At 45.0% G+C, this 144,179-nt stretch overlaps 1 protein-coding gene across 1 annotated transcript; it reads left to right on the top strand.

The window, feature by feature from the left end:
- The first annotated feature begins 29,530 nt into the window (after positions 1-29,530).
- Positions 29,531-91,778, top strand: NUCKS1 (nuclear casein kinase and cyclin dependent kinase substrate 1). Its single transcript, XM_073587229.1, has 8 exons — positions 29,531-29,991; positions 36,281-36,324; positions 42,469-42,571; positions 44,574-44,638; positions 78,645-78,791; positions 79,635-79,790; positions 87,372-87,518; positions 90,295-91,778. The coding sequence occupies exons 1-8, from the start codon at positions 29,975-29,977 to the stop codon at positions 90,504-90,506; spliced, it is 891 nt and encodes a 296-aa protein (XP_073443330.1). The 5' UTR covers positions 29,531-29,974; the 3' UTR covers positions 90,507-91,778.
- Positions 91,779-144,179: the final 52,401 nt, after the last annotated feature.

The following is a 144,179-nucleotide window of genomic DNA, read 5'->3' as shown; positions in this document are numbered from 1 at the left end:
AAGAAACACGACTGTCAATCATCTTTGATCTGGGTCTCATTTTTAAGATTTTGTCTCTCACAGTTGAAGTGTACCTACGATAAAAATTACAGACCTCTCCATTCTTTATAGATAGGAAAACCTGCATAATCGGCAGTATAATGGTATGGTATAAGTTGAATGGTATAAGTTGAACAGAGCAGGTCAGATATGACCTTGGTCAGATTTGACATCATTTGAAGTGACATCTTTAACCCCTTTACCCCCAAGGGTGGTTTGCACGTTCATGACCGGGCCAATTTTTACAATTCTGACAACTGTCACTTTATGAAGTAATAACTCGGAAACGCTTCCATGGATCCCGGTGATTCTGACAATATTTTCTCATGACATATTGTACTTCATGTTAGTGGTAAAATTTCATTGATATAAATTGTGTTTATTTGTGAAAAACGGAAATTTGGCGAAAATTTAGAAAATTTTGCAATTTTCCAACTTTGAATTTTTATGCCCTTAAATCACAGAGATATAGCACCCAAAAAACTTAATAAGTAACATTTCACATATGTTTACTTTACATCAGCACAATTTTGGAACCAAAATTTTTTTTTTAGTTAGGAAGTTATAAGGGTTAAAAGTTGATCAGCGATTTCTCATTTTTGCAACACCATTTTATTTTTACAGACCACATCACATTTGAAGTCACTTTGAGGAGTCTATATGATGGAAAATACCCAAAAGTGACACCATTCTAAAAACTGCACCCCTCAAGGTGCTCAAAACCACATTCAAGAAGTTTATTAACCCTTCAGGTGCTTCATAGGAATTTTTTGAATATTTAAAAAAAATGAACATTTAACTTTTTTTCACAAAAAAATTACTTCAGGTCCAATTTTTTTATTTTACCAAGGGTAACAGGAGAAATTGGACTGCAAAAGTTATTGTGCAATTTGTCCTGAGTACGCTGATATCCCATATGTGGGGGTAAACCACTATTTGGGCGCATGGCAGAGATCGGAAGGGAAGCAGCACCATTTTACTTTTTTGGCTGGAATTGAGATCGGACGCCATGTCGCGTTTGGAAAGCCCCTGATCTGCCAAAACAGTAGAAACCCCCCAGAAATGACACTATTTTGGAGACTAGACCCCCCAAGGAACTTATCTAGATGTGTGGTGAGAACTTTGAACCCCCAAGGACTTCACAGAAGTTTATAAAGTACAGCTGTACAATTAAAAAATCATATTTTTTCCACAGAAATGATCTTTTCACCCCCAATTTTTATTTTTCCAAGGGTAACAGGACCCGAAACGTTATTGTGCAGTTTGTCCTGAGTACGCTGATACCCCATATGTGGGGGTAAACCACTATTTGGGCGCATGGCAGAGCTCGGAAGGGAATCAGCGCCATTTGACTTTCATGGCTGGAATTAAGATCGGACGCCATGTCGCGTTTGGAAAGCCCCTGATGTGCCAAAACAGTAGAAACCCCCATAAAGGACACCATTTTGGAAACTAGACCCCAAGGGAACTTATCTAGATGTGTGGTGAGAACTTTGAACCTCCCAGGGCTTCACAGAAGTTTATAACATACATTCGTAAAATTAAAAAAAATCACATTTTTCCCACAAAAATGATCTTTTCACCCCCAATTTTTATTTTCCCAAGAGTAAAAGGACCCCAAAAGTTATTGTGCAATTTGTCCTGAGTACGCTGATACTCCACATGTTGGGGTAAACCACTATTTGGACACATGGCAGAGCTCGGAAGGGAAGCAGCGCCATTTGACTTTTTTGTCTAGAATTGGGATCGGACGCCATCCCACGTTTGGAAAGCGTCTGATGTGCCTAAACAGTGAAAACCCCCCACAAGTGACACCATTTTGGAAACTAGACCCCCCAAGGAACTTATATAGATGTGTGGTGAGCACTTTGAACCCCCAAGGGCTTCACAGAAGTTTATAACGCCCGGTCGTGAAAATAAAAAAATCATATTTTTTTTCCACAAAAATGATATTTTTGCCCCCAATTTTTTATTTTCCTAAGGGTAAAAGGAGAAATTGGACCCCAAAAGTTGTTTTGAAATTTGTTCTGAGTAGGCTGATACCCCATATGTGGGGGTAAAACATTGTTTGGGCGCATGGCAGAGCTTGGAAGGGAAGGAATGTGACATTTTTTTATCGCGTTTTATTGCGATTTTTGGGACGCAGAATGAACAAAAACCAGCATTTCAAGAATCTCTTTTGGAAGTGCGTTTCCGCGTGCGGTAAAATTAATAAAGCGGTTTTATTCTTCGGGTCAGTACGACTACAGCGATACCTCATTTATGTCTTTTTTTATGTTTTGGCGCTTTTATGCAATGAAAACAATTTTATATAAAAAATATTTTTTTTTGCATCGTTTTATTCTGTGAGCTATAACTTTTATTTTTTCGCTGATGACGCTGTCTGGCGGCTCGTTTTTCAGCGGTACCATGGTTATTTATATCTGTCATTTTGATTGCGCGTTATTGCACTTTTTGTTCGGCGGTATGATAATAAAGCATTATTTCTTGCTTTGTTTTTATTTTTTAAGGGGTTCTCTAAAGGGGTTAACTAATGGGACAGTTTTATAGGGTGGGTCGATACGGACGCGGCGATACTAAATATGTGTACTTAAATTGTTTGTTTTTTTATTTCCAAAAAATGAATTTATTAAGGAATTTTTTTTTTTTGAAACATCATTTTTATTGATTTTGTAATGAAGTTGCATATTACAAGTTATAAATGTTGCATTGAATTGTTACAAAGAACATATTTAAACATGCTTATCACCTAAGCCTGAATAGAAGCAAAAATAAACTTAACAAATATAAAATTATCAAACCCCCTTACGTCCACATTTTCATAGATCACATTGACTGAAATCAGACACCTTATCTCCAGCTCCACCTTATCCTCCATATAGCTCATATAACGCATTTCAGTTTACCCAGATTACCACTCCAATCCGAATCCACAAAGGCGCTCGTTAAGTCTTGAATTTCTCTGGTGGTCAGTGACGTTTCTATAAACACTCTCCATTTTTAAAAAATTTTTTTGTCATTTTATCTTTATTTCTTTCTGTTTATCTTTTTTACAAAAACAAGACCGATGTTAAACCTTCCTTGATCTCTTTTATCCCTGGGAGTGTTTTAGCTTGCCAGTGTTGCAGAATTAGATGTTTTGTCACCATTGCAATGGTGTGAAACAAGTCATGTAGCCGTCCCCCTCTTGTTTTACCCGTCGTAGAGTGAAACAACCAACACAATGGATCTACTTCTACCCATATCCCACATATCTTCAGATACATATCCTGGACTTTTAACCAGAGTTCTTGTGTCCTGGGGCATGACCACAATCCAATTTTTTGTGTCTGTTTTGGGCATTGTACATTTTGGGAAACTTGTCTGCCTATCAGGATTCTGCGGAGTCAGAGGTATATTGAAGCCACATATTGTTTTATGCATTATTCTGAACTGAATATCTCTCCATGGTTCATTGATGATATGCTTTCTTACCAATTCCCAGCCCTGCAGAATCTTATGCTCAAGTTCTTCATCTTGTATATGTTTTTCCCATTTGAGAAATATTTTTCCCTTCCCTGAAGGGCTTAATATGTCCCTCAGCATCCCATATATTGAGGTGATGGATATTTCTCCAATGCCTTTGGTAACCATGTCCTCCCATATTTCTGAATCGATTTCCTTCCTCACATCCTGAAGGAGGTCTAATATATAATGCTTTAGTTGACTATATAACATAATATGAAATCTCGGCAGATCAAATTTGTCTATCACTTCCAATCCCGTCAACCAGCTGCCTTCTTGTAGATGTAGTAAGTCCCCTAACGTCTGTATACTTTCCCCAACTACTCTGTCTATAATTTACTTTCTCTTCCTAATCTAAAGGCAGGAAATGCCCAAGGATTCAGGTGTTTCGACACTCTCCATGACATTTTTAATTTTTTTCTTACTGCCTTCCATGTGGCAATAGTATCTTTATATATTACCGAATATTTAATGTTTGGCGGTATGTGTGACAGTGGCGTATGTAGCAGCGCCGTCAGGTCCCACAAACCAAAAAATTCCTTTTCCAATTTGTAGTCAGTATATCGCCCCTTTTTTTAATCCAGTCTATTACATTCCTCATTAAACACGATAAATTATATCCCCTAATATTTGGCAATCCCACTCCCCCTCCATCCTTTGTGTGCACTAGAGTTCTCATAGCCAAACTCGCTCTTTTACCCCTCCAGATGAATTTAGAAAAGGCCCTGTTTAATCTGAGAACATCTGCGTGACGAATTACCATTTGGATAGTTTGCATTGGGTACAGTAATCTCACAAAGCTTGTCATCTTGATTAGGTGGCAGTGACCCAGCAGCGAGAGGGGTAGATATCCCCACCTCTCCAACTCTTTCTCTATTTTGTCTATGATAGGCTTATAATTGAGATCATAAATCTATTTCGGCGTTCTCCCCAAAAAGATTCCCAAGTACTTTATAGATGTTGTCGCTTTCGGGATACCCATTATACTACTCTCCTGGCCACATTTTACCTCACTCCTCATGAACAGAATCTCACATTTAGACTTATTTAAACGAAAGCCTGAGAATTTTCCAAACTTTTCAATTTCAAGCAGCAACATAGGGAACTCTTCCTCTGGGTTGTTCATGAACAGAATTATGTCATCTGGAAATAGGGCATTTTTGACTGTCTCATTTCCCACCTTTATCCCTTATTAGGAACTCCAATCACTTAAATATCTTGACATAGGTTCTATCACCAAATTAAACAGTAAGGGGGACGGCGGGCACCTCTGCCTCGTTCCCTTTTTCAGCTCAAAGGCATCTGAGAGAAACCCCGGCATGTATTCCCTTGCTTTGGGATTCTGATATAGTACCGCCAAAAATTGTCTAAACGGACCTACCAGATTTATTTTATCCAACACTTGACCCAGCCATGGCCACCTCACATTATCGAATGCTTTTTCTGCGTCCAGTGTGACCATAGCTGGATCCTCTCCCTTATCCAAATGCTTCCCTCTAATCTTGTCTAGCAATAACATGGCTTTCCTTATATTAGTAACGGCTGATCTTCCCTTCACAAAACCTGTTTGTTGCTTTGATATCAATCTAGGCAGTATCCTAGCCAGCCTGTCTGCCATTATCTTTGAGAGAAGTTTAACATCTTGATTTATTAATGATATCGGTCTATATCCTGAATGGTCTTCCAAATCTATCCCTCCCTTCGGGAGAAGCTTTATGTAGGCCGTATTCATCCCTTCTGACATAGCTTCCCCTTGCAAAATGTGATTATATAAATCTTTAAGCGTGGGAACTATTTTCTCACTCAGCGCCTTATAAAATGAACCATTAAAGTCATCAGGCTCTGGAGCCTTATTGGACCCCAGTCCTTTTATTGCCATACTAATTTCTTCCTCCGTGATGGAACCATTTAAATCCTGTAATTCCTCCTCCGTCAGTTTAGGGATATCAACTCTACCCAGCCTTGTCTCCCCCGCTACATCTTGATGATCCTCATCCTTGTATAACCTAGCATAGAATTTGCCCAGCACTGTTTATATCTTTGGGATTAGTCAGTCGTTGTCCTTTTTTATCTCTAATTGCCATTATAGATGTACCCACATATCTTCCCCTAGCCAAATTAGCCAGTATTCTCCCTGCTTTGTCACCATACCTATTTAATTTTACCTCCCAGTGATTTCTATATAATTGCTCTCTTTTTTCCGCCCATTCTTCAAAATTTTTTTTGGCCCGCATCCATTTATCTTTATCCTCACCTAGTAGTGAGTTCTTATATTTTTTATTGGTGCTCCTAACTTCGCTGCTTGCTGCTAAGTACTGCTCTTTTATTCGTTTTTTTATTCTCTGCGTGTAAGCCATGATGTTTCCCCTTATCACCACCTTCGCTGTTTCCCAATATAGTCTAGGGTTAGATTTGTGCTCCTCATTATACATTGCAAACTCTGTCCACCACTCCCCCATCCGTTGCACAAAATCTTGCTCTTTTGTCATGTTTCCTGGAAATCGCCATAGATAGTTCGTCCCTTTCTGATGTGCGTTAGCTAAGTCTAGAGATATAGGACTATGATCTGATATCACCGTGTCCTCAATATTGACATCACACATTTTGTGTAGTATCTTATCTGACACAAAGAACATTTCTATTCTCGACCATGTCTTGTGTGCATGAGAGTAATGTGAAAATTCCCGATCCATAGGGTGTGACGTTCTCCACGCATCTTTCAGCGGCCAATTCGATATCAAATCTTCCAAATAACCTTTTTTCTGCCTATATCTCGTCCCTTCTCCTGGATTTAATCTTGTTAAGCTCCCTTTTCTGTCCTCTTCCTCCTTAAGCACCTCATTACAGTCTCCTCCTATGATTATGTTGTTACCACTATCAGCCAGTATTTTGTTCTGTAAGGACATAAAAAAATTTCTTTTGATTTATGTTCGGGGCATATATATTGTACAGGGTAATGCTTTCATTATTTATCTCTAATTTCAAACGGATGACCCTACCCTCCTGGTCCATTTCTACGGATGAAACTCTGTGTGCCAATGCTTTATGTATAAGTATTAGGACTCCTGCTTTCCTGTCTACCGAGCTAGAACCATAAACTTCTCCCACCCATAATTTCTTCATTCTAAAAAAGTCTTCTTTACCCAAGTGTGTCTCGTGAAGCAAGGCTAGATCTGCTTTCAATCTTTTCAGGTGACGAAGTATCATCATCCTTTTATGTGGTGAGTAGAGTTGAGCGACTTTTGGTTTTTTAGGGTCGCGTTTCGTTTCGTGAAACCCGACTTTTCCAAAAGTCGGGTCGAGCAAGATCGTCCGATTATAGGGAAAAGTCGGGGTCGTCCCGAAACACGAAACCCAATGTAAGTCAATGGGGAATAAAAGTCGGCAGTGAGAGGAGGACAGGAAACACACCTACAGTGCCCATTTGAATGCCAAAAGCATCAATTCTTCTTACTTAAGCTTGTCAACCTTAATTAACTTCATAATACAAGTTACGCACTGAAAAATGGGGGTTATTTGGCTAAAGTTGTGGGGGGGGAGGGCTGGCTGCAGGTTTTCATGTGCCCTGGGCGAAAGAGCGCCCCTTTAACACATACCACAACTCATCATGCTCCGATACGGCAGAGAAATAGCGGTATAGTACAATGAAAAATACCTCACTTTTTACATCTCATGACGAGGCCCATCTATTTCTCCATACAGAATCATTGGTCCCATATGTTTGAAACAGTATATGATGAGCTCCACATAATGCTACAGTATATGTTGGTCCCCATGGATGAAGCTCCACTGTCTTATGGGCCCAAATAATGCTCCAAACATAATGGGCCCCATTTCTAATGCTCTAGTGTATAATGGGCCCTGTAAATGCTGCTCCAGTGTCTGATGTCCACCTTTGGAATGTTCCAGTGTATGGTGGGCCCCATCTATCATTCTCCAGAGTATAGTGCTCCCCAAAAATTGCTGTCCCAACATTGAAAACAATCAAATAAGTCTCCTCGCTAGGGAATCCCTGTACTTGTCTGGATTCCTCGTCGTCCCCATCTTCCATCTCACTGCACAGTATTTCAACTTTGCAAGTGCTGTGATCCTGGGCAAGCGGGGGGGCCCACTCGTTGGCGACGGCACTGGCACAGGGCCCCTGATAGTACGGTGGTGTGTCTGATGGCGGGTGGGCCGAACCTGCACTTTCATCTGCAGCTTCCTCTTTGTCACCGTGTAAGATGGAACTGTATATGGGAAGGGTAACCTGAGTTTCATCAGGGTCAGATTCAGGTCGTGTAGCGTGCGAGGGGAATGTAGTGGTCTGGGTCAATGTACCAGCAGATTCATCGAGCAGTGGCTGGGCATCAGTGCACTTGTGTCGCCCCCAGGAGTACGGTCGCCACAGTGGCATTACCTTCTTCCTAGGGAGTGTGATGTCATGCTTGGGAGCAACGAAGGATCTCTCTAGCAGGTTAACTGATTGGGCGGCGTTATTCCCACGAGTCATGACCCTCCAAACAGCGTTCATGAAGGCAAAGTGTTTGTTTTACGTGGGCAGTATGGTTGCAAAGCTGAACCTTAAAGGAATGTCCAGAAGGGCACCACCAGGAGTGGAGCCTACAGTTAAATTCGACTCCACCTGGGAAACCTCAACCATGCCAGCTACAGAACAGATGCACACATTGCAAGCTTAATTCCGTTAACGAACGAGACTCCATCATGCCCCGCGGTCCGAGTCCGGCTTACTAGAGGGACACGTGAGGCTCTGGCACATGAGATTGACCAATAACTGGTGTGTCATGCCCTTACATGTCCGTGGCTGCATGTGCGCTACACTGAAAAGGCCAGCGTTTGTCGCTTACAGGTGCAGATAACCCGCTGAACAACGTTAGTGATGGGGATCACTGATTACAATTATTACCCGCGAACAATGATTTCCCAGTAAGTGCAGGTCAACCGCAGTTCCGGAATTAGGCCTAACCGTCATTCCTGAAAAAATGAAAAACTTACGTGTGCAAACCACAGGTGCTGTAGCTTGCTTAACAGCTCGCCAGCCGTTCTCAGGCCCAGTATGGATTACACGTGATTGCACAAAGGTGAGAAAGGGTACCGTATCCCCAGATAACATGTATGGATAGCGTACACATTCAAAATATATGTCTATACATCAGGAGGCAGGCTCAGACGGTGTTAGGCCCAGTATGGATTGCACGTGATTGCACAAAGGTTAGAAAGGGTACCGTTTCCCCGGATAACATGTATGGATAGCGTACACATTCAAAATATATGTCTCAGGAGGCAGGCTCAGACGGTGTTAGGCCCAGTATGGATTACACGTGATTGCACAAAGGTTAGAAAGGGTACCGTATCCCCGGATAACATGTATGGATAGCGTACACATTCAAAATATATGTCACAGGAGGCAGGCTCAGACGGTGTTAGGCCCAGTATGGATTGCACGTGATTGCACAAAGGTTAGAAAGGGTACCGTATCCCCGGATAACATGTATGGATAGCGTACACATTCAAAATATATGTCTCAGGAGGCAGGCTCAGACGGTGTTAGGCCCAGTATGGATTGCACGTGATTGCACAAAGGTTAGAAAGGGTACCGTATCCCCGGATAACATGTATGGATAGCATACACATTCAAAATATATGTCTCAGGAGGCAGGCTCAGGCGGTGTTAGGCCCAGTATGGATTGCACGTGATTGCACAAAGGTTAGAAAGGGTACCGTATCCCCGGATAACATGTATGGATAGCGTACACATTCAAAATATATGTCTCAGGAGGCAGGCTCAGATGGTGTTAGGCCCAGTATGGATTGCACGTGATTGCACAAAGGTTAGAAAGGGTACCGTATCCCCGGATAACATGTATGGATAGCGTACACATTCAAAATATATGTCTCAGGAGGCAGGCTCAGACGGTGTTAGGCCCAGTATGGACTGCACGTGATTGCACAAAGGTTAGAAAGGGTACTGTATCCCCGGATAACATGTATGGATAGCGTACACATTCAAAATATGTCTCAGGAGGCAGGCTCAGACGGTGTTAGGCCCAGTATGGATTGCACGTGATTGCACAAAGGTTAGAAAGGGTACCGTTTCCCCGGATAACATGTATGGATAGCGTACACATTCAAAATATGTCTCAGGAGGCAGGCTCAGACGGTGTTAGGCCCAGTATGGATTGCACGTGATTGCACAAAGGTTAGAAAGGGTACCGTATCCCCGGCTAACATGTATGGATAGCGTACACATTCAAAATATATGTCTCAGGAGGCAGGCTCAGACGGTGTTAGGCCCAGTATGGATTGCACGTGATTGCACAAAGGTTAGAAAGGGTACCGTATCCCCGGATAACATGTATGGATAGCGTACACATTCAAAATATATGTCTCAGGAGGCAGGCTCAGACGGTGTTAGGCCCAGTATGGATTGCACATGATTGCACAAAGGTTAGAAAGGGTACCGTTTCCCCAGATAACATGTATGGATAGCGTACACATTCAAAATATATGTCTCAGGAGGCAGGCTCAGACGGTGTTAGGCCCAGTATGGATTGCACGTGGTTGCACAAAGGTTAGAAAGGGTACCGTATCCCCGGATAACATGTATGGATAGCGTACACATTCAAAATATATGTCTCAGGAGGCAGGCTCAGACGGTGTTAGGCCCAGTATGGATTGCACGTGATTGCACAAAGGTTAGAAAGGGTACCGTTTCCCCGGATAACATGTATGGATAGCGTACACATTCAAAATATATGTCTATACATCAGGAGGCAGTCTCAGACGGTGTCAGGCACAGTATGGATTTGACGGCCCAGACTACACAGCGGAGGAGCAGGGAGAGGTAAAGATTGCAAATGCTGGGGCCCTGCCCAAGCAAGGGGGGCCCACTCGTGGGCGTCGGTACTGGCACTGGGCCCCTCATAGTACGGCGGTGTGTCTGACGGCGGGTGTGCACCACCACCGTCAGAGACACTTGATTGCACTATGAAGGACCATGTACCAGTGCCCGCGCCCAAGAGTCGGCCTACCCACCTGTCCAGGGCAACGGCAATCGCATGGTGTCGTGCGCTAGGTGGTGACCCCGGCCATGGGGGGGGGAGGCAGCACAGTTAGGGAGTTTTAGAAAGTGGCATATGTTGATGTTGGACATTCAGCTGATGCAAAAGGTGAAATAGGTCAAGTCCCAGGAAGAGGTGGACCAAAGAAAGCCATTTTTCTGTCACCCTATGTGTCATCAGAGGAAGGTGGGACAAAATCCTTGGAAACCCATGCGTGGTTCATTTTAATGAAGGTTAGATCATCCACATTTTGGGTTGACAGACGGGTCCTTTTTTCTGTCAGGATTGATCCAGCTGCACTGAAGACTCTTTCCGATAGCACACTTGCAGCTGGGCAAGCGAGCTCCTGTAAGGCATATTGTGCCAATTCAGGCCAGGTGTCCAGTTTAGCGGCCCAATAGTCAAAGGGGAATGACCTGGGGGGAGAACATCGATATGGGAGGAAAAGTAGTTTGTAACCATAGTTGACAACTGCTGTCTCCTGTCACTTTCCATCGATGCAGTATTACCATTTGTGTGAGCGGTACTTGAAAAATCAGTCCACAACATTGTCATGAACCCCCTGTCTCCAACGCCACTTCTGCTGTGTGCACCACGAACACCTCTGCCAAGCTGCCCCCGGCCCGTACGGCTCGTGTGAGAACCATCACCGCTGCTGTGTGCTGGGAATGCCTCAAGCAACTGATTTACCAGAGTTGCTTGTTTATTAGCCAATATTAGGTCAAGGTTCTCTTGTGGCATGATGTTTTGTAATTTGCCTTTATAGCGTGGATCCAGGATGCTGGCCAACCAGTAGTCGTCATCGTTCATCATTTTGGCAATGCGTGGGTCCCTTTTTAGGATCTGCAAGGCATAATCTGACATGTGGGCCAATGTTCCCGGTGTCAATGATGCACTGCGAGTGCTGGTTGGAGGAGCACTTTCTGGCAAATCCACATCCCTCCAGGCACGCACAAACCCTGTACCAGACCTTGCCACGCCAACATTTTCACTTGCCCCACGAGATGCATCCTCCTCCCCTAAGTAATCATCCCCATCATCCTCCTCCTCCTCCTCTTCTTCCTCCACCTCTTCCAGGAGAGGTCCCTGAGCAGACAATGGCTGAATGTCATCAAGGATTCCCTCCTCCTCTTCCTCCTCATCAACATTGGCTGCAGACGCCTGCTCCTTAAGGTGCGTCAAAGTTTGCATGAGCAGACGCATAAGTGGGATGCTCATGCTTAGGATGGCGTCGTCTGCGCTTACCAGCAGTGTGCATTCCTCAAAACACTGAAGGACTTTACAAAGGTCTTTCAGCTTCGACCACTGCACGCCTGTCAACTCCATGTCTGCTCTCAAAGTGCCTGGCCGTGTATCCTCCCACAAATGCATTATGGCCTGCCTCTGCTCGCACAGCCGCTCCACCATGTGCAGGGTGGAGTTCCACCTTGTTGCAATGTCGATAATGAGGCGGTGGTTGGGAAGGTGGAGCAATCGCTGCAGCTTCTGCATACGAACGGAGTGTACAGGAGACCGGCGGATGTGCGCGCACAGTCTTCGCACCTTCTGGAGCAGGGCTGTTAACTCCGGATAATTTTTGAGGAAGCACTGCACCACCAGGTTCAAGGTGTGAGCCAAGCAAGGTATATGGCTGAGTTTTGAAAGGGCTATGGCTGCCACAAAATTACGGCCGTTATCACTAACTACCTTGCCTGCCTCAAGATGTACACTGCCCAGCCATGACTCAGTTTGTCGCTTCAAGTACTCGGCCAGCACCTCGGCGGTGTGTCTGTTGCCCAAACACATCATCTGCAACACAGCCTGCTGACGCTTTCCACTAGCTGCTCGATAGGGGGACACATCATGTGCAACAGTGGCAGCTGCAGATGGAGTGCTCGTACGACTGCGCTCTGTGGACGAGCTTTCGCTTCTGGAGGAGGAGGATGAGGGTCGAACGCCTACAGCCAACTGTTTCCTATACCGTGGGCTAGGCAGCACTGTCCCACCACCGCTGTCCCCTGTGGACCCTGCATCCACCACATTAACCCAGTGCGCAGTGATGGACACGTAACGGCCCTGGCCATGCCGACTGGACCATGCATCAGTTGTGAGGTGCACCTTTCCGCTCACTGACTGCTTGAGTGCATGGACAATGCGGTCTTTCACATGATGGTGGAGGGCTGGGATGGCTTTGCGAGAGAAGAAGTGGCGACTGGGTAGGTCATAGCGTGGTACTGCATAGGCCATGAGTTCGCGGAAAGCTGTGCTTTCCACCAACCGAAAGGGCATCATCTCAAACGAGATTAGTTTGGCAATGTGGGCGTTCAAACCCAGTGTACGCGGATGAGAGACTGAGTACTTTCTTGACCTACTCATAGTGTCTGGGAGGGTGAGCTGGACTTGAGAGCTGCATATGGTGGAAGTAGCGGTGGACAGGGCGGACTGAGAGAGGGTTGATGATGGTGATGGAGTTGGTGTTCTTTCTGATGGCCTAGAATCAGTCTTTCGTTGATATAACAGTGGGATTCCCTGACTGCTGTGGCCTTGCAACGACACCTCAACATTTGCTGCTGTGCTAACCGGTGGGCTTACAGTGGGGGAAACAATGTAGCGTTGCTGACTACCTTCGTTGTGATCAGTTGCACATGTGGCACTTGAGGTTTGGTGTTGTGTCCACGCTTGCAAGTGCATGCTGGTTAAATGTCTAAGCATGCAACTGGTATTCAAATTTTTCAGATTTTTCCCTCGGCTAAAGGTCTTTGCGCACTTCTTACAGATAACCTTGGCCTGATCATGAGGATTTTGTTCAAAAAACTGCCACACTGCACTCTTCCTACTTTGGCAGACATTTTGCGGCCTAGCACGCTGTGATCTTTTGACCCTCTGGACAAGCTGTCCAGCAACTCTTTTGATGTTTGGAACCTGTCTTTGGAGTGCTCCGGGCCTGCCAGATAACAGCTGTTGCGATGTCGATGTCTGCTGTGGATGCTCCTCATCTGAGCTATTGGAAGCAGCACCCTCTTCCCCCAATGGATGCCAATCTGGGTCAACAACTGGGTCATCCATCACCTCCTCTTCTATGTCATGTGCACCTTCCTCTGTGTCACCGTGTATGGTGGTATAGTGTGCGGGAAGGGGCACCTGAGTCTCATCAGGGTCAGAATCTGGCTCTGTACACTGCGAGGACAATGTAGTGCTCTGAGTGAATGTACCAGCAGAATCATCCATCAGCGGCTGTGCATCAGTGCACTCCATGTCAGATTCATCTTGGCCTGGGTAATTCACCATTTCACTTGATAATCCAGGCATGGTATGTGAAAACAGCTCCATGGAGTAATCAGTAGTATGGCCTGCGTCATCCTTCAATCTTGGTTGGGGTGAAGGACACAAGGAAAGGTGTGGTTCATGAACATGAGCCTCCAATGACGACTCAGTGCTTTTACTTTTTACAACTGAAGAAGAGGAGGCGATAGAGCTGGAGGCTGAGTCAGCAATGTAAGACAAAACTTTTTCCTGATGCTCTGGCTTTAAAAGCGGTTTGCCAACTCCTAGAAAACTAAGCGTTCGAGGCCTTATGTAGCCAGACGATGACGCAGGCTCAACACCTCCTGCATTCGGTCCTATTTTGCTCTTGCCACTACCATCAGATCCACCACCAACACCATCATTACCAGCTGCCAACCCCCGCCCAATTCCACGGCCTCTTCCACCAGCCTTCCTCATTTTTGGTAGAAATGTAGACAAAATCCAACAAACTATATAGTAATGTAAAACAAGGTACAAGGTGTCTATAGGACAGGGGAGATTTTGAATTTCTGCAGACACTTGTGGACACTGGACACTTTTGGATTGTGTGAGGCCCAATGAATATCTGAGCGCTATGTGACAGGCTCGATGGCACAGCTGTGACCAAAGTGACTAGAGGATAAGGGAGATTTTGAATCTCTGCACACACTTTTGGACACTGGACACTTTTGGATTGTGTGAGGCCCAATGAATATCTGAGCGCTATGTGACAGGCTCGATGGCACAGCTGTGACCAAAGTGACTAGAGGATAAGGGAGATTTTGAATCTCTGCACACACTTTTGGACACTGGACACTTTTGGATTGTGTGAGGCCCAATGAATATCTGAGCGCTATGTGACAGGCTCGATGGCACAGCTGTGACCAAAGTGACTAGAGGATAAGGGAGATTTTGAATCTCTGCACACACTTTTGGACACTGGACACTTTTGGATTGTGTGAGGCCCAATGAATATCTGAGCGCTATGTGACAGGCTCGATGGCACAGCTGTGACCAAAGTGACTAGAGGATAAGGGAGATTTTGAATCTCTGCACACACTTTTGGACACTGGACACTTTTGGATTGTGTGAGGCCCAATGAATATCTGAGCGCTATGTGACAGGCTCGATGGCACAGCTGTGACCAAAGTGACTAGAGGATAAGGGAGATTTTGAATCTCTGCACACACTTTTGGACACTGGACACTTTTGGATTGTGTGAGGCCCAATGAATATCTGAGCGCTATGTGACAGGCTCGATGGCACAGCTGTGACCAAAGTGACTAGAGGATAAGGGAGATTTTGAATCTCTGCACACACTTTTGGACACTGGACACTTTTGGATTGTGTGAGGCCCAATGGATATCTGAGCGCTATGTGACAGGCTCGATGGCACAGCTGTGACCAAAGTGACTAGAGGATAAGGGAGATTTTGAATCTCTGCACACACTTTTGGACACTGGACACTTTTGGATTGTGTGAGGCCCAATGAATATCTGAGCGCTATGTGACAGGCTCGATGGCACAGCTGTGACCAAAGTGACTAGAGGATAAGGGAGATTTTGAATCTCTGCACACACTTTTGGACACTGGACACTTTTGGATTGTGTGAGGCCCACTGATATCTGAGCGCTATGTCACAGGCTCGATGGCACAGCTGTGACAAAAGTGACTAGAGGATAAGGGAGATTGGATTGCTTTTAAAAAAGCAGTTTGCAGAGCAGTGGGTAAACAGCAATGCCAGCCTGTCAGGAAGCCTTAAAAGGCAGCCCAACAACCAACACCACTGATATACCACAATATAGCCTCCCCTTGCACTGCACACACAGTGACTGGTGTGTTGTGCAGGCCAAATTGCTAGCAGCAGAAGCAGTTTTTTTTCTTCTCAGCAGGACAAAAAAAAAAAATTGGGATTGCTTTTAAAAAAGCAGTTTGCGGAGCAGTGGGTAAACAGCAATGCAGGAATGTCAGGAAGCCTTAGAAGGCAGCCCAACAACCAACACCACTGATACACCACTATATAGCCTCCCCTTGCACTGCACACACAGTTACTGGTGTGTTGTGCAGGCCAAATCACTAGCAGCAGAAGCAGTTTTTTTGTCTTCTTCCCTGCCTAACGCTCTCCCTACAGAATCAGCAGCAACCTCTCCCTATACTGAGATCGGCAGAAGTAAGATGGCGGTCGGCGTGCACGCCCTTTTATACCCCCTGTGACGCCCACCAAAGCAAGCCAATCACTTGCATGCCCTTCTGAAAGATGGTGGTGACCCCTGCCTATGTCATCACGTTGCCCACAGTGTCCATGGATCCTGATTGGCTGAAAAAGAGCGCAAAACAAACTTTTGAAACGCGACTTTGGCGCGTAAGTCGCCGACCTCGTGGCCGACCTCATCCTAGGGTCGGGTTTCGTTTCATGAAACCCGACTTTGCCAAAAGTCGGCGACTTTTGAAATTTTTCGACCTGTTTCGCTCAACTCTAGTGGTGAGCGCAACCCTTTTATATTCCATGTTATTAATTATTTAATTGCAAAATGGTTTCTTCTGTGAGGACGTGTGAAGCTTCTCCATCTCAGGTATGGACTGCCAGTCAATGTCATCTCAGTCAGTAATAAATTAATTAGTACAATAGCAGTGGGCTCATGAACTTTAACTTCCCTCCCTTTTTCCCCCCTTCTCATCTCACCCTCTCTCTATATAACAACCTCTTTGCTGACTCCTCATTTTTCCGCCATTATCCAAACCAAAAGAGAAATAATTTCTCGCCCACCTATTATCCCATATTTATCATGTTTTACCTATTTTATATTCATTCTCTATCTGAGCCCTGACCCTCATGTAACCTTGAAACTCTGAAATCTTAGATCAACATCTATTTCCCTTAATTTATCATACCAATTTCCTAACATCTTAATACTCACAACCATATTATCTTAAAGTCCTTCTCCATCTCTTCTTTTTGATGTCAGAGAGGTATAAAAATACCTTACTCCCACCCCCTTCATCCCCTCAAGCAATATCTCCCAGTGTGAACCTAGCATTTGTATGATACTTCCCCCCTGGAAGATATCTAAATTTAACACAAAATACTCCCATCAACATTCAATGAAGATCTTGTCTTCTACCTAGTATTTACATCACATCTGGTCATTATTATCCCAACTTTATATATGTCTTTTTGTTGTGAAAACCTCACAATGTCCATAAACCTGGAAGCCACAAATTCGCCGTCAGCCAGTATGATCAGCTTGCAGACCAATTAAATCAGCACCCCAAATTCTCCATTCAGTCCAACAGAACCTGTGAAAAGAAATAAGATGGGAAAAAAAGAAAAGAAAGTAGTCTTCCTTGAACATGCATAGTTCTGTCTGATATTGACCCGGTCAGGTGAATATACCTGTAAATTTGTAAGTTTTGTACACCACCATGTGGTTCACAGATGATATCCCTTTTTACTGTGCGTCTTCCTATTTTAGGTGATTGGGAATGTAAGTAGTCTTTCTGTAGCTCAACCTGGACCACAAAAATTTCTCCATTCCATCTTCATATTATCATGTGAGGTATTCCAGTCATATTTCACTTATGCTGACCCCAGGTTATATCTTGACACAATCTCATAAGAAATAGATCATTTTATATTCTGTCTTGTTTGGTTCTTCCTGAACGCCCTTGTCATTGGGGTTCTTTGTTCCTTAGCCATTGTCTCTCTTTCATTATCTCCTTCCAAATGTAAATCCGACCTCAGGCTATATGGATAGGGTCTCCCCCTCTCCTCCTCAGCATCTCTCCCTGTCTCCTCTCTTGGCGGGCTTGTGTTTTCATGTGATTGCTGGCCAAATGAAGGTTGCTTCTGGAACATAATTTTCATGGCCTCCTTGGGATCTGTAAATGACCTCATCACACCATCTCTTGTCCTAAAACGCAGCGTTGCTGGGTAGTTTAGCTGGAATCTGATGTTGCGTTTATACAGCAGAGTGCATGCTTCACTGAATGCCCTTCTTCTCCATGTCACCTCTGCTGAATAGTCTCCAAATAAAAGGACTTTATGTCCCTACATTATCAGCGGTCGTCTTCTTCCTTTATAAGCCCTGAGTATTTCTTCCTTATCTTTAAAGTTCAAGTACTTTGCCACTGCCTGGCGTGGTCTCTGAGCTTCCTTGTTATTCTGTTTATTCCTGCCCCTCTCAGCCTCAGAGGGCTCTCTAGGGGGGGTCTATCCTGTGTGCACGCTCCACTCTGCAGTTATAGGACAGTCCCAGTGCTTTTGGCAATTCCACCTCATAGATATCATTTAGCTGCTGTGTGTTTATTGTCTCTGGGAGGCCTATCATTTTCAGATTACTTCTGCGGGACCTATTCTCCAGATCCTCTAGTTTATCCACAGTGTAGGAGGCTTGTTTCTTTAAGTCACTGACTTGTTTTTCTAGCTGAATAACTTTGTCCTCTGCCTCAGAAATTCTCTGCTCGGCTTCCTGCAGTTTCTGCTCCTGATGAGTCCTCTTGCTTTGCAGCTCTTTAGTGGTAGATTCGATCATGTCAGCCACTGCCTGCTTAAAGTCTTCAGCAAGGTATGATGCCATTTCTTTTGCTAACTGTTTAAAGTTTAATGAGCCATGAGTTTTTAGCTGCGTTTCCAATGTGTTCCTTGCCTCCACTGTCTCCCCCTTGCTGAAATTTCCTTCTTTCTCTGGGGCTTCCTCCTCCCGTTCTATATCCTCATGTGCTTGCCCTGTTTGTGCCTCTGTCTCCGTCGCCATTACTGTGCTCCCACTCTGCAGGCCTCCTCCGACCTCCTCCCTCTGCTCCTTGCTTGCGCCTCTCGTGACAAACCGATCCATGTTGCGGACGGTCCCAGATGGTCTCACAATTATCCCAGTACCTTTTGTGAGTCAGGGCTCTGTATAAATGCAGAGTATTTGCGGCGGTCGGCAGGAGCTCCCTCACGTGTCTGCACATGGCGGCGCCGGAACAGGAAGTAATATTTTTTTTTTATTTATTTCCCGATTTTTATATAAATTATTTTTACACTTTTTTTTTACTTTATTACATTGTCCCAGGGGGGACATCACTGTCATGTGTCAGATCGCTGATCTGACACATCACAAAGCTGTGACAGGTCAGCGATCTGACACAGGCACTGCAGCAGGCTTCCTCATGCCTGCGCTCTGCAGGCAGTGAGGAGGCCGCCTCCCTGCAGGCCCCCGCCGCCATATTGGTTCCGGGGACCTGCAGGGAAGGAGGCCCCCGCAGCAGGGCTGCACATCGCGCTGCTGCGGGGGTCTCAGGGAAGCACGGAGGGAGCCCCCTCCCTGCCGATGCTGCCCTAAACCCCCGGTACACTGCGATCGTGTTTGATCGCAGTGTGCCAGGGGTTAACGCCGCTGATCGCTATGACATACTATCCCGTCCATGGGCATAGGGGCCCGGGTCCCATGGACGGGATAGTACGTCAGATGTCAGGAAGGGGTTAAAGTGATACATCAGATACCAGATTGATAAACCATGGTATATTCTCCTTCATGCTGCCATGTCCTGATCCATCTGCTTTCATCCACAGGTACATCTGCTGAACCCGCTTAGTCCAGAATACCCATTGAACCCCTGAACCCTCATGCATTCCTCACCCTCTGTTTTTTAATTGGTACGTCTGTACTGTTTTTTCCCCTGACTTTAATTCCATGTATCATACTTCAAACTTACTGTATGCGTATTGATATGCCCATGCTCCTCACACCTAGTCTTATCCTTTCATCTTATCCTGCCTCTTTCTTCAGCTTTGATGCAAGTCAGCTGTCCTATTAACTGCAATCTGTTAATTGCTCCCTGCTGTGAACCGTCCTCCAGCCCCCTCTTCCTCCTCCCTCTCTCACACACCTGGCTACATTTCATGGACATTTGAATGGTATAAGTTGAACACAGCAGGTCAGATATGACCTTGGTCAGATTTGACATCATTTGAAGTGACAAAATGAAAACCTGGCACTCAATTTAATGCTTGGTGAGGCAGTTTATTGTAGTACCAGAAAACGTTTCGGTCAATATAGACCTTCATCCGTTACTACAGTGTGAAAAAAATAAATAAACAAAAATAAATAAAGTATGTACAAAAATCACATAGAATGCAATTCGGTCGTGGATATATACAATATTATACAAGAAATACAACAGAGACAAAAAAATATATCAGGGTGCTCAGATTGAAGGAGAAAAGGATAAGACATACCGTGCTAGTATGTTTGAAAGTAGCTTGAAGGAGGGCGCTTTTTATGTTATTCACTGATAACGCCTAAAAAGAAGTGATTGGCGCTGTTAAAGTGTATACATAAGGTCAGTTAGGTTGTGTTACAGGATGGTACATACTAGTAATCAAATGGTCAGAATGCTGCTGTAACGCAGGATAATCTGTAAGGTAAACGTCATGTAGGATGACATAAAACAGCGGTAAAGTATGCTGTAGATCAAAGTTGTGAGTGTCGCTATAAATGGCGAGGTAGTTACCTTAATAGTTGAAAATATCAGCGCAGCCTGGTGCTCCTGGACGTGGGTAAACACCACTTGTCAGTGGAGACAGAGGCGAGCTGAGCTTAAGTGGAGGAAGGGCGGGTCTATGGCCTTGACGGACAGGAGGGTAGGGCCAATGGGAGAGAGCTGGGTGGTGACGTCAGCTGAACTAAGATGGCTGCGCGCTCAGAAGCAAAATGGGATGCATTGGAGTGTAATAAAGGGTTATAGAGTCAGGATGCACTGTTTTTCTGTGTGAAATTCATAGCGGTATGGGGGGGAGACTATGAGGAATGTGTATACATCAGAATGTATTAATTATGCGACACTGTTTTTATCCATATGATGGGTGATTATGTATGGTGGAGGAGTGGGTTTCCTCCTTTCTAAAAGCTGCTCCTTCAACCCTATTCAACCCCCACCCTCCCTTATCCTCCCTTCTTTCAAGGTTCACTCTGTCCGTATCTACTCTCCCTCTAATCTCCAAATGGCTGTCATATACCGACGACCGTGGTCAGCCACTGCCTTCATCGATCAATTCTCCACCTGGCTCCTCCACTTTCTCTCTGCTGACATCCCTACCATAATCATGGGGGACTTCAACATCCCCATTGACAGCCACCAGTCAGCAGCCTCCAAACTCCTGTCACTTACCTCATCCTTTGGACTTACTCAGTGGTCCTCCACAGCCACCCACACAGATGGACATACATTAGACCTCTTCACCTGCCTCTGTTCCCTACCCAGTCTCACAACCTCTCCCTTCCCCCTATCTGACCACAACCTACTCACCTTCTCATCCTCGTCCTTCTCACCTGCCCCCATGTCCAGCCACTAGAACATCCTCGCAGAAACCTTGCACACCTAGACTCTCACAGACTCTCTTCTACCTGTCCTTCATATCTTCACTCCACAACACGGACAGTGCCACCGCTTTCTACAACGCCACCCTCACATCAGCCATAGACTCAGTCGCCCCTCTCATGCATGGCAAAGTGCGACAAATCAATAGGCAACCCTGGCACAACAACCCAACCAAAAAACTTCGACAAGCATCCAGGGTCTTGGAGCAGCGTTGGAAGAAAACACGCCAGCAAGACGACTTCACTGCTTTCAAACAAGCTACACTTGCCTTCAAATCATCCCTCACCTCTGCTAAACAGACCTATTTCACAAACCTTGTATCTTCATTATCCCACAACCCAAAACAACTGTTCAGCACATTAAACTCTCTCCTCCGCCCACCACTGCACCTCCAACTCCACTCATCTCTGCTGAGGACTTTGCCACCTACTTCAAAACAAGATGGACCAAACAAGGCAAACCTTTACTGTTCCAACACCCCAACCACTCCACATACCAGACCTCTGCCCTTCCCTAATAACCTCCCTCTCCAACATCACTGAAGAGCTTACTCATCTCCTTTCCAAATCACACCTCACCACCTGTGCACTTGATCCCATCCCTTCCCACCTGCTCTCCAAACTCACTAACATGATCATTCCAGCCCTAACCCATCTCTTCAACCTATCCCTATCTTCTGGTACCTTCCCCTCTGCCTTCAAACATGCCACCATAACACCCATCCTCAAAAAATCAAACCTTGACCCAACTGCTATGCCCAGCTATTGCCCATATCACTGCTCCTGTTTGCTTCCAAACTCCTTGAACAGCATGTCCATGCTCAACTTTCCTCCCACCTCTCATCTAACTCCCTCCTTGACATCCTTCAATCTGGCTTCCGCACCCACCATTCTGAAACTGCCCTGACCAAAATTACTAATGACTTACTCACAGTTAAAGCTAACAGACAGTCCGACATCCTCCTCTCGACCTGTCCTTTGCCTTCGACACAGTCGACCACTGCCTACTGCTACAAATTCTTTCTTCCCTTGGCATCAAAGACGTTGCACTGTCCTGGATTGCCTCATACCTTTCTGACCGCACATTCAGCATTTCCCACTCCCACACTACCTCCTCATCCCGCCCTCTATCTGTTGGAGTCCCCCAAGGCTCTGTCCTGGGGCCCCTACTTTTTTCCATCTATGCTCTTGGCCTAGGACAACTCATAAAGTCCCATGGCTTCTAGTACCACCTGTATGCAGATGACACTCAGATCTACCTCTCTGGCCCAGATGTCACCTCTCTGCTGTCCAGAATCCCGGAGTGTCCATCAGCCATATCCTCCTTTTTCACCTCTCGCTTCCTAAAACTCAATGTAGACAAAACTGAACTCTTTATCTTTCCTACATCTCACGTATCTTCCCTACCCGATCTATTATGGTAAACGGCATCACGCTCTCTCCCGCATCTGAAATCCGCTGTCTCGGAGTAACTCTCGACTCTGCCCTGTCCTTCAAACCACACGTCCAAACTCTTGCCACCTCCTGTCGCCTCCAACTCAAAAATATTTCCTGAATCCATCCCTTCCTCAGCCCTCAATCTACTAAAACTCTTGTACATGCCCTTATTATCCCCCGCCTTGACTACTGCAACACTCTCCTCTGTGGCCTCGCTGCTAACTCTCTTGCACCACTCCAGTCTGTCCCCAACTTTTGCTGCCCGATTAATCCACTTCTCTCCTCGCTACTCCCGTCTCTCCCCTCTGCAAATCCCTCCACTGGCTCCCAATTCACCAACGCATCCAGTTTAAACTACTAACACTGACCTACAAAGCCATCCACATCCTTTCCCCTCCCTATATCTCTGAACTAATCTCCCAATATTTTCCCTCACGTAATCTTCGATCCTCCCAAGACCTCCTACTCTACTCCACACTTATTCCTTCCTCACACAACCGCCTCCAAGATTTCTCCCGAATATCCCCTATCCTCTGGAATTCCATGCCTCAACACGTCCGATTATCCAACACCTTCGGATCCTTCAAATAGAACCTGAAAACACATCTTTTCAGGAAAGCTTACAGCCTGCAATAACCATTCTACCGCCTCACCACCGCCTTAAAACCACCAGAGCTGCTGTACCCCTGACCTTCTGTCTCTTCCCCACTATCCCATAGAATGTAAGTCCACAAGGACAGGGTACCTGTACCAGTCTGTCATTGTAAATTTGTTTACTACTAACGATATCTATAACTTTGTATGTAATCCCCCTTCTCATGTACAGCACCATGGAATTATTGGCGCTATATAAATAAATATTAATAACACTGGTCAACAGCATTTTTGGTGCCAAAGATATTTCATCGAATTTAGGGTATTTTTGGGGTGCTGATTCTGAATATGTCATCAGTTTTGCCAGATTGGCTCAAGTTTTTGAGATTTTTGGTATCTTATTTATAGCACTTGTTGGTAAATGCGACGCATCATCTCATTAATTTCTTTGGATTAGTACTTGAACTGAGCAGTTCTCAATATAGTTTTGTGTTAATTAGTGTTCTAAAAGTTTGTTCATAGCTTGATTTTTGCACTAACTTTATGTTGTTGTCTGTTTTCCAGTGAAAAGCATGAACTCATCAAGAAGAAGTTGTCTTAACGATCCAGACTCATTCTGTTACATTTGTGGTGAATACACACTGCCAAAACATAGAAGAAACATAACAGACTTCGTAAAAAAAGTGTATTTTGCCTATTTTGGGGTTATGCTTGGGGACCAAGACAAGTTTTGGGCACCACACATAGTGTGCAAAGCATGTATCGAATTATTACGAAAATGGAGCAAAGGACAAAGAAAAAGCTTCAAATTTGGTGTTCCAATGGTGTGGAGAGAGCCAAAAAATCATCATGATGACTGTTATTTATGGTAAACACAGGTACAGGCACATCTTCACAATGAGGGACAGGCCTTCTTGCAGATTCCATGTTACTCCCATTTTCGTTTCTTATGCTTATTGAATCCTTGCACTTGCACTGCACAGAAATAACAGTCATCATGATGATTTTTTGGCTCTCTCCACACCATTGGAACACCAAATTTGAAGCTTTTTCTTTGTCCTTTGCTCCATTTTCGTAATAATTCGATACATGCTTTGCACACTATGTGTGGTGCCCAAAACTTGTCTTGGTCCCCAAGCATAACCCCAAAATAGGCAAAATACACTTTTTTTACGAAGTCTGTTATGTTTCTTCTATGTTTTGGCAGTGTATATTCACCACAAATGTAACAGAATGAGTCTGGATCGTTAAGACAACTTCTTCATGATGAGTTCATGCTTTTCACTGGAAAACAGACAACAACATAAAGTTAGTGCAAAAATCAAGCTATGAACAAACTTTTAGAACACTAATTAACACAAAACTATATTGAGAACTGCTCAGTTCAAGTACTAATCCAAAGAAATTAATGAGATGATGCGTCGCATTTACCAACAAGTGCTATAAATAAGATACCAAAAATCTCAAAAACTTGAGCCAATCTGGCAAAACTGATGACATATTCAGAATCAGCACCCCAAAAATACCCCAAATTCATTAAAATATTTTGGACACCAGAAAAAAAATTTTTTTTCGTTGACCTGTGTAATATAACAAATACTTATTTTCCCCACTGTACTGATCATGGTGGCCAAAGTTTTATTTTAACCTCATCGGTCCACACGACCTGTTTCCAAAATGCATCAGGCTTGTTTAGATGTTCTTTTGCATACTTCTGGCACTGAGTGTTATGGTGAAGACGCAGGTGGTTTTCTTCTGATGACTCTTCCATGAAGGCCATATATGTGCAGGTGTAGCTAAACAGAACAGTGTTCCACAATTGCAGAGTCTGCTATATCTTTCTGAAGGTCATTTGCAGTCAAGTGGGAGTTCTGATTTGCCTCTCTAGCAATCACATGATCAGCTGTCACTAAAATTTTATTTGGTTTTCCTGACCTTATCTTGACCTTTACTGTTCCTGTTAAAGTTAACCTGTCAGTAAGATTGTGCTCAGTAATGTAACTAAAGACACTGTCAAATTGGCACAGTTATATTGATTAAAATGATACCTTGGTTGATGAAATCCATCTTATGGTTGTGTAAACTTTTATTTTCAGTTTGAGTCTCGTGCTTTGGAGTGGGCCGGGGGGGGGGGGGGCTTTATGTGGTGCTCTGCTTACATATTAATCTGTAAGGCTTATGACAAGTCACTGATCCCTCAGTGGCCTGCCCATTTTACATACTGTATATGCTGTGGTTTGGAAAAAAAAATTACGTTCATCATGCAGTCACTGGCACCTGCCCTGTAGCATGATTGGATCTATAATATTGATATTTTTATTTTATTTAATTATATAAATTGCTTAGGAATAGATGCTATCTCGGTGGAGACAATTTTTTTTCCCTCTAGCAAAATGGAGCGGGCGGTAGCGCCTGTGCAGTAGCATCCATCGCGTTCCAATTATGCTACTGCGCAGGCGCGGCCATTGACATTTTGAGGGGCAATTTTTTTTCTCAGTTTATATCACTAAAGAAAATAAAAATATGGATATTATAGATCCTATCATGCAACAGCGCAGGCGCCGCCTCCTGCATGATGAATGTAATTTTTTTTTTAAACCATAATATCCCGTATACAGTATGTAAAATAGGGAGCATGTCACTGAGGGATCAGTGACCTGTCATAAGCCATACAGATGCATATGTAAGCAAAGCACCACATAAAAACCTCCCTCCACCCACAAGTCTACCCTAGAGTATGAGAATCTCATTAACTGAAAATAAAGATTTACAAGGCTCTGACTCCATAGGCAAATTACATAGAAATACATTGTACACAACAGTGGATTTTTATGTCTCTATTCTAAAGGGAGAATAAAAGATTTTTTTCATCCTATAAAATTACAAAAAAAAACAAAAAACACACACTTAAATTTCATTTTTAATGTGTGTTTTTTTTTTTTTAATAAATAATAATCATTACAAATCAGCAAATAACATTTACGTAGTTGGTGTCCCAGTAAACGTAACGACCCACACAACACAGCAATCAGATTATTTACAGGAATCGGTAAATGGCATAAAAAATGTAGTGATTTATATTTCTCATCTATTAAATCCATAAAAAATGTAATAATGTAACACTGAGGCCGTGTTCACATGTAGCGTAAATGCTGCATTCCTCCTACTGCTTTTTTTTCTGCATGTTTTCTGCAGGTGTCGGCTGCAGACGAGTAACAATCTTCTCTGATTATTGCGTGTTTGCTGCGTTTCTTTTATACGTGTTCTCCTGTATCTGATGCGTTTTTGGTGCAGATGTAAAGCCTTGTTTTTATATTACAGAAAAGCTTTTATTCTGCGCTTAAAAATGCAACATCATTTTTTCAGGCTACACATAAATGCTTATAAAGAGAAAAAGCTCCAAAACTGCAGAATACAGCAATGTCTTTAGATGCACCAAGGTCAGAAATTTCATGGAATCACATCCTCTTTGCTTGGACATTACGACCGTGTTCAAATGTAATCTAAATGCTGCATATTTTCTGCTGCTTTTTTTGTACAGAAATTTTGCTGTGTTTAACTGTCCAAGCAGAGTGGATGTCATTTCATGAAAACTGCACCCCGTCTCAAGACGCTGCAGAACTGCGCTGTTTTGGTGCTTTTTCTTCTCTATAAGCTTCTATGTGGAGCCTAAAAAATGCACGTAACATAATACAGATACTTTATTGAGTGCAGAATCAAAGATTTTCTCTACTAAAAACCCCCCCACTTTAACGTGGCTTCACATCTGCACCAGAAACGCATCAAATAAGGCCTGTTTCAGACATCAGTTTTTTCTGTCAGTCTATATCTGCCAAAATAGCGGAAAACGGAGCCGCAGGCGGACTGACAGAAACGGGGGTCAGCGGATCGGCGGATGTACGGATCCGCCGATGGTAAAAATTTAAAGGAACCGCGCCTGGGAAAAAATAAAAAAAATTAAAAATTAATACCAGCGGATGGAGTGGTATCCGGAAGAGAGCGGCATCTGCGGTGGGCAATCATCTCGCAGGATGTGGGTGAGCAGCGATCGCGCGATGTGAGACGTGGAAGATCGCGCGATGAGAGAGATCGCGCGATGTGAGACGTGGAAGATCGCCCGATGAGAGAGGAGATCGCGCGATGTGAGACGTGGAAGATCGCGCGATGTGAGACGTGGAAGATCGCGCGATGTGAGACGTGGAAGATCGCGCGATGTGAGACGTGGAAGATCGCGCGATGTGAGACGTGGAAGATCGCGCGATGTGAGACGTGGAAGATCGCGCGATGTGAGACGTGGAAGATCGGGCTGGAGATCGGGTGAGGAATGGAGGAGAGAGAGAGGAATTTTCATCCAGCAGCGAGACTTGATTCAGGGTTAAAAGGGGAAAATGCGAATCCGGACAGCAAAAAAACGTTGCATGGTCCGTTTGGTGATCTCAGCGGACGCCAAAATTTTGGCGGATCCGCACAAATACGGACGCAACGGACGATCATCAGTCAAAATCCGCCGATAATGAAAGTCAATGGGGAAAAAAACGGATCCGCCAATAAAAATGGCGGATACGTTTTTTCTGGCAAATCGGCGGATCTTGACTGATTGTGAAAAACTGAAGTGTGAAACAGGCCTAAGGAGTTAAAGGCCTAAAAAAATGCAGCAAAAATACAATAATCAGAGATTGTTATTGTATGGTTTGATGGGGATCCTGCAGAAAACACAGTATTTATGCAATGTGTAAACACGGCTTTACAGACACACAAAAAAAAGCCAGATGTCATATAGTGAAGCTACATGATGAGAAAGTTTGGCGGCTCTTACTGTGCATGAAGGAACAAAAAATAAATCTATAGGTCCCAACCAGAGATGAGCAGGATACACAGATGACGCCACGCTAAACCTGGCTAATCAAAAGCCACGCCAGGATGGATGGCAAGAGATTTGCGGCGTCCCGTCCAGCCACCAGGTAGCACTAATCTGGACCAGAGTCCCGTGAATTGATCTGCTCATCTCTAGTCCCAACTGTCCTGGATACAGCAGACCATCCTGGATTTCGGTCTACGCCCTGCAATCTCAGTTGTCTGCTGAATGTCCCTCTGACAACTCCTTGTGACAGGGTAAAAAGAAATGGTAAATGGGCATGGATTGGGGTGTGGCCAAAATTTGCTGGGGTACGTATAGCGCGCCACATAATTTGTCCCTCTCTCTGTTCGTCAAAAGTTGGCAGGTATGATACTTGTACATTTGAGGCCTTCAAAAATGAATTCTTAAGTAGCCAAACTGCATTTTAGATACTGAAAATAATAATATACCTTCCACTTCACACAACTGTATTTCCAGTCAGGGTGGTGTCTGTGGAGAACATTGACAGCACTCTTTGTTACTCAATAGAGCTGTGCAGATGAGCGCTTTTCACACAAGTGGAACGTCCATGGGATAACGTGGCGGCATGCACTATTCTCATCTATGGGTGCACAATAAATATTCCGGACTCATTGCCATTATTAAACCTAGAAACCTGACTGTGGTCTTGTAAGTGTTATTTCCTATTGCTGCATAAAACAGATGCTGTATAGATGACAGTGCAGATGAGAAATCATCTTTTCCTGGATGAAAATTGGTTATTTAGTATACAGTCTAGTGAAGTGAACCTAAAGAATATAGAGAATTATCTCTTCAGGGTTGTGGGAATTGTGTTATGGCTCCTAAGTCTAATGTCTGGTAGGAGAGAGCCGAGTCCCCACCATCTCACAGAACAGCCATGTGTGATGTCCTCCATTTGCTGTGTGCTGGCATTGAACACATTGGGGCAGTGATTCCTGACAGGAAGTTCAGAAACATGTCTCCCCCCTCGAGTCCTGCTTTACCTCACATGTAGGCACACTCGTTTATTGACGAATCTGCATAAATCAATTCTTCGCACCTTAAGAAATGAAATAAACTCCCCCCTTTATCTCCTCGGGGCACAATGGTGAGTGTACAACCACGCCAACGGCATGACCGTGTGTAACGGGCGACACGGCGCTGTCGCGAATCTGCCGTCTTTACAGTCTGAGGTAGAAACCATCTTCCATTTTCGTGTGAGGAGTGTCCTCTCAACCACACCTGTTTATCTCTAGGCCGCCGCACCACCTCCACAGACCTCCTCGTAGCAAATAATTTGCAAGAGTGATGTTTTGAATAGGCCAATCAGAGGGCCGTGTGTCGTAAGCGAGCCAATGGCCTTACGAGGCGTGCACCCAGCGGGTTAGGCTGCTCTGTTGGCTGAGGGGCTCGAGGCGGCGGTTGGGGTGGGGGGATTCGCAGTCTGAGGCAGCGATAAATTTTGCATTTTAATTCGGATTAAGGCTCGTGTAGTTGTATCTATAGGGGGTGGGCGTGACTGGCGAGCGATACTCGTGCGCACACTACGTCGCCTGGTGGTAGAGTAGCTGGTCAGCCCCGCCTCCACCGGTTTTCCCGCCTCTTTTCACTCCTTGCTTAGACGGCCATTAATGTAAGGTTTTCCCGGGGAAGAAGGGATAGCTGGGATTTTTCTCCCCCCTTCTTTAGTAGGAGAACACATAGGCTTAGGCCTCCTATCTCCCAACCCCCCTCCTTTTAGCAACCCCCACCCGCCATAAAGCGGCCTCCCGGGGGTCTCATACAAAGGAAGCCGCTCGCCCCCCTGATCGCCCACCTCTTTCGGCTGTTGTCGCTGGTTAGTGTCCGCAGGAGCCATGTCCAGGCCGGTGAGGTGAGTAGAAGGCCCGGGAGAGCAGGCCGTGTGTGCACACGTGTGGGGGATATTCGCCAGTGCCTGGAAGTCTCATTGTGTCGCATGTATGGGGGATCGTGTGGAGCTGAGGAGGCAGCCATGGCGCCTGCACAGCCCGCTCTGTAGGATACGTGCACAGGTGTGCTGCCCCCCCATTGTAGGCGCCGGGGGAGCTCACTATGGCTGCTGCTGGCCTTCGCTTGGATGCGAGCTGAGCAGCGCGGAGGGCTGGATGCGGCTGCTGTGGTCTCGGTGAGTCCAAGCAGGGCTGTTAGAGCCGGGCGCTGTAGATGTACGTCCTGGCTGCTGACGCCGGGCGCTGTAGATGTACGTCCTGGCTGCTGTGCACTACACTGATGGGGCTTGTGTTATATCGGGAGCGGAATAAATCTGCCATCACTTGTATGATATTTCTACATTGTAGTCTTTCCAAGTCCTTATACATGGAGGCTTGTAGAGAGGGTTGGGCTAGCAGCTGTTTTAGGGGGGAAGGGCAAAAAGTATACACATTGCTGTGCCTGAACAAAGGCTGTGGGGAATACACGACCCTCTAGCTACGATCCGACCGCCAAGCACGTTCCCTGGTACACTTGATGAGCTCCACGCAGTTGCTTAGTAATGTCTAATGTCTTAGAATTTTTTTTTTTTTTGTTGGGGGGGTGGGGAGGGGGGCAAAATACAATTCCTGGTAACTAAGTTCATACATTGCGGATTCCACGTTAAAAAAAATCTACAGTACAATACAAGTAAATGGGGTTTTGAAAATCTCGTTCACATGTTGCAGAAAGAGAGAATCTGCACGAAAATGAAAGCAAGGTGCCAACTTCCAATCTGCGGCATTCTTGTCCTTGTGCAGCTTTGGGGATTTCGCCCTATTCAATACTTTTGTGTTGGAATAGTGACCTCCACAAGTATCACATGTGGATTTGTTATGGAGATTTTCTCTGTAAACATCTTCTGAGGGGTCTAAAGTTGGTTATTCCTGAGCTTAGTGGGCTGCTTGCCATACGTATCCAGTAAAGTGACAAATGATACGGATTCTACATGTTATGTTGGGGAAAGTAAGATGCAGACATAATTGGGGAATCCTTTTTGAAACCACGTGTTTTAACAAAATTCCTTTTTTATAGCGCCATTTATTCTGTTTTACATGTGAAAAGGTTATACATAATAAAGTACAATAATTTTGATCAAAACAAGCCATCAACTGGTACTGGAATAGAGGACTCTCCCTGCAAGGGCTCAGTCTATCAGGGCTGTCACCCAGATTTTCCACATTCCGGCATGGGGGAAACATTAGTCTGAGTCAGGCTTCTGTGAAAGCAATGGAGGGTAATTTGCAATTCTCCCACATAATTATCTAGTTGTAAAATAGATAAAAATAAGCAGCACTCCAAATTTGGCAAAGAAAATGAGGATCTTTAATAGCTCATGTCACAACTTTTCAGTTACACAGAACCTTGAGAGGGGTGCTGCGTAACCAAAACCTTACCATGCCACATGGGCCAACATTTTGGATTTTAAAATAACTTTTCAAGCTGGTGTTATAAAGTATTCTAATTTACTGAGCTAATGACTTTTGGATTTTCAATTTCTGTAAGCCATAATCATCAATAACAGAAATAAACACTTGAAATAGATCACTCTGTTTGTAATGACTCCATATAATATGAGGTTCACTTTTTGTATTGAACAACTGAAATAAAGTTTTTGATATTCTAATTTTGTGAGAAGCACCTGTATATGGACATGTAGTTCATAGAGCTGGATAAGGCCGGTTTCACATTTGCGCTTCTGGGCGCAGCGCCGGCATGCGCACGGCTGCCGTGCCTCCGCCGGTAGCTCTGCCTCCAGGCGCATGACGCTGCATGCGTCATGCGTCCCCTATCTTCATCACTGAGTACGCAGGCCGTGCGCAGTATGCGTTTGGCGGCGCCTGCGTCCTTTTGAAGGTGCACCGACCAGCGCCAAACGCAACCTGTTGCAATTTGGTTGCGCTCGGCGCACCATCAAAAGGACCCAGGCGCCGCCAAACGCATACTGCGCACGGCCTGCGTCCTCAGTTTTAAAGATAGGGTACGCATGCAGCGTCATGCGCCCGGAGGCGGAGCTACCGGCAGAGGCGGGGCTTAGCGGCGACCATGCGCAGGCCGGCGCTGCGCCCGGAAGCGCAAATGTGAAACCGGCCTAAAACAATACCTTGTCATGTGACCCATTGTTTCATTCCAGAAAAATCAAGTTTTCCTGAATTTCTCATTACAAACACTTTTGCAGTTCTCTTCAGTCATGTCTGCTGTGCTGACCCAAAGCGCAAAAAAACCCCCGAAAACGGCTGCTTGATATTGAATCTGTAGCACTAAGAGGAAACAGCTGCAAGTGTGTTTAATGGGACGGGGCTACTGTGTTAGGCCTGTTTCACACATCCGTTTGTCTCCATCAGTCAAGATCCGCCGTTTTGCAAAAAAAAAAAAAGGATCCGCCATTTTTCTTGGCGGATCCGTTTTTTTCTCCATAGACTTGCATTACCGGCGGATCTTGACAGATGGCCATCCGTGAATCCGTTTTTTTTTTGTGGATCTGCCAAGATTTTGGTGTCTGCTGACAAGACTGGACGGACAATGCAACGTTTTTGTGGCTGGCCGGATCCGCACTTTACACTGCGCATGCCCACCAGAATCGCCTTTGCAGTAAATTTAACCCTAAATCCCTATCTGCCGGCTGAGAAATCTCTTCTTTATTTTTTTTTCACATTTTATCTTTTACTACTGATGCTGCATAGGCGGCCTCAGTAGTAAAAAGTTGGTCACACTTGTCAAACACTATGTTTGACGAGTGTGACCAACCTGTCAATCAGTTCTCCAAGCGATGCTACAGATCGCTTGGAAAACGCTAGCATTTTGCAAGCTAAATACGCTTGCAAAATGCTATTTTTTTCCGCGGGAAAATTGCAGGAATTTAAAATGCGATTTTCCCGCCGAATGAAATTCCGGAATTCTCGCGTTAATTTCCGCGAGAGTTCCGGTACGTGTGCACATAGCCTTACATTCAGAAAAATGTGAAATTCTTTGCAATAACATAATGAATTGCAGATAACAAGGTATCATTTTATTTCCCTTTCTATGACCTGCATGCTCATATGTCTTAGATGGTTTAATTCTACTGATAGAATCCCTTTAAGGCTATGTGCACACGTTGCGGATTCTGCTGCGGATCCGGCCCTGTGGATCGGCAGCAGTTCTGCTGACATGGTACAGTACCACGTTAGCCTAGGCTGTGTGCACACATCTGGAATTCCTGCGGATTTTATGCATTTTTGCTGCATTTTTTCGTGGCAAAAACGCATAAAATAAGCAACCCATTGTATCCAATGGCATTCCTAATGCTGCGTATTTTTCCGTGGCAAAATCGCATCACGGAAAAATACGCAGCATGCTCATTCTTTGTGCGGAATCGTGGGAATTCCGCACACATAGGAAAGCATTGTTCCACTTACTTTCCGCATGTGGCTATGCCCACCATGCGCAAAGTAAGTGGAAAATGTGCGAATGGTACCCGTGGTCTGGAGGAGAGGAGATTCTCCTCCAGGCTCTGGGTACCATATCCCTGTAAAAAAAAAAAGAAATAAAATAAAAAATGGTGATATTCTCACCTTCCGGCGTCCCTTGCCGCGTCCCCAGGCCTCAGCGATGCTCCCGGCAAGTCCCGTTCCCAATGATGCCTTGCAGCAATGACCTTTGAAGTTGCGATACTGTAGCGGTCTCGCGAGACCGCTATGTCATCAAAGGTCATTGTCGCAAGGCGTTGCTGGGAGCAATGCGAGGATCGGGGATGCTGCGCAGGACGCCGGAAGGTGAGAATATCACCTTTTTTTTTTTTTTTTATTTTAACTATCGTTTTTACTATTGATGCTGCATAGGCAGCATCAATACTAAAAAGTTGGTCACACTCGTCAAACACTATGTTTGACGAGAGTGACCAACCTGTCAAATCAGTTTTCCAAACGATGGTACAGATCGCTTGGAAAACGCTAGCATTCTGCAAGCTAATTACGCTTGCAAAACGCTAGTTAATACGCGTGAATTACACATGCGGAATTCTACCGTATTTCCCATTGCAGGGAGTTGCGGAATTCCCGCAGAAATATCCACGGTAATTCCGCAACATGTGCACATAGCCTCAATCTTTACAGTTTTTAGTTAACGATATGCTCATGCCCTAGGGCGGGTCTTTGTGGTGCTCTGATTAGGTATTCATAATGCAGACTGCTGACAGGTCAATTATTCCTCAGTGACCTGCCCCCCCTAGTTTACATAATGAATATCTGTACATACTTACAAAAAAATCTGCTGGCATGTTCCAGCCGTGGCACCTGCGGAGCAGCATAATCTCATGTTTCATGTGTCAATAATAACTGTTCTTCATGTTGTTCAGCTAGAAAATAATCAATTTGAAAATGACACCTGCACAGTAGTAGCTACTGGTGTATAAAGCTGTGATCTGATAGCTGCTACTGCGCAGGCGGCACCATCTTACTTGGGGAATTCTTTCTCCAAGATGGCGCTGCCTGCGCAGTAGCAGCTCGGATCACAGCTATATACTCACCAGTAGCTACTACTGCGCAGGTGCCATTTTTAAATTGATTTTTTTTGTTCTAGCTGAACAACATGAACAGTTCTTATTGGCACATGAAACATGCGATTATGCTGCACACAGGTGCCACATGCTTGCAGAAGTTTTTTTTTTTTTGTTTGAAGTATGCAGAGCACCACAAGACGACCCCCCCCGCCCCCCCCACAGGCTCTCTGGAGCACGGGCATATCATTTAACTCAAAACTGAAAATACAGATTAAATAACCACAAGATGTATTTCATCAACCAAGGTATCAATTTAATCAGTAGAACAGCACCAACCTGACACTGTCTATAGGTTACTGTGCAAAATCCTGCTGACCGGTTCCCTTTAAAGTAAGCCCTACAAATGTATGGCAACCTCCCCATATTTTTCCAGTCTGGTTTTTACATTAGATTTGACTGGCACATCAGATCTCTACAAGCAAGCATGTTTTTATAGGGGTGCTTCCCCCAACAATACTGCTTTCACAAGTTTAATTTTTGCTGACAGATTACCTTTAATTATAAATGGCCAAATTTCATGAAAAGGTGTGTGAAATGTGAGCTATGCAGTATTCCTTTTTTTTTTCTTTTTCTTCTTGCTCAAGATGTCTAGTGTAGGATTCCTCAGTATAGAAATTTTCTAAATTGCTCTATTGGCCATTTTTGCGGACTTCACACTGTACGGACCAGGAGCGAGTGCTGTAAAATTCTAACACTGAAGACTGTAGCTAAGTGATAAACAGGACGGTTCATATTTTAGTGTATCTCTCAGCACAGACTTTAAGCTGTCTGTGCTGGGGGCTAAATGCAAAATTTTCTAAGGGAAGAGTCACATGGCCATAAAACTCAGAAGAGGATCGCAACGTATTGCTTGGACTAGCCGTCGGCTCTCCTGACCTAAGCGTGATGATAACATGTATTTCTGTGCAGCTGTCACGCTCTGGGCAGAAGAGCCGCCAGCCAGTCCGATTTATACAGCCATCTGACGCATCTCAAAGGGTGATATAGAAAAAGGTATATAATGCAGAGTCTCTTTTTGTGAAAAAGTAGGTACCAGTGATGAGCGAGTGTGCTTGGATAAGGTGTTTATCCTATCATGCTTGTGTACTAACCGAGTGTCTTAATGGTGCTAGAAAAATGTTCTACTGCCTGCGGCTGCATGTCATGCTGCTGTTAAACAGGCAATCCCTTCATGTGTTGAGGCTAACAGCCGCAGGGACTTGAGCGTATTTTTCAGGCATGCCGAAGACACTCGATTAGCACAGGAGCATGTTGGGATAACGCCTTATCAGAGCATGTTCGCTCATCACTTGTAGGTACACTTTAAATTGTGGAAGACCTAGTTAATTGCTCAGGTGACTCCTGCATTTGAAAATCTACATTAATTATGTTGCACGTGGCATATTGTAGTGTTAACATCTAATTTATCTTTATCTTGGAAAGCCTTTCTATGGCTCCACTAAGGACTTAAAGTTAAGTTGAATAGTATTGTGTTTATTACAAACATCCACTAGGGATTATGCTGGGACCACTAAGAGCCAAAGTTAAATCTCCACCCACAATTTTGTTTCTTACAAAGACACTCACAAAATAATGTAGTAAAGGCAAGACACTCCCACTTCATGTTTTAATGGTAAATGCTTCTATTTTTCAGGAACAGAAAAGTGGTTGATTATTCACAATTTCAGGATTCTGATGGTATGTATACTGGCCTCATATTTTCAATGTGTGATTTTTAGCACGTTAGGCTAGTTTCACACTAGCGTATAGCCGAGCTGTGGAGGGATGCGGACTTCCTCTTTGAAGCCCCGCCCACAGCCACTCCTGCTCCGTGAAGCTATGCCTGCGTACCCTATCTTTAACATTAGGTACGCAGGCCATGCCGATGTATGTGGATGCCTCCTTTCCATAGATAACTGTTCAGTGTGTGTCTGGGGGAGGAGCAGCTCTCTGCTCTCTACACTGAGGCTGCTGGAGGGGAAGAATTCGTTACTGTGTAATGAGGGCTGCTTCATGTGGACGGGGAGGGCCTGTAGCTATGGAGGGTGGGGTTGTTGCTATAGCGGGCATGATTGGAGGAGAGTAGGAGGTTACGACTAGTTCTCATTTCAATGCCATAACACCCCCCCTTGGACGTTCTGTTCAGAATATCTAGAAAACTGTGCCATCTAGTGACAGAAAGTAAATTACTTATTGTCATAATTCTGCAGCCCAGATATGTACTGAGATTATGTGAAAAGCCCAGACAACCCCTTTAATATGGATAGCCACAGGTGTGCTCATAAACAGTATGGAGGGTGTGAGTTTGGGTCATGGGACATATTGTCCATACTGTTTATGAGCACACCTGTGGCTATCCATTTTTGTATTATTGTTACTAATTTTATATTAATAAAAATTTGCATTTTTCTATATGGGACTTATTGCGTGCTCTTGTGCTTCTCCTTTTAATAATATTATGTTTTGAGCTTACGCCCAGGGTTTTGGAGCTGAGTTTTTCCCTTGTCTCCTTATCACCCTGTACTTATGGGACATTCGTTGCCAACCCCTTTAATATGTAGGTGCCATTTTTTTAAAGGGACAAACAGTAATTGAACAACTCTCAAAAGCTCTTTAACTGGTTATTCCCTTGTTAATCCATCACCTATTAAGCAGGTAAAAGGTCTGGAACTGATTCCTGGTGTGTCTGTCCTTTGGAAGCTGTTGTGAACCCACAACATGCAGTCATAGGAGCTTTCTTTGGAAGAGAAACATGCAATCATTAGGTTGAAAAGAGAATATCAGGGAGATATCAAAATGTTAAAATTGACCAAAAAAACCATTTGGCACATTCAGCAAAAAAGAGCACCCTGGTGAACTTGGGAAAGTCAAAAAATGCCTGTGTCCACGGCAGACAAGTGGTGGATGATGGCAGAATTCTGTGTTCAGTCACATTCTCAATAAACACTAATGACCCAGTGCCACTGGAAGCCATGCATGCCCTTGCCATCACACTGCCTCCACCATGTTTTACAGAGGATGTGGTGGCCTCTGGATCATGAGCCATTCCAAACCTTTTCCATACTTCTTACCATCATTCTGGGACAAATTGCTCTTGGATTCATCTGTCCAAAGAATGCTTTTCAAGAACTGGGCTGGCTTCTTAGGCTATGTTCACACGTTGTGTTTTTTATGCCAAGTTTTAAGGTACTTCCAAAAAGTAGGTTTTGCTTAGTTTTAGCTTTACCTGGGTCTGTCGGAGTACATTTGTCTCTTATTAATGCTGGTAAAGGTAGGCTCATGACCATAAAAAAAACTGATTCAACTTCATCAGATTTTGGCACCAGACGCATCAAATTCTAATACCTGCGTTTTTGCACTACCCATTGCTTTCAATGGGTGAAAAACGCTGAAAGTGGCATGCTTCATTTTGCAAAAACCAAGCACTTTAAAAAGTCAGGAAAAAAGTGCATGAGATTTTAAGTCTCATAACTTTGCTTGCACTGTGAAATGCAGCTGAAAATTTGCATAAAAAAGCTGCAAAAATGCAACATGTGAATGTAGCCTAAAGATGTTTACCATGAATTCTGAAGTTTACTGGGCCTTTATATTCTGCTCAGATGCAACCAAGTGCACCAAGGTTGATCGGAGGCTGCTTCACAGTATAGATGGACAATGACCCAAAACATACTGCGGAAGCGATCCGAGGGTTTTTATTAACCTCTTAATCTCCGGGCCATTTTGCCTTTTTCGTTTTTTGCTGCCCTTATAGTCAGAACTGTTTATTTTTTTTTTATTTGTCAATATGGCTATGTGAGGGCTTGTTTTTTGCGGGAGAAGTTGTACTTTTGAAAGACACCTTTTGGTTTTTAACATATCATGTACTGGGAAACGGGAAAATTCCAAGTGCAGTGAAATTGCAAAAGTGCAATTTCACACTTGTGGTTTTTTTTAATTTTTTTTATTACAATGTTCACTAAATGCTAAAACTACCATTATGATTCTCCAGGTCATTGAGTTCAGACACCAAACATATAAGGCTGGGTACACACTGTCAGAAATTGGCAGCGCATTGGACGCAGCCCATGTCCGCTGTGTTCACAGCACTGTCGGCTTTTCAACGCTGGTGACTCCCATGTGTTCACTGAACTGTGCGGAATCACCACGTCCAATACATTATATGAGTGATATTTATAATGTGGAGACTTTCGTCTCCGCAAGGGATATTGACATGTTGCGGTCTGGAAAGATGCGCCGCGGGCATGGAACTTCTTGAAATCCCATCCACCATGCTGTAACATCTGGACACTGCCTGTTGGACGCTATGGATGTGCTCATCTTCCAACTCACAGCGTTTACTGACTGTGGGAACATACCCTATAGGTTTTTTTTTTTTTTTTTAATTTAAGTGGTAAAAATCCAAAATTTGTTTAAAACAAAAACCGCCATTTTGCAAGACCTGAATGCACAAATACTGAAGAAAAACAGAAATCTGAGCTGGAGTATGACTTGAAAACATGCTTGATGTAAAGGCATTTTCACACTGGCCATAGAAACAAGCAAAACCAAAGAAAAGACAATATGTGCATATACCCTAATGTAAATAAATAAGTAAAAAAGCAAGTGCACTAAATCAGCATAGGGTATTTAGTAAACACTGTTTTTGATTTAAAAAAAAACAAAAAAAAAAACCCCATAAAGCTGTCCCACTGCGACAAGGTATACCAAATTGGGACAGTAACTACACTCTTACGTTAAAACCTACCTAGTGTGAACAGAGGTAGAGTCATCGGGTCCCAACCGGACACCCAGCTTTGGAAGGACTATATATGAACTGCCCAGCTCAGTGAAAAGGGGGCCACACCACCCAACTGCATTGAAACCATGGAAGTGTGGGAGCTGTGATTTCACAAAATGTCGGTGGAGTCCCCGCACCGCCGAACCCCCCCCTCCTCCCAGCCCAGGGCCTGCAGTATCGCCCAGCTCTTGCCACTGCCCCCCCCCCCCATACATTTGGTGTATAAGACGCACCCTCATTTCCCCCCAAAAAATCTGGGGAGAAGGTCTCACTCCAAAGGAAAAATAAATGGTAAGGTTATAGATCTTGGAATAAAGTTTCACAATTAGATGTTACAAGAAAATGTTCCTGTGCAGAGATCCCGTATTTTACAGAATATAAGACATCCACATTTTGCTGATGTTAATTTTAATCGGAAAAAAGGCTTAAAGTGGGGGTCTGTCTTCGGGTAGATGCATTCGTTAAGTAACTGGCAGCTCTTTGGAGGCAGCACATGTCTGCTGCAACTAAAGCGTTGCCGGCTAGTGAACGCAGGTGAATCTTCATGTGTTCATTGAACCGTGCAGATTCACCACGTCCAATACATTGAACGGGTGAAATTTATGTTCAGCGGTCTGGAAAGACGTACTGCATGTCAATCTCCGCAGGTGATCCGCGGGTGTCTCTGGACGCATAGTGGACATGGGATTTCTTGAAATCCCATCCACTATGCTGCAACATCTGGACGTTGCACAAGTGCGCAGCGTCCAACCCCCAGCATTTACTGACCACGTGCACCTACCCTTAGGCTGTGTGCTCACGTTGCGTTTTTAAGCTTTCCGCGTTTTTGCTGCAGTGGAAACGCTTAGAAAAACGCTAACAATGCATTCCCATGCAATCCTATGGGATTCCGCAGTTGCTGTGCCATAGGACTGCATTGAAGCGCTCACTTTACACATGTGGCTATGCCCACCATGCGTAAAGTGAGCGTTTCATGTGTGGATGGTACCCAGGGTCTGGAGGAGACTCTCCTCCATGCCCTGGGTACCATATTCCTGTAAAAAATAGAATTGAAATAAATAGGGATATCCTTGCCCTCTGTCGACCCCCAGAGTTCTCCCGGCCCTTATTGGCGCTGCCAGCAACTTCCGTGCCCAGGGATGCATTGCACGCGTGACCATGTTGTAACGTTTATATACTCATGTCTCTTGCGTCCTCCCCTGCCAGAAGCTGTGGTATGATCAGGCCATGTTACTGTATGGTGAGACACTGCCATTACACAGTACACAGCATGGGCACACTTCTGAGATTCTAATCACAGGAACATTTTTTTTTTCTTTTTAAACTTCAATTGTCTTTCTAGGAGACTTGAAGCTGCAATCTTCTGCTTGTGCTATACATAACTGCCATGTATAGCAAAAGTCATCTATGATGGCTGACCACATGCCAGCTTACATGGTGTCTTCTACTAGTTACTGCGCAGGGAGCTTCCCTCCATTTGATGTAGGCTCCGGCGGTGAGGCCACATCTTTCCTGGCACATATCAGCTGTTTTGAACAGCTGACGTGTGCTAGGAATAGCCGCGGGTGGAAGCGCGATCCACCCGCAGCCATTAACCCGTTAACTCTGACAGCGGCATTTAACACGCTCTTCCGGCCATCGGGCTGGAAATCCGCCCACCGTTGACCTCCATCATATGATCGCGGGTCACCGGTAGGTTGGCATAACAATCGGAGGTCTCCTGGAGACCTCTATGGTTGTCGGTGCCGGATTGCTGTGAGCGCTGCCCTGCAAGTGAGCAATTCTGTTAAATAGAGGTGATCTGATCACATCACTGCCTGTGTATGTAGCAGAGCCGAAAAAAAAAAAAAAATCAACCCTACACTTGGTATCGCCGCATTCAGAATCGTCCGATCAATAAAAAGAATTAACCTGATCGCTAAACGGCGTAGCAAGAAAATCACATTGCCAAAATTGCAGTTTTTGGTCACCGACATTGCATTAAAATCCAACAACGGGCAATTAAAAGATTGTATCTACACCAAAATGGTATCGCTAAAACCGTCAGCTCGGCACGAAAAAAATAAGCCCTCACCTAACCCGAGATCACGAAAAATGGAGACTCTACGGGTCTTGGAAAATGGCGCAATGTTTTTTTTTTTTTTTTTTTTTAAGCAAACTTTTTGTTTTTGTGTTTTTTACCACTTAAATAAAAAATAATTTAGACATGTTTTTGTCTATGAACTCGTAATGACCTGGAGAATCATAATGCCAGGTCAGTTTTGGCATTTGGTGAACATGGCAAAGAAAACATTGTGGAATTTAATTTTTTTTTTTTTTTTTTGCAATTTCACCACACTTGGAATTTTTTTCCCATTTTTGAGTACATGATATGGTAAAACCAATGGTGTTGTTGAAAAGTACAACTAAGTTATGGCTCTGGGAAGAAGGGGAGCGAAACAAACGCAAAAACAAACATGGGCAGGGTCTCTAAGGGGTTAAAATGTGATTAATTTTTATGTAAAATATCCACTATTTAATATCTTCTCTTCTATCACGATTGTGTTCCATTTTTTTTTTTTTTTTTTCATCTCCAAACTGGCTGCTGCAGTGTCTGCAATGGGATTGACCAGTCCTTATTTATTTTTTTTTTACGGTGCAATTCCCATTTGGCAGCAGGAGGTGTGATTCAGACTTGCAACAGCTCACTAGGCTTTTGTGTTGACAATTTTGGGGTTTAAAAAATTAGTTTTGATCTGATAAACTGAGCCAGTGGCAGCAGAATGGTGGATATGATTTATGTTGGTTATACTTTAGAAATGAATAGTTACAATTTAGTGATGGTAACTGTTCACCACGAATAGATGTATTGAACCTTTTCAATGATATTTCTGTGAAAACCCAGTAATTCTACAGTTTCTTTGATAATACTGCAGACCTCTCAAATGCCAACACCCATCCAATGAGGGAGTCATGAGGGAGAGAAAATTTTGCAATGATATAAATTTTTTTTTTCCTTTAGTTTTGTTTGTATATGCTTCAATTCTTTTCCAAACTTTGAAAACAAATAATTTCTTATTTAATAGATGAGGATTATGGAAGAGAATCTGCTCCTCCTGCTAAGAAATCTCGGTCATCTACTAGAGAAGTGAAGGAGAAAAAACCTGCCAAAAACTCACAGGATGACAGGTAAATGTGTGCGTCTATTAGTAAAAATGTCCCTAAGTAACAAATCTAAAGCAGATGGTGTTTATACGTGCATTAGTGCTTGGAATATTTAAGCAACTTTATAAATATTTTTGCTGCCGTTCAATGTGATGCTTCTAATTGCACATACCCTAGTCCCAATAAACTGTATCGACTGGTTAGAGCACAACTCCAGCATGTTCTTATTTATTTTTTTCTCTCCAGCTTTGGAGTGGTGCTTCCAATCTTAGTCCCTACAGATGAGGGAGTGTGCTCGAGAGAGGCTGTAACCGATTTTTCTTTGGCTTTGCTCTAAGTCAGAGGTAATAGACTTGCATTGAGAGCTTGTGACCAAGATCCTTGTTCTGGCTCTTAGGCTAGTTTCACACTAGCATTACCGGGCGCAGCACACGGCTGCGCCCCCACCGGTCAGCTCCTCCTCTGATCGCATGACGCTGCATGTGATCAGCGTACCCTATATTTAGCGTTGGGTACGCTGGTCGTGCGCTGGGTACGCTGGTCGTGCGCTGGTACACTTTTGACGGCGAATGCGCCCTTTTGGCGCTGCGCCGACGTGCGCCAAACAGTGTTGCATTTTTGTGCGCTCGGCACAAGCGCCGGCAAAATCATGCCAGCGTACCCAACGTTAAATATAGGGTATGCTGATCGCATGCAGCGTCATGCGATCAGAGGAGGAGCTGACTGGAGGGGGTGCGGCCTGGGGCGGAGCTTAGCGGTGGTCGTGCACTGCGCCAGGTAACGCTAGTGTGAAACTAGTCTTAGACTTACATGCAGTTGTGACTTCTGGATCGTTCCAGCTAACATTGCAGTGATCTGGCAGGTAACAAACTCGCTGAGTCCAACCAGAGCCGATGAAAGACACTGGCTGGGGAGTATAATGCTTGGGGCAGGAAATTTAGTAGCTCTGGTTTTTCTCTCTAAATAAGTATCAATTAAAATGTTAGCTTGTAAAAATGAATACATTACAGGTATCGCAAAGTGGCAACAGTTTTATTTTTTTATTCCTCACCACAATTTTACAACACTTAAAATCAGGGCTGTGGATTCTGTAAACCAAACCTCTGACTCCTCACTTTCCCTGAATTCCGACTCCATAGCACTGGCTCACTACTGAGCATGTACACAGATTCATCTCAGCTAGAAGGCAAGGTCCTTAGATTAGACATAACAGACATGAACAGACATTTATAGGGTATTTTAGAACTTTCCCAAATAATGAAAACCTTTCCAGTACTGAAGCCAATTTATTACCATATTTTTCAGAATATAAGATGCACCCCAAATTTTGAGGAGAAAAATAGGAAATCTTTTTTTTTTTTCTAATAAAATTGTGGTGCTTATAATCCATGTGTCTTATTGCTTACCAGGGGTGGTGGTTGCGGTGAAGTGGGGGTGATGCAGACTGGGATGAGGGGGGGTGTGAGGCGGTGCTGATGCGGGTGTGCTTCCGGGGCTCTGCCAACATTTGTGAAGGGCCAGAATCCCGACAGTTCCATGGTTTCCTGTGGGGTGGGCTCCGGGAAATTCGCCACCAAGGGCGCTGCATGCGCAGATGGAGATCTCTGCACCAAGATCTTGGGAGATGAGATTTCACAATAAATATCAGCAGAGCCCCGGCAGCACCACCGGACACCCCCTCATCCCAGCCTGCAGCAACGGTATCGGTACCGTTACAATTTTTTTTTTTTGGGGGGGGGGGGTAGTGCGTATTCCGAAAAATACGGTATATATATCTTAGGAGTCGGTCCAGTTTATTCCGACTTCACGTCTGACTCCACAGCCCTGCTTAAAATTGTATTACCCACTTTTTTCCATTACATTAAACTGTAAATTAGTGGTGTAATTCAAAACTACAACTTGTCCCACAAGAAAACAAGCTCTAGTACAGATATGTAGGTGGTTTTAAAAATTAAGGTGATGGCTTTTTTTTTTTTAATTTTTTTTTTGTGCAAGTTGAGTTTTTTAAATGGTTCTTATTCTACAGTGAGGAATCTGATGAAAAAGATGTGAAGGTCAAGAAAACCAAAAAAGATGAGGCTGACTCTGCAGGTAACTTATTTATCTTTAATTTCTAATGCAAGGCAAATAAAATGTTTAGCACTGAACTAAAGATGCACTGCACTTGCCACTGTAAGCGTATGTTCACACATGCTTTTTTTTATGCTAATTTAGCTGCATTTTGCAATACCAGCCATGTCTGAGATTTCAGAAACCTCATGCACACAGCTTTTTATTTTTAGAATGGAGCATGTCACTTTTTTTTTCCAGCAGTTTTCACCCATTGAAGTTGTGGTGAAAAGCGAAGTGTGGGTGCTTGGCAGGTTAGGCTAGTTTCACACTAGCGTTTTGGAGCGCAGCGACGGCCTGAACATGGCCGCCGCTAAGCCCCGCCCCCTGCCGTGCCTCCGCCGGTAGCTCCGCCCACCGGCGCATGACGCTGCATGCGCCCTGCGTCCCCTATCTTTATCACAGGGGGCGCAGGCCGTGCGCAGTATGCGTTTGGCGGCGCATGCGCCTTTTTGACGGTGCGCCGACGCAACCAAACTGCAGCAGGTTGCGTTTGGCGCAGGTTGGCGCACCGTCAAAAGGACGCATGCGCCGCCAAGCGCAGACTGCGCACGGCCTGCGCCCTCTGTGATGAAGATAGGGGGCGCATGCAGCGTCATGCGCCGGTGGGCGGAGCTACCGGCGGGGGCGGGGCTTAACGGTGGCCGTGCGCAGGCCGTCGCTGCGCTCCAAAACGCTAGTGTGAAACTAGCCTTAGTAACACTATTTACCTGCAGGTTAATAGCATTCCTCACCCCCCCCCCCCCCAAAAAAAAAAAAAAGACATGATCAACAAATTTTGGGTTCAATTGAATGATCTGAAAAGTATATCTCACTCCCCATATTAAAGGCTTTTAGGCTGTGTTCACACACAGCGTTTTTTTTAAGCGGTTTTCACTATAAAACCGCTAAAAATAAGCTTCCCAGTCATTTCTATGTATTTTGCACTTTTTGTGCACATCGATGCGTTTTTACCACGAAAAAAACGCATCGCGGTAAAAAACCCAGCATGCTCATTAATTTTGCGGATTTTTCCGCGTTTTTGGCTTCTTCCATGCGTTTTGAAACCGCTGTGGAAAAAAACGAGCAAAAACCGCCGCGGAAAAATAGGTGCGGTTTCTGGGAAGGGAGTTTTTGAGCAGAAATTTTCTGCAACGTGTGCACTTAGCCTTAAAGTGAACCTCTCATGTGCCAGAAAAAGCTGGGCCTCTCTGACCTTTCCTGGCACCTGCGCACTGCAGTACTTTGCTCTGTCCTCAACAGGGCAGATAAGTATGCCTGCACAGGAGAGTGTCTTCACAAGAAGATCGAAGGAGACCCGGACCTGCGACACTCATCAGACTGGACCACCCCTCCCGGGTGAGTATAAGTTATAAAATATCTTTCAGGTGGGACCGGGGGCTCTTCTACAGCATTATAGAAAGCTGTAGATAAGCCCATAAAGGCAGTGGCCGCAACTTATAGCGACCAAAACAGGTGACAGGTACCCTTTAATCTGCAGGTAAATGGTGACCTTATAGACTGCAGACTTGTGAGTCTTGTACATGAGACGTCTTCTGCACTTTCAATCATGGGCAGTGCGCCTCTAAAGCTGTGAATCATACACTGGCTTTTCAAGTCATGTTATTATGTCCACAGGGGCTTGATAACATGCAAAGGTACAACTGGGCTGGGGAAACAAGTGTCCGATCGATTAGTCAAATTTAGTCCTAATTTGCATAAGAAACTGAGCATATACTTTTTTTTTTTTTTTTTTATTTCTCCCATTGATATTGAAGTGTCTAAAAGTGATTTTTGCTAAAAATTTAAAGAAGTAAGGTCTTCTGATCTACGAGCCTTTTTTTTTTTTTTTTTCATATATAACACTGGGGAACGCAATTTTTTTAGGAGTTAGGTCAGACGACTGTTCTTGATTAATTTTTGGATGCTGAATCCAGAAATTATCTCAGTTTTTCTCTTATCACGTCAGGTTTTGGAACTATAGGATTTTTGCCTTCTCAAAAATATGTAAATTACTGTACCTAAAGTTTTTTTTTTTTAAATAGTACAAATATGAACAAAAAATGAAATATATAATAGGCATGACAAATGTTTTTTAACACTAGCATGTTTTTTATATATAGTAAAAATGTACATTTATAGCTTTTTCTGGAGTGTTTAACTTGAGGACAATCACGTTTGATGCTCCAGCAATAGTCAGCCATCATATGTACATCCCATCTACCCTGGTAACGGTCTTCCATAACCTTCAAATCTTGGTGAAATCGTTCACCTTGCTCATCGCTAACAGCACCAAGATTTTCCGGAAAGTTGGCAATGCAGAAAATGTAGTTTAATACTCATGTTGCAACCAAGAGCTTTGTAGCTCTCCAATAGTTTCTGAACAATTTCTTTGTAATTACTTGCACGTGTATTTCCAAGAAAGTTCTTGACTACGTCTTTGATAACCAAGCATTCTTCTCAAGATCTGACATACTCCCGGTGAAATGTTCATCTTTGATGATCTGTCGAATTTGTGGACCATCAAACACACCAGCCTTGATTTTTTTTTTTTTTTTTTTTTCCAATGGACAGTCCAGGAAGTGCCAACATGATGTACTTAAAACAGTCGCCGTCAGTTGGCAATGCTTTTACAAATTGCTTCATGAGACCTAGTTTTATGTGCAGAGGTGGGAATAGTATATTCTTCCTGTCAACAAGTGGCTGATGTAGAATGTTAGGATCTCCAGGTTTAAGATCAGATCTTGGAGGCCAATTCGACTCAACCCAATGCTTTTCTCGAGCTCTGCTATCCCACATACAGAGAAAGCAGGGATACTTTGTGTACCCACGTTGCTGACCAAGAAGGAAGCAAACCATTTTAAGGTCAACACAGATGATCCAATTGTGTCATATTTCAATAACTCAATAACTCTCTTTACATCTCCATGTTCTTCACGAAGAGAGACAGAATGCCCAATAGGGACTGCACCAAATAAATTGCCAATGTGTAGAAGGACACACTTAAGACTCCGCTTTGAGCTATCAATAAACAGTCGCCATTCATTTGGATTGTACATTGAAAGCCCTAATTCTTGTAGTAAATCAGGAATATTATGGCAAAACACAAAACCGCTGTCACACCGAAAGTACTGCAAAAATGTACTTTCTCTAGTACGAAAGTATGATACCTTCGCTCCTTGTTCAAGTAACTATTTCTCATTTAGCCTTGATGCTAGTAATTCGGAAGCTTTTTTTTGATAAGCCCAATTCACGTGCTAAATCATTTAACTTGTGCTGATCAAATCCCTTACGAACTGAATCCTTGTGACTTTCAAATTCTGCATCATTTCTGTCACTGTGTTCGTCAACATCACTCAGTACTTCTAGAGATGGTAGCTGTTCGAAAACTGGCACTGGAATTTCAGCTGAATGAGGCATTGGTCTGATAGCTGACGGTAGATTTGGATATTCTATTTTACTTTTATTTTTCCTGTTAAATCCTGATGTTTTCACTAAACAGAAGTAACAGTCTGTGGAATGACTTTTTTGCTCTCTCCACACCATGGGGATACCAAATGCCAACTTTTCACGTGTTCCTTTGGTCCACATCCGTAAACTCTCGACACACTGCTTGCACACTATGTGAGGGGACCATGGCTTATCTTGATCACCGAGTTTTACTGCAAAATATGCTTGTTTGACAAATGCACTGATGTTTGCCCTTTGAACTGGAATGGTGAAAACACCACAAATATAGCAGGAGTCAGGGTTGTTTAGGCATTTACGATGAGAGGAAGAAGGAGCAGACATGATCTGAAACAAAGGAAATATGTACATAAGTAAATAAAACACTGAGATGGAAAGTTACAAGCTTTGAAAACTAACAAAGAAAAAAATCATAAAAGATATATAAATTACAACTAAGCGCCCAATGTAAAGAAAAAAGCTATCACAAATCCTATTTATTCCTACTATGATACATTTTTTGTGTAAAGATATTGATAATTATGACGTATTGGGAGCTGTACACACCTCTCACCACACTGTCTCAGTTGTGACTACTCTTACAAGTTGCCACGTAGCTCTGTATGAGTCGAATTGTACTCAGATAACAAGTCTTATTACAGAAATCAGTGCAATTGTGCTTCTATGGCAGGTAAGTTGAGGAGGAAAAACTTGACGTGATAGAAAAAAACTGACTACATTTTTGGAATCAGCATGCCAATTTTAGTATAAATCAGCTCAAAAACCTAACTCAACAGAAATTTTTTTTCAAATTGTTCCCCAGTGTAAATTATCCCCTTTCTGGTGTCAACCATGTACAACAGTGCGAAGTGCATAGTGTACAGCACTATGATTTTTAATGGCTCACAAGCAGTTGGCAAAATCAGGGACTGCAAATCATTATGGTCACTCTGCTGTAATTGTCTTGATTGCTTCGATAAGTGCAAACAGGTTGTCCCTCCCCCCCCCCCCCCCCCCCATAACATTCGCCAATATGCATTTAAAAAAAAAGGCCGCTGTTAAAAGGTTTTTAAACGGCGATCGGGAATAAGGTTACAGCACCCCCCCGTGTTGCAATTTCTCCTGGGTTTCAGCTGATCATAGTGATCAAAAGCTGATAAATAGTATGTCATCTTCTTAGATTATATTTTTATTTTATAATTTTTATCATTCAATCTTTGCTGTTAGGGTTTTTTTTTTAAAAAAAAAAACAAAAAAACAATGACTAGTGTTGAGTGCAAGTGCTCGCTACTTGGGTTTGCATCTGGGTTGCTCAAGCACCTGTGATACTTCGTGCATACCAAGCACCCCAATGCGAACTCAAGTAGCCAGCACTTGTGCTCAACACTAATGATGATCTAGTCAATATGACGACCTAATGTTATCAAATTCTGTGTTGTACCTTTGGGCTAAAAATCCTCGAGGGGTGTAGTTTCCAAAATGGGGTCACTTGGAGGGTTTCCACTGTTTAGGCACATCAGTTTCTCAAAACACGACATGGCATCCGCTCTAGATTGCAGCCATTTTTTCATTCAGAAAGTCAAACTGTGTGCCTTCCCTTCTGACCCCTGCCGTGTGCCCAAATACTAGGTTTTTTGTTTTTGATTTTTTTTTTTTTCCCCACATATGAGGTATCTGTGTACTGGGGAGAAATTGCACAACAAATTTTGGGGTCCATTGTCTCCTGTTACCCTTGTGAAAGTAAAAAATAAAGCTAAGTGAAATTTTTGTGACAAAAGTAAATTACTTGTTTTTCCTCCCACATTCCATTAGTTTTTGAAGAACCTGAAGGGTTAATAAGCTTATTGAATGTTTGAGCACCTTGAGGGGTGTAGTTTATAGAGTGGTGTAACTTTTGAGTGTTTTCATATAGGAAACCCCCCCAAGTCACTTAAAAATAAATGGTTTTGTACATTTTGTTGGGAAAGTGTGACAATACTGATCAATTTTAAAGGGAACCTGTCGACAGGATTTTTCACAGTAACCTACAGACAGTGTCAGGCCAGTGCCGTTATACTGATAAACATTACATAACGAATGTGATATGTACATACTGGGGAAAAAAAAACCTGTTGCCAGCTGTCACCTGCGCTGCAGCATAAGTGTATGTGTACTGCATTTAATATAAGGATAACCGCAATCATATTAATTATAAACAGAAATCCATTTCCAGGAGTAAATTTATTATTTTTTTTCCCTCTAGCAAGATGCAATAGCAGCTGTCGGATCACCTCTATATACAGATAGCTCCAAGTGCGACGGGTGCCATTTTCAAATGGAATTTTTTTAATATCAGGATGACCTCACCCATATTAATTCTAAACACAGTACACCTGCAATTAGCTGCAACGCAGGTGCCACGGTTAGCCCCTGCCTGCCGAAGGTTTTTTCAGTATGTAAATATAATACTTATTGTGTTAAACTGGGGGGGGGGGTAAGTCACTGAGGGATCAGTGACCTGTCAGAAGCCATACACATAAATACCTAATCAGAGTACCACATGCCCGCCCCAAAGTATGAGCAGATCATTAACTCAAAACTGAAAATAAAAATTAAACAACCACAAGACGGACTTCATCAACAAAGATATCATCTTATTCAGTATAACGGTGGTAAACTGACACTGTAGTTTACTGTGCACAATCATGCTGACAGGTTCCCTTTAAACCCTTCTAACTTTAACAAAAATAGTTCAAAAAATTAAGCTGATGTAAAGTTAACATGTGCGAAATGTTTGTTCATAGAGTGCTATAACTATTTAAGGGCATATAGAACAAAACTGAAAAAACAGCACAAAATAGGAAAAATACTCTGGTGCAGGCCCTCCAGGTACATACCAAACCTCCAAATAGTCCGTTGTAATGCTTGAAAAAGGTTCACACCCATTGAACCGAAACGTTGCTGCATGGGCACATAGCAATATGGGCTATTAAAAAAAAAAAAAAAATTTAAAACCAACATGGTGTGCTGCCTTCTTTTTTTGATGGACTATTTAAGGGCATAAAAATGTAAAGGTTGAAAATTCCTAAAATTTTTTGATTTACATATATTTATGAAAATTTACCGTAACGTACAATCTTAAGAAAAAACCATCTCAATCACTGTGAGCTGTTGGAGTGTTCCAGAGTTATTACCACAAAGTGACACTGGTCACGGGCGTGGCTATGTAGCTTTTGAGAGAGGATGCATGTTGGGAGAGCTCCCAAGAATCCTGCCCTTATCCTGCAACTAAGACCTTATCACTGCAATATACCTGGCGGTACTTGGACCCCTGGATATCGGGACCCCCCTGGACTCCTGTGGGAGGACGCGGAGCGGCTCTGGTGAGCTAACTGCTGGGGAGGCCGGGACGGACGGCGGGGCCTGCACGAGGCGGCGGCCATCTTAGACGCGCGCTCAGGCAGTGAGAGCTGCGGCGTCGGCCTTCACAGCTGCAACGCCAACCGGGTAGTGAACATCCATTCTGAGGACTAGAGGGGACGTGCGGTGAGTGCCCTGAAAGATTGGGCCCTGCGTTTTCTCCCCACTACTATTATACTTGCGTTACCCATTGGCGTCATTACTCTGGGAGCTTGTGGACTCCACTGCTGCTGTCTCTGTGGGTGCTGCGGATCCCCCTCCCCGCCGCAAGAAATCCTGTTGACTCTGCACCGGACCCTGTCCTCATTAGCTCACGTGGCTTCTCTGTGTGGGAATTATTCTTGGGCTGCAATTATTTAATAGCCCTGCTGTGTTTATCATCTGACGTGGGAAATCACCGGAGCATATACCTCCAGTTATCTTGCTGTACCATACTGCCACTGATCATGAATCGTTCTAAGGGGTCAGGAACAGCAGAAAAGTTGAATATGCCAGACCCGATCCCTCTGAAAGTGCACGATCTCTTAGAACCAATCCCTCTCAAGCTCAGCGTAAAAATCGTCCATCTGGGGGAGAAGAAGAATCTGTTCAGGGAGAACTGACCCTGAAACAGGCGTCCGAACAGTTGATGCAGGCCATCTCATTGACTAGGACATCCCTGACTGAGAAAATAGAGGACGTATATACTGAGGTGGGACGACTTCGACAGGATATGCAAACCATGAGGGGACGCATTACAGAAGTGGAGACGAGTGTCCCAGGTGGAGGACACCATCGTGCCTATGGAGACCTAGTTAACGAAAGCGGCAGGTTCTGGTTGGCTTAAGGCTTCTTTGGGAGATGAATTCTCTCCAATGTTTGCCGTCGAAAGGGCTGACAGGGTCCCTACAAAACCCCTTCCTCCAGGAGCCCCACCTAGACCTTTCCTGGCACGTCTTCTCAACTGTAAAGACAGACACTATTCTGCGCCTTGCACGGCAAAAAGGCCCCATCAAGTTCAACAATGCTGTGATCTCGATTTTTTCCCGGACTTTTCAATGGAACTTCAGAAACAGAGGGCACAATTCATCGATGTAAAGAAGTGGCTCAAAGAGAGAAATGTTATATACTCAATGATCTATCCGCTCCGGGTCGTACATGGGGGCTCCTCTGTGTGTTTTTTTTTTTTTTTTTTTACGGATCCAGCTGAGGCCACTGAGTGGCTGCGGTCTCATATTGGATCCCCCTGCAAAGGAATCCTAATATACTTACTACTAACCTAAATTCTTTTATTAATGGTCTAATGGGGGCTCTCCTTGCAGGTACCCAGTTTACCAACTATACCGGACACTGTGATCAGTGATGGTATCCCCCCCCCCCCCCGCTTGTGTTTTGCTAGGAGCGTGAGACTTTGCTCCACTAATGTTTGGTTCCTGTTTTGTTTTCTTTTTTACAATAGTTTTGATTGTTACTTAGGTAAAAGTCGCAGCCAATGGCAATCTCAATCTCTATGTGGTGCCTCTAAATTCTGCTCGGGTAGTACTGTATGCCATATTCAATGGAGTAAGTATGGGGTCTGAGATATGTATGACATGGAACGTGAAAGGTATAAAGGCCCCCCCGGAAAAAGATCAAAGTTTTCTCGCAGATCAGACATTATCATCCTCACATTGTGGCCTTGGTGGAGACGCATCTGACAGATAGTGCTCGGTGCGTGCAGAAACCTTGGGTACAATGGTCTGTCCATGCATTTCACACTAGTTATTCGAGAGGGGTCTCATTGCTGGTACATAGACGTTAGATGGGAAGCCAGGGAGACCTGTAGGGATCCTGACGGTTGCTTTGTTTTTGTACATGCATTGATAAATACCTGGGAATATGTAATCCTATGTGTTTATAACCCCCCACCGGCCAATATGTCCATTCTTCAAAAAGCAATGAGCTTTGCCTTAAATCATCCAGACGGGGATGTTATCTGCATGGGAGACTTCAACATGAATACCCACCTTGACAAATTGAGATTAGAGGGAGGCACGTCTGGGGGAGTCTCTTCATTGAATGTGACCCAACTGTCATTATTTATGGTGGCTAGATTTATGGAGGATGCGTCACCCTGAATCAAGGGAGTATACCTGCCACTCATCCACTAAGCGATCTCTATCGCGCATAGATTATATATTCGGATCCAGCGATCTGGCGATGTGGGTAGACAACATAGAACATGGCAGTAGGGGGATTTCAGACCATAGTCCGGTCATTCTTAAACTTAAATATGGGCAGCCAAATAATAGGATGTTCTGGAAGCTGAATCCTTTTTGGTTAAAGTTAATGGCGATTCCAGATAGAACGACTGATCAGTTGCATTGCTTCATCTCGTCCCACCCAGAGCCTCAAGATACCAATTTATTTTGGGATGCCCTTAAGGCATATCTGAGGGGTTGCTTATCTTCCACAATTTTTTATATTAAAAGGGTAACATCAAGGGAGGATGATGAGATGGAGCGGCGATTGAAAGATTCAGAGGCTACATATATATCTAACCAAACTAGCGGTAACAGGACTGAGTGGTTGGCTGCTCAGAGGTTATATGCTCAGCATAAGGACACTAAAGACAAGTCCAAGCGTAAACTATTCTTTACTCACCAGTCGTATTTTGAGCTGGGAAACCAGGCAAGCAAACTCTTAGCCTATTTGGTGCGCCAACATAACACCTCAAATACAATACTACAGATTCGTAAGCCGGATGATTCATTGGTATCTTCAACCGAAGAAATACTTGGCTGTTTTTATGATTTATTACAGGTCATTATATGAATCTAAGTGACTGACAGCTTGGGGTGTTTAGACTATCTGTCAGATGTGACATTCCCTACATTAGATCCTGAACAACGGGCCCTTATGGACGCTGAATTTACTGTGGAGGAGATAGAAAATGCCATAACAGACATGGCCTCCGGGAAGGCACCAGGGCCGGATGGATTCCCTATTGAATTGTACAGGAAATATAGGGATATATTAACGCCACTTTTGGTTAAAATCGGGGAATTTGGGAAGGGAAACTTATGCCTGAATCCTTTTACGAAGCTAATGTCGTAGTGCTTAAGGAGGGGAAGGACCCTTTGGAATGTGGATCCTACCACCCTATCTCGTTAGTAAATGTGGACTATAAAATTTTTTACTAAGATTCTAGCTACCAGACTGAATTCGATTATATTGAGCCTTATACATGCTGATCAAACAGGTTTTATGCCTGGTAAGAGCACTTCCATTAACATCACACGGGTCCAGTCAGTAGCCCAATATAGCTCTCTAATGCCAGACAACAAGTGAGCACTGGCATCGCTAGATGCTGCCAAAGCTTTTGACTCTCTTGAGTGGCCTTTCCTCTACGCGTGCTTACAAAGATATGGCTTTGGGGATAAATTTATAAAATGGGTCAAAATACTATATATGAAGCACAAAGCCCGTATTATAGTGAACAACTGTGTCTGAGTCTTTTCCATTGCATAGGGGGACTCGTCAAGGGTGCCCCCTTCTCCCCGGCCCTATTTGCTCTTGCGATTGAGGCATTGGCAATACGTATTAGATCTTCCCCTGGTATTAAAGGTATAAATATAGCGGGTCGGGTAGACACCATTGGTCTATATGCTGACGATATGGTGATAGTCATGAATGAAGTGGAGGAGACTCTACCACAAGTAATTTCCATTATAGATAGATTCAGTAAATACTCAGGTCTATATATAAATTGGGAGAAGTCCGCTCTGCTACCCCTTTCTCACGCCCCAATGCCCCAGCTAGAAGCTCTCTCCTCGCTGCCTATTGTATCTAGTTTTAAATATTTGGGTGTGTGTGTGTGTGTGTGTGTGTGTGTGTGTATATGTATATGTGTGTATATATATATGTGTGTGTGTATGTATATGTATATATATATATATATATATATATATATATATATATCTCTCAAAATAGTACGCTTGACTCACAAATCAATATTCACCCACTGCTGGAACTAGTTAAAATGAAATTAACTTGGAGCAAACTCCCGCTGTCTGTGGCCGAACGTATAAACCTAATTAAGATATTACTCCCCAACCTTAGCTACTCCCTTCAGCATAGTGCTGTAATAGTACCCAATTCCTTCTTTGTAAATCTCAATTCCCAGATCATATCTTTCATCTGGGGGAAAACTAGGCCCAAACTTAAATTGACCACCCTGCAGAGACCAAAAAAGGGAGGTGGGGGTGGCGTTACCAGATTTCTTCTTATACTATGTGGCTGGGCAAGCTAAAGCTTTAAATAAATGGATGCCGGGTAGTTTCCTCCCCAATTTGGAAAGCCACCTACTCCATGCTATGTGAACTGACTGCCCACTAGGTTTCCTTGAGTTGGAGAGGACTTATGTCCCTCGTCTACTACCCTTGCTCCGACTGGCACGATTAGTATGGAGACAGATTAAGAAAGCGATTGGGTTTAAAGATTTTATAGCTGAAATGCCCCTATGGAATTATGACTATTTCCCAGAACTACTGAACCACCCATCCACTGTTTTTTGGATGCAACATAATGTCTCCTCGATGGGAGAATTGTATGACCAGGGGACCTTGGTGTCTCTTGAGTAATTACAGGTTGCATATGATATTCCGAGATCCCAGTTTTTCCGTTATTTACAGCTGAGATCGGCTCTTCAATCACACATGAGATGTGGGGGTGTGGGCCGTACTATTTCATCTCTGCCTCTGATAGGAATCCTTAATTCGCAGGGTCCCCAGGGTCTCATCTCTTTATACACGTACATGCTGTCGGTGGGAACGGAATCTGCTATAAGCAGGGTGGATAAAAATCTTGATTTTTTTTTTTTAAAAAAATCAAAAAAATCAGATTTTTTTTTGACTTAAATCAGATTTTTTTGATTTAAATCATTTGATTTAAATCAGATTTTTTAATCAAGTTGTACACAAGCAAAACTGTCTTTTTGCAAATCTAATTGTTTTACACAAATAAAAATATTAAAACAGTTGATTATGAAACCTAATAATTTTTATTTGCACTATTAAACACTCAGAATTGAACTACAGAGAGTAAGTACATGTGCACCTTTATTTTTTAAGGTGCAGCCAGTCACAGTGTGCACATGTCCTCCCCCCGCAGCTCTCTTACCTCCGATGTCAGCGCTGCGGGGATCCGTGGCTTCGTTCTGCCCGTCCGCGAGCGCGCCTCCATTCATTTCAATGGAGCGTGCGGCCCGCTGACGTCACGCCGCTGGATCACTGCGAGTAGGCCGCAACCGGAGGACGGGAGGCGGACGGTCAAAACGAAGTCACGGATCTCAGCGCTGCGGGGATCGGAGGTAAGAGCGCTGCGGGGGGAGGACATGTGCACCTTAAAAAAATAAAGGTGCACATGTCCTTTAGCGTTAATTTTCTGTGAAATATTGCCTTAACATAAATTTAAATTCTATACTCCAGAACTACCAGTGCTAGAAATTTTTCTTTTCATAGACTTTAACCATCCCAGTAAAATGTCTGTTAAAAAAATAGGTTGTAAATTAATTGCCAGACTTACCACTAGTACTAGGCTCCTGGTGCATAAGAAGCTGTGGGGGTTCATTGACATTAGTTGTATCACTATCAACATCTTCATTTCCCTTCTGGTTGCAGTTTTCATAATGTGATTTCAAACGGCAAACAAGTCCTTGGATATCCTTTTGACAGTATTTGCACTTTGCTCTTGCACCTTTCTTTCCAAGATCTGCTGCTGGCATCTCAACAAAATGAACCCAAATAGGGTCTCTCTTACGACCTGCTGCCATGGCAGGCTCACACAGATCACTTATGAAGTTTGATTGTTACTACAGCCTGAGCCAAGCACTGCTGATGTTACTACAGCCTGAGCCAAGTACTGCTGACTATCCAACAAGTTTGGGCATGTCAACTGAATGCAGGGAAAAAGAAACTAAACCAAAACTGAAACCAAGCTAGAAGTGTGGAATTAAAGGGGCAGTATGAACAAAATGTGGAGGCTATTAATAGTTTATACAATTAAGACATGCTGCTTTTAAACACCTACCTATTGCCATATAGTAAAACAAAAAAGATTTTTACTTACTTTGGGGTCCCCCCCCTCACCCTGGCGTTAGATCGTTGCCCCTAGTTTCGGCCGTGTAACTATGGGCGCACATGCACACTGCTCTCACTTCATTTTAATCGTGATTTATATTAAAAAAAAACCTTTTGATTTAAATCAGTGATTTAAATCATGATTAAAATCATGATTTAAATCGATCCGATTTAAATAGAAAAAAATCTTTTGATTTAAATCGTGATTTAAATCATGATTTAAATCGGCGTGATTTAAATCAATCCACCCTGGCTATAAGCTCTATTAAAAGGAAATGGGACAGACTCATCCCTGATGCTCAGGGAGAGGAGTGGGAGGAGATCCTGGAATCTCCGATCGGAGTATCACCATCTATTAATAATAGAATGATACAGCTGTGTATAATTAATCAATCATAATTAACTCCGACACGACTTTTCAGGATGGGTCGACTTCAATCAGAATGTCTGCGATGTCATTCAACAGATGCGGATTTTGTTCATATGATCTGGCAGTGTCCCATTATTTTACAGTACTGGAAAGAGGTGACCCTGCTTTTGTCATCCTTGATGCTAGCCCCAGTTCCTCTTGTACCTCTGGTCTGCTTGTTTGGGGTATGGGATGAGGAGAATTGGGGTCATTATGGCGAGATTTTTCTGCGTGAAACACTATTTATGGCACGGAAGGTGTTGGCACTACGGTGGATGGGGGGTTCATGTCCCTCCCTTAGAATGTGGATTTACCTGGTGAACTCGATTGTTCCATACGAACGTACGCTTTATCAAAATAGGGGATGTCCAGGCAAGTTTGAGAAGATCTGGGAGAGGTGGAATTCCTCTCACCTTACTTTGCAAAATTGAGACATCATATGTGAGATAATGTGATATAAGATATTAGGCTGCGCAGTAGTAGGCACCAGTTGATATAGTTGTAGTTTAGGAATGTTGTTTATTATCTGAATAATATGATAAAAGCCTGTGAAAGTCAACTGATATACATTCTTCACAATGTATAACCGGTTGGCTGTTTTCTGTATACTTGAAAGGCTAATGTTCTTTATTATCTGCATGAACAATATGATAAAAGCCTGTGAAAGTCAACTGATATACATGCTTCACAATGTATAACCGGCTGTCTGTATATTTGTAAGGGCTATGCGTGTATGTTATTATCATAAGCCAATATGTATGTTATTCTCCTTTTTGTTCAATAAACTAATTTAAAAAAGGTGACACTGGTCAGATTTTAAATACACTGCTCAAAAAAGTAAAGGGAACACTCAAATAACACATACTAGATCTGAATGAATGACATATTCTCATTGAATACTTTGTCCTGTACAAAAATGAATGCGCTGACAACAAAATCACACACATCATCACCAATACATTCAATGTTAGCAAGCAGTTAATCCTGAATACTCTATATATTTGTTTTCAACTATGCAAGCTTATATCTGGTAACCAGCTCTTTCAATCTCTGCTCTGACTCAATTCCTGTGTTTCTCCACTCCATTCAATGTCAGCAAGCAGGTAATCCTGAATGCTATATATGTGTTTTCAATTATGCAAGCTTATATCTGGTATAGTTATTGCAACTTAAGCCCCCGTTACACACTGCGATATCGCTGTAAAGTCACCGATTTTGTGACGTTGCAGCGATATTGCTAGCGATATCGCTGCATGTGGTACTTGCCTCCGACCGGCTCCCCCGCTGGTTATCGCTGATCGCGCGAGAAGCTCCTGGACCATTCCTCGTCGGTCACTTCCTGCGGCGCTCCCTGTGGCGCCGACGTGTGGACGTGGGCGGGTGGACGCAGGATCGCCGCGTCTGACAGGTAAGTAGTGACCCCCGTCCCCAGCGATGTCGCTTGTGTGATCTGCCTGAGTGGCAGCTCACAAGCGACCACCTAGCGATGCACCAGCGATCCTGACCGCGTCATATCGCTAGTTGGGATCGCTGGTGCATCGCTAGGTGTAACGGTACCCTTATTCTGCTTGTCCCCTTATGTTGTGAGGTCAAGAAACTTTTCAAAGTGCTTTATGATCCATGTAGTGCTGGACATCTGTTTATCGGCCCACAACATTTTATTGGGACCTGCTGTCTCAATTTAGTTTGATTAACGAGAGAGCACAGAAAAAAAAAAACTAAGCCTTCGCCTCCTATATATTCAGACATAGCTTGGGGGAGCATTTATGCAGGGGGCATTTATGCACATGTAATCTAAGTACATGTATCAAAGTACTGGCAGTTATAACATGGAAGTTAGACAGGGCAGGAGACAGGTAAGAGAGATATATATATATATATATATATATATATATCTATATCTCTCTCTCTCCCCTGTACATTTGGAATACAGCAAATATATACCATATGCATTTGTGTAATTTATATCCTGGCCGCTGCATTCACACACCCACCGCCCTGGCATTAACTCTCTACACTACATCCATATCGGCCCCTCGCTCCTTTCCTCTCCTATGTATAGCACTCACACTCTTTTCACATTGTTAAATTGCACAGATCCTGTCAGTCCCACCATTCAACATAAGAGACGCTCTCACAAATCACTTAACCATCTGCTCACTTTCTATCCTCCTTCTCCTAGTCGCAGGAGACATTGCTCCCAACCCTGGTCCCCCATGTTATAGAAAGTCAAACCCCCCCAACTGCTACACTCAGAAACCCCTCTAATCTTATTAATCCCTGCATGCCATCTGTCTCTCAATTGTGCATTTTGGATTTCTCTCTTTGTGTAACAAACTCTCCTTCACTCATGACTTTTTCCTTTCTTATTCTCTTAACCTCCTGGCTCTTACTGAAACCTTGATCCAGCAGTCAGACACTACCGTTGCTGCTGCTCTTTCATGCGGGGGACTACACTTCTCTCATACCCCAAGATCAGACAATAGAGCAGGTGGAGGTGTTGGTCTGCTCCTATCACCAAAATGTACCTTTCAGGTTATCCCTCAACTTCCCTCACTAGTCTTCCCTTCTTTTGAGTTCCATGCTGTCAGACTCTACACCCCCTTCTCCATGCGAGTGGCAGTGGTGTATCGTCCTCCCGACCCCTCCCATCAGTTCCTGGATCATTTTGCCACTTGGCTTCCACATTTTCTCTCCTGTGACATCCCTGCCCTCATCATGGACGATTTCAACAGCCTCATTGCTCTTCCCCTCTCCCCATCTGCTACTCACCTTTTATCTCTAACCTCGTTTGGCCTTTCGCAGCTTACTAATTCTCCAACGCATGAAGATGGAAACTACCTCGACTTGGTCTTCTCTCGGCTTTGTGCAGTGGATGATTTTGCAAACTCCCAACTCCCGCTCTCTGACCACAATCTTCTTTCAGTCTCTATCAAGAACTGCCAGGCTGCTGAGGTCACCCCCACTGTCCATATTTATAGAAACATACAGGCCATTAACACCCAGAAACTTATGAAGAACTTGCAGTCTTCATTGGCCCCTATCTCCTTCCTCTCATGTCCTGATTCTGCATTGAAGCATTACAATGAAACACTTCAAAGTGCCCTGGATGAATCTGCATCCCCTATAAATAGAACACCACAACACAGACGGCGACAACCCTGGCACACCCTGCAAACACGTTTCCTGCAGCGGTGCTCCAGGTGCTCCGAACGTCTGTAGAAAATCCAACCTAACCGAAAATTTCATCCATTATAAGTTTATGCTCCGAACATACAACACTGCCCTTCACCTCTCAAAGCAAACCTATTTCAACACCCCCATCACCTCACTGTCCAATAACCCGGAACGTCTCTTTGACACTTTTCATTCTCTACTCAACCCAAGAGTACAGACCCCAACCACGGAGCTCCGAGTTGACGATCTGGCCAATTACTTCAAAGAAAAAATTGGCCAGATTCGACAGGAAATTATCTCCCAATTACCTCATACCATGCACTGTCCTCCCTCCCCCACTGAATCTAGCTCACTCTCTGATTTTGAACCAGTCACAGAAGACAAGAAGTAAGCAGGCTCCTTGCATCTTCTCGCCCAGCCACTTCCACCAGTGACCCATTTCTGTCACATCTCCTCCAGTCCCTTTCCCCTGCTGTCACCCCTCACCTAACTAAAATATTTAACCTCTCTCTCGCTCTTCTGGTATCTTTCCCTCATTTAAGCATGCCATCATACATCCACTACTTAAAAAGCCATCCCTTGACCAAAACTGGGCCGTTAACTATAGACCTGTCTCTAATCTTCCCTTCATCTCTAAACTCCTGGAACGCCTGGTCCACTCCCGTCTTATCCGCTATCTCTTTGATAACGCTCTTCTCGACCCTCTCCAATCCGGTTTCCGCTCTTTCAGTAGTGTAAACTGCCCTCGCTAAAGTCTCTAATGATCTACTAACAGCTAAAACTAATGGTCATTACTCCATGCTAATTCTCTTGGATCTCTCTGCAGCATTTGACACTGTGTATCATCAACTCCTCCTCACTATGCTCCGTTCCATTGTCCTCAAGGACACCGTTCTCTCCTGGTTCTCCTATCTCTCTGACCGCTCCTTTACTGTATCTTTTGCCGGTTCCTCCTCCTCTCACCTTTCCCTTACTGTTGGGGTTCCTCAAGGATCGGTTCTAGGCCCCCTCCTCTTTTCCCTGTACACTGCCCCTATTGGTCAAACAATCAGTAGATTTGGTTTCCAGTACCATCTCTATACTGATGACACCCAATTATACGCTTCTTCTCCTGACATCACGCCAGCCTTTCTAGAAAACATCGGCGATTGTCTAAACGCTGTGTGTAACATCATGTCCTCACTATATCTGAAACTGAACCTGTCAAAGACTGGCGTTTCCTCCCTCTACTAATGTAGCTATACCCGACATTGCCATTTCCGTGTGTGGTTCCACTATTACTCCCCAGCAACATGCCTGCTGTCTTGGGGTCATACTTGACTCTGAGGTTTCCTTTGCCCCCCACATTCGATCACTGCCTCGCTCTTGTCATCTGCACCTCTAAAACATTTCTAGAATTCGACCTTTTCTTACTTTTGACTTTGCAAAAACTCTTACTGTTTCTCTTATTCATTCTCGTCTCGACTATTGTAACTTTCTTCTTATCGGTCTCCCTCTTACCAAACTCTCCCCTCTCCAATCTGTATTGAATGCTGCAGCCAGGATCATATTCCTCACCAATCGTTACACCGATGCCTCTACCTTGTGCCAGTCATTACACTGGTTACCCATCCACTCCAGAATTCAGTATAAACTTATTACTTTCACCCACAAAGCCCTCCATGGCTCAGCACCACCCTACATCTCCTCCCTTGTTTCAGTATACCACCCTACCCACGCCCTCCGTTCTGCTGATGACCTGAGGTTAGCATCCTCAATCAGAACCTCCCACTCTCATCTCCAAGACTTTACACGTGCTGCGCCAATTCTTTGGAATGAACTTCCCAGGTCAATACGATTAGTCCCCACAATTTTAAGCGTGCCCTAAAAACGCATTTATTCAGACAGGCCTACCGCCTCAACCCATTAACCTAATCTATCCCTGGGTGGCAGAGTCAAAAGTTTTTACCATAACCAGTTTCCCTGCATCATGTTCCCACATGCTTTATGCATCCATTAGCCCTCTGTGTCTGTACTGTTACACACTTAACATTATGGCTGGTCCATACAATCAGGGCAACTGTTACCACCAACCTTTCGTGTCTACCTCTTTCCTCATAGACTAAGCTTGCGAGCAGGGCCCTCATTCCTCTTGGTATTTGTTATAATCTGTGATTATTGTTATGCTGTAATGTTTATTGTCTGTACAAATCCACTTTGAAATGTAAAGTGCTGCGGAATATGTCGGCGCTATAGAAATAAAATTTATTAATGGAAATCAAATTTATTAACCAATGTAGGCCTCGATTTGGAGTCACACACAGAATTAAAGTGGAATGTAATGTCCTTTTAAAACAAGTTAAAATGATGCTCAGAATTGTGTGTGGCCTCCACGTGCCTGTATGACCTCCATACTGTACAACACCTTGGCATGCTCCTGATTAGGCGGCGGATGGTCTACTGAGCGATCTCCTCCAGACCTGGACTAAAGCATCCGCCAACTCCGGACAGTCTGTTGTGCAACATGATGTTGGTGGATGGAGCGAGACATGATGTGCCAGATGTATTCAATCGGATTCAGGTCTGGGGAACGGGCGGGCCAGTCCATAGCTTCAATGCTTTCATCTTGCAGGAACTGCTGACACATTCCGGCCACATGAGGCCAACCGCACCAGCATATGTTCTCACAAGGGGTCTGAGGATCTCGTCTCTGTACCTAATGGCAGTCAGGCTACCTCTGGCGAGCACATGGAGGGCTGTGCAGCCCTCCAAAGAAATGCCACCCCACTCCATTACTGGCCCACTGCCAAAAACCGGTCATGCTGAAGGATGTTGCAGGCAGCAAATCACTCTCCACGGCGTCTCCAGACTCTGTCACGTCTGTCACATGTGCTCAGTGTGAACCTGCTTTCATCTGTGAAGATCACAGGGCGCCAGTGGCGAATTTGCCATTCCTGGTGTTCTGTGGCAAATGCCAAGCGTCCTGCACGGTGTTTGGGCTGTGAGCACAACCATCTGTGGACGTCGGGCCCTCAGACCATCCTCATGGAGTCGGTTTCTAACAGTTTGTGCAGACACATGCACGTTTGTGGCCTGCTGGAGGTCATTTTGCAGGGCTCTGGCAGTGCTCCTCCTGTTCCTCCTTGCACAAAGGCTGAGGTAGCGGTCCTGCTGCTGGGTTTTTGCCCTCCAACAGCCCCCTCCACGTCTCCTGGTAGTGCCTCTGGACACTACGCTGACACACAGCAAACCACCTTGCCACAGCTCGCATTGATGTGCTATCCTGGATGAGCTGCACTACCTGAGCCACTTGTGTGGGTTGTAGAGTCCATCCCATGCTACCACGAGTGTGAAAGCACAACCAACATTCAAAAGTGACCAAAACATCAGCCAGAAAGCATTGGTACGGAGATGTGATCTGTGGTCCCCACCTGCAGAACCACTCCTTTACTGAGGGTGTCTTGATAATTTCCATCTGTTGTCTATTCCATTTGCACAACAGCATGTGAAATTGTCAATTAGTGTTGCTTTCTAAGTGAACAGTTTGATTGCACAGAAGTTTGATTTACTTGGAGTTATATTCTGTTTGTGTTCCCTTTATTTTTTTGAGCAGTGTAATTTTGCCTGATCAGGAAGGTCAAAATTGCCGGTCACTAAGGGGTTAAGTCCCCCCCCCCCCCATCACCTGCTTGGTACAAGCCAATGCCAGAGCTGATTAATGAAAGTCTCACCAATGACAACTGACAAGGTATCTCAATGAGAAATCCTGAGTATGTCTCCACAAGTGCAAGCTTGTCACTTAAATGGCACATTTGCAATTTTCACTGTCCACTGCACATTAAAGTATGGAAAATGCCAGTCGAGTCCATTCGCTACACCTACAGATTAATTACTGAGTGTAAATTGCAAAATGGGGGGATTTCTGCATTTTGGGGTACCCGCAAACAAGTCCAGGACCCAACATCCAAATTATTTTTCCCCTACCCCGAGCCCTGTCGTGCACAAACATCGCAGTATTCAGGAGAAATTGCTTTACATATTATGCAGGTTTTTTCCCTTTATCCTTGTGAAAGAAACATTTTGGGTTAAAATATTTTTATGACGAAAGTTTTAAATTTTTGTGTCCAAATGTTAACCTTTCGTGAAGCACTTTTGTGTTCAAAAATGTCACTGCAAATCTAGAAAAATTCCTTCAGGGCTGTAGATTCCAAAATTATGCCATTTGTGGAGTGTTTCAGCACTTTAAAGGCTCTATAAAAGTGTCATGGAGTCTACAATCAATTCCGTCCTGCATTTTGCATTCCGAAGTCAAATGGTGCACCTTCCCTTGTGGACAAATAGATTCCCACTACATATGGGGTATTGGCATATTCAGTAGAAATTGCAGGGTCCAGTTTCTCCTGTTAACATTGTGATAATGAGGTTAAAGCAACGAAAACTCCCCCCTCTCGCTAACATGGATGGGGATTTATCAGAATGTATTCACACTATGAAGGGAATACAGCATGATCTATATACACTATACAGGAGTGTGTGTCACACTGTACAGAAAGTATTCAGACCCCTTTAATTTTTTCACTTTGTTTCATTGCAGCCTTTTAATAAATTCAAAGTTTTTTTTTTTTTTTTCTCAATGTACACTGCACCCCATCTTGACTGGAAAAAAAAACAAATGTAGAAATTATTGCAAATGTATTAAAGAGGAACTGAAATATCACATGGTCATAAGTACTCAGACCCTTTGCTCAGACACTCATATTTAATTCACATGCTGTCCATTTCCTTGTGATCCTCCTTGAGATGGTTCTACTCCTTCCTTGGAGTCCAGCTGTGTTTAATGAAACTGATGGGACTTGATTTGTAAAGGCACACACCTGTCTATATAAGACCTCATAGCTCACAGTGCATGTCAGACCAAATGAGAATCAATGAGGTCAAAAGAACTGGCTAAGGAGCTCAGACAGAATTGTGGCAAGGCACAGATCTGGCCAGTGTTACAAAAGAATTTCTGCTGTACTCAAGGTTCCTAAGAGCACAGTGGCCTCCATAATCCTTAAATAGGAGACGTTTGGAACCACCAGAAGTCTTCCTAGACCTGGCCACCCAGCCAAACTGAGCAATCGTGGCAGAAGAGCCTTGGTGAGAGAGGTAAAGAAGAATCCCAAGATCACTGTGGCTGAGCTCCACAGATGCAGTAGGGAGATGGGAGAAAGTTCCACAAAGTCAACTATCGCTGCAGCCCTCCAACAGTCTGGCCTTTCTGGCAGAGTGGCCCAACGGAAGCCTCTTCTCAGTGCAAGACATATGAAAGCCCACATAGGGTTTGCTAAAAAACACATGAAGGACACCCAGACTGTGAGAAATAAGATTTTCTGGTGTGATGAGACGAAGATAGAATTATCACCAAAAAGTTCTAAGCGGTATGAATAAAAGGGAAAAGAAGAAAGCTACCTATAACCATTTGCACACTACAAGTTTGAATAAAAATATACAGTTTTATTGGACACACAACATAACAAGCAGAGAAAATATAAAAATTAAAAATGTTAACCCAGACCAAAATACCCCACAATAGACAAGTAATTGCATAAAGTTATACATCCACAAAATCCTATAACAACGTAGAACAAGGAATTAGATAATCCAAGGATATAACCATATGGTGTGGATTAATGCAAAAAAATCACATACCTGTAAGGGTATGTGTACACGTTGCTGATTAGCTTGTGGAAATTTCTGCAGAGAATCTGCATTTCTTGGCAGAAAACCCATGGTAAAACGCTTGTGCTTTTCCTGTGGAATTGATGTGGATTTTGTGTTTTTGCTGTGTGGATTTCGTTCGTGAACTTTCTACCTTTTGTGCTTTTTGGAGGAGAGCAAAAACAATTGGCACGCTGCGATTCTGCATGGAATTTTCTGCAGCATGTGCACAGCGTTTTTGCATTTCCCATTAACGTTGTGTGCACACTGCACAGCGGATTTGAGGCAATTCTGCACGTCCAAAACCGCTGTGGAAACAACGTGTGCACAATACCCTAAGAGCGAAAAACATGTAGAGCCTGGAGGCATAAACTCGATAGATCAACCAGTCAACACAAGAGATATGTGACCAAAGAATGGCATGTAATCATTCATGTGGCAAGAAATGGCATAATTACCCTTAATGTATAACATGCAACATAAGTGGGCATAACAAAAGTGTACGTGATCCAGCCACAATTAGTGAAAAACTGGCCACAATACGAAGGAAAAATAAGGAATATGCCTGATGAGGTGGTGACCTCATAATACGTCCAAGAAAATCTCGAAGCAAAGGATTACCTACATGTGCGGCACTTCCCCTGACGAAGCTGTGCTAGACGCAGCGATACGCATGGGGTCGGTTCCCAGGACTTTTGTGTGGCTTCATTGCCATCTCCCACCCTCCCGACTGCTTTATATCCTTGTGAACTCTTCTGGCATCCTTCTCTTCATGTGCTACTCACATGTAGGTAATCCTTTGCTTTGATATTTTCTTGGACATATTATCAGGTCACCACCTCGTAGGGCATATTCCTTATTTTCCACATTTTCTATTCCTTATTTATCGCCTTATTGGGAGACACAGAATACCATGGGTGTATGCTGCTGCTGCCAGGAGGCTGACACTATGCAAAACAAGAAAATTAGCTCCTCCCCGGCAGTATACACCCACCGACAGGCACCAAGCACCTCAGTTTGTGCTTGGTGTCTGTAGGAGGCGGACCAGGATCTCCCCAGATCCGCATTTAATCCTTTTCTTTTCAGGTTTTAGTTGTTTTTTTTTAATGATTTCCCCTTTCTTTTCCAGATACAGCATCAGGAAACGGGATGTGAGTTCATCCTGCTTTTCCTATTAATACGGCTGAGCGAGCAATGTGGTATTGCCCACATCGCAACTCTCAGGACCGCAGGCAGGACCTTCGCCTATCACCCTCGGGTGCTATGGGCTTATAACAGTGGCCGGTCCTAGCCGAGTACCCTCCTCACCCCTCTCCCGGGACAGGGCTGAGAGGAAGACGGCGGTCGCCAGCGGTGACGTTTCCCATACCATGAGCCGTCTTCTGCACCATACGGACATAGTGCAGGTACTGAGGATCGTTTCTCCCAGCGGCCTGCTGGCTATCGTGGGCCCCTGCGGTCATCCTCCTCAAGGACGTCAGGTAAGCGGATCCAGATGTCCCCTCCAGCCCCGCTCTCAAGTATGGACCCTAGCCGACCCATCAGCCCTGCAGCGTTACAGCCAGTACTGCGCTGTATTAAAATACAGCCCTGCACCACGCTATCAGGATCAGTACCCCTTTTTGAATTTCCCGCCAGTTTCCTTCTCCAAGCGCTGTTAGACGCGCTTATCGTCGGGGGGTTCAGCGGTGGCCTCCACAGGCAGCATCCTACCCGGTGGCTGCCCTGTCCCTGTGACTTTCCTATCCCTGTGGCCTCCCGGTCTCTGTGGGTCCTGTCCCTGTGGTTTCTTTGCTCCGGGCGCGCCGTCGCTCATGAGGGCAGAGGGAGCACTTTCATTTTCGTTTAAAAAAAAAAAAAAAAAGTAAAAAAAAGTTAAGAAAGCTTCTCCCCTCTCCCTGCGCGCGCTTTCTTCGCGCGCTTTTACAGCATGGTGGGACATTTACCGTGCCCCCTCCTCGGTCCTCTTCCAATCAGGGCTTGGTGATTAAGCCCCGCCCACCGCTAGCGTCTCTTCCTGCCTCTCTCTTCACAAGATTTCTTCCTGGGGGACACAACGCTGGTTTTTCTGCATCTGAACCTCGGTAGGCTCGGCGCTGCTTCAGCTGACGCTAGAATTAGCTCCCCTCCGCAGTTCCACATCAGGCAGTGTTTCTACCCCTTTGACATATGCCCAATCCTGCAGGGGCTCTCTGCTCTAGGACCCACCGCTATTCACTACGCCTGCGCGCGCTGTAAAAAGAAGTATCAGGTCAGTCGTCTCCCTTCTGTCCGTCCTGCAGCCCTTCCTCCATGTCTGCCCCTCAGGAGCACTCCGAGCCCCGGGTTGAGAGCACCCCACCCCCTGAGTGGGCCGTGGCGATGTCTCAGTCGGTCTCTGATCTCCCCCAGCCATCTGCAGCCACCTGTGCGCCGACCGCCTCTCACGGTGAGTCGCCAGCACCTGACCGCGGCCCTCAGACGGATAAGCCGGGTAGGGGCACTAGGAAGCGGGTCCTGTCTGGCTCTTCTTCCAGTTTGCAGGGTCCCTCCGCATCTCCCAGGCTACGCTCTTTGTCTCCATCCTCAACAGACGATCCTAGGTCAGACTATTCCTAATCTGGATCTGACTCAGAAGCGGACAACATAGCTAGAACTCGATATGGTAGTCTCATATCGGCTATATTCCAAACTCTCAAGATAGAGGATAAGGCACCCCCTCAGGAATGCCCTGTTTCCTTTAAGAAAGCGAGGCCTCCATCTCGAACCTTTCCTAATCACAAAGAGTTCGACACTTCCTTAGCCAATCACTGGCAACATCCTGAGAAACGTTTTTCAGGCCGCAAGTACTCAGATGTACTATATCCCTTCGATGCAGATCTAGTCACGAAATGAACCAAAGCTCCCGAGGTAGATCCACCAGTTTCTCGGATTTCCTCTAAAACTGTTCTTTCCCGTCCGGACGGAGCCTCTCTTAAAGATCCAACAGACAGGCAAATAGAGTTGTTGGCTAAGTCAATTTTTGAGGCATTCGACGCTTCCCTCTGTCCTATGTTTGCCTCCGCTTGGGTGGCGAAGGTCATTTTGGCTTGGGCAAAGATTCTGCGCAAACGCATTTCAGCAGCAGCTCCTCAGGACGAGCTGGCGGATTTAGCAGACCAATTTAGTCATGCGGGCAAATACCTTTTGGCTGCCTCCTTGGACGCGGCTGGGTGCGTAGCAGGAGCTAACAGCAACATAGTAGCCATACGCCGCATTCTTTGGTTGAAGTCGTGGAATGCGAATCTCGGATGCTACTGGTGGAAAGAGCATTTCCCTTCCCCAGTCCCGCCCTAAGAGGTTCTTTAACAGGAAGGCTTCTCGGCCATTTAGGTCCTTTCGCCCCTCCTCTCCCGCAGAAGGTTCATCCCAGCAGTACCGGCATCCTGCTTCCAGAGACCGGAGAAAGCCTTCTTATAAGCCAGCTCCCCGCTGGAGATCCAGAGGTCAGCCCTCCAGGTCCTCAGGCTCCCGATCCGGCAGATTTTCATCTAAGTGACGGGTCACCCCCACCTGGAAATCTTTCCAGGGTGGGAGGCAGACTTTCCTCTTTCAAAGACGCATGATTATCCATTATCGACGACGCTTGGGTCAGGGAAATCATCACATCCGGATACAAAATCGAGTTTTCTTCTCCCCCAGTCGCTTCTTTCTGTCTCGATCTCCAAGACAGCGATCACAGATTCCAGGGTTCCTTCAGGCCGTCTCCTCCCTCCTTTCAGCAGGGGTCATCGTTTCCGTTCCTGCAAACGAACGGTTTTTAGGGTTCTACTCGAATCTCTTCGTAGTCCCGAAAAAGGACGGCTCTCTTCGTCCAATTTTGGACCTCAAGTTGCTCAATCGCCACGTGAAGATCCGGAGAGTTTCTCTGCTCTGTGGACATACAGGATGGCTACCTCCACATCCCCATTTCTCTGCGGCATCAGAGATACCTCCGCTTTGCGATTCAGGACAATCACTATCAGTTCACGGCCCTCCCCTTTGGACTAGCCTCCGCTCCCCGTGTCTTTACGAAGGTGATGGCAACAGTCAGGGCCATCCTTCGATCCAGAGGGATTCTTATCATTCCTTACCTGGACGATCTCCTGATCAAGGGTTCGTCCCGCCAAGACTGTCTTCACAGTCTTCGGATAACCTTGGATGCCCTCAGCCGCCTCGGATGGATAGTCAACGAGAAGTCCATCCTGCGCCCTACCCAACGTCTGACCTTTTTGGGCATGGAGTTCGACACGAATCTAGCCCGGGTGTTTCTACCTAGGGACAAGTTTTCAACCCTTTCCAAAGGGATCCAGTCCCTACAACGCTCGAGGATCAAGTCCCTTCGGTCCTGGGGAAGATGATAGCTTCCATGGAAGCAGTGCCCTTCGCACAATTCCACTCTCGCCATCTCCAACTGTTCCTCCTGTCAGTCTGGGACAAGACCTCGTTTTCTCTGGACCGCCCCATTCTTCTTCCGCTCAGAGTCAGACAATCGCTGACTTGGTGGGCATTGCCGGCGTCCGTTCTCCGCGGAAGGTCTTTTCTTCCGCCTCGGTGGCAGGTCATCACCACCGATGCCAGTCTCCTAGGATGGGGGGCGGTTTACCATCAGAAAACGGCCCAAGGGCGCTGGAACGCCTAGGAGACTCTTCTGCCCATCAACCTTCAGGAGATCGGGGCAATCCTCCTTGCTCTCCTTCGTTGGCAGCATCTCCTCGTAGGCAAACCAGTCCGCATTCAGTCAGACAACGCCACGGCTGTGGCGTACAAAAACCACCAGGGCGGTACTCACAGCAGGCAATGTCAGAAGTGGCAAGGATACTGCGCTGGGCAGAGCGTCACGTTCCGGCGATCTCCGCTGTTCACATTCCAGGGGTGGAAAATTGGGCAGCCGACTTCTTGAGTCGCCAAGGTCTAGCGTCAGGCGAATGGTCCCTTCATCCCACAGTCTTCAGTCAGATATGCCAGCGTTGGGGCACCCCGGACGTCGATCTCATGGCATCTCGGATGAACAACAAAGTTCCTCACTTTGTAGCCAGGTCCAGGGATCCTCTAGCCGTCGGTTGCGACGCCCTAGTAATTCCGTGGTCCCAGTTCCAGCTGCCTTACCTGTTTCCTCCACATGCCCTCATTCCAAGAGTGGTCAAAAAGATAGTCAGAGGGCATCCTAGTGGCTCCAGACTGGCCGAGACGCCCTTGGTACGCGGAGTTGGTGAACATGCTCGTGGACGTCCCCTGGAGGCTTCCAGACCGTCCAGATCTTCTCTCGCTAGGCCCTCTTTACCACCAGAATTCTCAGTCTCTGAGTATAACGGCATGGCCGTTGAGGCCGCAATTCTGAAGGATTCAGGGTTTTCCAGCCGGGTCATTCAGACGATGATCAAGGCTCGGAAGCCAGCTTCCTCCCGCATTTACCATAGGTACTGGAAGGCCTATTTCCGTTGGAGCGATGATAACGATGTTCTTCCACTGTCATTCTCCATTCCATCCATTCTTCGTTTCCTCCAATCTGGTTTGGATGCGGGCCTATCCCTCAGTACTCTCAAAGGCCAGGTGTCTGCCCTAGCAATCCTCTTCCAGAAGGATCTAGCTTCCTTACCGCAAGTGAAGACTTTTCTCCAAGGAGTCGCCCATGTGGCTCCTCCTCATCATTCTCCGATGGATCCATGGGATCTCAATCTTGTTCTTGGCGCCCTCCAGAAGGCGCCGTTCGAACCAATCCAGGATATCCCTCTGTCTTTTCTTTCATGGCAGGTGTCTTTTCTAATCGCCATTACTTCCATCAGGAGAGTTTCTGAGCTGGCGGCCTTATCCTGTCGTTCTCCGTACCTTATCCTCCACCAAGATAAGGTTGTTCTCAGGCCAGTTCCTTCCTTCCTTCCAAAAGTGGTATCTCCCTTTCACATTAACAAAGATATCGTCCTTCCTTCGTTTTGTCCTGCGCCTGCTCATCCTCTGGAAAAGTCGCTCCACAAACTGGACGTAGTGAGAGCCTTGTGTGTTTACCTTGCCAGGACCGCTTCTTTTCGCCAATCTGATTCCCTGCTTCTCATTTCTGAGGGTCGCCGGAAAGGTCTTCCGGCCTCCAAATCCACTATTGCTCGCTGGATTCGGTCTACCATCCTGGAAGCCTATCGACTTCAGGAGAAACGGCCCCCTCCGGGAGTGAAAGCCCACTCCACCCGGGCTGTTCGGGCTTCTTGGGCTGTGCGGCACCAGGCTTCGGCCTCACAACTTTGCAGGGCCGCGACCTGGTCGTCTTTGCACACCTTTGCGAGGTTCTACAGGGTTCATACCCAGGCCTCGTCTGATGCAGCTCTTGGTAGGAAGGTTCTGCAAGCGGCGGTCGCGCACCGGCCGACCTAAGCCCTTCCTTCTGTTGTTCCTTTTATTGCTGTTCCCACCCTCGGGACTGCTTTGGAACGTCCCATGGTATTCTGTGTCCCCCAATAAGGCGATAAAGAAAGAGGGATTTTGGGTTCTTACCGTAAAATCTCTTTCTTGGAGCTTTCATTGGGGGACACAGCACCCTCCCTGTTTAAGTTGTACCGTGCTGGGTCTTCGAGTCCCTTGTTGGGTTGGTACATATGTTCATGGTTTTTGGTTGCTTCTCCTACTGCTTTTTCACCAACTGAGGTGCTTGGTGCCTGTCGGTGGGTGTATACTGCCGGGGAGGAGCTAATTTTCTTGTTTTGCATAGTGTCAGCCTCCTAGCAGCAGCAGCATACACCCATGGTATTCTGTGTCCCCCAATGAAGGCTCCAAGAAAAAGATTTTACAGTAAGAACCCAAAATCCCTCTTTTCCACATTTTCTTATTGTAACCAGTTTTTCTCCAATTGTGGCTGGATCACATACTTTTCTTATGCCCACATATGTTCCATGTTAAACATCTTTATGCCATTTCTTGCTGCATGAATGTTTACATGCCTTTCTTAGGTCACATATATCTCTTGTGCTGACTGCTCTATTGAGTTCATGCCTTGAGGCTCTACATTTTATCATTTTATTCGCTCCAACGGGTATGTGATTTTTTTATTTTTTTCATTAATTGTATATACTGTAAAGTGCTGCGGAATATGTTAGCGCTATATAAAAATAAAGATTATATATAATCAAACACGAGTAAAGGCGGGTCACCGTTGAAACGTTGCCACCGGAGGATCAGTAAAGTATCCACTTTTTTTCACATTTAATTTGGAGTGCTGCCTATTATTATTATTATTATTATTATTATTATTTTTTTTTTTTTTTCACACACACGTGTGTGTGTGTGTGTGTATATATATATATATATATATATATATATATATATATATATATATATATATATAATACATACAGTGTGTGTGTGTGTGTATATATATGTGTATATATATATATATATATACGGTAGTATATGTAAAAGAGAAAAAAAAAAAATAGGCAGCACTCCAAATTATATTATACTGTGTATATGTGTGTAGATATAGAGATATATAGATATCTATATCTCTCCTTGGATTTTCATTCCTTGCTCTGTTATATGATTTTGTGGATGTATAACTTTATGCACTCATTTACTTGTCTATTGTGGGGTATTTTGGTCTGGGTTATCCTGGTTTAACATTTTGTAATTGTTTTTATATTTTCTCTGCTTATGTTTTGTGTCCAATAAATTATATTTTTATTCCAATTTGTGAATGCACATGGTTACAGGTATCATTCTTTTCCCTTTATTCCATTTGTTTAATTTCTACCTGATGTGGCACCTCTATCATGTTTTTTTTTTTTTTTTTTTTTTTCCAATCATTTTTGCATTGTCGTGTGCCCTATTTCATACATATATCTATTCTAAGCAGTATGTGTGGCGAAAACCAGGCACTGCTCAGAACCTGCCCAATACAATCCCAACAGTGAAACATGGTGGTGGCAGCACAATGCTATTGGGGTGTTTTTCAGCTGCAGGTACAGGACAATTGGTTGCAATTGAATGAAACATGAATGTGGCCAAGTACAGAGAGATCCTGGATGAAAACCTCTTCCAGAGTGCTCTAGACCTCAGACTTGACCGAAGGTTCGCCTTCCAGCAAGACAATGACCGTAAGCACACAGCTAAAATAACAAAGAAGTGGCTTCAGAACATCTGTGACCATTCTTGACTGGCCCAGCCAGAGCCCTCGCCTACACCCAATTGAGCATCTCTGGAGAGACCTGAAAATGGTTGTCCACCAAAGTTCACCATCCAACCTGATGGAACTTGAGATGATCTGCAAGGAAGAATGGCAGAGGATCCTCAAATCCAGGTGTGAAAAACTTGTTGCATCATTCCCAAGAAGACTTGTGGCTGTACTAGCTCTAAAGGGGGTTCTACTCAATACTGAGCCAAGGGTCTGAATACTTATGACCATGTGATATTTCAGTTTTTCTTTTTTATTAAATTTGCAAAAAATTCTACATTTCTGTTTTTCTCCAGTCAAGATGGGGTGCAGAATGTACATTAATGAGAAAAAACAAAGATTTTCTGAACTTACTAAATGGCTGCAATGAAACAGAGTGAAAACTTTAAAGGGGTCTGAATACTTTCCGTTCTGATAGAGATTATATACATATAAAATATAATATATATATATATATATATATATATATATAATCTCTATTATATTCCTGCTGTGCAAGGTAGAGCTGTCATCATTTACAGAAACCGTGAGCTCTGCTGAGTGCAGTCCTTCCCACCTGTCTCTTTACAGAGCTGGGCTGAGGCAGAATCTAATGTGACCTCACGGGAAGCTAGAGATTATGCCCAGAAGAGGAGCTCCAGCTACACTTCAGGATTTCACAAAGCAAGATATTTAGTGTAGAGCTTCTTTATAGCAGTTAGCTTATATGAAAGGGACATGTAGTGGCCAACCCCTTAGTGACCAGAGCTGTTTTTGTTTTCCACTCCCTTTCTTCCCAGAGCTATAACTTTTTTTTATTTTTCCGTCAGTATGGCCATTTGAGGGCTTTTTTGCGGGATGAGTTGTACTTTTTGAACGATACCATTGGTTTTACTATGCTGTGTAACAGAAAACAGGAAAAAAAAATTCTAAGTGCGGTGAAATTGCAAAAGTGCAATACCACACTTATTTTTTGTTTAGCATTTAGTGAACCTAGTAAAAAGCCAAAACTGATCTGCCATTATGATTCTCCAGGTCATTGAGTTCATAGACACCAAACATGTCTAGGCTCTTTTTTAATTAAGTGGTGAAAAAAAATCCAAAGTTTGATTTAAAAAAAAAAAAAATTGCGCCATTTTCGGGGACCCGTAGCGTCTTCATTTTTCGTGATCTGGTGCCGTATGAGAGCCTAGTTTTTGCGTGCCGAGCTGACCTTTTTAATGATACCATTTTATTGCAGATACAAACTTTTTATCGCCCCTTATTGCATTTTAATGCAATGTCGCGGCGACCAAACAAAACGTAATTCTGGCGTCTTTGATTTTTTTTTTTTTTTCTCGCTATGACATTTAGCGATCAGGGTAATCCTTTTTATTGATCGGGCGATAGCAAATGTGTTTTTTTGTTTTGTTTTTTTTATTTTGATTGGGGCGAATGGGGGGTGATTTGAACTTTTATGGGTCTTTTTAAAAAGTTTTTTCATATTTTTAAACTTCCTTTTGGCATGCTTCAATAGCCTCCATGGGAGGCTAGAAGCTGCAACAACTCTATCGCCTCTGCTACATAGAGGCGATGCTCAGATCGCCTCTGCTACATAGAGGCAATGCTCAGATCACCTCTATGTAGCAGAATTACTGCATTGCTATGAGCGCCGCCCACAGGGTGGCGCTCACAGCAATCCAGCATCAACAACCATAGAGGTCTCAAGAAGACCTCTGTCATGCAGACAAACCGATGACCCCCAATCACGTGACGAGGGTCACCGGTGAGCGCATTTTTGTCTGGGTGGCCGGGAGTGCTTGTTAAATGCCGCTTTCAGAGTTTGACAGCTTCATTTAACTAGTTAATAATCATGGGCGGATCGCGATTCCGCCCGCGGCTATTGCTGGCACATGTCAGCTGTTCAAAACGGCTGACATGTCCCGGCATTGAAGTGGGCTCACCGCCGAACCTCACATCAAAACGGGTGCTGCCATTGGACGTACCATCCCGTCCGATGGCAGAAAGGGGTTAAATACTGTAAAGGTTGCATCTTTTAAAATTACCTTTTGACGTTTTCTGACCCTGCCGCTTAAAAACTGGATATAGGTCTATGTTTAAAAAAAAAAAACAAAAAAAAACAAAAACCTGATTTTGTTGGGGGAAAAAAAATTGCTTAAAGGGAACCTTTCACCAAGTTAGGCCGATATGAGTTATGGCTACCACCTTTCTGGGCTGATACACAGCATGCTGTATATTTGCCCCCAACCAAACCTGTAGGAGAAGAAAAATAATTTTTATTATACTCACCTGTGGGGTGGTCCGGTCCGAGGAGGGAGGCACCGGACTAAGAGTGACACATCTTCCTGCAATGCTGCACTCCTCCTTGGTTCGTGTGGATGACGCATCCCTCCATCATCCACACAGTTTGCTCAGCATCGCGCTCCTGTGCAGGCGTACTTATCTGCCCTGAAGGAGGGCGGCAATCATAAGATGGGAGGCACCAGACCAAGAAGAGCGACACTCCTCAGACCGGACGGCCCGCAGGTGAGTATGATTTCTTCACTTACAGGTCGAGTTGGGGGCAGATATACAGAATTAACTATTCTGCTGCTTGATTATTTGTAATAAAAGAAACTTCACCAAATGTTCAATATTTTTGTCAATTTAAGTTGATAAAATGTACCTTTTATAAGCCGAGTTTTTCAGCACATTTTTTGTGCAGCTGCCGTATGGTCAAGTGTGCCCCTTCTTGAGAGGTGAATATTCATTTCTCTTAAGTAGCAGTACACGTGATCGCCCGGCGGCTGACACTGTGCGCACTACTTAATACTCAATGCCCTCTACACATATAGTTCTGGCATGGGGAGCGGTGAGTGTATCGGCAGCTGTGCTATGCTTGTGAGCAGCGCATGACGTCCCTGCCATTCGCTGCTTACAAGCACAAAGCAAAGCAGCTGCTGGCACTGGAGCAAGACGCTGCGAGGGAGCGCAGGAAGGGAAGTGTAATGGGTTTTTTTTTTTTTTTTTCATGGGGTGCCAATCATACCAGGATAACAATGGGGTCATGCATACACTGATAGGGATGGGCCTATGCATACAAGGATAGGGATGAGGCCGTGACACAAAAACACATGAAAAAAACGCATCAAAGCCTGTGTTTTCAACACACCTACCTTCCTGGTAGGTTTTGCTGCAGAAAAAAAGGGTTTTTATAGGGACCATGAGAATCGCTGGGATTGTGGATTTACCCCCCCCCCCCCCCCCTTGATATCATCCAACTTTAATGGCAGATATGTGGGGCTCGTGACTTGGTAAATTGGCCCAAATTAGTAGCATTCACTGGACCTGTGGAATCGTCCTGCATACTTGCTTGTAGTGCTGTCGAGTCTCTCAATTTTGGTGGAGTTGGTTTAAAATGGACAGACTCCTAAGATATATAATTGGATTATATTACAGTATTACAGATATTACAGTAGCAGGATGTGCCATAAATGATTTCATAAGAATTTTGGAAAGTTATGAAATGTTTTATTAATGTCTGTTCTATTCCTGATATAAGGTTCTAGGCTTTTAGTTGAGATGAATCTGTACTGCTCTTTATGTAGTGAGGCAGTGCGTCGGCGTTGAAGGTTTGGCTTCCTTCTGACTTCACAGCCCTACTTACCTGATATATTTTTGTTCCAGAGGAAGACTTTGGCAGTGATGATGACTTGGCGGCAGGGGATGGAAAAGCAGATAGTGATTATGAGAGTCCTAAAAAGAGTAAAAAAGGCAAAAAAGCAACACCTGAAAAGAGACGTGCTTCCAAAGGAAGGAAGCGATCAAGTAAAGGTAATTTTCTTAATAAATAATAAAAAACATCCTTCTAGGTTCCTTCTAGGTGCCTATATCCTGCTGTCGGTACCTTTAACCCCATCAGGACCAGGAGTATTGTCGTTTTTGCGTTTCCATTTGTTTTTGCTCCCTTTCTTCCCAGAGCCATAACGTTGTCATTTTTTCATCAATATGGCCTTGTGTTTTGGAAGAGTTGTACTTTTGACAGACACCATTGCGTTTACCATATTATGTACTGGAAAACGGGAAAAAAATTCCAAGTGCTGTGACAGTGCAATTCCACATTTTATTTTAGTTTGGGGCAAAAGGGGGGTAATTTGAAAAAAAAAATAGAAAATTTTTTTATATATATTTCATCTGATTTGCTTGTTTGTGTTGCACATAGCAGACCTTCAGCCCTGCTACGTGTAGCTAAAATGCTCATCTGCTATGAGCGCCAGCGACAGAGCGGCGTTCATAGCAGTTTGACAATAACAATCATGGGGTCTCCTTTAGGCCCCAGGTTGTCAGGCCAACCCATCGGCGACCCGTGGTCAAGACGCGCATCTGGTTTGCGCAAGTTAAATGCTGCTGTCAGATTGATTAGGCAACTCTACTGTGAGGGACATGTTTATAGCATTCAGCAATCGTCATTTTATGGAAAAAAGTAAAAATTGTTGGATGGATTAAACTTTTAGACTGGTCATTAGGGCATGCAGTACATTCCTGCCCTGTCTCTCGATGGCACTCACTGAGGTGTAACTTTGACTTGCATAAACCCTCATGAGACTAATTTTCTATTTCTACTGGGATGAAAAATTCTTCCTTCTCACTGTTTTCATTCTTGCTATTTGTTTTCAGGTGATAGTGATGATGAAAAGCAACAGCGTAAAAATGTGCGTCAACAAAGACAAGCTGCATCTAAGGCAGTCTCTAAGCAAAGGGAGATGATCATGGGAGATGCTGGTAGTGAGGAGGAGGAACCGGAAGATGAAGATGAAGCGCAGTTTTTGGAAAGTGAGTTTTACAAAGAAAAACTAAACTTTTGCTTAGTGTGGACTAGTTCTTTTAAAAACTAGAACTGTTCTCAACACCCAATAACATCTGTTAGTTTTTGTTAGTTTTAAACTGGGCTACGTACATAAAGAAATGATGCTGAGCTATCCAGGCAGGTAATGGATTGCATTACATTTTAAAGGGTCACCAGGTTTTTGCTACCTCATCTGAGAGCTGCACAATGTAAGCATATAGACCCTAGTTCCAATGGTGTGTCCCTTACTGGGCTGCTTGCTGCAGGTTTGATAAAAATCTCTTGATCTGCTGCATATCTGCTCTCTGCAGAGCCCTGTATAACCCCTTCACACCTATGACCGCTTTCAATGTACACTGTGAATAGGTAGAAAGATGCCTTACGGGGGTGTATATATTAAGTTACCAGGCCCTACTAGTCTTCTAGTGGTGGTTTTAGAAAATCTACAGCAGAGGTGCACAGTCGGTGGCTCATGATGTCTGAGGCCCTCAATCTTCTGCTCGCAGACATGATAGTATCTAGTCACATGTATTTATGAAGACCAGTGGTGTGTATTACCTTAAAATGGGTATTTATGAATGATGTTTTTGTGTTCATTTCTGGGATGGCCATATTTATGCAAAATGGTCCCGACTACTTTACCACATCTCCTTGTTTCTGTGCTGCAGAAGTGGCCATGCAGACTGCTCTTTTATTCACTATAACCTATGGGAAAATGGAAACTCCTGGCTATTTCAGCATCTGGCATATATGGAGAATGCTAAATGCACATTCCTGTTACGTGCTAGTTCATTTTTAGGGTTCCTGCCTATTACATATTCAGGCACATAATTTTATTATGCAGTAAAAGGCTCAGAAGTTTATACTGTGGTAATATTGTAGTCCTTAGAACTGGATAGATCTGACAATGTGTCCATCAGACCAAAAAAGTTGTGCACCAATGATCTAAAACAAGCAGTCCAGTCAGTGACACACAGCTGGAAAGAGGGTCTTAAGCCCCCGTTACACACTGCGATATCGCTAGCAATATCGCTGTAAAGTCACCGATTTTGTGACGTTGCAGCGATATTGCTAGCGATATCGCTGAATGTGATACTTACCTCCGACCGGCTCCCCCCCGCTGGTTATCGCTGATCGCGCGAGAAGCTCCTGGACCATTCCTCGTCGGTCACTTCCTGCGGCGCTGACGAGCGACGCGTGGAGCCGGGCGGGAGGACGCAGGTAAGTAGCGATCCCCGTCCCCAGCGATGTCGCTAGTGAGATCTGCCTGTTAGGCAGCTCACTAGCGACCACCTAGCGATGCACCAGCGATCCTGACCGCGTCATATCGCTGGTCGGGATCGCTGGTGCATCGCTAGGTGTAACGGTACCCTTAGATTCTGAAAGGAACATAGTGCAAGAGATAAAGATGTAAAAACATGGTGATATATCTCTTGAAATTTCCTTCACATTTTTTGTGTAAATAGATATTTCTCGTTCGCCTTATTGGGGGACACAGACCATGGGTGTATGCTGCTGACACTATGCACAAAAAAAGGTTAGCTCCTCCGCAGTGTACACCCCACCGACCGGCAGGCGAATTCCCCAGTTTAGCTTAGTGTCAGTAGGAGGTGGACACGGGTCTTTTATTAGACCCATATCTACCTCAGTGTGCGTCGTTTCTTTACAGGTTCCGGAGGGATACGGAGTGAACAGTCACATCCGTACTCCCACAAAGAGACTATATGAGTATGGCGTGTACTGCCACCCCGTATCCTCATAGGTCTCCGGAGCAGGACCAGGAGCCTCGCACAAGTAGGTGCCAGCCGCACTGACGGTCCTTGCCCCCCCGCCTCCCACCCTCTCGCCTACCAGAGCCTGAAGTTTGGATGAGGTGCGGATTTCATAGAGACAGGCCGCGTGGGATTTTCAGGTACCTTTATTGTAAGGCCCCCTCAGTCTAGGCGGTCCCTCGGCATTTTCTCTTGGAGCAGTCGCCAGGGGGACCACGTTAGGGTCCATGCGCACCCCGCATCCCCCACGGTCTCCGCATCCATGCAGGCCCCGGGTTTTCACGGGCCTCGTTCTGCGCTTCTCCCCCTCCCTTTTTTCCATCTCGGCAGGGGTGGCGCAGGAGTCGGGTAGCTCTGGGCAGGGACGTGGGCCGGTGTTGCGGCGCGCTTCCGCGCCGACCCCCTGCTGACAGGCGGCCGGCGCTATTAATTTAGGCCCCGGCTTCTTTCGGGCCTCCCTCTGCGTCGCGGCCACGCCCCCTGCCCCTTTCTTCTAAGCGGGCTTTTCTCCTGCCCGTCTTAGGCCCTCCCAGCCCCCTTTCCTTGCACCTGTCTGCCATTGGTCGGCGGGCGGTGCTGAGGGGATCTCTGCGGCGAGCTCCGCCCTTCTTCCTTCTCTGGGAGCGTGCTCTTTCCTCCGGGGGTCGCGATCTTTTCAGCCTGCCAGCCGGACCTCATTCCCTGCCGAATGTCGTCCACTTGGTTCTGTTTCATCCGGTTTGGCCTGGCGCATCCTGCAGACAGATCAGACAGCGTCACCTTCTGGGGACACCGGACCGTGAGTAGCTCTGTATTTGCAGACTGACACCCTTCTCTGCCTTCTGTCCCCCAACCGGCCGGCACTGCCTCATTTTTCACTATGTCTAACGCAAAGTCTGATCGTACCCGCTCTGCGGCTCCCCCTAGCACGCTAGTGAAGTTCTTTGCCTGCTCGTCCTGCAATCGCAAACTTCCCTCAGGTCAGTCCACTCCCCTCTGCCTGGACTGTAGCAATCCAATTCAGCCCGATGCCGCTCAGGAGCCATCCATAGCTCCAGTGGTGAGTGAGCCCCCCATGCCGGGCTGGGCCTTCTCTCTATCACAGTCGGTGGCAGACCTCACCAAGGTGTCTCAGTCCCTAGTAGCCGTTCTGGATAAGTTGCCCTTGGGAGCTTCGGCGGGACCCAGCACGTCTCAGGACGTCCCATCTGAGCCAGCCAGCGTCAGTTGCAAGAGGCCCAGGTAGGATCTCCAGGCGGAGTCCTCTCCTCGTCCTACCTCACCCCACGGTCCCCAGCAGTCTCCCTCTCGGGCCTCGTCTCCCGAGTCAGGCGAAGCGCTTTCGGAATCTGAAGGGGTTTTAGAGCTGGATTCGGACCAGTATGCGAGCATGACGGTTACGGTGCAGAACCTCATTGCCGCGATTCACCATACCTTCGACATCACTGACGCCCCTGCGAAATTCTCAGATCAGGAGGTTTCGTTCAGACGGGCGGAAACACCATCCAGGGTGTTTCCCTTCCATTCAGAGTTTGGAAAGATTTTTACCAAGGAGAGGGATGATCCGACCAGACGCTTTCAAAGAGGAAAGCGTCTCGGCGTGCTCTATCCGTTTGCTAAAGAGCTCTTGGATAACTGGTCCGCTTCTCCCTCAGTGGACCCTCCCGTGTCCAGACTTTCTACCAACACGGTTCTCCTGTTGTCGGGTGTGGCGTCTCTGAAAGATTCTAACGACAGGATCATAGAATCTCTAGCAAAGTCTGCCTTTGAAGCGGCATCAGCGGCGGTATGTCCAGTCTTTGCTTCATCTTGGGCAGCAAAGGCCGTAGCTACTTGGGCAGAGGATCTTCGTCAGGGCATCCTGGATAAAGCTCAACCCGAGCACCTGGCCGATCTCGCCAATCAGATTTCCCATGCGGGGGATTATCTGCTTTCTGCTTCCCTGGATGCCGCCTCCTGCGCGGTTCAGGCGTCAAGCAACGTCGTGGCGATCCGACGTACAATTTGGCTCAAGGCCTGGCAGGCGGACTTGTCCTCTAAAAAGTCTCTGACTAATATGCCTTTTCAGGGAGTGCGCCTCTTTGGGTCCCAATTGGACCAGATTATTAAGGACGCTACCGGGGGGACGAGTTCTCTTCTCCCTCAATCCAAGCCTCGCAGACCTCCTCCAAGGCGTCAGTTTCGTCCCTTTCGGACTTTCCGCCGTTTCAATGCGCGGAAAACCCTTCCAACCAGCAAAGACCACAAGCTCGCCAGGAAAGGAAGAAGGTTTCTTTCAGACCCACTCCGTCATGGCGGTCGCACTCTTCCCAGGGCCGATCATCCAGATCTAGATCTGGACTGTCTACTTCTGCATGACTATCGTCGGTCTCCAAGGGGTCCTTTTCAGTTGGGAGGTCGACTCCTTTTCTTCAGCGACGTCTGGCTCGCCTCAGTGGAGGACGCTTGGGTCAGGGACGTTGTGTCGACAGGATACAAGATCGAGTTCCTTTCTCTGCCACGGGATCGTTTCTTCCAATCCCATCCGCCAAGAGATCCGGCCTTAATCCCGGGATTTGTTTCGGCCATCGCCTCTCTTCTTAGTTCCGGGGTAATTGTGCCTGTTCCCGAATCCGAACGATTCACAGGGTTTTATTCGAACCTGTTTGTGGTGCCGAAAAAGAACGGGGCAGTCCGACCCATCTTAGATCTCAAGCTACTCAACAAGAGAGTCCGCCTTCGACATTTCAGGATGGAGTCGGCTCGCTCGGTCATCGCTTCAATGGAGGAGCAGGAATTCCTGTGTTCGATAGACATTCAGGATGCCTATCTACATGTGCCCATATTTCCCGGACATCAGAAGTTCCTGCGGTTTGCGGTTCGCCACGAACATTACCAGTTTGTTGCGCTGCCTTTCGGGCTCGCCACCGCTCCCAGAGTCTTCATGAAGATTATGGCTGTGTTGATGGCCCTGTTGAGGATCAGAGATCTCGTTCTTTTTCCGTACCTCGACGACATTCTGATCAAAGCTCCCTCCTTTCAACAGGCCCACCTAAGTTTGACGATCGTTCTAGCCACCCCGTCCAGTCTTGGGTGGATCGTCAACAGGAAAAAATCCTGTCTGGTCCCGACTCAGCGCCTTGTGTTTCTGGGCCTTCTGTTCGACACTCGTCGGTCAAGGGTCTTTCTCCCACAAGAGCAGATTCTTTCCCTGCAGCAGGGTGTGCGATCATTGCAGTTCGCGCGATCTCCGTCCCTCCGGACAGCCATGAGGGTCCTGGGGAAGATGGTGGCGGCGATAGAGGCAGTTCCCTTTGCCCAATTTCACGCCAGACCCCTTCAGCAGGCCATTCTGTTCAGGTGGAACAGGTCGGCTCTATCTCTGGATCGTCCTGTTCGTCTTTCATGCCGGATCAAGCAGTCTCTCAACTGGTGGTTGACGTCTCCCCTCATTCTCTTGGGTCGATCCTTTCTTCCCGTCCACTGGCAGATTGTCACGACGGACGCCAGCCTCCTCGGCTGGGGGGGGCAGTGTTCCGCAATCACACTGTTCATGGTCGATGGTCGGCTCAGGAATCAGCTCTGCCAATAAATGTCCTTTGAGATACGAGCGATTCATCTGGCTCTCGTCCACTGGGAAAGGCGCCTCAAGGGTCTGCCGATCAGGATTCAGACAGACAATGCCACAGCGGTGGCATATATCAACCGCCAGGGAGGGACACTGAGTGTCTCGGCCCTGGCGGAAGTGTCCAGAATTCTTCAATGGGCAGAGATATCTGTTCCTACGATTTCCGCGGTTCATATTCCCGGCGTGGACAACTGGGCCGCCGATTTTCTCAGCCGCGAGGGTCTCGCAGCGGGAGAATGGTCCCTACATCCGGAGGTGTTTCACCTGCTCTGCCGTCGGTGGGGAACCCCGGACGTAGACCTGCTGGCGTCTCTCCTCAACAGAAAAGTCCCTCAGTTTGTCTCCAGGTCCCGGGATCCTCTGGCGGTGGCAAAGCAGAAGGGATCCCAGTCATCCTCATTGCCCCAAATTGGCCCAGAAGGTCTTGGTTCGCGGACATTGTCAACCTTCTCGCGGACGCCCCCTGGCAGCTTCCCGACAGGGCAGATCTGCTGTCTCAAGGCCCGATTTGCCACCCCAATTCTCGGTCGCTCAATTTAACGGCGTGGCTGAGACCGAGGTTTTGAAACTAGCAGGATTCTCCGATCGAGTAATTCATACCATGATCCGTAACAGAAAGCATTCTTCTTCCAAGAACTATTATCGTACTTGGAAAGCCTATTTCTCCTGGTGTGAAACCAATGACTTCGCGCCCATGATTTTTTCACTCCCTTCTGTTCTGGCGTTCCTTCAGGCAGGGCTGGATGCGGGGCTTGCCCTCAGTTCTTTGAAGGGTCAAGTTTCGGCTCTGTCCATTTTATTTCAGAGGACGCTGGCCTCCCGGCCCAGGTCAAAACCTTTCTTCAGGGGGTGGCCCACACGGTTCCTCCGTACCGTGCTCCCGTGGATCCTTGGGACCTTAACCTGGTCCTTGAGGTTCTGCAAGGTTCTCCTTTTGAACCGCTCAGGGACGTTCCCCTTTCTTTCCTCTCTTGGAAAGTGGCCTTTCTGGTGGCCATTACTTCCATCCGGCGGGTGTCTGAATTGGCGGCTCTTTCTTGCCGCTCTCCCTTTTTGGTGCTTCATCAGGACAAGGTAGTTCTGCGGCCTCCGCCCTCTTTTCTTCCGAAGGTGGTATCCTCGTTTCACCTCAACGAGGACATTGTTCTGCCATCCTTCTGTCCGAGTCCAGCTCATCCTCGGGAGAGGTCCTTGAACAAGCTGGACTTAGTCAGGGCATTGAGAGTCTATCTAGCTAGGACGACTTCCTTGCGAAAGTCGGACTCTCTATTCATCATTCCTGATGGGGCGAGAAAAGGGCACCCAGCCTCAAAGGCCACTATTGCTCGTTGGATCAGATCGGCAATTTTGGAGGCATACCGGGTCAAGCATCGAGTGGCTCCTCCAGGGATCAGAGCGCACTCTACCCGGGCGGTGGGTGTCTCCTGGGCGGTGCACCACAGAGCTTCCGCGCTGCAGCTTTGCAAAGCTGCAACGTGGTCTTCGGTTCACACGTTTGTGAAATTCTACAGAGTCCACACCTACGCTTCGGCGGACGCCAGCCTAGGTAGAAGGATTCTGCAGGCTGCGGTGGTGAGTCCACTGGCCTGATGGAAAATTGTTTCCCACCCCAGGGACTGCTTTGGGACGTCCCATGGTCTCTGTGTCCCCCAATAAGGGGAACGAGAAAACAGGATTTTTGGGTTGCTTACCGTAAAATCTGTTTCTCGGAGCCTTCATTGGGGGACACAGCACCCTCCCATGTTCTACAACTCCTGTTCTTATGTTGTTTGTTGGTTACAGTTGAGTTGTTTGTTCTCAATCTATTCTGTTACTTCTCCTACTGCTTTCTCACTAACTGAGGAATTCGCCTGCCGGTCGGTGGGGTGTACACTGCGGAGGAGGACCTAACCTTTTTTTGTGCATAGTGTCAGCCTCCTAGTGGCAGCAGCATACACCCATGGTCTCTGTGACCCCCAATGAAGGCTCCGAGAAACAGATTTTACAGTAAGCAACCCAAAAATCCTGTTATTTTAGTATATGGGCCAAGTTTTTTTTTTTTAATTAACAACTATTTACAGAACTCCAATTAAGATCAGTGAAAGTCCCAGTGATTTTAAACTTTTTTTTTTTTTTTTTTTGGGTGGTTACCCATTAAAGGATAGTGTTCAAACTTGGTAGAACACTTAATATGGAATACAATCTTTACAACTACTTAATTTCATCTTCAGAGGATTCTGGCAGTGATGAAGACTTCATGGTGGAAGATGATGATGACAGTGATTATGGACGATCAAAGAAGAAGAAAAAAGTTGTAAAAAAGTCTAAGCCTGAAAAGAGGGAGAAGAAGGTACCGAAGCCTAGGCTAAAGGCTACAGGTAAGAAATTACTGTTGGCCTAATCTCAACCCCAGGACGCACCATAAAAATATAGGTGGTCGACTCCAAGCAGCTTGGTTAAACAGCAGATGATGTACAAAAAAAGCAAACTGGTGCATTCTAGTCTCATCTTGATGTCATTGATGTTTTCCCCACGCATTATTCCTTAGTCAGAACAAAATTTTGCCCAGTAGAACATTCCTGTCCCCTGAAGTAAAATTTGAGTTCTCCAGTAGGCACAGCAGACTTTCCTGCATTTGTAACATGTTAATGGATACCCAAGATAAATGTTAGGTTTTTGTTTAAAGTTGATTACAATATAAAGAAATCTGTCAGTAGGACTTTACACCCCAAATTATTTATATTTGCATATATCTCTTCCAAAAACAAGTCTAGTGATAATGTTACATGGCCAGTCCTGAGAAATAGGCGATTGAATTGATATGCAAATTGCAGTAGTGAATCTGAAGCCTGTGACTCCAGCTCTTTTCCTTGCCCAGGGCTGCCATGCTATGTGAGTTGATGCAATGGAGCTGTCAGTCAAGCAGTAGAATATGGTGCTGAGTTGGTGGTAGAGCTAGACTGAGAGGGTTAAGATTTTTCCATAGTCATTTGCATATTCAAATACTGATTTCTCAGGAGGGTGTTAGTGATGTAAACGTATTGCTGGACTTTGCTTTGAAAGCTCCTTGTAAATAGTTGTTTTTGAAATCCTGCTAACAGATATCCTTTAGCTATATGCAGTGAATTGTTTCTACTGCTGGATATGGTGTGAAGCTTAGAGTCCCATTACACATAGCGACAATCCAGCGATCCCGACAACCATACGACCTGGTAAGGATTGCTGGTACGTCGCTATTAAGCTGTCAAACAGGCAGATCTACTCAACGACGCAGCAACGATCCGGCGATCCATATAACGACCTCGGAGGTCGTTGGGACCTTGTCACACAGCAGCTATTCTGACCACTCACGCCTGTGTCCCTGAGTTCTGCGTCGCCAACGAGTTCGCTTGTCGGTGTCAAACACAGTGATGCATGCTGGCCAGCAAGACACCAGTGATCAAAACCTGTGACGTTTCAGCGATCTCGCTAACGGTCTCGCTATGTGTGAAGTACCCTTTAGAGTAGCCCTCATTTTAATTCATAGTTTACTAGTACAAGAGACAATGAGCAACGTTGAACTGAGGTAGAGAATGAAGCAAACCTCTGAATTGTCATTATCAAAATTCTCAATTCTGAGGTAAAATCTGCAGTTAATGAAGACAGACTTTCCCGTTATTAAGATAACAGCTGCTGATGCTTTATGTAGTTTGGAGGGACGAGCTCTGCCTCCAGCACCTCCCGTCTACATAGAATTGTATCTGCAAATGCTATCTCTGTAATGGGAAAGTCTGTCTTTACTGAATTTGAGAATAATCCGTTTTAACTCAGAAGCAAATCTGAGATATATTACAAAGTTGCTTATTTCATGGGTACTATTGATTTATGAAATTACAAATTAAAACTGCAGTTAATCTAACTTTCACAATGCGTTCACACAGATTAGTCAAATGCCTACCAAGCTGTCACGTGAAAATGCCATTTAATCTGCATACAGGGGGTTAATCTGTAGGTTAAAGGCGTTTTGAACCTCGGGCAGAAATTAACTTTATACTTCCTAGCAATGTTCAGTCCCGTGTATAAGTCACAGTTCTAGTTCTGTGTATGCTCTGGCAATGACTGACAGCCAACTCAAATGCTGAGTCGGCGCAGTTACAGCTGCCATGCGCAGTACACAAAGCGATGACTGACTTGGCCGACGCTGCCCCGTGACTGAAACCTGAATGCTGCCGGAAGCAAAGTTAATGACCGCCCAGCAGTTGGGGGTCTAAGCGCAGGCATTGATCAAGTTCAGAACGCTTTTAGCCTCCAGAATAACTCCATATCTGTGGCTTAATAGTGTTTTCATGTGACTGCTTCCCTTCACTGGGTGAAAACTCTGCACCTGGCAGTTGTACCTTGGTCCAGATGACCCAGGAGGTCCCTTCCAACTCTACCATTCTATGTCCATTTAACCACTTAGATGCTGTTGTCAATAGTAATAACTGCACATGATTGTTACCAAAGCGTGGGAGCTCCCTGTTTTATCCCAGTGGTGTCCTGAGATCTTGATTGTGTGGTCCTGATGGCTGCCATGGCAATCCAAGACTAATAGCTTTAGAGTCTGCCAGTTATTGTGGCCTGTTCAGATGTTGGCAACATTTTATTCATTAAAAATAAAAATGTCTCATTCTACTTTGCGTCAATTCCTGAAAAGCACCTGAAGGTTTCATAAACTACCCGAAAGCAGTTCTAAATATGCTGAGGCTGCTGTATCACTTTTGAATGTGTTTTTTAAAATTGCTAATTTTTTGTTACTTTTATTCATAAAAGTATCATTTGACCTAAATTTACGACTAACATAAAGTATGTCTCTAAAAATTTAATCGCGGATGTGTTGAAACATTCCAGAGTTATTGCCATGTTAAATTTGAAAAACTTTGGCCTGGTCACTAATGAGTTAGAGATCAAGTCTTTTGAGGGCATGTTTATAAATGTTGGGTCCTCCCTCAGTTTTTCCAGTGTAGGGCCAAAATGTTATGCCAAACTTCTTACAATGTGGTTCAGTGCCTTTTTAAAAGTAGCTCATAAATGCCCCACATTCTAACTAAAAAAAAGCACACTTAACTGTCCATTACTGTCCCTTTCTAGAGCAACTTCTGCAGAGCATTTATTTTTCACTAATATATCTTTTAGTAACACCCAGTCCAGCAAAGGCCAAAGGAAAGAGCCGCCCTGCAGCTGCGGCAAAGGCATCAAAGGAAAAATCTCCTTCACCTAAAGCTGAGGAGGAAGAGGAAGATGATGAACCAGAGACACCACCCCCAGAGAAGAAACCTGCCAGCCCTCAGCAGGAGAAGTCTGGTGAAGAGGCATCTGATGAAGAAGCGCAGAGTACAGAAGACTAAATTGTTGGGTTGGGGGGTAAGGGTGTGAGGGTGATTGTTTGGGGAGATTTTATTAAAAAAACAAAACAAAAGTTATAAAAAAAAAAAAAAAAACAATAAAGCAGACAGACTTGGTTTAGAACATAATTTAGGCTACTGCTTGACTTTTTTCACCTCCAATTCTGTCTTTAATTTCTGTTTTAAGAGTTACATATGCGCTTTTCTATTTTATCCAGCGAAAGGTGATACTTTTTGCCATTTTTGGGGTTAATAGTTGGTTGCTCCCATCACCTGTTTGAAAAAGCCATGCACATTTTTAATAAGTTTGCATTGCTGATATATATTTTCCCTTTGTCTGTCATTTTGTTTTCTTTTTTACATTCATTAGATTCTTAGTGACCTGAATGGTAATCTGGAAATTAAAATTCTCTGCTGTTCAGTAGTTTCATTTGTATATGGATATTTCTCTCTCTCCTGTTAACTAATGGGAAACTTCCCATCCTACCATTTTATAAAATGGCATGGGTGTTCCTTTTTGCTATTTTATTTTGTCAGACAATTTAAGCCTTCATGGAGAAACTAAACTCCTGCAAATGTTCTGTTTTACGAGTTGTCCACTAGTAAACATTCACAGTTAAATCCGTTCCGGACCCCATATGAAATACAAATAAATATTCCCGTTCTTCAGCAGCACCAATCCAGTTATGTTGGTGCAGTTGTTCCTAGAGAGTGATGTAACGTTGCTGTTTCGGGTGCAGCCAATGAGCAGCTGCTGCTCATCAATATTTACTCAGTGGATATCCCCTTACGTGTAACAAAGGCTGCAGCTGGTACATGATGCATCACATGTCTAAATAATTCTGTGGGAACAGAGACTGATATTTAGTTAAATGTCAAAACTGCAGGAGTTGAGTTTCCAGGTTTTTTGTTTGGGATCCTGATTTGATTAAACTGGGGTTGTCCAGTAGTGGACAACCTCTTTAACAGAAGTAACTGCGTGCAGTGTTGCCCAAATATACTGCTGAGGTTCTTGTAGTTTGACCTTCCTGATCATCCAGGTATCTTAGTCATGATTAACCTTTTATGAATTGACTATTTTGAAGGTACTGACAAAAGATGTGTATTTAAAATTTGTCAGAATACATAATATAAGCAATTTGTATTTTTAATTGTTGGAAGCCATCTTATAAAAGTTGAAAGTGATCTGTTATGCGTCTCAATTTTCTCCTTATTGTAAAAAAGCTGGTTATAATATGAAAATAAATCATGAACATGCAGTTGGTATCACACCAATTTTGGCTCTGTTTATTATTCAGAAGACTGTAAAAAGCTGTTTCTAGAAGGCTTTAAGCTGTTGTCTTTTATCCTACGCCTCATTGGGGGACACAGACAGTGGGTGTTATGCTGTTGCCACTAGGAGGACACTAAGTAAACCAAAAAAAAAGTTAACTCCCCTGCAGTATACACCCTCTTGCTGGTTGAGATTTCTCCAGTTCTTGCTTAGTGTCTATAGGAGGCACTTTGGTCTGGCTTTAGACCCCACCATTTTTATTTTATTTTTGAATTTTCTGTAAATTTTTATTTTTTAATTAACGGAGTGAAGGGGACGACGGTTCCTTTCTACGGCCCGCTCTCCCCTCGAACCAACAACAGGCAAGCACGCGGAGTATACCTCCCCGTACACTTTAATGTGACGATTGGGGCTGATTCATCAGGCGATGATCCTTACGGTCCCGGTACTCTATGGATACGAGGGCAAGCGCATGGAGTGCAATGGAGAAGACTGGAACAGCGCTTCCCAATGCCCTGATCAGCCCCATAGCTCTCCATCCCCCTGCCATAGGGAGGATCGATAGAGCATACCCCTTTAAGCACTCCTCCAGCTCTGCTACATCAGTCCAGGAGGATGAGAAGATGGATGGCCCCGGACAGTGCGGCCTGCCGAGCACTGGAGTGGAGGTATGGGGTCAGGTCCTGGTCCCAGGGAGAAGCGCTGACTTAGCGTCAGCGGTGGTGCACCGGCGCCCCCATCGTGGCCTCCCCAACGCGCCCCCGGCGCTCGGGTAGGCCAAAAATTTAGTCCCTGGCTTTTCGGCCTGCTAGGCCGCAATTTGAATAGCGCTGCCTACCACGGGTAGGCCAAAAATTTAGTCACCAGCTTTTCTGGCCTACTAGGCCGCAATTTAAATAGCTCTCCTCTTGGCGCCTCTCATTCCTTATGAGACGTGCAATTCTAATCTCGGGGGGCCATGTCTTTTACCTCAGCCTGCTCTGGACACGAGATGTGAGGCACGCACTCTGCCGGATACTGGGTGACACCACAGAGCCACTGATATTCCTCCCGGGGACACAGCACTGGACCGTGGGTAAGCTGCATCTGCCCTCAGATTAAAGCTTAACCCCTTCCCGGCACATTCCCTGCAGCTGCAGAAAGACTGCCGTTAACCCTTTCAGGAGCGCTATGGCTCAATCTAAGGAGGCTATATGGGCTGCTAAGAAGCACACTGCGGTTTTTTTTTTACAGTGTGTACCACTTGCAAGTTTGCCTTACCCAGTGCACAGACTAATCCGTTATGCACGGACTGCGACCCGGCCTGCGCTGAATCGCAGCCGCTGCTGACGGGCCTCCTGCGTTTAGTACCCCTGAGTGGGCTGCGTCCCTGTCACGGTCGGTGGTGTCTCGCACCCAGGCTTTATTCTCCCTCTGGGAGGACTCTTTAAGTCAGAAAGCGTCATTACCTCTCGGGGAGGGCTCTGGCGTCGGCTGGGAACCGTCCACCAGCAGGGGCCGTACTCGTTCAAAGGATGGTCAGGTCTCTAGAAAGCGGACCCATGACGCGTCCCCTAGTCCCGTTCGTGCATCGGCGACTCCTGTCTCTCGCTCTCCCTCCTGTGGTTCACAGAGAGCACGACCCTGAATTCGAATCTGACACGTCAGCCCCTCAGAATCCCCCAACTGATCAAGAGTCGCTTGATTCTCTTATAGAATCAGTCAACAGGATTCTGAAGTTGGATGAGGAAAATATTCCTGCTCCAGCACACCCTATCTCATTTAAGAAAACCAAGCATGTGCGCAGGTTATTTACCAGCCATCCAGAGTTTAAGGAAATTGTCCAGAAACAGGGATCGGCCACATAAGCGGTTCACAGGGCAAAAGTCTACTGAGGCTAAATACTCTTTTGATCCAAAATTAATGAAGGATTGGTTACAGTCCCCTCCGGTGGACCCTCCTGTATTACGTCTCGCTTCTAAAACGCTCCTATCCGTTTCTGAGGGCTCCTCAGCCAGAAACCCCTCAGATCGTCAGATTGACTACCTTGCCCGCTCAGTTTTTTAAGCTTCAGCAGCGGTGCTTTTTCCATCTTTCGTGGCAATTTGGGTCACTAAGGCAATGGCTGCTTGGGCAGAAGTCTTGATTACTTCCTTCCAGGGCACCAATCTTCCTCCGGAGGCAACCGCAGATAATTCACGCAGCGGACTTTGTAGTGGACGCTTCTTTTGATGCCGCCAATTGCGCTGCTCAAACTGCCGCTAATGCGATTTCCATTAGAAGAGCCCTATGGCTCCCCGACTGGCGGGTGGATGCCACATCTAAAAGATCGTTGAATTCTCTCCCCTTTCAATCTGGTCATCTTTTTGGAGAGAAACTGGACCAGCTAATTTCTGATGCCACCGGGGGAGAAAGTAAATTCCTTCCTCAACAAAAGGCTGTTCGGCCGTTTCGCAACCAACAGCCGACGCGTTTTCGATCTTTTGCAACAATTCCGGTTAGTCCTCTACCTTCTCTCCCGGATTAGGTCGGTCCCCGCGCGGAGACAGGCTCCCAGGTCTCATACAGACCTAACCGCTCTTGGAAACCCAGGCCTAGGGCATCTGGATCTAGTGGAGCCAAATCTCATAGATCTTCTACCCAAGGACTTGTTGCGGTATCTGGCGGACACCGACAAAGTAGGCGGTCGCCTACTTTCCTTCAGCCATACCTGGCTCGTGGTCGTACACGACAAGTGGGTCAGGGAGCTGGTGTCCTCCGGATACAAGATAGAATTTTCTTCTCCCCCTCCAACTCGGCTTTTCCCTTCCTCTCCCCCCAAGAAAAAGACAAGAGCCTTCCTTCGCGCTGTCCAGGCTGTGCTAATGGACAAAGTCGTCATTCCGGTCCCTCATCACAAAAGGTTCAGGGGATTTTATTCAAACCTTTGTGGTTCCCTAAAAGGAAGGGACGATGCGGCCCATTCTGGATCTCAAACTGTTAAATCAGTTTGTCAAGGTACGGAGATTCTGAATGGAATCTATCCGATCAGTTGTCGCTTCCATGGAAAAAGGAGAGTACCTAGCATCCATCGACATCAAGGACGCTTACCTTCACATTCTGATCTGCCCGTCCCTCCAGCAGTTCCTGCGTTTTGCAATTCATGAACACTTCCAGTTCGTTGCCTTGCCCTTCGGACTCGCCACCGCCCACAGGGTCTTTACCAAGGTCATGGCCATTCTCCACTCTCGGGGAGTAGTGGTGTTACCGTATCTGCCGACCTGCTCAGCAAGGGTCCGTCTCTTCCAGCCTGCGACGAATCCGTGGATATAACTGTAAAATACACTTTCTCGCCTGGGGTGGAAGATAAACTTCGAAAAGTCTCGCAAAACCGGCTCAGTAGATTTCCTTTTTAGGAATGATCTTGGACACTTCCCACAAGCTGGTCATTCTCCCTCCAGAAAAGAGCCAAGAATTACAACAGGCAGCGCGGACTCTTTCCCGACCGGTTTCTCACTCCATTCGTTTCAGCATGAGAGTTCTCGGAAAGATGTTGGCTGCAATGGAAGCAGTTCCATTTGCACAGTTCCATCTCCATCCCTTACAACATGTGTTACTGTTAGCTTGGGACAAGAACCCCTTTTCCCTGGACCGTCGGATCCTTCTGTCCCTGCGGGACAGGCAAGCTCTCCGGTGGTGGACACTGAGGTCCTCCCAGAATCAAGGGAGGTCTTTTCTCCCAGTAAGATGGTTGGTAGTAACCACCAACGCAAGTCTTCTCGGCTGGGGGTGCGGTCTTTCATCACCACATGGCACAGGGTCGTTGGTCAACCCGAGAGTCACGTATCCCCATCAACATTTTGGAGATACGACCAGATTAGCTCTACGGAGCTTCCACCATCAGGATCCAATCTGACAACGCCACGGCTGTAGGGTATATCTACCGCCAGGGATGTACCCAGAGCAGGATGGCCATGCACGGTGAGTCACATCCTCCATTGGGCCGAGACCAACCATTCATCCATCTCATCAATCCACTTCCTGGGGGGTAGAAAATTGGCAGCAGATTTTCTCAGTCGCCAAGGCATTGCCTCGGGGGAGTGGTCTCTTCATCCAGAAGTCTTTAAACAGATTTGTCATCGTTGGGGGACTCCGGATGTGGATCTTATGGCCTCAAGATGAAAAAACTAGGTTCCTCGGTTCATTGCCCGATCACGCGATCCATGCGCCATCGGAGCGGACGCCCTAGTTCTGCCATGGCATGGGTTCCGGCTCCCGTACATCTTTCCTCCTTCCCTTGCTTCCAAGGGTCATCAAGAAGATCAGAGTGGAGGGAGTACCAGTGATTCTAGTTGCGCCAGATTGGCCGCGCCGAGCATAGTACGCAGAACTAATACAACTAGTCTCCGACGTCCCCTGGCAACTTCCAGATCGGATGGATCTACTCTCACAGGGCCCGATTTACCACCAGAACTCCAGGGCCCTGTCTTTGATGGTGTGGCCGTTGAATCCTGGATTTCAGCACAGGCAGGGTTCTCTCAACGTAATTTCCACCATGATTAGTGCTAGGAAGCCTGTGTCCATGCGCATCTATCACCGCACCTGGAAAACCTTCTTTTCGTGGTGCAAGGATGATGATCGATCCCCCTCTGGTGTTTCCCATTCCGGCCATATTGGAATTTCCTTCAATCTGGATTAAAGTCAGGCCTCGCGCTTAGCTCGCTCAAGGGCCAAATTTCAGCCTTGTCAGTACTTTTCCAACGCAAAATTGCCACCAAACTTCAGGTCAAGACGTTCATTCAGGGAGTTTCCCATGTGGCACCTCCTTTTATAGAAGGCCATTTGAATCATGGGACCTTAACCTGGTTCTCGGGGCCTTACAGGAGGCTCCTTTCGAACCGCGGCAGGACGTTTCACTGACCGTCCCCTTTTGGAAGGTGGTCTTTCTAGTGTCAATTAGACGAGTTTTGGAATTGGCGGCCCTGTCCTGCCGTTCTCCGTTCCTGAATTTTCATCAGGATGTCCCTGTCCTTCCTGCCCAAGGTCGTCTCCTCTTTCCATCTCAACAAGGACATCGTTTTGCCTTCCTTTTAGTCTGGCGCCAGTCCATCGCATTGAGAAGCCCTCCACACCCTGGATGTAGTTGGGGCTCTGAGACGGTACATCTTGCGGACGGCTCCCTTCCGCAAATCAGATGCCCTGTTCATACTTCCAGAGGGGCATAGGAAGGGTCTAGCCACTTCAAAAGCAATGCTAACCAGGTGGACTCGTTTGGCGATTCAGGAATCCTACCGTTTCAGGAACATGCCTATCCCAGTGGGGATTAAGGCGCACTCTACCCGTTCAGTGGGCACCTCTTGGGCTATTCGACCCCAGGCGTCGGCAGAACACGTCTGCAAGGCTGCGACTTAGTCCAGACAGCATACTTTTACAAAACATTACCAAATTCATTCTCAGGCCTCTGCGGATGCAGCTCTCGGCAGATGCATCCTGCAATCGGCATTACCTCAGTGTTGACTCAGTGGTACATGGGGTATTAGCAGATGTATGCTCCCCACCCAGGAACTGCTTTAGGATGTCCCACTGTCTGTCCCCCAATGAGGCGTAGGAGAAATAGGGATTTTTGTGGGTACTCACCGTAAAATCCTTTTCTCCGAGCCATTCATTGGGGGACAGCACCCACCCTGTTCAGCCTACTGGCTCATTGTAGCATTCTTAGGTTGTGACATAGTTATGGTTATTGTTGACTGTTTAAGCTCCTACTGCTTTTTTTCACCGAACTGGAGAAATCTCATCCAGCGAGAAGGTGTATACTGCAGGGGAGGAGTAAACTTTTTTTTCTGGTTTACTTAGTGTCCTCCTAGTGGCAGCAGCATAACACCCTCTGTCTGTGTCCCCCAATGACTGGCTCGGAGAAAAGGATTTTACAGTGAGTACATAAAAATCCCTATTTTTCCAATTGCCTTGATGACACCATGAGAGGGAGTCTACCTCCTGTAGCGTACCTGCTTTAGAATCCCGAAGGTCCAGGATACCTGCTGAAATGTGATTTTAGAAGTTTCAAGGGCAGGCTCTGCAAGCCAGAAGCATATCGTCAGATATAGTGCGACCTGAACGAAGGCGCTGTGCGTGAATATGCTGGGAATTGCTAATTCTGTACACTCCTGCTGATTGTATTAGGGACAAATCAATACCCAAAATAATAACAATAAATAATAACAATACCCGCTAAACCAGGTGTTTATACTCTAAAAAGGTGGATTTGGGGTTTAGGTGCTTTGATCACCTATGGTAGCTTTCAGTACTGAAAGCATGTAGTCCCATGAGAAGCTAACCATGACACCTCATCCCCTTTTGTCTTGGTATTAGGTTATGGGTGAATAGCTATAGGCCAAGGAAACTTTAATCCAGGTTTTTTGATCTTTAGCTTATCTGTCTGATTGTATGACAGACCTAGGCAGGCCACTGCAAAAACTAAGCAGGAATGTACTGTGTAAAATTAAATTGGCCTATTGATTTGCAGAAAAAAGTATTGCCATTTTTGAGCCAAGATATTAAATGACTGAGTGAGCTTTTAAACGATCAGCACATGCGCGGAGTTTGACGGCAGCAGACATGCAGTCCAGTCATAATTCGCCCCATTCAGCACACGAATCGTGGCGGATTCAGCAACGATGAGGCTCTCGTACATCCAGGAGTCCTGTGGCCTGCAATGCCGAAGAGAGGAGGCCCAGCTCAGACGGTAAGCCGCCCAATCACTGAGCTTAAAGCAGCGGCATCTCCAAAATGGTGGCCGCCACATCTACCCCTCCTGCACTGCAAGAGAACACCCCTACAAGTCCTCATGATTGCCTCTCTCGTGGACTCTGTGGTGCCCACTACAGCACTAATAAAAACGCTGCAAGAGACTTTTAGATTGGAGCTTACCTCCGCTATGCAGAGTATTACTATGCAGCTGCAGGACATTATACAACGCACCTCCAGCTTGGAAGAGAAAATGGATGCCGCGGCCAATGCACTGGAAGAAGATTAGGAGATTCTCAGGCAACACATGGAGCGCATTAATGAGTTGGAGCTAAAATGCGAGGACTTTGAGAACAGGTCACGCAGGGACAACTTACGTATACGTGGTCTCCCTGAGAAAATCCTGGCACTAAGAGACACTGCTACTGCACAAACGGACCCAACTCTGCTACGCATAACTAGGATACACAGGGCAGTGGGGAGACCAAGGTCAAATTACCTCCCCAGGGATGTAGTACTTAAGCTGAGCCACGTGGAAACCAAGGACCTAATTCTGACTGCGGCAAGAAAGACTTCCATACTGCCCGGCCTGCCTAACTCAGTCCGTCTCTCTGCAGATATTGCATCCGCTACACTTTCCAGGAGAGCTCTCAAGCCACTCACTACTTCACTGCAAGCAGCACAAATTAAGTATCGATGGGACTTCCCCTTTGCACTCTCCTCCCACAGCAATAAAACCTTTACGTGCTGGTCCCTAGAAGAAGGCAAGCATGCTTTAGACCAAGCTGGTATCCCAATACCAGATGCTACCCAACCATTGCCGCCATGACCATCATGGCCGACAGAGTGGAAGGAGACTCCCAGGACAAGAATCACTTGCGTGTTACATAACTGAACATTAGTCCAGCAGTTGCCAAGTACTGTCCCAGTTCAGAACTTACGTCCATATGCTATAAGGACTCTTGAGGTTTGACTGTGGTTTGAAGGGATTGGACCTAATGGTTAAAGATTGTTTTGACCAAGTTGCAATGTTCCTTTTTGTCTTTTTTATCGACCTCCAAAAAAAAAAAAAAAGTGCCACCTGAGCCCTATATAGAGCCGTAGGCTCTGGTCCACTGGTATGACCCGAATGACCACTATGCCACATGAGTTAGAGCCTGGATTAATGAATCTCACAGAGTATAATTGATTACATTATGTTATCACCGACCAATTTGTTCATTCGTCTGTAAGTTATTACACTTGTTCTAATTACCTTACCTGAAGGCATAGAGGTATATGAGCTGGGGTTTGGCTCTCGGGGGTCAACACATGTTGCCTAATTCCAGTGATAACTGGATCCCCCCCCCCCTTTTTTTTTAAACCAGCTTTTTATTGATTTTCTTACATAAAATATACAAATTATAGAATAAAAACGATAAGTATTAGCATACAAAAATATATCAAACGTAATAGTTATCAAGGAATCTCAATGCATTCACATAATCCTTCCAATTTGCCTTTTTCACCTCCTCATATGTTCTTCCTTCCTGTTTTCCTTCTCCCATACTTCAACAGTTTCTTATGTCTTAAATCCAAACTTACTTAACAACCCTATTCCTTCCCTCCCACTCCCCATGTGACTCGGCCTCGGAACCTCTCCCTATAATTTCAGCTTACCTAGTGTCCCCCTTTTAATATTGGTCTCCTGATCACTGTGCATACTGGGTATTTTACCCATTTAGTTTTATGTTGCTTTTTATGTGTCTTTGTCTATTCCCCTTCCCTTCCTTTCCTATTGTCTGTGCACAGGGATGCTTACATTTACTCCGCCCATCATACTCAGTCATACAACTTGTGTGGCAGATTATACTTTAGAATTACCCCATCGTTCCTCCCAACATAGGTAAAGTCACTCCTTTAGCACCACATGTTTGATCAGTCATGTGTAAAGTTCTATCCCACAATGTCCGGGGATTCAGCTCCCCTCTAAAACTGAAAAAGGCATTTTTGGACTATCGGAAACAAAGCCCTGACCTTCTTTGCCTCCATGAGACCCACTTCTCCAACTGTCGCGCCTGAAATATTTTGACTCTGCTTATTCTCACTTTTATATCATCATGGGAACATAAAACAAGAGTAGTAGCTATTTTTATTAAGAATAGTTTCCCACTTCAGCTTCTCAATTCTCATTCAGACCCAGGGTGGCAAATTCATCATATTACTAGGGTCTCTACAAGGACAGAATGTTTGCATTGTGAACAGCTACCTCCCAGCGTAAACTCAACTCTCAGCCTTCAAATTGATACTGTCTAAACTTATCACACTTTCCATCACCTGATCTGGTGCAGTGATTTTAATTTCACCATAAATCCAAATTTAGACAACAGTGCCCTGAGACGCTCTGACATTACTAAGCAGAAAGGATAAAAATCCTTCACCTCATGAAGGAGAAACGCCTGGTGGACAGATGGCGAGAGATCAATGGGAACACAAGGGGATACACATACTTTTCTCCAGCCTGTAAAACATATTCCAGAATTGATCTCCACCTAACAATAGCTAACGCACTCCCAGCAATACAACAACCCCTGGCAAAACCTATGTAATCACCGGCCTTGGAGGATGTTCATTCAATTGTTTAATTTTGTAGAAAAAAAGCAGATCACAGACATGGCACAAAACTAAAGTCATTTCAAAAGGCAATGTTCTGGCTTTAAGAAACACTAAAAGAAATCAAGAACAAAAAATGTGGTAGTCAGTAATGGTTACTTTTTTTTTAACCAAGCATAGGGGAAAAATTGAGTCACTATTCTGAGGGAAAAAATTATGGAATCATGAAAAACAAACAAACAAAAAAACACTCCAACACATCACTAGTATTTTGATGCACCACCTCAGGCTTTTATAACAACTTGAAGTCTGTGAGACATGGACGTAATGAGTGTCAAAATTAAACAACTGAATGAACATCATCCAAGGCCGGTGATTACATAATTTTTGCTAGGGGTTGTATACGCCTGCCATATACCTTCTTCATTGTCTGACCACGATGCGGTCCTTTCGGTATTTAAATTCAGTGTATCCACTACCAGGTTATATAGATGGAGGCTAAATGAATCCTTTCTGACGGATCCAATTGTTAATACCCTAATTAAAGAGGATATAAGTAAATTTTTTGAGGACAATACTACAGGAGAATCCTCCCCAGGAGCAGTTTGGCTAGCACACAAGAAGTATAAGACTAGTTCCCTAATCAAGCTAGCGGCTAACAAGAAAATTAAGAGTACAGACATGCAAACCAATTTAGAAAACAAACTTCTGGATTTTTTCTAGCGGATTTGCAGGTAAAACCGCAGTTAAAGTTATCTGCGGTTTTCCACTACGGGTTTGCCAGCGGTTTGACACCTGGACAATGGAACAGGTGTCAAACCGCTGCAGAATCCGCAGAAAATTGACATGCTGCGGATTTAAAACCGCAGCAAATCCGCAACGTGCACTGCGGTTTTGAAAACTCATTGAATTGCATTGTACTGTACAATGCCTGCGGATCCGCAGCAAAATCCACACCGTGTGCACTTACCCTTACAATCCTTCTTACAAGACCTGCATCTTACCAAAATTGCAGAACCCACAGCCCAACACCTTCATCTAGATATTTCTGAAGAAATAATTTCAGCAATTAAAAACCTAAAGAAAGGAAAGGCCCCTGGACCCAATGGCCTTATGGCAATCTATTATAAAAAAATTCAGCGAAATACTTACTCCCCACATTAAAGATGGATTTTTGGTTCTTACCGTAAAATCTCTTTCTTGGAGCCTTCATTGGGGGACACAGAATACCATGGGTGTATGCTGCTGCTGCTAGGAGGCTGACACTATGCAAAACAAGAAAATTAGCTCCTCGCCGGCAGTATACACCCATCGACAGGCACTAGGCACCTCAGTTGGTGAAAAAGCAGTAGGAGAAGCAACGAAACCACTCTAAACATATGTACCAACCCAACAAGGGACTCAAAGACCCAACACGGTACAATTTAAACAGGGAGGGTTCTGTGTTCCCCCAATGAAGGCTCCAAGAAAGGCATTTTACGGTAAGAACCAAAAATCCATCTTTCTTGATCGCCTTATTGGGGGACACAGAATACCATGGGACGTTCCAAAGCAGTCCCAAGGGCGGGAACAGCAATAAAGGAACGAAAGAACAGGAAGGGCTTAGGTCGGCCGGTGCGCCACCGCCGCCTGCAGAACCTTCCTACCAACAACTGCATCAGATGAGGCCTGGGTATGAACCCTGTAGAACCTCACAAAGGTGTGCAAGGACGACCAGGTAGCTGCCCTGCAAATTTGTAAGGCCGAGGCCTGGTGACGAGCGGCCCACAACGCCGCCACGGCTCAGGTGGAGTGAGCTCTCACTCCCAGAGGGGGCCGTTTTTCCTGTAGCCGGTACGCTTCCAGAATGGTAGAACGAATCCAGCGAGTGATCGTGGATTTGGATGCCGGAAGCCCTTTCCGGCGACCTTCAGAGATGACCAGCAAAGAATCGGACAGACGAAATGAAGAGGTCCTGGCGAGATAGACACGCAAGGCTCTAACTACGTCCAGTTTGTGGAGAGACTTCTCAAGAGGGTGAGGAGCAGGACTAAAAGATGGAAGAACGATATCCTCCTTGATGTGGAAAGAGGACACCACCCTCGGAAGAAAAGATGGAATGGGCCTGAGGACGACCTGATCTTGATGGAGGACCAGGTAAGGGGAACGACATGACAATGCTGCCAGCTCAGAAACTTCTGATGGACGTAATGGCAATCAAGAAGGTTACCTTCCATGAGAGAAGGGATAACGGGATGTCCTGGATAGGCTCGAACGGCGCCTTTTGAAGAGCGCTAAGGACGAGATTGAGATCCCACGAGTCTATCGGCGAATGATGAGGAGCCACATGGGCGACCCCTTGGAGAAAAGTCTTAACCTGCGACAAGGAAGCGAGCTCTCTTTGGAAGAGGATAGACAAAGCGGAAACCTGGCCCTTGAGGGTACTGAGAGAGAGACCCGAATCTAAGTCGGACTGGAGAAAATCCAGTATGAACGGAATGGAAAAGGACATTGGAAAGACTTTCTTATCGTTGCACCAACGGAAGAAGGCCTTCCAGTACCTATGGTAAATGCAGGAAGTGGCTGGTTTCCTGGCTTTGATCATTGTCTGAATCACCTGGTTGGACAACCCTGACTCTCTTAGGATTGCGGCCTCAACGGCCATGCCGTTAAATTCAGAGACCGAGAATTCTCGTGGTAAAGGGGGCCTTGTGAGAGAAGGACTGGATGATCTGGAAGCTTCCAAGGAACATCCGTGAGCATGTTTACCAGCTCTGCATACCAAGGCCTTCTTGGCCAGTCTGGAACCACTAGAATCACCGGGACGCCCTCCGTTTTTATCTTGACTACTCTTGGGATCAAGGCAAGAGGTGAAAACAGATAAGGAAGTTGGAACTGGGACCACGGAATTACTAGGGCGTCGCAAGTGACGGCTAGAGGGTCCCTGGACCTGGCTACGAAGCGCAGAACTTTGTGGTTCATCCGTGATGCCATGAGATCGACATCCGGAGAGCCCCAGCGCTGGCATATCTGATCGAAGACTTGGTTGAAGGGACCATTCGCCCGACGCTAGGCTTTGACGACTCATAAAGTTTTCCACCCCTGTAATGTGAACGGCGGAGATTGCTGGAACGTAACGTTCTGCCCAGCGCAGTATCTTGGCCACTTCTGACATCACTTGGTTGCTGCGGGTGCCGCCCTGATGGTTTATGTACGCCACAGCTGTGGCATTGTCTGACTGAATGCGGATCGGCTTGCCGGCGAGAAGAGATTGCCAGCAAAGAAGGGCCAGGAAGATTGCTCTGATTTCGAGAAGATTGATAGGAAGGAGAGCTTCTTGTGGATTCCAGCGTCCCTGGGCCGTTCTCTGATTGAAAACCGCTCCCCAACCTAGAAGGCTGGCATCAGTGATGATGACTTGCCACCGAAGCGGGAAGAAGGACCTCCCTTGGAGGACTGACGCAGGCATTGTCCACCAAGTCAGGGATTGCCTCACTTTGAGAGGGAGGAGAATGGGGCGGTCCAAGGACAGCATTGTCTTGTCCCAGGCTGAAAGGAGGAACAGCTGGAGGGGGCGAATATGAAACTGCAAAAAGCACCGCTTCCATGGAAGCCACCATCTTCCCCAGGACTTTCATGCAGAAACGAAGAGGAGTGGGCGCTGGCCGCTTGAGGGCTCGAATTCCCTTGGACAGAGACGCAAATTTTTCCCTCGGAAGGAACACTCGGGCCAGATTCGTGTCGAATTCCATGCCTAGAAAGGTCAGACGCTGAGTGGGGCTGAGGATGGACTTTTCCTTGTTGACTAACCATCCGAGACGGCCGAGAGTATCCAGGGTTATCTGAAGACTTAGGAGACAGTCTTGACGGGACGATCCCTTGATCAAGAGATCGTCCAGATTAGGGATGATGAGAATCCCCCTGGATCGAAGGATAGCCATGACCGTCGCCATGACCTTCGTGAACACACGTGGAGCGGAGGCTAGGCCGAAGGGAAGAGCCGTGAACTGGTAGTGATTTTCCTGAATTGCAAACCGAAGATATTTCTGATGTTGCAAGCAAACTAGGATGTGAAGATAGGCATCTCGTATGTCCACCGAGCAGAGGAATTCTCCGGGCTCCATTGAGGCTATCACCAATCGAAGCGACTCCATTTTGAAGTGAAGAATCTTCACATGGCGATTGAGCAATTTGAGGTCCAAGGATTGGCCGCAGGGAGCCGTCTTTCTTTGGAACTACGAAAAGATTTGAGTAGAACCCTGAAAACCGTTCGTTTGAGGGAACGGGAACAATCACTCCGGCGGAAAGAAGGGAGGAGTCGGCTTGAAGGAATCCTGGAATGTGGGACCTCTGTCTTGGAGGTCGAGACAGGAAAAAACGCCTGTTTGGTGGGGAAGCGAATTCGATCTTGTAACCGGATGCGATGATTTCCCTGACCCAAGCGTCGTCGACCACAGACAGGCAAGCGTCCACGAAAAAGGAAAGTCTGCCTCCCACCCTGGAAAAACTTCCAGGTGGGGGTGACCCGTCACTTGGAGGAAAACCTACCGGAACGGCCGCCTGAAGACCTGGAATATTGTCCCCTTGATCTCCAGCGGGGAGCGGGTTTGTAAGATGTTTTTTTCTGCTCTCGCTCCCTTGCGGCGGAAGACCGATCTTGCTGGGTAGATCTGTCTGTGGACGAGAAGGGATGAAAGGGCCTAAACGGCCGGAAACCCTTTCTGTTGAAAAACGTTTTGGTCGAGATTGGGGGAGAGAGCTGCTTTTACCACCAGTGGCATCAGAAATTATTTGATCCAGCTTGGCTCCAAAGAGCCTAGAACCGTGGAACGGCAAATTGGTAAGCGACTTTTTAGAAGTGGTATCCGCATTCCATGATTTTAACCAAAGGACTCGGCGTACTGCCACTATGTTGCTGTTAGCCCTTGCTACGCACCCAGCCGCATCTAAGGAGGCGGCTAAAAGGTATTTACCCGCATGATTAATTTGATCTGCTAGATCTGCTAACTCCTCCTGAGGAGCTGCCGCTAAGATGCCTCTGCGAAGTTTTGGCCCAAGCTGAAATGACTTTCGCCAACCAGGAGGAAGCGAAAATAGGACAGAGAGAAGCGCCTGATGCCTCAAAAATAGACTTAGCCAGAGCTTCTATTTGCCTGTCAGTTGGATCCTTAAGCGATGCCCCGTCCGGGAGGGAAAGAACCGTCTTAGAGGCTATACGAGAGACGGGAGGATCCACTTCGGGGGCTTTGGTCCATTTTGTGAGCAACTCTACATCAAAGGGGTACAGAACATCAAAGTACTTGCGGCCTGAAAAGCGTTGCTCCGGGCGCTCCCTGTTGTGAGTTCATTTTCCCCTTCACTACTGAGGCCCGAGGAACTCCCTCTTCTGGTGAAGAAAGAGTGAGCCTGATTGTCAAACACCTGGGGCTGATGATGATGACTGGCTGAGTGGAGTTAATGACTGGATATAAGGCTGCCGACACCCTTCTGGCCTGCGGGTGATTTCTCTGTGGACTTCTAGGAAACCAGTCTGATTCCTGCTCATCTAAAGCTAAGATTTCTGCTTTGCCTTTTTGCATTAGTGTTTTGTTTCCTTGCTTTTCTGGATTCTGCCATTCCCTGCTGGGGTGAGCTGAATCTCCTTTTGCCTGTTGCTCAGTCTTCAGAATATTCCTGAGTACTGACATAGCTTTTTTGAAGCCTAGCGTCTTCAGGGCCTTTTTTACTGTCAGTTGGTTGGCTCTTATTTTCATAGGGTTTTTCACGGATTGCAGACAGCAGCCTTCCTGTCCTTTCCTATCTAAGCTAGCGTGGGCCCCATCTTTGCTCAGTCTATCTTTCTGTCTGTGTTTTGTTCTTTCTTCTTGCTTCACCGTCATTATATGTGGGGGGCTGCCTTTTACTTTGGGGTCTGCTCTGGGGCAGTTTAGATTTCCCTTTCTGTCTTTAGGCTATGTAGTCCTCCGGCTGTGATCGAGGGGCCTAGGGCATTGTAGGAGCCCCCCACGGCTACTGCTAGTTGTGTTGATAGGTTCAGGGGTCTGCAATCCGATAGCTGCCAACTTCTCTGGTTTTCTGGACTTAGCTAGCATTTCTATTTTTGCCTCCTACGGTGACTCAATCATAACAGAATCACCCGCCATACCGCAGATTCTAGGGTACTCAATAGCAGGAAAGAATTGTAAAAAAAAAAAAAAAAGGGTGTGTATATTTTTTCCTCTATATCTCTGAGGCCGTAGGGGGATTTTTTTTTTTCTCTCAATGGAGATAAAGCAATTGTCTGATCGTGTGGAGCAGCTCGCTGCGGAAGTGCGGGGAATTTCCGCCTACCTTGCTCATTCACATGCTGCTGAACCAAAGATTCCTACACCTGATGTATTTTTGGGGATCGGTCTAAATTTTTGAATTTCAAAAATAATTGTAAATTATTTTTTGCCTTGAAGCCTAACTCGTCAGGGAGCTCCGCGCAGCAGGTTAAAATTGTCATCTCTTTGCTGCGTGGCGATCCCCAGGATTGGGCGTTTTCTTTGAAACCAGATGATCCTATTCTGACTAATGTGAACACATTTTTTCAGGCCTTGGGGTTGTTGTATGACGAACCTAATGCCATTGATCAGGCTGAAAAGACCCTGCTGGCATTGAACCAGGGTCGTGATTCTGCAGAATTGTACTGTCAAAAATTCCGAAAGTGGGCAGTACTTACTACCTGGAATGATAGTGCCTTGGCTGCTCTCTTTCGGAAGGGGTTGTCAGAAGCCGTAAAAGATAATATGGTGGGATTTCCTGTTCCCTCTGGTCTTGACGATTCTATGTCTTTAGCCATTCAGGTTGATCGGCGTTTATGCGAACGCAGAGCTGCATGAGAGGTGTTGCCACCTGTTGAACAGATGTCTGAACCTATGCAATGTGATAGACTTTTTTCCAGAGAGCAGCGTCAGGAGTTCAGAAGGCGTAATAAGTTGTGTTTTTTCTGTGGAGATGCCTCGCATATTATTTCTGTCTGTCCTAAACGCGAGAAACGCTTTGCACACACGTTTTCTGTTGGTGGTGTTCAACCTAAGTTTCTTCTGGCTATTACTCTGATCTGCTCCCTGTCCACATTTTCCGCCAAGGCTTTTGTGGATTCGGGAGCAGCTCTAAACCTAATGGACTTGGATTTTGCTAAACGTTGTGGATTTCCGATGACACCTCTGCAGACGCCTATCCCTTTGAGGGGGATTGATGCTACTCCTTTGGCTAAAAATAAACCTCAGTTTTGGACCCAGGTGGTAATGCGGGTCGCCCCAGACCATCAAGAAAATTGCAGGTTTTTGGTGTTACATAATCTGCATGATACTATTGTTCTGGGGTTTCCCTGGTTACAAATTCATAATCCAGTTTTGGATTGGAAATCTGTGTCTGTGGTGAGTTGGGGTTGTCGGTGTGCCTTTAGTGAGGCTCCGGTGTTTTCCACCTCTCCTCAGTCACATGATGTTCCTGATTATTTGGCGGACTTTTATGATGTATTTAGTGAGAATGAGTCTGCGTCTCTGCCTCCTCATAGGAGTTATGACTGTGCTATTGAACTGAGCCCGGGGTGTAAATTTCCCAAGGGTCGGCTCTTCAATTTATCTGTACCCGAGCATGAGGCTATGCGATCCTATATTAAGGAGGCGTTGGAGAAGGGTCATATTAGACCATCCTCGTCACCCTTAGGTGCCGGGTTTTTTTTTGTAGCCAAAAAGGATGGATCATTAAGACCTTGTATTGATTATCGTGCTCTCAACAAAATTACTGTTAAATATCAGTATCCGTTACCCCTGATTTCTGATCTATTCTCCAGAGTTAAAGGTGCTTGCTGGTTTACCAAGCTTGACCTCAGGGGGGCGTATAATCTTATTCGCATTAAGCATGGGGATGAATGGAAGACGGCGTTTAATACTCCGGAGGGACATTTTGAGTACCTGGTGATGCCTTTTGGGCTCACTAATGCCCCTTCTGTCTTCCAGTGCTTCATGAACGATATTTTCCGAGATTTTGTTGATAATCAAAAATTTATCTATCTGGATGATATTTTGATCTTCTCCAAGGATTGGGATTCTCATGTGGAACATATTCGGACTGTGTTCCGGATCTTGAGGGAGAATTCCCTGTATGTCAAAGGATCTAAATGCCTTTTTGGAGTACAGAGGATTTCTTTTTTGGGATTTATTTTGTCCCCGTCAACTATTGAAATGGACCCGGCCAAGGTACAGGCCATTTACGATTGGGTTCAGCCCACTTCTTTGAAGGCCCTCCAGAAGTTTTTGGGTTTTGCTAATTTTTATCGGAAATTTATAGCAAAATTTTCTAGTATTGCCAAGCCATTGACTGATTTGACTAAGAAGGGTGCTGATGTGTTAAATTGGTCTCCGGAGGCTGTTTCTTCCTTTCAGGAGCTGAAGCGAAGATTCACCTCCGCCCCGGTTTTGCTGCAACCTGATGTCTCACTTCCGTTCCAGGTAGAGGTGGATGCTTCTGAGATTGGTGCAGGAGCTGTTTTGTCCCAAAAGGATCCTGTAACATCTAAAATGAATCCCTGTGCTTTCTATTCCCGAAAGTTCTCTCCATCTGAACGTAACTATGATGTGGGGAATCGGGAACTGTTAGCCATGAAATGGGCATTTGAGCAGTGGAGACATTGGTTGGAGGGAGCTAAGCATCAAGTCGTGGTCCTCACTGACCACAAGAATTTGATTTACCTAGAGTCGGCTAAGCGCTTGAACCCTAGACAGACTAGGTGGGCCTTGTTTTTTTACACGTTTTGATTTTGTGGTTTCTTTTCTTCCTGGAACTAAGAATGTCAAGGCTGACGCCCTCTCTAGGAGCTTCTTTGCTGATTCTCCTGTAGTGACCAAGCCTACTACCATCTTAGGCGAAGGGGTAGTTCTTTCTGCCATCTCGCCCGATTTGAGACGTGCTCTGGAAGAGTTCCAGGAGGACAAACCTGAGCGTTGTCCCAGTGGAAAGTTGTATGTTCCTGACCAGTGGAAGAAGAGAGTGATGTCTGAAGTTCATTGCTCTGCTTTGGCTGGTCATCCAGGTATTTTTGGTACTAGAGATCTGGTGAGTCGGTCTTTTTGGTGGCCCTCCTTGTCTCGTGATGTCAGGAATTTTGTGCAGTCCTGTGGGACGTGCTCCCTGTCTAAATCGTGTTCTCGCTCTAGTGGGTTGTTGATGCCTTTGCCTGTCCCCAAGAGGCCATGGACCCATATTTCACTGGATTTCATCTCTGATATGCCTGTCTCTCAAAGGATGACTGTTATTTGGGTGATTTGTGATAGGTTCTCTAAGATGGTTCATCTTGTACCACTCCCTAAGTTGCCGTCTTCCTCTGAATTGGTGCCCCTGTTTTTACAACAGGTGGTTCGCTTGCACGGGATTCCTGAGAACATTGTATCTGACAGAGGAGTCCAGTTTGTGTCTAGATTTTGGAGAACTTTCTGTTCCAAGCTGGGAATTCAGTTGTCCTTCTCCTCTGCTTTTCACCCTCAGACCAATGGGCAGACAGAGAGAACAAACCAGACCTTGGAGTCATATTTGAGATGTTTTATTTCTGCTGATCAGGATGATTGGGTTTCATTTTTGCCCTTGGCTGAATTTGCTTTAAATAATAGAGCTAGTTCTGCCACTTTGATGTCTCCTTTTTTTTTTGTAACTTTGGGTTTCATCCTCGATTTTCTTCAGGGCAGGTGGAGCCCTCCGCCTGCCCAGGGGTTGACACTGTGGTGGAGAGAATGCACCAGATCTGGGACCAAGTGGTGGATAAGTTATCTCTCTCCCAGGAAAAGGCCCAGCGGTTTTCCAACCGACATAGGACCATTGGTCCCCAATTTAAGGTTGGTGATATGGTGTGGTTATCATCAAAAAATATTGCTATGAAGGTGGCTTCTCCTAAGTTTAAGCCTAGATTTATTGGACCTTACAAGATTGTGGAGATTATTAATCCGGTCTCTTTTCGTTTGGCTCTTCCTGTCACATTTAAAATCCATAATGTGTTCCATAAATCTTTGTTGAAGAGGTTTGTTGAACCTGTTGTTCCGGGGGTTGCACCTCCAGACCCTGTATTGGTTGAAGGTAACATGGAATATGAGGTAGAGAAAGTACTGGATTCCCGTCTGGCTAGACGGAGACTCCAGTATTTGGTTAAGTGGAAGGGTTATGGTCAGGAGGATAATTCCTGGGTCCTCTGCCTCTGATATTCATGCCAAAAGATTGGTGCGTGCCTTTCATCGGGCTCACCCTGATCGCCCTGGTGGCGTGGTTGAGGGTTCGGTGACCCCTCCTCAAGGGGTAGGTACTGTTGTGAGTTCATTTTCCCCTTCACTACTGAGGCCCGAGGAACTCCCTCTTCTGGTGAAGAAAGGTAGTGAGCCTGATTGTCAAACACCTGGGGCTGATGATGATGACTGGCTGAGTGGAGTTAATGACTGGATATAAGGCTGCCGACGCCCTTCTGGCCTGCGGGTGATTTCTCTGTGGACTTCTAGGAAACCAGTCTGATTCCTGCTCATCTAAAGCTAAGATTTCTGCTTTGCCTTTTTGCATTAGTGTTTTGTTTTCCTTGCTTTTCTGGATTCTGCCATTCCCTGCTGGGGTGAGCTGAATCTCCTGTTGCTCTGTCTTCAGAATATTCCTGAGTACTGACATAGCTTTTTTGAAGCCTAGCGTCTTCAGCGCTTTTTTTACTGTCAGTTTGTTGGCTCTTATTTTCATAGGGGTTTTCACAGATTGCAGACAGCAGCCTTCCTGTCCTTTCCTATCTAAGCCCCATCTTTGCTCAGTCTATCTGTCTGTGTTTTGTCCTTTCTTCTTGCTTCACCGTCATTATATGTTGGGGGCTGCCTTTTACTTTGGGGTCTGCTCTGGGGCAGTTTAGATTTCTCTTTCTGTCTTTAGGCTATGTAGTCCTCCGGCTGTGATTGAGGGGCCTAGGGCATCGTAGGAGCCCCCCACGGCTACTGCTTGTTGTGTTGATAGGTTCAGGGGTCTGCAATCCGATAGCTGCCAACTTCTCTAGTTTTCTGGACTTAGCTAGCATTTCTATTTTTGCCTCCTATGGTGGCTCAATCATAACAGCTCCCAATGTTTGGATAGAGTAGTATCGAACTCTGGTTTGGAAAGTTTCGGGACTGAGGTCTTGCTCGTTTAAATGGAACAGAACATTCCTGCGGAGGGGTCTTGTCCTGCTTAATTTCCAGGGTTTGGAAGATAGCAGAAAGGAGACTATCGACCATATTCCACATTTTGGATATGTTATCTGCTTCTGAACTAGATCCCGATTGGGGATCATCGTCTGACCTATGGTCGTCCTTTGAGGAAGGAAAATGACACCTGGGTGAGGCAGACGGCCCTAGTGAGCTGGAAGACGAGCCAGATAGCACTCGCTTCCTAGAGCTCCTGCCCGGTCTGTCCCTCTGAAGGTCGCGGTCAGGTGCGGACGACTCACCTTGAGAGGCGGTCGGTACACAGGTGGCTGTAGCTAGCTGAGGTAACCGTTCTAAAACCTGAACCCAGCGACTGAGAAACCTTAGTCAAGTCAGAGACTGACTGAGACATTACAACGGCCCACTCCGGGGGAGGTGGAGTGTCCTCAGCCCGAGAGTCGGTGTGCTCCTGAGATGCAGACATAGTTGGAGGACTGCAGGAAAGGCAGAAGGGGGACGACTGACCCGATGCCCACTTCTTTTTACAGCGCGCACAGGCGTAATGTGTAGCGGTGGGCCTGAAACAGATCCCCTGAAGGATTGGGCATAAGTACACTGTGTTGAATGGCCGCAGGAATAGAGAGGAACTGCAGAGAGGTGCTAATTTTTTGCGTCAGCAGAGCCTACCAGGATTCAGGTGAGCAGCAAAAACCGTCGCAGTGTCCCCCAAGCAGCGCAGGAAGAGAAGAAAATACTCCAGGAAATGCTTGATGATGGAAGTGGGGGGCGGAGCTTAGCGGCTGAGCCGCGATTGGATAACAGCGTCGGAGATGGGCAAGGTAAAGGAGAGACTGGCATATCGAAAAAGAAAGGAGCCCTGTGATGGGCTAGTAAGCGCGTGAAAAAAGCGCGCTTACAGAGGGAGGAGGGAGCGCGTCGAGAGCGCTGAAAACGAAAGTGAAAGTGAAAATGATCCAAGGACACCGCAGCCCCGTGCCTGACAAATGGAGAGGAGATTCACCGCTTATCTAAAGGTACTCTGCTGCTGTGTCTCCCACCCTGGAGAATAGTGGGAGCAGTCATGTGTTCCTCTTGCAGAGAGGGGAGAGAGAGGCGAGCGGCTGAATGAGCGTGCGGCAGGCAGGGCGGGAGATTTGAATGAGGGGGACCTGTAGATGCTCCGATGGACTCACTGAAAGTAATCAAATCAATCAAATCAAATCAATCAAATCAAATTTATTATCGCCAAGTACATATTACATATATACAAGGAATTCTTTGTGGCAAAGAGGCAACATAATATATAACAACAGATACAACAAGTAACATCTAACAAGACAGATACAGTATATAGTCTACACATGACGATTTAATTGTTGAACAGAGAGTGGATAGAAGCTGTTCATATGGCGGTTGGTGCTGCATTTGGGGACTCTGAAGCGACGTCCTGAAGGGAGTAGTTGGAATGAGGAGTGTCCCGGGTGAGAGGGATCGGATGAAATTTTCAATGCGTGGGATCGAATACTCTTATCATAAAGATCCTGGATTTTAGGCAGGGGGGAACCTATAATTCTCTCTGCTGTTCTGAAAGTCCTTTGCAAGCGGAGTTTGTCATGCGCAGTGGCTCCCCCATACCAGACTATCAGAGAGGAACAAATCACAGATCTGATGACAGCATTAAAGAATAAGATCAGCAGATTCTTAGACAAACCATATCCTTTCAGCTGACGCGAAGAACATCCTCTGTTGTGCTTATCTTATAACAGCATCCACGTTTTTCCCCCATTTAAGATCATGAGAGATGATAACACCAAGGAATTTGGTCTCTGTGACCCTAAGAACCACTTCGTCATGGATGTAGATTGGAAGTATCTCATGTTGATCTTTCCTAAAATCCACAACCATCTCAGCAGTTTTTTTAGTGTTGAGTACAAGATTATTGGCTTTACACCAGTCACATATTCTTTCCACCTCACTCCGATACAAGTCTTCAGCATTTCCCCTGATGAGACCAATCAGTGTCATATCATCGGCAAATTTCAAGATTTTTACTGAGTCTGCTGAAGAGATGCAATCATTCGTATAGAGAGAAAACAGTAACGGGGACAAAACACCCCTGAGGTGCCCCGATGTTTGTGACCAAGGTGTCCGAAGTGAATAGTCCAACTTTTACACTCTGTATCCTGGCTGTCAGGAAGTTATAAATCCACAAGCATAAGTTAAGAGGGACTCCAAGAGCTACCATTTTCTTATGAAGTAAATTCGGATCAATGGTATTGAACGCTGAGCTAAAGTCCATGAAAAGAATCCGGACATATGAGTGCAGTTCATCTGTATGATCCAAAATGTACTTCAGTGCCAGTTTGACAGTGTCGTTTGCCGAACGATTCTCCTTATAGGCAAACTGAAGCGGGTCCCATAGCTTCTGCGTGAATTTTATCAGGTGGGACATCATAATTCTTTCGAAGACTTTCATAGCTACAGATGTGAGTGCTACTGGTCTATAGTCGTTCAACTCAGAGGATCCCACTTTCTTGGGGACAGGGATAATTGTGGAATTTTTCCAACACTGAGGTACAACGCACTCTTTCAGTGACACATTGTATATATTTGTCAGTATAGGGGCAAGCTGGGTAGCACATACTTTCAGACACATTGGAGATACACCATCAGGGCCAGGTGCCTTTTTGACCTTAAGTCCCTTTAGGATGCGTATCACCTCTGCCTCGGAGATCACTACTTGGGTGTTGCACAATGAATGATCTTTATATGAACAGACTGAGGAGCCTAGAGATGAATAGCCACTGTGTGTAGAGCTTGCCTCAAATCTGCAGTAGAATTCATTTAACTCTGCTGCCAGACTTCTGCTGGGGTTCACTATAGTGGGGTGGCTTTTATAATTGGTGACCTCTCTTAATCCTCTCCATGCAGATCTATTATCTTTTGATGAGAACCTTTCCTCCAGAATCTTTGCATACTCGTGTTTGGCTAACTTGATCTCTTTAGATAGCGAGTTCCTAAGTTTCTTGAATTCAGTAATATCGCCTGCTTTATAAGCCTCCTCTTTTCTCTTACGGATCAACCTGACTTTATTTGTAAACCACGGCTTGTTGTTTCCCCGAAAGTGGACAGATTTGGATGGAATAAACGTGTCTTCACAAAAACGGATATATGAGGACACTGCATCAACCCATTCATCCAGACCCGAGCATGTTTCCTGGAATACCTCCCAGTCCGTGCATTCAAAGCATGCTTGTAGTTGCAATTTTGCCTCCTCAGACCATGTCTTCTTTGTATAAACTGTAGGTTTGGATGTTTTCAACCTTTGCCTGTAGGCTGGAATTAAATGAATTAGACAATGATCTGAAAAGCCCATGCGGGGGTGGAGGGACGTGCAGGCACTTACCTGGCGTCCCTGAAGATGAATACCACAGGGGCCCACGGGATCATCTGTACCCGCATCCTGGAGAAGACGGCGTATCCTCTTGCGATCGCCATCTTCCTCTCAGCCCTGTCTCGAGAAAGGGGTGAGGAGGGGGATTTGACAAGGACCAGCCACCTGTCTCCAACCCATAGCACCAGGAGGTGATATGGAAAAACTCCTGTCAGCGTACTGAGAGGTGCAATGTGGGATAAGCCACACTGCTCGCTCAGCCGCCTGATATGGGAAAGCAGGGTGAGGTCTACACCCTGTTTCCCGACTTGAATCTGAAAAATAAAAGACAAAGAATTAAAAACGTTCTACAAGAAAACCTAAGGAAAAAAAGGGTTAAGTGCGAATCTGGGTAGATCCCGGTCCGCCTCCTACAGACACTAAGCACAAACTGAGGTGCCTAGTGCCTGTCGGTGGGTGTATACTGCCGGGGAGGAGCTAATTTTCTTGTTTTGCATAGTGTCAGCCTAATAGCAGCAGCAGTATACACCCATGGTATTCTGTGTCCCCCAATAAGGCGATAAAGAAATGCTTTTGTAATTCACTCTTAAATGGATCACAGATCCCCCCTGAATTCTACGTGGCACACGTGACCGTGATTCCCAAACCTAAAAGAGACCATTTGCTTACAAAAAATTTTAGACCCTTTTCATTATTAAACATAGACCTAAAAATTTTCACATCAATCATTACTGATAACCTTAATAAATTACTACCCTTTCTAATCCACCGTGACCAGGTTGGCTTCAAACCCACGAGACAAGCGCCAGATAATATCAGGAGGAATCTAAATATCATTCACTCAGCAAACCACCGTAAAAAGCCACTCTTTTTGTTGGCCTTGGACATTGAAAAAGCTTTTGATACATTATCCTGGCCATATCTCTTTACAGTCCTGTCCAAATTTGGCGTGTCTCCCAAACTCATCACTTCGGCTATTATATGACAGCCTTACAGCCTATCTAAAACTTCCATCGACACATCCAATCCCCATAAATATACAACGAGGCACTAGTCAGGGATGTCCATCACCGGCCATAAGGAGAAACCATAACATAACGGGCCCTGATAATCTAGGAGATCATTACAAAGTCAGTCTCTTTGCAGATGACTTCCTCTTGACCATAGTCAAACTTTATACCACCCTTCCCAATCTGTTCTACCTTCTACACGATTTTGAAGTGATCTCGGGCCTTGATAAATATAGAAAAATCTGAAGCATTATTCGTAAACACTCCAAGAGATGTGCAAACCAATATAATCTCCCAATTTAAGTTCACAAGAAAAAGAGTATTACCTGACCTTTCTTGGGATTAACCTTACAACCAATAAGTCGACACTGTTCAAGTGAAACTACACCCCGCTAATACAGAACCTTCAGGCTGACTTACTGTAGCTAGGTGGTCCCCCTCGACATTGTCCTGGCTTGGTAGACTGCACGCGGTAAAAATGGTATCATTACCTCGCTTTTCTATATCTATTCCAATCCCTCCCGATTGCGATACCAACTAAAACATTTCTCAATATACAGTACATACTATGATTTCCAGGTTTGTGTGGCAAAGAGAGACCTAGAATCTCACAAAAAATTGTTTCACCACCGGAGATTGGGAGAATTATACACTGCTCAATAAAAAATAAAGGGAACACTCAAATAACACATACTAGATCTGAATGAATGAAATATTCTCATTGAATACTTTGTTCTGTACAAAGTTGAATGTACTGACAACAAAATCACACAAAAATCAATGGAAATCAAGTTTATTAACCAATGGAGGCCTGGATTTGGAGTCCCACACAAAATTAAAGTGGAATGTAATGTCCTTAAAACAAGTCAAAATGATACTCAGTATTGTGTGTGGCCTCCACGTGCCTGTATGACCTCACTACAATGCCTGGGCATGCTCCTGAGTAGAGATGAGAGAAACAGGTCGGTCAGATTCAAAAGTCGCCGACTTTCGCCAAAGTCGGGTTTCGCTGAGCGAAACCCGACTATAGCGTGAGGTCGGCCATGCGGTCGTCGACCCGAGCGCCAAAGTCGGATTTCACAGAATGCTTGCACGTGACTTTTTTCAGCCAATGAGCAAGGACGTACACTATGGGCAACGAGATGACATGTGCAGCATCCGGGGATAGAGAGAGAGAGATTTCGCGCACTTTAAAAAAGCGGTCCGGCATGTAGGTATCCTCCACTTCCTGCTGACTTTGCTTCCCCATTGACTTGCATTGGGTTTCGTGCTTCAGTCGGACCTTCGACTTTTCCCGATAGTCGGACGATTTCGTTCGACTCGACTTTTGATAAAGTCGGGTTTCATGAAAGCCGACTCAACCCTGAAAAAGGCAAAGTCGCTCATCTCTACTGATGAGTATACACGAAGAGAAATTCTTCTGATGAGGGGGCAGATGGTCTCCTGAGGGATCTCCCAGACCTGGACTAAAGCATCTGCCAACTCCTGGACAATCTGTGGTGCAATGTGACGCTGGTGGATGGTGCGAGACATGATGTCCCAGATGTATTCAATCGGATTCAGGTCTGGGGAATGGGCGGGCCAGTCCTTAGCTTCAATGCCTTCATCTTGCAGGAACTGCTGAAACACTCCAGCCACATGAGGTCTAGCATTGTCTTGCATTAGGAGGAACCCAGGGCCAACCGCACCAGCATATGTTCTCACAAGGGGTCTGAGGATCTCATCTCGGTACCTAATGGCAGACAGGCTACCTCTGGTGAGCACATGGACGGCTGTCCAGCCCTCCAAAGAAATGCCACCCCACACCATTACTGACCCACTGCCAAACCGGTCATGCTGAAGGATGTTGCAGGCAGCAGATCGCTCTCCACGGCGTCTCCAGACTCTGTCACGTCTGTCACATGTGCTCAGTGTGAACCCGCTTTCATCTGTGAAAAGCACAGTGCGCCAGTGGCGAATTTGCCAATCCTGGTGTTCTGTGGCAAATACCAAGCGTCCTTTGCAGTATTGGGCTGTGAGCACAACGCCCATCTGTGGACGTCGGGCCCTCAGACCATCCTCATGGAGTCGGTTTCTAACCATTTGTGCAGACACAATCACATTTGTGGCCTGCTGGAGGTCATTTTGCAGGGCTCTGGCAGTGCTCCTCCTGTTACTCCTTGCACAAAGGCTGAGGTAGTGGTCCTGCTGCTGGGTTGTTGCCCTCCTATGACCTCCTCCACGTCTCCTGGTGTACTGTCCTGTCTCCTAGTAGCGCCTCCAGCCTCTGGACACTACGCTGACAGACACAGCAAACCTTTCCACAGCTCGCATTAATGTGCCATCCTGGATATGCTGCACTACCTGAGCCACTTGTGTGGGTTGTAAAGTTCATCTCATGTTACCACGAGTGTGAAAGCACAACCAACATTCAAAAGTGACCAAAACATCAGCCAGAAAGCATTGGTACGGAGATGTGATCTGTGGTCCCCACCTGCAGAACCACTCCTTTATTGAGTGTGTCTTGATAATTGCCAATAATTTCCATCTGTTGTCTATTTTATTTGCACAACAGCATGTGAAATTGATTGTCAATCAGTGCTGCTTCCTAAGTGGACAGTTTGAATTCACAGAAGTTTGATTTATTTGGAGTTATATTCTGTTTAAGTGTTCCCTTTATTTTTTTGAGCAGTGTATTTGCCTAACTTCGCACTATATTTCAAGTCAGCCCAAAATAGCTCAACTAACATATGTACTCATACCAGCAAACCTAGATGGGTTCTCATGGAGTCATTTCTCACAAAGCCATTCTCGTTACCAGGTCTCAAATGGACTAAGGAGAGGCTTCCACAGGTATTGGCTTTCTCAGCGCCTTTCACAGCCCACTCTCTAATACTTTGGAGGAAAGTAAGATTTAAAATTAAACTGCAGTCCAACCCTTCCCTGTTAATCTCATTATTTAATAACCCAATGTTACTGCCTAGCCTTGAGCCCCATCTCTTTTCATGGTGGAAGCTAAAAGGGATCTCCATATTAAAACACCTTTGCTCTCCCTTTTAACACATTACTTAACAGGCAAGAATGTATTCAGAAATATAACCCCCCAGCCAGAGAAGCCATGCGTGTAAACCAGATTCTTCATTTTGCTAAACAAATTCTTCCAAATAAGTCATTTCTCCATGCTTCAAGCTTTGAACAAAATGTCTAAAAGGCCCTCTGGGTAGGGGAACAGTATCATTAGTTTACTCGACCATCAATCTTTCACACAATGAGAAAAAATCTAAAATATATGGTACAATGGGAGGAGGATTTGGGCTTCACTATGCCTGTGGAGAGCTGGCGGCGTTGCTGTGATACACTATGAAGAGGTAGCCACCAGACGTCTCTGGTGGAGACTTCTCTGAAAGTTCTCCACAGAACATATCATGTCCCAGCAAAACTCCATAGCATTTACCCAAATGTTTCAGAGGATGCAGTTTACTAGGAGATATAAAACATACAGTATTTGGTGGACTTGCTCTGCAGTATCAGACCTGTGGCATGAGGTGAAACTTCTGATTGAACAAATGTTTGATGGGACAAGTCAATTAGACCCCTCTATCTTTCTACTGGGGGCAAAACAGCCGCCAAAATCCACATAGCAGCAAAGTGGAAGTCCTCTTCACTTTCTATATCTCTGGAATGAGAGAGTATGAAAGCTATTATGCTATATGAATGTATTGAAGCTACCAGAGCTGACATGTGGGACTCCTTTAAGATATGGAATCCGCTGATTGATCTAGATCCAAACACGCAACTAAATCAGGCCGTACGTTTGTCACCCTGATGGAACAGAGCCTGAAGGTCTTTGGGAGGACATCCAAACATAGTATTAGGGGTTTAATCACACGTCACTGATTAAGCAGACCTTATTATAAATTATATTCCTTCTTTCTCTACCTTAAATTTACACCCCCTGTATGACATAATCTGAATATTTTATATTGTTGACATTCTGTGGATTGCCTGTTTGCTTCCCTTTTGTACTGTCCCCCCTATCTTTGTCTTGTCTCCCCCTATGTAAAAATTTGTATTTGTTCATTATTATTGAAATTTACACCTCCCCTGCTTGGGAGAACCAATCCAAACAGTTGTATACTTTCTAAATAAAACTTATTGAAACTAAAAGATCGGCGCCTAGCTCATCCTCTGGTCAGGGACATTATTCTAATGTCCAATTCCACAGAGAATTTGCGTTTGGTTGTGGCATCATAAGTCCACTTCACCACTTTCAATGTCCTTTGTCTTCAGATGTTTTGGAAGGATATAGAACCCTTTTCCATCTGAAGATGTAGATCAACTAATAAGGCTACTAGAGCAATAAGGAATATTGAGGAGCCCAGGGAATTTAGTTCTGTCCAGGATGTCATGTGTGAAAATGGAGGTCTGGAAAAGTCATTTCTCAATAAAAATGTGGCATCCCAAAGAGAAGGGAAGAAACCTGATAAAGAGTTTAATAATTGGAAATATCTGTTTGAATCTGTTAATGCCTGTTGGGCCAGGGTACCAAAAATTCTTAATTGTAAAATATCTAGGAAATCTGCCTTACCATTTGATGACATTTGGCTCTCTTAGGAACCCTATGAAAATGAAAGCTTTAAGTCTTTTGAGGGCTTTGGAATCCAGGACTTTGAGTTTTAAGCGAGGTATTGCCAGAGCCACCAAATTGTTAATCTTGTGGTTTAAGCAATTACCCTCTCAGTGGCCTATTCATTCAGACCGGTTTAAAAACTGGCAAGAAGATGACCTGGATTTGAATTTGTCTGCATTATGTATCATTCCCTGTGAAGGAGACCAATTATTTGGTTACCCCTTTTTTGCCCAGACTGCTTGTAAAAATTTTCCATTCACCCCCTTCCAAAAACCATGTAGATCTCATTTTTCAGATTTCATTGAGACAAGATATAACAGTCCTAAGACAGGGAGAGTGACACAAGATGGAAAGTTTTGAAAGGGAATAGATGTCTCATTTGGAAGTCAGTTGCAAGATTCCTCCAATGCATTCTGTCAGCAATGATGGTAAAAAAGAGGGGTTGCTGTTAGACTGAAATATTTTATCCAAGCTTGGAAAAAGTCAGGAAATTGCTTGCTTGAAACTGGAGTTCAAGTCTTCTCCCCGAAACCAGTCTATCCTAGAAAGGGAGATTGCTACTCTCTTAGAGAAAAATGGGCTTTTAGTGCCATGTACCTTACCAGAAGAAGGCACATGATTTTATTTAGCCTTATTTATGGTTTAAAAAGCTAACTTTGCAAGTTATAATAAAACTAAAAGGTATAAATAGACACCTACTTCAAAAAGAAAAAATCAAAATGGAACTTTAAGGTCAACATTAGCTCTTCGTTATGTGGACTGTCGGGATCAATACCCTGGATACGGAAGATTCTTGTGTTTCATGCTGGAACACATCAGGGAATCAATGGGATTTTGGCACAAATGGGTGTTGGACCTGACCCCCACACCTGGACATCAGGGGAGGAGGTCCTCTAATGAGAGGATAGGTGCTAATCCAGTCACCCACATAAGAGCCCTGAATGAGGAAGACACTTTAAGGTATTACCAACTCTGTGTGTGGTAGCATGGAGATGCGAGGTTCTCGCTCTGCATCTGCAGATCCCAGCACCCTCCCGGTCCCAGTAAGTATTCTGGCACTGGGTGTCCATTCCCTGTGTGCAGGTACAAGTTTTTACTATTACTTGTCCCCTTTCTTTCAGGGGAACATGGAACCTGCATCGGGAAGCAAATCTAAGACTTCACGTAAATGTGCAGTCTGTACCAAGAAACTGGCTTATTCACATAAAAAAATATGTGAAGAGTGCACTGAGAAAGTCATCAGGGAAGAATAACCTTCCTTAATGGTAGAGATTGAGGGCCTAATCTGCCAGGAGATAAAAAACCTTCCTCACTGCCCTGTCCCAGCCCACATTCTCTCCCAGTGTCCTCTCAGGATTTAAAAAGAGCTTAATGTGGAGGAGGAAGGGGATGATGACTCTCAGGACGAATTGTCAATTCCAGAAGAGCTTCTGGAGGAAGGCGAACTAACCCTGAATCCAGAAACCTCCCAACAGGAGAGATACTATTTCTCCATAGAAAGTATAGAAGAACTCCTTATGGTGGTAAGGAGGAATATGGAAGTTGAGGAGGAGAGAACTTCCCAGACAGTACAGGAAGAAATGTTTGCTGGTCTCCAATCAAGGAAGAAACAGGTGTTTCCCATTCATAAGAACATTCGGGACCTAGTACTAGAGGAGTGGGAATCCCCAGAAACAAGGCCGACCACGCCCACTGAATTGAAGAACAGATTCCCTGTGGATGATGAGACTGCGGTATGCTGGTCAGAAATCCCGAAGGTTAACATCCAGACTGTGTAGGTAGCTAAAAAGACTACACTGCTATTTGAGGATTCCTCACAATTGAAGGCCTCTCTGGAATGCAAGATGGATGGTCTGTTAAGGAAATCATGGGAGACCTCTGCGGCCTTACTGAACACCAATGCCGTATCTACCTGCGTGGCTCGGTCTATGTACCGTTGGCTAGGACAGATGGAAAAACACCTGTCTACAGGTACTCATAGGGAAGACATTCTGGCTTCTCTACCTCTCCTCCAGAAAGCAGCAGGGTTACTAGCAGACCCTTCTGCAGAATCCATAAGGGTGGCAGCAAGGTCAACAGGATTGTCGAACTCTGTAAAACGAGCACTTTGGCTAAGATCCTGGAGCGAAGAAGTAACTTCAAAAATGAAGTTATGCTCCATCCTCCTTTAACCCCTTCCCGACCTTTGACGCCACATAGGCGTCATGAAAAGTCATGCCAAAACGACCCATGACGCCTATGTGGCGTCATGAATTGATTTCCCCCCTTCGGGTCGGGTGACCGGGGTCACTGAAAGGTCACCCGACCTGCACGCAGAGGACACCTTAGAGTTAACCACAGGGGGCGTGGCTTAGCCCCCACATGCCTACGATCACTCTGATTGGCTGTTAAAAGTGAAACTGCCAATCAGAGCGATTATAATATTTCATCAATGAAATTTGATGAAATATTACAAATCCAGCCATGGCCGATGCTGAAATAGCATCGGGCATGGCTGGAGACACTGAACTGACCCCCCCAACTGACTGACAGCGCCGATCGGCCGCCGCCACCATCTGTCGGCGCCGATCGGCAGCCGCTGTCAAAATCTGCTCCCCCCGCCTTCCCTCCGGTCCCCCCCTCTCACCCTGCACGATGGCTCCGGAGTCCCTCTGGCCTTCCCGGTTTGCCTCCGTCCCGGATCATGGGCGCCACCATCTTGGAAAATGGCGCATGCGCAGTGCGCCTGCCGGGAATCTGCGACGCTGCACATTCATTCATTTATTTTGATCACTTTCGCAATGATCAAAATAAAAAAGTCACCATCCCCCTTATCACTCCCATAGGTAGGGACATATAATAAAATAAAGAAAATATTTTTATTTTTATTTTTCCATTAGGGTTAGGGTTAGGGTTAGAACTACGGTTAGGGTTGGAATTAGGGCTAGGGTTGGAATTAGGGTTAGGGTTAGAAATAGGGTTAGGGTTGGAATTACGGTTAGGGCCGGAATTAGGGTTAGGGCTGGAATTAGGGTTGGGATTAGGGTTAGGCTTGTGGTTAGGGTTAAAGTTGGGATTAGGGTTAGGGGTGAGTTGAGGTTAGGGTTGTGGTTAGGGTTATGATTAAGGTTGGGATTAGGGTTAGGGGTGTGTTGGGGTTAGGGTTGGAGATAGAATTGAGGGGTTTCCACTGTTTAGGCACATCACGGGGTCTCAAAACGCGACATGGCGCCACCATTTATTCCAGCCAATTTTGCGTTCAAAAAGCTAAACAGTGGTCCCTCCAATTCGAGCCCCGACGTGTGCCCAAACTGGTTTACCCCCACATACGGGCTATCAGTGTACTCAGGAAAAATTACACGACAACTTTGGGGGTCTAATTTCTCCTGGTACCCTTGGGAAAATAAAAAATTTGGGGCTAAATAATTATTTTTGTGGAAAAAAATTATTTTTTATTTTCAGGGCTCTGCGTTATAAACTTCTGTGAAGCACTTGGGGGTTCAAAGTGCTCACCACACATCTAGATAAGTTTCTTGGGTGGTCTAGTTTCCAAAATGGGGTCACTTGTGGGGGTTTCCACCGTTTAGGTACATCAGGGGCTCTGTAAACGTAACATGGCTCCTGCAGACCATTCCATCAAGTCGGCATTTCAAAGCGTCACTATTTCTCTTCCGAGCCCCAATGTGTGCCCAAACAGTGGTCCTCCCCACATATGGGGTACCAGCGTACTCAGGACAAACTGGACAACAACTTTTGGGGTCCAAATTTATCCTGTTTGGGCGGCACGGTGGCTCAGTGGTTAGCACTGCAGCCTTGCAACGCTGGGGTCCTGGGTTCTAATCACACCAAGGACCGTGTTTGCGTGGGTTTGCTCCGGGCACTCCGGTTTCCTCCCACATTCTAAAGACATGCTAATAGGGAATTTAGATTGTGAGCCCCATCGGGGACAGTGATGATGATGTGTGCACAACTGTAAAGCGCTGCGGAATATGTTAGCGCTATATAAAAATAAAGATTATTATTAGTATCCTGTTACCCTTGTGAAAATAAAAAATAGTGGGCTAAAAATCATTTTTTGAGGAAAAAATTTTTTTTATTATTTTCACAGCTCTGCTTTATGAACTTCTGTGAAGCACTTGGGGGTTCAAAGTGCTCACCACATATCTAGATTAGTTCCTTGGGTGGTCTAGTTTCCAAAATGGGGTCACTTGTGGGGGGTTTTCACTGTTTAGTTACATCAGGGGCTCTGCAAACGTAACATGACACCCGCAGACCATTCCATCAAGTCGGCATTTCAAAATGTCACTACTTACCTTCCGAGCCCCAACGTGTGCCCAAACAGTGGTCCCCCCCCCACATATGGGGTACCAGTGCACTCAGGACAAACTGGACAACAACTTTTGGGGTCCAAATTTATCCTGTTACCCTTGTGAAAATAAAAAATAGTGAGCTAAAAATCATTTTTTGAGGAAAAAAAAACATTTTTATTTTCACGGTCTGTGTTATAAACTTCTGTGAAGCACCTGGGGGTTCAAAGTGCTCACTATGCATCTAGATAAGTTCCTTTGGGGGTCTAGATTCCAAAATGGGGTCATTTGTGGGGGAAAGAGGAAAATAAAATTGATCCAGCTTGAGATGGAAGCGGCTGCAATTTTACAAAGCTTTATTGGACAACTTAAAAATATGTTGGTTCTTTAAAAATCTAATATAGCAAACACCAAGCACACCAGTGAGGAGGATCAACGTGTTTCAACTAAAAAAAAGTCTTAGTCACTTTTTTTTAGTTGAAACTTGTTGATCCTCCTCACTGGAGTGCTTGGTGTTTGCTATAAGAGATTTTTAAAGAACCAACATATTTTTAAGTTGTCCAATAAAGCTTTGTAAAATTGCAGCCGCCTCCATCTCAAGCTGGATCATTTTTTTTTTCCTCTTGCTCCTAATGTGGATGCTCACCACAGTCCGTGCTGGGCATTGGCAGGCTTGGGGATTGTATTGCAGACGGGTAAGCTGACTACACTTTCTTTGCTTATTCATTTGTGGGGGAGATCCAAAGTTTAGGCACACAGGGGCTCTCCAAACACGACATGGTGTCCACTAACGATTGGAGCTAATTTTCCATTCAAAAAGTCAAATGACACTCCTTCCCTTCTGAGCCCTGCCGTGCGCCCAAACAGTGGTTCCCTGCCACATATGGGGTAACAGCATACTCAGGACAAACTGGACAACAACTTTTGGGGTCCAATTTATCCTGTTACCATTGTGAAAATAAAAAATAGCGGGCTAAAAAATCATTTTTGAGCAAAAAAAAAATGATTTTGTATTTTCACTGCTCTGCGTTATAAACTTCTGTGAAGCACTTGGGGGTTCAAAGTACTCACCACACATCTAAATAAGTTCCTTCAGACGTCTAGTTTCAAAACTGGGGTCACTTGTGGGGGAGTTCCAATGTTTAAGCATACAGGGGCTCTCCAAACGCGACATGGTGTCCACTAACGATTGGAGCTAATTTTCCAATCAAAAAGTCAAATGGCGCTCCTTCACTTCCGGGCCCTGCCGTGCGCCCAAACAGTGGTTTATGACCACATATGAGGTATTGGTGTGCTCAGGAGAAATTTCCCAACAAATTTTAGGATCCATTTTATCCTGTTGACCATGTGAAAATGAAAAAACTGAGGCTAAATTAAATTTATGTGAAAAAAAGTACTTTTTTTTTTTTTTACGGATCAATTTGTGATGCACCTGGAGGTTCAAAGTGCTCACTATGCATCTAGATAAGTTCCTTGGAGGGTCTAGTTTTCAAAATGAGGTCACTTGTGGGGGAGCTCCAATGTTTAGGCGCACAGTGGCTCTCCAAACGCGACATGGCAACCGCTAAATATTCAAGCATATTTTCCATTCAAAAAGTCAAATGGCGCTCATTCCCTTCTGAGCCCTGCCGTGCACCCAAACAGTGGTTTATGACCACATATGAGGTATCGGTGTACTCAGGAGAAATTGCCCAACAAAATTTAGGATCCATTTTATCCTGTTACCCATGTGAAAATGAAAAAATTGATGCTAAAAAAAATTTATGTTGGAAAAATTAAAATGTCCATTTTTTCCCTCCATGTTGCTTTAGTTCCTGTGAAGCACCTGAAGGGTTAATAATCTTCTTGAATGTAGTTTTGAGTAGCTTGAGGGGTGCAGTTTTTAGAATGGTGTCACTTTTGGGTATTTTCTGCCATATAGACCCCTCAAAGTGACTTCAAATGTGAGGTGGTCCCTAAAAAAAATGGTTTTGTAAATTTTGTTGTAAAAATGAGAAATCGCTGGTCAACTTTTAACCCTTACAACTTCCTAACAAAAAAAATGTTGTTTCCAAAATTGTGCTGATGTAAAGTAGACATGTGGGAAATGTTATTTATTAACTATTTTGTGTCAGATAACTCTCTGGTTTAACAGAATAAAAATTCAAAATTTGAAAATTGTGAAATTTTCAAAATTTTTGCCAAATTTCTGCTTTTTTCACAAATAAACGCAAAACTTATCGACGTAAATTTACCACTAACATGAAGCCCAATATGTCATGAAAAAACACTCTCGGAATCGCTAGGATACGTTGAAGCGTTCCTGATTTATTACCTCATAAATGGACACTGGTCAGAATTGCAAAAAATGGCCAGGTCATTTAGGTCAAAATAGGATGGGTCATGAAGGGGTTAAAGGGAAATACATGTTCAGTCCTGCCCTTGACAACCTGCTAGAAAAGGCTTTGGATAAGAAGAAGACCTTGCCAGAACCTAGAAATCCTAGGAAGAAACCCTTTAGTTCCCTGCAGGAACCTAGTCCTCAATACAGAAGAAAAAGTAAGGTTGCTGGAGCTACCCAAAAGGGGGAAAAGGCAGAAATCTTTTTCTTCCCCACTGTCAGAGGAAAAACAAGCCATGATCCCAACATAATAGGGGGTCGCATCTAAAATTCCTTCCTCAATGGAACTGGGTCTGTTCAGACCCTTGGACTCTTAGGGTATGTGCACACGCTGCGGATTCTGCTGCGTTTCCGCAGCGTTTTTGGCTCTGCAGAAACGCTGCAGATTCTGCTGCGTTGTACAGTACCTTTATTTCCTATGGAAATAAAAAAAAGCTGTGCACATGCTGCGGATTTTTCCGCGCGGTTTTGCTGCGGTTTACAATCCGCAGCATGTCAATTGTTTGGTGCAGAAACGCTGCGGTTTTACACCTCATCCATTATGAGGTGTAAAACCGCAGGGCAAAACCGCGGAAAAAACGCAGATAATCCGCAGATAAACCGCAGAAAAACCGCAGCACTTTGTCCTGCGGATTTCCTGCGGTTTTCTCTACAAAATCCGCAGAGACTAAAAACTACGTGTGCACATAGCCTAACATCAGTCAGGGAAGGAATAAAGATAGAATTTGCCTCGTATCCTCCAAGAAAACTGAAAACAACACAACTGTCCTCTCCAGAGCTGCAATCCACCTTGATAGCAGGAGTGAGCAGTTTATTATCCTCAGGGGTAGTCTCCATAGTCACAGAAGGGGAAAGAAACTGTTAGGGACGGCAGAACGCACTAAATATAAAATAACGTAAAGTGCGTTCACCGTCCGGGGTCCACCGTGCAGGAGGTGTTAACACTGGTGCTAGCTAATGGCGGACGTACAATATGGCGGTATTACGCACGCAGGTTGAATGTCACCCAGGTGCGCTTAGCAATCACTGTTTAGTCACAAAGACGATTAAGTATAATAAACACAAAAGGCTGAGCCTGATAGCGTCACAGGTCTCAGATAAGTTCACGAGCAGTATATGGTCACAGGAGCTGGGCCCTACGCAGAGGGTCAGAGTCCGTCTAGACCTACCATGCGTGAGGAGTCGCTACTGCGGACGCCAAACAGCTGCAGACTGCAGCGTGGCAACAGACACTGCCGCTGATCGACAGTGCCCGGTAGCAGGCGCACTGTCGGACACTAGGACTGTGGAGAAGAGCAATGTGGCCTGAAGCGTGCCACTGGCTGGCGCAGACTCTAATTCTAAAGCTGGAGTCACACATAGCGACTTACCAGCGATCCCGACAATGATATCAACGTGTCAGGATCGCTGGTAAGTCGCTATGTGATCGCTGGGGAGCTGTCAAACAGACAGCTTCACCAGCGATCAGCACAGCGATGCTGAGCGCCCGACATCGCTGTGTTCGTTAGCGCTGATGCCATATCCCTGTAAAAAAATAGAATTAAAATAAAAAATATTGTTATTCTTACCTTCCGACGTCCCGCGCAGCCATCCTGCCTCTCTCCATGCTCCGGTCCTAGTAATCCTTTGCAAGAATGACCGCAAGAATGTCACGGTCTCGCAGCAGCGCGACGTCTCGCGGTCATTCGTGCAAAGGATCACTGGGACCGGGAGCGTGGAGAGAGGCAGGATGGCTGCACGGGACGTCGGAAGGTGAGAATAACAATATTTTTTATTTTTTTATTATTTTTTACAGCTGATCGCTGGTCTCCCGCCAGTCACATGTAGCGATAAGTGCTGGCCAGCGGGAGACCAGCGACGAAAAATATGTCCAGAGGTTTCTTGCAGCGATCAGCGATACCGGCAGGGGGGCCGGTCGCTGATCGCTGTCACACACAGCGATCTCGCAGGTGAGATCGCTGTTGTGTCACAAAAGTTGTGACTCAGCAGCGATCTCGCTAGCGAGATTGCTATGTGTGACTCCCGCTTTAGTCCCTATACACACTCGTAATATCAGGCGGAGGAGATCTTAATGAGTCATTCGCAGGTACATGCATCCATCATCATTCACACAGTAGCAAGTATAAACTATACTAGTGCATGGCCGAGCGGCCATGAGGACCTTTTATAGTCATGCAGGACCTTCCAGATCTCTGAGATGGACTAATGAGATCAGGAAAAGGACCTGAGCACGTGACTCCCGATCTCCAATGGGAGATCGTCTCGTGAGCATGCACAGTAGAGCGGCGGAGGGACTTAGCCTCTGGACCAATTTGCTGCTGAGCAGCCTGCATTGCTATTGCTGACCCAAAGGTGGCAGCAACAGTCAGACCCATAGAGCAGGTCTGGGCAGAGCGTCTGCGACACTGGGACTGCTGAGCAATCTCCTCTGCGGTCGATAAATAATGGGAGACCGCAGAATGTGAGGCTCTGGATTCCTGCTGAGCTGCCGCAGGAACCCGACGCCTAACAGAAACAGAAGGCATTATTCCAATCTGTTCCTGATAAAGAAACCAAACAGATCTCATCGGGTTACGATCTACTTGAAACTTCTGAACCAGTACATTGTATACAGGAGATTCAAGATGGAATCCGTCAGGTCAACGGTACCTCTGATAGGACAAGATTTCACAGAAATCTGTGAATAAAAGTAGACGCCAACAGAAAGGGATGGGGAGCCATGGTTTCCCAGCATGTGTTCCAGTGACTCTGGTCAGACGAGATAAGCCAAAGGTCCTCAAACTTCAGAGAGCTAAAGTAGAGGAGGTACTCGGAACCGCAATAGCTCTAATCCAGAATACCCATGTGAAGGTCTGCTTGGACAACATGACAACAGTAGCTCACCTTCGTCACCAGGAAAGTACGAGACACGACGACCTGAAAGATATTTCAGCCAGAATATTCTCGTGGTCTGAGGAACATCTTCTCTCCCTGTCCGCTCTGAGAAAGGTCTGAAATCTAGTACCCTCAAAGTCCAGGTGGCGGCTCTAAGTTCCTACTTCAACCAGACGCCAGCTGACCACCGATGGGTAAAAAGATTTATGACTGTAGTACCTCACCTACGTCCAAGAATTACAAATTTAGTCCCTTCCTGGGACCTCAGTATTGTCCTAAAAGGGCTCACACTACCACCCTTTGAGCCCTTATTATCTATAGACTTGGACAGTCTTGCTTGGAAAGAAAACAGCCTTTCTTGTAGCCATAACTACAGCCAGGAGAGTGGGCTAGTTACAGGCTCTCTCAATTAATGAGTCCTACATGATAATCCTAGAGGACCATCCTATTCTGCGGCTAGACCCATCAGTCATACGAAAAGTGGTCTCAGAGTTCCACAGGTCTCGGGAAATAATCCTTCCCTCTTTCTATCAAGATCCAAGGAATAAGAAAGAAGAAGCGTTCCACACTCTGGATGTAAAGAGAATGGTTCTTCACTATCTCCAGGAGACGGAAAAAAATAGGAAGGACCAAAATCTGTTTGTTCATCTTCAAGGTCAGAATAAGGAGAAGAAAACTTCCAGATCCACAATCGCCAACTGAATCAAGAGAGCAATTTCTGAGGCATATCACATCCAGAGCCTTCCACCTCCAGAGAAATTCACCGCTCATTCTAACGGAACGATATCTGTCTCCTGGGCCAAGAAAGCCAGTGCTTCCATCGAGTAGATATGCAGAGCTTCTACCTGGTCCTCGGTCCAAACATTTTCCAAGCATTACAGGCTAGACTTAGCCTTTGGAAGAAAAGCCCTCAAGGCTATTATCCCTCCCTAACATTACTCTTGGGTACTGATTCGGCATGCTGTCTTGGGGGGTTATTAGAGAAAATAGAATTAGACTTACCAATAATTCGGTTTCTAATAACTCGCCACGACAGTACAGGTAATTCCCTCCCTTTAGCTTATTAATTTTGCATTACTCAGATAAGGAGAATAAAAAACAATTTGAAGCATTCATATGCCTGTGGTCCTTTATAATAACACTGAGAGGAGGATGTGGGAGGGGTTAGTTAACCTCTTTGCTATTTCCTGTCCCTATTAGGAAAGGGGTAATATCGTCCAGTGTACTGTCATGGTGGGTTATTAGAAACCGGATTACCAATAAATCTAATTCTATTTTTTTATTAAAAAAATGTGAAAGTCATCCCACCTCGTCACGGTGACCGTATTTGGGACGGTCCTAACTCCAATATTAAAAACCTTACTGTTGGTCAAGTGACGTGCATTTAAATAACGGCTGAGATGGACTGCGAATAACTAGTGGATGCACAGCCGAGGGAGACCACATGAATAATGTCCAGCTCAATACAAAGGCAAGCCACTCCTTTCATATGCTCATGAAGCAATCAGACAGGAAAAAAACAAAAAATATTAACTGGGATATAAACTGGTGTGCATGCAGCATGTAAGCACATGTTCACACAGCCCACTAAACAGAGAAAAAACAAAGACAGAAACAATGATAGAATACCCGTACAGTAAATAAATAGTACAGTGCATGAAAATAATGTACAGTATTTAGTTAACATTTTTTTCGATCAAAAAAATACAAAAGCTATTCCTCCTTGTCACAGTGACCGTAATTGGGACGTCCTAATGCTAATATTAAAAACCTTACTGTTGGTCAAATGATGTGCATGTCGATAAGGGCTGAGATGGACTGTGACCAACTAGTGGATGCATGGCTGAGGGAGACCACATTGCAGAGCTGGTGCATTGAAATCCATTACACCAGTGATCAGAGCCATGAAAGTTAAGTCCAATAAAAGGACTTAGAAACGTTAAAAGAAAAAAAAAGTTTAATTACATTGTAAAAATATTTTTTTAAAAATCACAAAATAAAATGAAAAAATATATATTATACCAATAAACATATTTATGTAAAAAAAACAAAGTACACATATTCGATAATAACCCAAACTATAAAATTGTCACTGTTTAACCCCTTCAGTAAACACCATAAAAAGTGGTAAAAAACTATGCTTTTTCACCATACCACCAAACAAAAAGTGGAATAAAATGTAAAAACGTCGAATGTAAATAAAATTGATACTGCTGAAAATTTCCTCTTATCCCACAAAAAACAAGCTGTCATACAGCTCCATCAGTAAAAAAATAAAAAAAGTTATAAAGCTCAGAATATAACAATGCAAAAACAATTATTTTTTCTAAAAAAAAAAAGGTTTTACTGTGCAAAAACAGCATAAAAAATTATATAAATGTGGTATCGCCGTATTTGCACTGACCCGCAGAATAAAGCTGCCTTATGAATTTTATCACACAGAGACATAAAAAAAATCCTAAATTGCTGTTTTTTGTTCATTCTGCCTGCCAAAAATTGGAATAGAAAGCAAACAAGAAATGTGCCCGAAAATTGTTCCAATAAAAATGTCAATTTGTCCTGCAAACACAATCCCTCACATGACTGTGGGATGAAATATGTAAGCATTATATGTTTTAGATCATGGCAATGCAAAAACATTTTTTTGTAAAAAAACAAAAACCTGTCTTTTAGTGTGTGATAGCAGCCCAACCTAAAAACACATATCAATCTGGTATCACTGTAATCACACGACCCGAATAATAAATCCATCTTATCACTTATACTGAATGAGGAACCGTGTAAAAAAAATAGCACCAATTCTTGACCTGCTGTTGATTTGTTCATTCTGCCTGCCTCACAAATGAGGCAGATGGAGGCACTGTTGATGCCATCTCTCCTATGATTGAGCGGTGTCTGTCTTTTTAGGCATGTACAAAGCGTGATCGATCACAGTTTTCGGTACGTCTGAAAAGAAGGACTCCGCAGAACACAGGACAGACTGAGTACAGAGTAACACTGCTGCCTCATTATAATTAATGGATCCCTCAGACTTTTCATCTGAATCACGTCATGCAGAGATTTAGATGGAAAACCCCATGTAAGTGCTTAGCGCAGAGCGCAGGATAAACGGGATCCCAAATGTTAAGTAAAATGTTCCCAATAAAAGCTTCAACGCAATCAACAAACAAAAATCAACAACTTTTCACTCAGGTCGATCATCTGTCAATGGAAATATAGGGGGCTTTTATGTTACTGGCAGTATAAAGGCTCTGGAAATGCAAAATGGCTCCTCACCCCTCAAAATAAATCCAGTGAATTCTGCCCTTCCTAATCCAAATGCCCCCCTTCCTTTTGAGTCCCACACTGTGCCTAAGCTGCATTTAGTGTCCACATGTTTATTATTTTTGTAGCAATGAGAGCCTGCTCAATTAATTGGATCCTTGCCTCCAGAAACACAAGCTGGGAACAATGTATGGGTACTACAATGTACTGGTGACTACAGCGACAGATTTTCAGTTTTCACTCGATTGCTGCTTGTTTCTCGAAATCACCCATGGAGTCAAAATTGTTGGTACACTTGTATATAAATTCACAAGAGTGGTGGAATTTCCAAAATGTGCTCACTTGTTTGGGATTCTGCTCTTCTGGCACGTAAGGGATCTGTATATGGCTTAGTGATCGGACCCAAAGAGTGGTCGTAAATGGCTGCACATCCAGTTGGAAGAATGTCTCAAGTGGGGTACCACAGGGCTCTGTCCTGGGCCCTGTATTGTTCAACATCTTTATCAACGATTTAGATGAAGGAATTGAGGGTAAACTGATTAAATTTGCTGATGACACAAAGCTAGGAGGGATAGCTAATACTAGAGAAGAGAGAGAGAGGATTCAAAAAGATTTAAATAAACTGGAGAAGTGGGCAGTAACTAACAGAATGGTTTTTAACAGGGAGAAATGCAAAGTACTACATCTGGGCAATAAAAATGAAAAAAGCATATATAGAATGGGAGGAATAGGGCTAAGTGACAGCACATGTGAAAAAGACTTGGGTATACTAATAGATCACAGACTGAATATGAGTCAACAGTGTGATGCAGCAGCAAAAAAGGCAAATGCAGTTCTAGGATGTATTAACAGAAGCATACAGTCTAGATCACGTGAAGTCATTATTTCCCTCTACTCCTCTTTGGTCAGACCTCATCTGGAATATTGTGTCCAGTTTTGGGCACCACATTTTAAAAAAGACATCAACAAACTGGAGCAAGTTCAGAAAAGAGCGACCAGAATGGTGACCGGTCTGCAAACCCTGTCTTATGAGGAAAGGTTGCAGGATTTGGGAATGTTTAGTTTGCAAAAGACAAGACTGAGAGGAGACTTAATTGCTGTCTACAAATATCTAAAGGGCTGTCACATTGTAGAAGGATCAACTTTATTCTCATTTGCACAAGGAAAGACTGGAAGCAATGGGATGAAACTGAATGGGAGGAGACACAGATTAGATATTAGAAAAAACTTTTTGACAGTTAGAGTGATCAATGAGTGGAACAGGCTGCCACGAGAAGTGGTGAGTTCTCCTTCAATGGAAGTCTTCAAACAGAGGCTGGACAGACATCTGACTGGGATGATTTAGCGAATCCTGCTTTGAGCAGGGGGTTGGACCAGATGGCCCAGGAGGTCCCTTCCAACTCTACGATTCTATGATTCTATGATTCTGCAAACAATTTTACAAAAATTTGTTCTCCAAGAGTCAAATAGCACTCCTTCTTGCCTGTGTCTCGCTGTGTGGCTAAGTAGTACTGTACAGTCACATGTGGGTTATTGCCATGTTCAGCAGAAATTTTGCAAAAAATGTTGGTGCCATTCACCCATTTCCCCATTTAAAAACATAAAATATAGGGCTAAGCAGTTTTTTTGTGGTAAAAATGTAATTATTTTTTCTTGAATGCCCAATGGTAAAATATTCTGTGACACACCTGTGGTGTCAATTTGATTTCATTGAGAGGTGTAGTTTGTGGGGGGCTTCTGCCATCACAGGGGCTCTGTCAGTGTGACATGACCCACAAACCATAACAAAATCTGCACTATAACATGGCATGCCTTCCCTTCTGAGCTTTTCACTGTGCTTGAAAAGTATTTTCTGATTACATGATTACAAGTACCGTATTGGCGTACTCAGAAGAAATTGCACAATAAACTTTGAGGTACATTTTTTTCCTATTAGCACTTATAAAAATTAATAACTTGGGGCTAAAACAACATTTTATTGGTAAAAATTGTATCATTCTTTCTTCATCACCCAATAGTACAAAATTCTGCAAGGCAATTGTACTGTCAATATGCTCACTGCACCCCTAGATTAATTTGTTAGGGGTGTAGTTTGTAAAATGAGGTAATTACAGAAAGTTGTACTGTTCTGGCACCTCTGGAGCTCTGCAAATGTGACATGGCACCCTCAAACCATTCCAGCAAAAATTGCAGTCTAATACAGCACTTTTTCCATTCTGAGCTTGGCACTGTGCATCAAAAGAAGTTTTCAACCACATATAGGATATTGATGTACTTAGGAGAAATTGCGTAACAAATTGTAAGATTTGTTTTTTTTCCTTCTGAAAATTAAACACTTGGGGCTAAAGCAACATTTTAGTGGAAAAATCAAAACGAATCGCTCTCTGTCCTAGTGTGCACTATAGTGCGGTCTAGCAGCCAGTGGCGGATCTTAATAGGGGCGGATGGGGCGGTCGCCCCGGGCCCAAGGTTTTTTGGGGGCCCAGGGCAGGGGCCAATCCGGTCGGCATCTGTGTGAGCCGAAGCCGCCCAGTGGCGTAGGAAGGGGGTTGCGGGGGGGGCGGCGCAGCACGGCAGGAGCAGAAATTCCTCCTCTCTGTGCTGTGGGACTCGGGAGAGAAGCGTGGAGGCGGCCGGCCGAGGCACAGTGAGGAGAGAAGAGGACTGAGTATTAGCAGGAGATTTTGGCAGCGGCTATCGCAGGTGGGTCACAGGTCACTCACCATTTGGGAGGAGGATGCTCTCTGCCTCTCCCCAGCCTCCCTCCATGCTCAGTCAGCTGCTGAGCTCTCCCTGCGGGCGGCTTCCTTCCTCAGTGTCACACAGAGTCACTCACACACACAGCAGCCAGGCAGTCGCAGGCAGCCTGTGTAAGGCTGTGTGCACACACTGCGGATTTTGCTGCGGTTCCGCAGCGGTTTTTGACATGTCAATTCTTTCTGCGGATTCTCCTGCGGTTTGCCATCTCCTCTATTGAGGAGATGAAAAACCGCAGGGCAAAACCGCAGAGCAATCAGCAGGTAAAACCGCAGGTATTTTGACCTGCGGTTTCACCTGCGGATTTTACAAAATCCGCGCGGATGAATCCGCACCTAATCCGTAGCGTGTGCACACAGCCTAAGTGTAACTTATATGTTAACACAAAAAAATGGAGTGAAAGTCCAAAATATTTTAGAAACGTAGGAAATTTATTTGAGGAACAACCCCGTTATCCCGTGCTAAAGTGCTTACCCATCATGTGCTCCAGGACAAGTGCAGCGCCGCCACCAGCGCAAGTGCAGCGTGGAGGCGCTGCACTTGTCCTGGAGGCTGGAGCACATGATGGGTAAGCACTTTAGCATGGGATAACGGGGTTGTTCCTCAGGGTGCGCACCTGGGTTCTTCCCTACACTTTTTGTCCCGGTTTTATGGCCCATCATTACAAGAAGCACTTGGCTCCTTTTCACTTAATATTATATGGACAGGACAATTAGCAGCTGATATTACCCGATTCCTTCATTGTAGATGTTGTTTATAATTGTCAGTACGATTTTTATGTATAATAAATTTCTTACGTTTCTAAAATATTTTGGACTTTCACTCCATTTTTTTGTGTTAACATGTTATGTGGGAGTGTCCATTATCGATCCCCTTTGAGTCATAATTTTACAAATGGTGACTCGCCTGGGGTACATTGCGAATTGTTCCATTTGGTATTGTTATATATATATATATATAAGTGTAACTTATACTGCGGCCAGGGGCAGAGGAGGCGGAGCTGAGCCTGCACATTACTGTCTGTGCTGCCTGGGAGCACTGTCGCAGGCAGTGTGTCAGAAATGAATGTCTGTCTGTGACTGTGTGATTAATCATTAACATCCCTAACCAGTAGCCGGCCAGGCCGGTACCCCCTCCCAAGCGCGGCCATTTTATTCCTTTCCAGACCCCGCATCCGAGCAGGCCATTCACCGCCCGGGGGGCGCCAAATTCGGGAACAGCCGATTTAATATTATTTATATTGTTTGACCATACAATACAATTTCTTGTGAGAAAAAAGTAATTTTTCTTTGTTTTTATGGTCTAATAAATGTTATAATTTGTATACCTAAAAATCAGCATATGCAGTGTTTTTGTGAGAAGAGCCACAAAATTTTGACAGAAAATGTTTTCCTGGGAAGTGGGGTACAGGGACCCAGGTTTTATGAACAGCCCCGGGCCCATAGTCCACTTAATCCGCCACTGCTAGCAGCTTTTCATGTTTTAAGTAATCCGAATAAACTTGAATCAATTTAGCCAAGGAGCTGGAACAACAAGTGTGCTTTTCTTTCAAGAACGAGTTCAGTCAGTCTAAGTTTCCTAGAAGAATAAGGGCAGATCTTTGGCTACATCTGGATGGCGGGAAGGGGTTGGCTGCCAAATTTTCACCTGGAAGGCAAGCACAATGCACTGGTCCATGAATGATGTGGCCCATCCTTAAGCCGGCCATACACATTAGAGGGCTGTCAGATCAATATTTCAGCCGGCAGCCATCTCAGCTGACTCTCCAATAGACAGGAGTGTCCGTCTGAGAGCTCCTGTGTTCTCTATGAGAAAGCTTATCTCGGGGAGAACAATGCGATCGACAATCCGAAATCAGACATGTCCTATCAATATATCTCTTCCCTTCACCCAGTATCATAATCACACATAGAGCCCCCCTCCCACAGTATAATCAGATATAGAAGCCTCTCGTAGTATAATAATTTTTCCCAGAGCTGTATATATTGAGACCACTGCAAAATTTTCAGTTTGTCTGATTTTTCTCTTTATAGATATATTTTTGAGTAAAATGTAAATTGCTCTTTTATTCTATAAACTACTGACAACATGTCTACGAATTTCCAAACACTAAATTTTGTATTTATTTTCAGAAAATGAGAAAAGGTCAAAATAACAAAAAAATGCAGTACTTGCAGACCTCAAATAATGCTAAGAAAACAAGTTCATAATCATTTAGAAACAACAATACTAATATTTTAACGGAGGAAGAGTTCAGAAATCAACATTTTGTGGAATAGCCATGATTTTTAATCACAGCTTTCATGCATCTTGGCATGCTTTCCACCAGTCTTTCACACTGCTTTTGGGTGACCTTATGCCACTCCTGGTACAAAAATTTAAGCAGTAGTTCTTTGTTTGATGGCTTGTGACTATCCATTTTCCTGTTGATTACATTTCAGAGGTTTTCAATGGGGTTCAGGTCTGGACATTGGACTGGCCATGATAGGGATTTGAAGTGGTGGTCCTTCATCCACACATTGATTGACCTAGCTGTGTAGTATGGCGCATTGTCCTGCTGGAAAAACCAGTCCTCAGAGTTGGGGAACACTGCCTGAGCAGAAGAAATCAACTGTTTTTCCAGGATAACCTTGTATGCGGCTTGTTTCATACGTCCTTCGCAAGAATTAACCTGCTCAATTCCAGCCTTGCTGAAGCATCCCCAGATCATCACCGATCCTCCACCAAATTTCACAGTGGGTGCAAGACACTGTGGCTTGTACGCCTCTCTAGGTCTCCATCTAACCATTAGACAACCAGGTGTTGTGCAGAGCTGAAAATTAGACTCATCAGAGAAGATTATCTTACTCCAGTCCTCTATGGTCCAATCCTTATGGTCTTTGGCAGACTTCAGCCAGGCTCTCCTTTGCTTCTCATTGATGAAAGGCTTTTTTCTAGCTTTACAAGACTTGAGCCCTGCCTCTAGGAGCCTGTTACAAACTGTTCTTGCCATGCACTTCACGCCAGCTGCCATTTGCCATTCATTTTGTAGGTCGCTTGATGTCATCCTGTGGTTGCTGAGCGACATTCGAATGAGAGGACGGTCATCCCGGTCAGTGGAGGGTCGTTTTCGCCCTCTGCCGGTCTGTAGCTGTGTAATCCCCAATGTCTGCTGCTTGACCTTGTTGTAATGGACTGCCGTCTTTGAAATTTTAAGCATGGAGGCAACATGATGCTCACTGTATCCCTCTGCTAGTAAAGCCAGACTTTTCTTTTCAACTTCTTTGGCATGGTTAAAAGTTATTTTTTCATTCCCATTACTTTTGGGATATTACTAGCATTTGTTTTGCCTTCCAGCTTGTCCTATTGCAAGAGGATTATGAACACCACAGCAGGGTTTTTTTTTATACTTTCCTTCGTTAAATAAGATTTGGTTTAGGAGATTACCTAATCAGAAGCACATTAAGTAGAATGAGGTGTACTCTTGTTGGAATTCAACTAACAATGGAATGGAATGGCTGTCAGACATGTAGAGAAGCTGATTTTTATAAAACTGTGCAGTGGTCTCTTTTTTTTGCCAGAACTGTAGATCCCCCTAATATATATCTCCATGCTCAAGTATGATTACTTACATCCCTTGCGGCAATTACTCCCCCTTCTATAATAAATCACACCTCACCACTGAGTGAGGGTAGGGATGAATCAGAGGTGTATCAAGGTTTTCTGGCACCCGGGGAAACAATTAAGTTTGGCACCCTCCCCCCCAAGCACATATGCGATTTCCACACTTAGTCACTTGACGACGAGCTACTCTCCCTAATTCTCCCAATGTTCAGTGAAAAACTGAGAGAAGAAGGAAGAGAAGCTCATTGTCACCTGACCCTAAGCATGAAAATTGCATATGAGTGAAGTGGCCATGTGATGAATCCTGGAACCAGCAAGCAGAGCTGAATGCTGACAGTGAGTATATGACACACTGTTAGGACTGGCTACAGGGCTTTATTTTATAATTAAAGGGATTGTCCAGGTTTGAGATGAAAGTCTGCAGTCACTATAGGTGCCTGTAGGCTTCTGAATTCTCACTGCACACTTTTAGGATTCTCCCTTGCCCGTAGCAAGAGTGGACGGTCATGTCAGCACAGGTACGAGAATTGTATGTTTCTGGCAACATTCCAACTAGACATGTGGACTCGCTCAAATCATTTTAAGATCATGCATGTCTAGTCGACACGTGACCACATGAATGCAAATCACCGGCATGAGAGAATCCTGACAGTGTGAAGTTCGCACTGTGACAACCCCTTTAACGCTTCAAACATAAATAAAAAATATGAGAATTAGTATCACAAAATACATTAACATCCAGGTACCTGATAGATGGCATTGTCTCTGATTGGAGTCTTTCTTTTCTTCATCTTGTCCAGACTCCTTGATGACTTTTCACATCCACAACTCGTCTCTGCAGACTTCCATCTTCTCCGGTCTTGTGCAGCACATCTCCACACAATGCCCTTAAAGATAGCAGTGTCATTATAATGCTCGTGAATAAAAACATCTTCTCTATGCTGAACCCCTGAATAAATAATTCCCCCTCACTATATTCCCTGCACAAAATATGACCCACACACTGCCCCTCTTATAGTACATGCCCTCCACACTGCCCTGTTCCCCCTCATCACACTCCCCCTCCTTGGCTTAGAATCCCCTCCTGACTGTGCCCTTACACTCTTCCTTCCCCATGCCACCCTCCCCACACTACTCAGTCTCTAATGTTATTAACAGAAGTGTTGAAGTCCAAAAGCGGAGCATATTCAACTACATATTAGATTTAAAGACAATTTGTTAGTCCCTTACTAAATAATGGACCCATCCTTGAGTTCAAATAGAATTAAATGTGTCCAAAAAAAACATATGAACTCAAATTAGCAAAAAACAACAATCTTTATTCAATAGAAAAAAAGACATACATCACATAGAAATTTAAAAAGGTGGGAAACCCAAATAAGGACACCACCCCCCTTATAGCTGCTAATAAGAGGTTGCACTAGCTAAAGAAACCCCAATAATTGCTTTCCAATAACAAATTGTACTAACAACCAGTTCCCAAGACCACAAAGTACAATATCAGAAAAATATAAATAGTGCAAGATCAGCTTTACCTCCTGTGGGTGATGATATCAGCCCCTCGCACGTTTCGGTGTTCAGCCTTTTGACAATTTGTTATTGGAAAGCAATTATTGGGGTTTCTTTAGCTAGTGCAACCTCTTATTAGCAGCTATGTGGGGGATGGTGTCCTTATTTGGGTTTCCCACCTTTTTAAATTTCTATATGATGTATATCTTTTTTTCTATTAAATAAAGATTGTTGTTTTTTGCTAATTTGGGTTCATATGTTTTTTTCGGACACTTTCAGTCTCTAATGTGTTCCCAGTCACGCTTTTTTCTCCCCATACTGTCTCCTCCTCTTAATAGTTTCCCTTCTCACACATTTCCTCCTCCCTCATACTGTCTCCTCATATATTTACCCCCTCACTCTCCATACTGCCTCCTCACACATCCCCCAACACTACGTACTGTGACCGCACCCATTCCATCACCCTCACTCCCCATACTGTATCCGCATACATTTTTCATCTTGCTACTAATAATGTGTAACATTAAATGCTATTCATAATGTGTAGCATCAACCCCTCACTAACCATACTGTGTCTGCACCCATCCCCTCACTCGCTCCCCATACTGCGTCCGCATACATACTCTCTTTGCTCCCCATACTGCGTCTCCATACATTCCCCTCACTCCCCATACTGTTTCTGCATACATTCCCCTCACTTGCTCCCCATATTGTGTCCATATACATTCCCCTCACTCGCTCCCCATACTGTGTCTGGATACATTCCCCTCACTCGCTCCCCACACTGTGTTCACACCCATCCTCCTTATTCTGTGTCTGCACTTATCCCCAAACTGACCATACTGTCTGCACACATCTCCCTCATTCAACCCATTATATAATGCTGTACATAAGCCCTATAAGGCGGTGGCTGTAACTCGTATAGGCCAAACCTGGTGACAGGTATAATGATCCTAAACAGTTACACATCCTAATAGGACAATTTCTAGCATTAAAAATATAGGACTTAGTACAATGCTGTTTTATGACATAGCAGAGCATATAGAGAAAGATGTAAATAGAACGGATAAAAAGCAACTTTTTTAACGATGTTTTTTAAAAAACATACAATATGCAAAACTTATACGCCAGTATTTTGCATGGTGGTGCGCTAGAGAAAATTAGTGGCACCACCAGATGGCAGACAAAGACAAAATGTAAAATTCCAAAACTTATAAGCAACACAGTCCAGAGTAGATCAAAGATCAATCCAAAATTTAACAGGAGTGCGTCCAGGGAAATACTATTACTGTACCAACCATATATACATATCTCTCTAACAGACCGAAATGCATGCAGTTAGTACAAAGCAGAAGACCAGAGCATTAGTATATAGACCTTTGTATAGTATACTAACATGCAGTGAGTAATAACATGTCTTACCTACACCATGCAATGGTGTCAATTTCAGGCAGGGCAGTGTCATGACTGTCCAATATTATACAGGTGCTTCTCACAAAATTAAAATATCATAAAAAAGCTAATTTATTTCAGTTCTTCAATACAAAAAGTGAAACTCTTATATAGAGTCATTACAGACAGAGTGATCTATTTCAAGTGTTTAAGTGTATGTTCAGTAAATGCACTCAATACGTGGTCGGGGCTCCTTTGGCATCAAATACTGTATCAATGCAGCGTGGCATGGAGGTGATCAGCCTGTGGCACTGCTGAGGTGTTATGGAAGCCCAGGTTGCTTTGCAGACAAGCTGAAGGCTGCTATCATTGTTGGGTCTCGTGTCTCTCATCTTCCTCTTGACAATACCCCATAGATTCTCTGTGAAGTTAAGGTCGGGCGAGTTTGCTGGCCAGTCAAGCACAGTGATACTGTAGTTTTTAAACCAGGTGTTGGTTCTTTTGGCAGTGTGGACAGGTGCCAAGTCATGCTGGAGAATGACATTTCCATCTTCAAAAAGCTTGTCAGCAGAGGGAAGCATGAAGTGCTCTAAAATTTCCTGGTAGATGGCTGCGTTGACATTGGTCTTGATAAAACACAGTGGACCTACATCAGCAGATGACATGGCTCCCCAAACCATCACCGATTGTGGAAATTTCACACTAGACCTCAAGCTGCTTGGATTGTGTGCCTCTCCACTCTTCCGCCAGACTCTGGGACCTTGATTTCCAAATGAAATGCAAAATTTACTTTAATCTGGAAACAATACTTTGGACCAATAAGCAACGGTCCTGTTCTTTTTCTACTTGTCCCAGGTAAAACGCTTCTAGCATTGTCTATTGGTCAT

This window comes from Dendrobates tinctorius, unplaced genomic scaffold (assembly GCF_039654945.1).
Source record: "Dendrobates tinctorius isolate UK_male_01 unplaced genomic scaffold, ASM3965494v1 ptg000098l, whole genome shotgun sequence".
Classification (NCBI taxonomy): Eukaryota; Metazoa; Chordata; class Amphibia; order Anura; family Dendrobatidae; genus Dendrobates; species Dendrobates tinctorius.
Note: the sequence above shows the minus strand (reverse complement) of the source record. Positions and strands in the feature narration are given on the sequence as shown.

What these genes read in the sequence shown, in the direction of transcription:
- NUCKS1 (XM_073587229.1), top strand. An exon ending in AGATGAGGCTGACTCTGCAG is followed by an intron (nt 44,639 to 78,644) that starts GTAACTTATTTA and finishes TTTTTGTTCCAG; the next exon opens with AGGAAGACTTTGGCAGTGAT. An exon ending in TGAAGCGCAGTTTTTGGAAA is followed by an intron (nt 79,791 to 87,371) that starts GTGAGTTTTACA and finishes TTTCATCTTCAG; the next exon opens with AGGATTCTGGCAGTGATGAA.